The following is a 142,326-nucleotide window of genomic DNA, read 5'->3' on the forward strand; positions in this document are numbered from 1 at the left end:
CGCCCGGCTAATTTTGTATTTTTAGCAGAGACTGGGTTTCTCCATATTGGTCAGGCTGGTCTCGAACTCCCGACCTCAGGTGATCCAAAGTGCTGGGACTATAGGCGTGAGCCAGCGCGCCCAGCCCATTTATTTTCTTAATAAACTTGCTTTCACTTGACCCTATAAACTTGCCCCAAATTCTTTCTTCTGCAAGGTCCAAGAATCCTCTCTTGGGGTCTGGATTGAGCCCCCTTTCCGGCAACATACTTATGACCCCAAAAGTTCTGAGAACCAGCCCTTCCACCAGCAGACCTCCTCCCCTAAACTGAGCTCTACAACTAGCAGGTTGGTTCCAAATCCACAATTCATTCAGTCAGCAAACCTCTAGTGATCACTGTTTGCCAAGCAGTAGGATAGAGAAATGGCAAAGACAGTCCCAGCCCTCCCAGTGGGAGGGAACAAAAAATAAGCAGGTGGCCGGGCGCGGTGGCTCACGCCTGTAATCCCAGCACTTTTGGAGGCCGAGGCAGGCGGATCACTTGAGGTCAGGAGTTTGAGACCAGCCTGGCCAACATGGTGAAACCCCATCTCTACTAAAAATACAAAAATCAACCGGGGGTGGTTAAAATACAAAAATTAACAGGGCGTGGTGACAGGCACCTGTAATCCCAAGTACTCAGGAGGCTGAGGCAGGAGAATCGTTTAAACCCAGGGGCAGAGGTTGCCGTGAGCCGAGATCGCGCCAATGCACTCCACCCTGGATGACAGAGTGAGACAGGGTCTCAAAAAAAAAAAAAAAAAAAAAAAAACAGGTAATGGCAGCACAGCAGGGTACGTTCTACCAATGGAGGTGATCACAGGGGGCTGTAGCAGCATCAGTGTCTCCTGAGATCTTGTTAGAAATTTGCAGGCCCTGCTTCAGACCTATTGATTCTGAAACTGGGAGGGGCCCAGTAATCTGTGTTTTAGCAAATCCTCCACACGATTCTGATGAGGGCTAGTGCTTGAGAATCAATAAGCTATAGGAACACAGATGAGAAAGTGGAATTTTTTTTCTTTTTTTTTTTTTTTTTGAGACAGAGTCTCCCTCTGTTGCCCAGGCTGGAGTGCAGTGGCTCAATCTTGGCTCACTGCAAGCTCCGCCTCCTGGGGTCACGCCATTCTCCTGCCTCAGCCTCCTGAGTAGCTGGGACTACAGGCGCCTACCACCATGCCCGGCTAATTTTTTGTATTTTCAGTAGAGATAGGGTTTCACCATGTTAGCCAGGATGGTCTCGATCTCCTGACCTCGTGATCTGCCCACCTCGGCCTCCCAAAGTGCTGGGATTACAGACATAAGCCACTGTGCCCAGCCGAAAGTGGTACTTTTTTTTGAGACGGAGTTTCGCTCTTGTTGCCCAGGCTGGAGTGCAATGGCATGATCTCGGCACACTGCAACCTCCGCGTCCCGGGTTCAAGCGATTCTCCTGCCTCAGTCTCCTGAGTAGCTGGGATCACAGGCGCCTGCCACCACGTCCGGCTAATGTTTTGTATTTTTAGTAGAGACGGGGTTTCACCATGTTGGCCAGGCTGGTCTCGAACTCCTAACCTCAGATGATCCACCTGCCTCGGCCTCCCAAAGCTCTGGAATTACAGGCGTGAGCCATCATGCCCAGCAATAACTTTTTATTTAATTAATTAATTTTGTTGTTGTTGTTGAGATGGAGTCTCTCTCTGTCACCCAGGCTGGAGTGCATTGGCGCGTTCTCGGCTCACTGCAGCCTCCACCTCCTGTGTTCAAGCTATTCTCCTGCCTCGGTCTCCTGAGTAGCTGGGATTACGGGCACGCACCACCGTGCCCGGCTAATTTTTGTATTTTTAGTAAAGATGTGGTTTCACCATGTTGGCCAGGCTGTTGGCCAGGCCTCAGCCTTCCAAAGTACTGAGATTACAGGCATGAGCCATTGCTCCCAGGCAAGAAAATAGTACTTAACCCTGAATGGAGAGATGAGGAAATGCTTCCTGAAGGAAGAAACTCCTGAGGTGAATCTTCCAGAATGAGCCTGATGAAGAGGTAAAAAGATGCCCCAGGTGAATGAAGCTGTGTGTGCAAGAGCACGGAGGGTAAGGAGTTTGCAAAGAAACCACAGGGGTGGGTGGTACGTTGGCAGCCAAGTGGCTAGAGATGGGGAAAGTGGCTGGGAAGAGACATCAGGAATCAGAGATTTCAGAGTTTCTGAGAGAAGGAAGGCAAGAGAGTGTGGGTGTGCTGTAGACCCCATTGCAGTAAACAGCCTCACCTAAACCAGGCAGGGCAGATACCCAGTCTCCCCTGGGGCCTACGAGCCTCCCCATCTCACTCTGCAACTCCTTGGGTTAACCAAAGCGGCATGACTTCATGTGTTATGGCTGCAAAGGCGCGGGGGAGGCCAAATCCGGTGTTTGTATTGAAATTAATTGGGGGCTCCTTGGATGATGGAGGCTTTGAGGAATGCACAGGCCCCCGCATGTGATCCTGTGAACAATGGTGTCACTTACGACCACCGAGGCCCCCAACGGCCAGCATCTGCACGTCCACAGCCCTTCTCGATGAAATAATAATCATAGACAGATATGAATATTTACAATACAAAGCAGATACCCACAACAACTTGCGATGGGGAGAACTCAGGCAAGCACCCCAGACCTATTTTTAGCTTTGGAAACGGAGCCCCATTTTACCAGGGCAGCAGCTTGTCAATCAGGAAAATCCCACTGCTCCCCCCCAAGCCCTGATTTATGATGATTCAGAGGGGAGATGCTGCCAGGAACGGGCTGGGGCCAGGAAAATTTCATCTGTCTGGAATCCGACAGGAAAAAAGAGGCCTGGAAATTTCAGAGGAAGCTGGGATCTGCGCCGGTTACAGCGCCTCTGTTTGTGTTCGCTCAGCTGGCTCCTGTTAGCGAGTGAAGGGTCCGCTGAGGAAAAGCGTCAGGCCAGGTTTTTCCATCATTCCAGAACCTTGAGCCTGATCCCCAGGCAGCCGCTGCTCCTGTGACCTCCGACCCCAAACAACAGGAGCCTTCACCAGGTTTCCCCCAGCCCCCAAGCCCTAGGCTATATCTTAAATCAACATCTTTGTTTTTTTGTCTTTTCCCTTACCACAAAAAATGATAGCAAAGTGATTCTATCTTTTTAGCTATTTGTTTAACCAGACATTTAGCACACTTAAGAAGCAGGATTCAATATGAAAACCAATTAACACAATTTAGTTTTAATTTCTTCCCCCGAAATGGCCCAGCTCTCCCAAGGTGTCCTTCTCACCCTCCTCCCTGGTGCTGGGGCACCAGGAACCCCTCACCTGCAAACCTGATGTTACAAGCTCTAAAATTAGGCCAGGGATTAGGATTTTCCTCAAAATCTTGCTGGCGGATCCTAAAGGAGCAAACAAGATGGTGATGGAGTTCAGGACATGCTACCTAAAAATACAGCACCTTGGCAAAAACAGCAGCAGGAGGAAGATCTCCCTGACCTTCTGCTACTATTCTCCCCTGAAGCAGATCATGAAAGAATTTTCTGTCCTTCTTCTAAAGTAGGTCATAAGACCCTCATTCCAGAGGGTCCTCCCTATATCCAGAGGAGAGGAATGAAGATACAGAGAAGAATCTGAAGAAATAGGCCTTGCTAAGCTCCCCCGAGTTGATTACTATTAGATCATGCCCCCTTTCTTCCATTGTATTTCTTTTTTTTTTTTTTTCTTTGAGACGGAGTCTCATTCCGTCTCCTAGGCTGGAGTGCAGTGGTGTGGTCTCAGCTCACTGCAAGCTTCGCCTCCCAGGTTCCAGCAATTCTCCCACCTCAGCCTCCCGAGTAGCTGGGATTACAGGCATGAGCCACCACACCTAGCTAATTTTTTGTATTTTTAGTAGAGACAGGATTTAATCCTGTTGGCCAGGCTGGTGTTGAACTCCTGACCTCAAGTGATCCACCTGCCTCGGCCTCCCAAAGTGCTAGGATTACAGGTGTGAGATACCACATCCGGCCTCCTCCATCATATTTCTACACAATTCTTTATTCCTCATTAAACCTAAGCATAAAATATACACAGTATTCCCTGTTTCCTTGGGTCTTCATCTCCCATGTCACATAAACTTATTATATAAATGTGTATGCTCTTCTCTTGTTAATCTATCTTCTGTTATAAGGCTCTCAAGCCATGAACTTTGTGACAGGTAAGGAAAAGATATATACCTAGAAGTGCAAATTTAAAATTTTTTTAAATAAAAGTAAAAGATACTACTCTTTCTCCCCTACAATGGCATCCTTTCCATCCATTCATTTCTTCATTCATTTACTTAGTGCCTATTTTGTGCCAGACCCTGTACTGGGGTAAGGGGATGGGTTTGGGGGGATACAAAATGGACATCACTTGCCTTCAGGGAGCTCACAGTTTGGTGGGGGACACAGACCTGTAAATAGGTTTAACTATGGTGCAGAAGAACAAATGGGGTAACAGCTAAGCAGAGAGGAGTCATGAAGCACGGAGAAGACTCTTAGGGCTGGCTCAGAGGCAGATGAGAGGAGAAAATGTATCCAAGGGAAGGAACTGTGTGTGTAAAGACAGAAGCAGGAAAGAAAGGGGACACACATACCCCACACCATGAGGAGTCTGGTGTGACTGCGGCATAGGATCCACGGGCAGCTGGTCTGACTCAGGGAGACAACTTGTTCTGTTAAACAAAAAATTATTCTTTTTTTTTGAGATGGAGTCTCACTCTGTTGCCCAGGGTGGAGTGCAGTGGCACTGTGTTGGCTCACTGCAACCTCTGTCTCCTGGGTTCAAGCTATTCTCCTGCCTCAGCTCCCCGAGTAGCTGGGATTACAGGCGCCCACCACCACGCCTGGCTAGTTTTTATATTTTTAGTAGAGACGGGTTTTCAACATATTGGCCAGGCTGGTCTCAAACTCCTGACCTCAGGTGATCCATGGGCCTCGGCCTCCCAAAGTGCTGGGATTGCAGGCATGAGCCATCGTGCCCGTCCGAGAAAAAATTATTCTTAACGCTTATTAAAGACAGCAAGGAAGATCTTATTTAAGGGGTGGGGGTCTGCTACACTGGGGTTTGGTAATAGGGAAAAGAGATGGAAGACAACAAGGACAAGTGGAGATTTATAGCCAAGGAGCAGAGTGGGGTCAGTGGATGGAAAATCACTAAGGAGAAGCATTGGGGTCAGGGGATTCCTGCTGAAGGCAGGCCAGCGCAATGTGGTATCAAGGGTGGGGGACGAGGAATTTCATCAGATAGGAAGGATAGGGGATTTTTGCTAAATGGGCCTGGCAGGATTCATTCTACAACTGGACTAAATTGCCCAAGGACACAGCGCAAGGTCAAGATGCCATCAAAAAGAGGACCCAGAGGACCCTGACTCAGGTTTGATCAAGGAGAAAGTCTGTCAGGTCAGGACATTGATGAAACTGCCTTGCATTGGGACTTCATGCCGAGGGCACTGGAGAGTTGAGCAGGGAAACACCAAGGGGAGATGTGCACTTTGTCCAGGTGACCCAGGTGGCACTGTGAAGGCTGGTATGTAAAGGGATGGGGCTGGAGGCAGGAGGACCAGTCCGAAGAAAGCAGGGGCTGACAAGCAGGGCAGTGGGGATGCAGAGGAGGACAGGTTTTAGAAGACATTTAGAAGCCAGGCTGGCATTTGTAATTGCAGAACTTTGGGAGGCCAAGGAAGGCAGATCACTTGAGCTCAGGAGTTTGAGGCCAGCCTGGGCAACATGGTGAAACCCGGTCTCTACAAAAAGTACAAAAATTAGCCGAGTGTGGTGGTGCACGCCTGTAATCCCAACTACTTGGTGGGGCTGAGATGAGAGGATCACTTGAGCCTGGGAGATTGAGGGTGCAGTGAGCCATGTTTGCACCACTGCACCCCAGCCTGGGCAACAGAGTGAGAAGCCTCATTCTGTCACCTTTGGTGGCTGGCTGATCACAGCTGTTCAACAAAGAGTCTCATGAGATCTGATGGTTTAAAAAAAAAAAAAAAGCAGAAGTTTGCCTGCACGAGCTCTCTCTTTTTGCCTGCTGCCATCCGTGTAAGATATGATTTGCTCCTCCTTGCCTTCTTCCATGATTGTGAGGCTTCCCCAGCCATGCGGAACTGTGAATTCTCTAATAAACCTCTTTCTTTTGTAAATTGCCCAGTCACTGGTATGTCTTTATGAGCAGTATGAAAACTGACTAATACAATAATACTTTTTTTTTCTTTTTAAGATGGAATCTCATTCTTTTCCCCAGGCTGGAATACAGTGGTGCCATCTCGGCTCACTGCAACCTACACCTCCCAGGCTCAAGCAATCCTCCCACCTCAGCCTCCCTAGTAGCTGGAACTACAGGCATGCACCACCACTATGCCTGGCTAATTTTTGTATTTTTAGTAGAGACGGGATTTCACCATGTTGGCCAGGCTGGTCTCCAACTCCTGATCTCAGGTGATCCACCTGCCTCAGCCTCCCAAAGTGCTGGGATTACAGGCATGAGCCACTGTGCCCAGCCCAAGATAGATAATACTTTAATGCAATTTTTTAAAATCAAAATTAATGTAAAAATTGATGATGAACAAGATTTCAAATAAACACAAGATCCAATCCTTCCCTCAATACCATGTCTCATCTCACCCTAATCTCAGTCTTGGTTCCAATAAAACTTTGTTTTAAAAAACAGGCAGCCAGCTCACAGACTGTAGTTACTAATAACAAAAATATTGCGTTAGGCCAGGCACAGTGGCTCACTTCTGTAATCTCAGCACTTTGGGAGGTTGAGGCAGGAAAATTTTTTGAGGCCAGGAGTTCAAGACCAGCCTAGGAACATAGCAAGAACCTGTCTCTACAAAAAACAGATAAATTAAGGCCGGGCGTGGTGGCTCAAGCCTGTAATCCCAGCACTTTGGGAGGCCGAGACGGGCAGATCACGAGGTCAGAAGATCAAGACCACCCTGGCCAACACGGTGAAACCCCATCTCTAATAAAAAATACAAAAAACTAGCCAGGCGAGGTGGCGGGCACCTGTAGTCCCAGCTACTCGGGAGGCTGAGGCAGGAGAATGGCGTAAACCCGGGAGGCAGAGCTTGCAGTGAGCCGAGATCCAGCCGCTGCACTCCAGCCTGGGCGACAGAATGAGACTCTGTCTCAAAAAATAAATAAATAAATAAATAAATAAGCTGGGTGTGATGGCACATGCCTGTAGTTCCAGCTACTCAGGAGGCTGAAGCAGGAGGATTGCTTGAGCCCAGAAGTTCCAGCCTGCAGTGAACCATAATTGTGCCACTGCATTCCAGCCTGAGGCATAGAGCAAGACCCTGTCTCTGAAAGAAAAAAAAATGCATTAAATTTTATTTATCTCGATTACTGAGCTTCTTGGTGCCCCTTACATTTTGGGCCTGTGGTGAGTGCCTCACTCCCCTCACCCTAAATCTGGGCCTGCCAGAGAAGGCCCCTTGCTGGAATACAAGCTCCAGTGAGGAGACCTACAGCCTTCAGAGAACAATGTGCCCACATGAATTCTGCTTGGGATCACAATCATTCCTATCTATATGTGGAGGGTGAGGATGAGAAAGGAGTCTAGCTTGATTTCTAGTTTTCTGATTTGGGCAATTGTACATAGTGGTAACAGTATACAAATAGGGAAATATGGGAGGAGGCACAAGTTGGGGAGCAGAAGATGTGCTCATCTGTGGATTTGTTGACTCGGACGTGCATGGAAGATTGTTCTGATAAAATGATCAGATGATACATGATATGCTTAGGGTTCAGGGAAAAGTTTAGGCTGGAGATACTGCTGTGTGAGCAGAGGGTATATGAGCCCGAGTGAGCTGACCCAGGGAGAGTTTAAAGGGAGAAGACAGCTGAAGGTGAGAAGCCAACAGTGGAAGGTGGAAGAAATAAGGGAGACCAGGGGGCAGCAAGGGAGATCTTGGAGGAAGAGCAGGAAAGCGTGACATCCAGGAGACCAGGAGAGCTTATAAACTAAAAGAGGAGAAAGGGTTCCACACAGCAGAGTGGGAAGAGCATGAGGACAGGAACCAAGCCATAGTTTGAAGACAAGTTGGCCATTGATGACTTTAACAAGAGCAATTTCAAAATGGACCAAAGTCTGCACCTCATTAAACCACAGGTCATTTCCATGGAAGGGTGGAAAGAGAGTTGAGGAATCCATGGGATGTGAGGAAGTGGAGGCAGTGAGTGTGAACAGCTCCTTCAATAAGTTCTGGGGAAAGAGGAAAGAGCTGGTAGCATGTGGGAGCCACAAGGTCCAGAGGTAGCGAGAAAAAGAGCAGGCTTTAAAAAGTGACAGAGACCTGGGTAGCATTTTTGATTCAAGTCACAATGGAAAGAGAAGTGAGATCCCAACTGGCCAGCACAGGAGCGCCCTCTTCAGACCCCAACCACAGAGCGCCTTGGTCAAAATTCAAGACTCGGCCGGGCGCGGTGGCTCAAGCCTGTAATCCCAGCACTTTGGGAGGCCAAGACGGGCGGATCACAAGGTCAGGAGATCGAGACCATCCTGGCGAACACCGTGAAACCCCGTCTCTACTAAAAAATATAAAAAACTAGCCGGGCGAGGTGGCGGGCGCCTGTAGTCCCAGCTACTCGGGAGGCTGAGGTAGGAGAATGGCGTAAACCCGGGAGGCGGAGCTTGCAGTGAGCCGAGATCCGGCCACTGCACTCCAGCCTCGGCCACAGAGCGAGACTCCGTCTCAAAAAAAAAAAAAAAAAAAAAAAAACCAACAAAATTCAAGACTCATTTTCTCTCATGGTGCTTAGGTTCCCCAGTCAGATCCCCAGAACCCATTTCCCCCATAATCCACCAGAAGCATGGTACAAATTACACATGAGAAACACACTCCTTGTTCCAACTTCAAGTTCTAGAGAATATCTCACCATCTGAAGGATGCTGGAAGGTGAGAACAAGGCTCCCAGGAGTGGGCAAGACAGATCTCTATTCTGGCTCATTTATCTACAAGAAACAGAGGTCCCCTTAACTCACCTCAAGGAAAAGGGGAGCTTGTGGCAAGGATATATGTGGCTAGCAGTTTAGAAATAGAATGGGAATGGGAAAGCCACTGAGAAGGGCGACAGCAGTTGGCCCCTGACTCATGATCACTCTGCTTCTCTTTGGACATCTGTCCTCTTGTTCTCCTCTCTCTGCCAACAGCTTCCTTCACTCTGTTTTCTCACTTTCCTTGTCACTTTGGCTTGCATAAGGCTTTGGCTTTTCATCCTCAACCTCTTGGAATCTCTTTCAACTACTATACCAGCTGCTACTGGGTCCAACTTCTGTTTCCCAGTTGAGACAGGAATGTGACTGACCCAGCTCCTGGTTCAGGGCAGGGCTTTGGGTCACTAGCCAGGCTGTAGTTGGCTGTCTTTAGATAAACTGCCCACCTCTGCTCCAATCACTGGGGGCAGTGAGCAGAGACCCAGGGACTTAGGACACTACCATTGTTTAGCCTGGCCCCTCCTACAGAGGCTGGAATGAACAGGCAATACCCCAAAGCATGTCTGGCACAATAAATCTATGTTCCTGGCCGGGCACGGTGGCTCACCCTTGTAATCCCAGCACTTTGGGAGGCTGAGGCGGGCGAATCACTTGAGGACAGGAGTTCAAGACCAGCCTGGCCAACATGGTGAAATCCTGTATCTACTAAAAATACAAAACACTTAGCCAGGTGTGGTGGTGGGCACCTCTTATCCCAGCTACTCAGGAGGTTGAGGCAGGAGAATCTCTCGAACCCAGCAGGCGGAGGCTGCAGAGATCCGAGATCATACCATTGCAATCCAGCCTGGGCAACAAGAGGGCAACAACTCTGTCTCTAAATAAATAAATAAATAATCTGTGTTTCTTTCTAAGTCAACTGCCTGATGACATGGTCTGAATTAGGGGAACAACTAGGGATGGGAAACGACAAGGCTTTGAACCACTATTTAAGGGTTCTTATGGCAGTCATCACTTCCTATAGACATATGAGATTATTGCATGAAGATCAGGAAGAGAATCTGTAGCAGAGATTAGGAAGAAGATGGTGGTGAATGCCCATTGCCCCCACTACACACATCATGGCTCCCTCCACCCAGAGATCAAAGGAGTTGCCTCCTCTCCAGAGGGCTCAGGAGATGCCCATGCTCAGTGCCCTCCTGGTGTGCTGACTGTGTGCTGGCCTTTAGGAAGCCGCCTCCTCCAGTAAGTGCCAGGCCTGGGGAGACCTTGGGCGGAAGCCTGCGGGAGTGTCCTGAACCTTGGACTGCAGGCCCACCCAGCAGGGTGTTCTGTCCCCAGCACAGTGGAAAGGTCTTCAGTTCCCTCTCCCTGCCCTCCAGCCTTCAGCTGGACTCTCCCAGATGTCACTGGTTATCTTTTCAAAAATAGGAAGAATTCCAAAACCAAATTCCAAATGCTATACCTCCCACAACCTCCCATAGCCCCACCAGCCTGCCAACCTTTTGAAACCAGGGCCAGACGCAGTGGCTCATGCCTGTAACCTCAACACTATCGGGAGGGCAAGGCAGGAGGATCCCTTGATCCCAGGAGTTCAAGACTAGCCTAGGCAACAGAGAGAGAGAATTAGAACCCAGTGTGTGCGGAACGACATCAGCAGACGTTGTTCAGAGACGTGCAAATCACAAGGGAGCCAGTCTGTGGAGGAGGCCAAAGAGTGGAGACCTTAGCTGACCCATCACCCCTCCTGTATTCCAGCTTCTTTCTCCTCCAGCCCTTCTGGACTCCAAAGACCTAGCTCCACAGGAAGCTTAAAGTGAGGTGGAACGTTTACCACTGTTATTAACAGAATATCCAGTAACATTTTAATTGAAAATTTAACTCTAATCATTCCAGTTTACCAGGAATGCAAGCAAAAGCAGGACCAACTGTGATGCACCAAATAGATAACATGAAAAGATAGATAAGCAAATAGCAAGAGACAAAGGCTGGGACCAATGAACCAGGGGACCCCGGTACATTTATTCTACTCACAACTCAAACACCACGTCCCTGCCTCCCAGGGGATCCCAGGCTACTACGTGGAGAACCTTCTACCCCTCAAATCGTCACCAAATATACATCCTTTCTCACTGCCCCTCTGCTCTTCCCAGCCCTACACTAGCCAATGATCCCTGCTTCTTGCTCAAATCAGACCCATAGTCAGAGATTTTACTGCTGTGAATACAAAAATTGCCCAGAGTTTGTCTTTTTTTTTGAGATGGAGTCTCACTCTGTCACCCAGGCTGGAGTGTGCAGTGGCACTCCAGATCTCGACTCACTGCAACCTCAGGTCTCCCGTGTTCAAGCAATTCTCCTGCCTCAGCCCCCCGAGTAGCTGGGATTATAGGCACCCGCCACCACACTCAGCTAATTTTTTTGTATTTTTTTCAGTAGACACAGGGTTTCACCATTGTGGCCAAGCTGGTTTTGAACACCTGACCTCAAGTGATCTGCCCACCTCGGCCTCCCAAAGTGTTAGGATTACAGGCGTGAGCCACCATGCCCGGCCTGAGATTGTCCTTTCAAAACGGTGCTTCACCCTCCACAGGGCATATGGCAGTATGCAGCACAGTCTAAAAAGCACCAATAAATAAACATGGTGGCAATATTTTACTGAAATGTTTGGCAAGGAGAACCTTTATTCTTACCTAAAAACAACTCGGGTAGGTTATAAGGAAGAAAGCAACACTTGCATATATATTAAATAAAACACCATTTTCAAAATCATGCGGGCTAAATATAATGCTGTATCCAGGATTAGATCCTGGAATAGAACAAAGATATTAATGGAAAAACTGGTGGAATCCAAACGAAGACTGGAGTTAATTACTAGTAATGTACCAATGTTAATTTCTCAGTTTTGACAAAAGTACCAGAGTTATATAATATGTTACCATGAGGGGAAACTGGGTAAAGGGTATATGAGAAGTATGTGCTATCATTGCAGCTTTTCTATAAGTCTAATATTATTCTAAAATGCAACGTTCATTTAAAAAAAAAAAAAAAAGCACGTGGCTGCTTCCAGCTTTCTTTTTTTTTTTTTTGAGACGGAGTCTCGCTCTGTCGCCCAGGCTAGAGTGCAGTGATGTGATCTCTGCTCACTGCAAGCTCTGCCTCCCGGGTTCACATCATTCTCCTGGCTCAGCCTCCCAAGTAGCTGGGACTACAGGTGCCTGCCACCACGCCTGACTAATTTTTTGTATTTTTAGTAGAGATGGGGTTTCATCGTGTTAGCCAGGATGGTCTCGATCTCCTGACCTCATGATCTGCCCGCCTCGGCCTCCCAAAGTGCTGGAATTACAGGTGTGAACCACCGCGACCGGCCGCTTCCAGCTTTCTGAATTCCCACCGCACCCTCATCACTCCCCTGCACAAGGTCATCATCCTCCCCAACAGAGTTCCTTGGGCAGCAACCACTAGAAACCCCACAAAGACCAGCTGGGGCCAGAGGCAGGGTGTGTGGTCCTGGGCAGGTCTGAGCCAGATCAAACACAAGGTAATCAGTCTGCAGAACCACAGACAACATAGACCTACGCCATGGAATTCCAGATCATTCCAGATCTACAGGTCATTTGTTCATTCAATAAGTATTTATCATAGCACACAGCACGTGCCAAATACTGTGCTAGGCTGTCTTGAGAATGGAGGTGTCGGGAAAGAGGAATGAGGTACAAAGATGCATACCCAGAGAAAGAGAATCTCCTCCCTTAAGGAAGCAGTGAGGGGAACAGACAAGCTCCACACACACAAAGGGACTGGAAGAGAGGGATAGACACAAAGCCTGCCAGAGGTGACCAGGGAAGGCTTCACAGAGGAGGCGGTATCAGCGCCAGCAATGTAGCCCAGTTGCTCCCTGTGACCCAAAGACAGCCACACCCGATCCCCTGGCTCAGGCAGCTGGAAAGAGGAGCTGAGAAAAAGGACAGTCATGCTCTCAGCAAACATCAAGTGCTATAAGCATCATAAAATCATCATCATCATCACCACCATCAGACACTGATGGCCCAGTGGGAGGCCCGGGGCCGTGAAAACAGCCCAGGTAAGGGGCAAACAGGCCTGGAGGAGGCAATTGCCTAGGGCAGCAGGGTGGGGGTGGGGGTGGGGGGGCTGCTTCCCTGTACCTGCAACTAGCAGGGCCGTGGGGGCAGGGGCGTGTTGACACAGCTGGTAGGAAAGGCTTTTGTCCCTGCCTCATTAATCACTTTTGCACAGGAGCTCCGAGGGAGGGGACGCCCCAGGGGCACTGGGCTAGCTCTCACGGGTGGGGGGGGGCCCTCAGAGGCAGAAAGAGGGGGCCTGGCCTCAGGCCCAGGAGCCAGGGGAAGGTCTGATGAGGGCAGGATGGCATGGAAGGAGGCTGCCCAGGCCCTAGGGACCTGCGGGCCAGGGGATTTCCCAGTCAGGATGTTTGTCGCAGAGCATCAGCCTTCCTGCCCAGAGGCTAAAGCACTTCCAGCAGGCAGCCCGCAGATGGTAACCCCCTAACAAGAAGGTCCCAGGAGGGGCATATATATTTTTCCTTTCTCATTTGGCCAAGCCAGTGTCAGCTGCTTGCCATGCGATACCTGACCCTCCTGCCCAGGGGGTGTGTGCATGTGTGTAAAGGGTCACCAGCCTTTGCTGAGAACAGAGAGGACGTCCATCCACGAGAAGACTTTGCTCTGAATGCAGCAAGGGAGAGGATGGGGAAGCAGTGGAATTGTTTCCACTTCTATTATTTACTATTCACTCCACAAGCACTTATGGAACACCTACTATGCGTCTGGCACTGTTCTAGTGACTGGGAGCAGAGAGAACACAGAACAGAAAGAAGGTCTGCTTTTCTGGAGCTTGCCTTCTAGAGGGGGCAGCACAGAATGGGAAAACATTATGTTCACTGGAGTGGTCAGGAAAGCCAACACCCTTCTGGGCCAACTGAGCCCAGACCTAGTTTCCAGAACCACCCTCCCTGGGCATCCTCTTCCTCCCTCCCAGCCCTCACTGAGGCCTCTCCCAAATCTGAACGTGGAGGCCCCAAGGTGGGCTGGCAGCTGAAAGGCATGAAGAACTCCCCAGGAGCCCCTGTCTGTAATGAAAGAGAGAAGCCAGTCCCGGGCAGCTCGCATCCAGTTTCATTGTAAATCCTCTAGACTATCAGATGGCCAGGTGGCCCAAGGTCTCCTCTGCCCTCTCTCCTCTGCCTGGGGGGTGAGGGGCTCTCTGTCTCTCCCTCTGTCACTTCCTCACTCCTTTCTCTTTCCCTCCTGCATTCTCTTTCATTCGTTCTCCTCCTTTCTTCCTTCTCCTCCCCCTCCCCAGCCTCTGTTCTCTCTCTGAACCCCCCTCCCCTTCTTCCTGTCTTGCATTTTCCTGCCCAGGAATCAGACCCCAGACAGTACCTAGGAAGTCTGCGGCCTTGCCTAATAGAACCGTAATAGTCCTCAGGGAGGCGCGATAATGACATCCTCCTTAAATAAAAGGACTTAATGGAGATTTCCCAAATTTGAAAACCACATTTCCACTAGCAACCCATTCAGCAAGCGACTGCTCTGGAAAGGAACTCGTGGGAAGCTGCAGTGGGGAGGGGGTGAAGTGGCAGGAGGGAAGGAGTTTGTGCAGAGAAGGTTCTATTCATAGGGGACTTTCTGCGGCAGGACAAAGAAGCTGGTCTCAGGACACAGATCATAAAGGTGGGCCATCTCATCCCTCCTCACCCTATTGGGTCAGTTCCTGAAGAATAGGGGCTCAGCATTCAGGAAGTCCTGGATGAGCTACTTCACCTCTCTGAGCCTCAAGGTCCTCAGCTGGGAGTTGGGTGTAATCTTCTCCCAGTTACTCAACCAGGGTCAGGGGATTAGCACTCACCTAGTTCCTAATGTGTAGCAGAAGGCAAATGCACCTCAGGCTGCGCCTCCTTCAACACAGCCCGACGGGGTCCTCCTAATCCTGGGACTGAGAGGACAAACCAGCCCACCCCACCCCACCCATTCACCCTGGACTTAAGGGAATAACAAGCTATTGCTGGGGAGGGGATGGTAGAGGGGAGAGCATGGGTTTCTCATCGCCTCTGTCACTAGGATACTGATAAACTGTAAGTGAGGTGTGGATATCGAATCAACACCTTGGGGACTCTGGGATCCCACAATTTATCTCAGGTAATCATGTAAACCTTTTTGGGTCCCATTGGCTCCACTGAAAACAGAGATGCAAAGGCTGAACCGAGGGCTCTGCAGCCCCCAAGTAATTCCCCGCCCCATTCCCCCAACCCCAAGCCAAGGATGTGAATGAAGCTGAGGGAAGAGCAGTGTGGCAAATACGTGTTTCATGAATAAACTGTCAGGAGTCCTGGATAAAGGGCACAGCTCTGCCAGCAACTCATTCTGTGATATTGGACAAAGTCTTTCCCCTCTCTAGACCTCCATTCCCAAGGTGTAGAGTCATGGAATTAAGTGATCCCTAAGTATTCCCATTCTAAAAATAATTTAAACTGGAGGTAAGATTTTCCGAGCTTGTAGCAGTGGAGGATGTGGTTTGTTTGCCAACACTGCCACCTTGTGGTAGCAGCACACAACTCCCAACAGACGTCTGGACTTGGCACCCTGTGATCAAAGCCCAAGGGGCACGCCCCCTGCCCACCCCACCCCCATTCTACAATGGACACACATTCCTATCAGCAGAGTGACTCTGTTTCAAAATATCCCTCACTCACAGACTGTAACATAGGATGCTTGTTTTTGCAAATAAGATCCTATCTTGGAAGAGTAAAAGAACTACCATTTCCAGCCCAGCACTGTGGCTCACTCCTGTAATCCCAGCACTTTGGGAGGCCGAGGCAGGCAGATCACAGGTCAGGAGTTCGTAGACCAGCCTGGCCAATATGATGAAACCCTGTCTCTACTAAAAATGCAAAAATTAGTAGGGCATGGTGATACACGCCTGTAGTCCCAGCTACTCGGGAGGCTGAGGCAAATGAATCGCTTGAACCCAGGAGGTGGAGGTTGCAGTCAGCCGAGATCACGCCACTGCACTCCAGCCTGGGCGACAGAGCGAGATTCTGTCTCACACACACACAAAAAAAACCTATCATTTCCAAGCCCTTTTTTTGTGCCAGTGACCACGATAAATATGTTATACATACCTTGTCTTGTTTGATCCTAAAAGCAACACTGTGAGGGAGATATTATCAGCCCTCATTTTACAGATGAGGAGACTGAGGCTCGGAGAGGTAAAGTGATGCCCAATTTCACACAGCGAGAACGAGATCGCCGCGAAACTCCGAGAAAGCTCCCCTAACTCCAGAGTGCAGGCGGCCTGCCCAGGAATGAGTAGCTCATGATCCTCAGCTACATCAGACTCCATCTTCACAGGCCTCTGCAGTTGAGGGGGGGTCACTGAGTTGAAGGGGATGAGGGAGCAAGGTCTCTAAGGAACGCCCCTGCCCTACTCCTGGGATGGGAGTGGAGGAAGGCCTCACACTAGCCTCCGGGCTCACCATGCTGACTTGGGGCACATCAGTGCTTTCTGAATGCTCCCTGAAATGCCAAAGAAAAACCACCGGACCCTAAAAAAGGCATGAACCCATGACTCAGAGGAACCAGAGACTCGACTCCTGTGTCTGGGACATATTTGTTAATTATTCTTTCACCACTAAACCTCCCCCAACCTCCCAGAGTCCATGGCCAATCTGAGGGGGTGAATGAAGACAGAGACCCATCTGGTTCTCATACTCTTAGGAAAAGTGATTTTCCTGATGTGTTCCTGTGTTATAGGAACAGGACCAGCCCAGTTCCAAAAATTATATATTCATAGAGTTGCTTATAAGCAACCCCCACAAACATATTAGAACATCTTTCACAAGCCCCCCTGCATTTAACCACTCCTATCCCCATAACAGCTGACATCCCATAAGCAACATGGGCAGCAGCAGGAGAGAAGGAAGGAGGGAGCTGTGAGGATGCCCTTTACCTCTATCTGGGGATATGTATCTGTGATCAACTAATCTTAGCTTAGCTAATCTTAGCTAAGCTAATCTTAGCTGATTCGTGTGAGCTTTGTGGCTTCTTGAAGCATAGACACCCACCTGTGGGCCCTGGAACTGTCCCAAATAGACCAGGAAACTGTCAGTATCTCCCCTACAGTCGGCTGATCTAGATGGTGTAAATACCATGGCTCTATGACTCCCCTGCTTTAAGAGAGACTGTAAAACTCAAAGATTAAACAATAGCAGTAATAATAATAAAGGGTGCATACAGTCACTGGACAGAGAGTTCGCCAGCAAAAGGTTGTGTCCAAAAGCAAATGAAAAGAGGAAAGGCACAAGTCTTGCTCCCTGCAACTCTCTGCCCAAGCCAGGCCCTGTCAAGCTCACCCCAATTCCATATAAACATGTCCCCTTTTTAACTTACTCTAACATTTTCACATTTATTCACAATACATCAGCATGTTCAAATGTCCTTTACAATGAAGACATTGTCACTGTCTGTGGTGACGTTATTTAGCAGCAGCCTTGGCTCTGTGAGACACACTCAGCAGCTACACACACAGACACAGACACAGACAGACACAGAACGTGCAACCTGGTGCTGCTGGTGACAACAGGCATGGCACAGGCTGTGCAGCATTCCCAGAACCAGCACACACTATCCTGAGAGCTGCTCTCCTGCTGATGTGCTCCCAAGTTTTTCTGTTTAACACAGCTTTACCCTGAAACCCACCAGCCCACCACAGTGTCCCTCATTCCCCACCCTGCTTGATGACAGCGAGCTGGAAGAGTCACTGAAGCAGTGTGCAGGCCAAGAGAAAGCCACTGTGCCATGCGAACGCCATTGTGCCATGCACTTTACCTTATCTTCAGCTGGTTTCTTGGGGACAGCTTTCGTTTCCTTGTAAATTCTAGAGGAGTGGCTCCTGCTAACTGGCAGGGCAGTGTCAGAAGCCCTGGTCAAGGGCAAGGCATTGACCTCTGGCTCCCAACACCCAGGCCAGAGCAGCTGTTATAACTCGGAGGAAGCTGGGGCAGAGACCTCCAGCTCATTTCTCTGTGGGCCAGGAGGTGTCATCTCTAGGCAGCACCCCAAACAAAGCTTCAGGCCAGCCCCACCTGCTGACCACTTAGGAGGAAACACATGCACCCCAAAGCACCAGCTTGAACAGGCAAGTAGCACAAAGAAATTAGACAGCATGTACTCCTCAATACGGTGTGGGGAGACCCAGGGGCCCAGCTATGCTGCAGAAGCTGCGGGCTCTGCCGCCATCTGAGTTGGGACAGAGGCTATTCCGGGCCTCGAGAGGGTTAAAAACTTGCTCTTGGATCCATGGCTCCATTCCAAAGGGTCTCCGTTAACACCAGAGGTCTCCTGATATCTCACTCTCTTTAATAGATTTTTCCCATTGACGTCTCAGTTTATTGACTATCATTTCCTTTTCTGCAGGGGAGCTATTTTCTGGGTCACTGATCCAACCAACTTAAAAGGGGTTGCATTGATTAGGTTTTATTGGTGGTGACTTGCACAGAGATGGGCTGACTTGCTCCTACCTGCTAACAGCTCCTTTGTTTCCCCACCCAGCCCCCACCCACCCTGTTGACTTATGAGAGGGACAAAGTTGGAGCACTTAGGTGGTGAGCTTTATGAAGTGATGGGGAACTCCTGGCTGCATTGCCTCAAGGTCTCTGCAGAGTTAGGTTAAAGTCCATTCAAAAAAAAAAAAAACAAAACAAAACTCCAAAGAATTTGTGTTCACAGAGCTGGAGTAAAAATAGAAGCAAATCCAGAAAGTCACCCATGCATTTAGTGAGCCTTTCCTGATCACCTACTATGTGGGATAATCATAAATACACCTTAGTGACGTCTGCAGGTTTCAAAACTCTTTTGAACGTATTATCTCACTTGATGCTTGTAACTCTGAGTGATAAACAGAATGATTATTATTCCCACTTCGTGGATGACAGACCAGAAGCAAAGAGAAGAAACTGTCCTAAATCACATAATTAGCTAATGGCAAACTCAAAAATTTAAACAAAGCGTTGTTTGACTCCAGAGTCTCCATCCCCTCTACTAAGAGCTCAAGGGGCTACGAAGAGGAATTAGGCAAAATTCTTTCTTTTTTTGAGACGGAATCTCACTCTGCTGCCCAGGCTGGAGTGCAGTGGCGGGATCTTGTCTTGCTGCAACCTCTGCCTCCCAGATTCAAGTGACTCTCCTGCCTCAGCCTCCAGAGTAGCTGAGATTACAGGCGTGTGGTACTACGCCTGGCTAAGTTTTGTATTTTTTTTAGTATAGACAAGTTTCACCATGTTGGCCAGGCTGGTCTCGAACTCCTGACCTCAAGTGATCTGCCCACCTTGGCTTCCCAAAGTGCTAGGATTACAGGCATGAACCACCATGCCTGGATGGCAAAATTCATATCTGATGGAAGTATATGATTATTGATGCAAGTGCAGTCCATGTACCACTAATTGACAAAGGGGGAATGGGAGAAGTGGCAGTGGAAACCCTGGAGGCATCTAGTTCAACCCCCCACAATTTACAGGTGAGAAAAAGTGAGTCCCAGAGATGTAAAATAGCGTGCTCAAGGTCAGACAACATTCATTCATTCACCCATTCATTCATTCATTCAATGTGCCAGATACTTGTTTTTGGTCTCACTAGAGCCTAAGAGGGTTCAGCAGAGGAGTGGCTGGTTGCCTGCAGGAACACTCATCTTTATAGAGATAGTATCTGTAGGCAGCCTTTGATCCTTCTCTACTCTGAGTCACTGATCTCTTTTCACCACAGGCTCTCCCACCCCAGTCCATTACCACATTCAGAGCAGCCCACTTCCCACCAGGACTCCAAAGCTCCAAGCCCCCCAGCTTGGTCTTGGTTCAACATTGGAATGCCCCTCCAGTCCCCCTTTTCTCCCTCATCCTGCGCTGCTCAGGTAAATCTTGTCTAAAAGAACAGCTAGGCCGGGCACAGTGGCTTACTCTGGGAGGCTGAGGCAGGTGGATCACTTGAGGTCAGGAGTTCGAGACCAGCCTGGCCAACAAGATGAAACCCCATCTCTACTAAAAACATAAAAATTAGGCCGGGTGCAGTGGCTCACACCTGTAATCCCAGCACTTTGGGAGGCCGAGGTGGGTGGATCACCCAAGGTCAGGAGTTCGAAATCAGCCTGGCCAATGTACTGAAACCCTGTCTCTACTAAAAATACAAAAATTAGCTGAATGTGGTGGCTTATGCCTGTAATCCCAGCTATGCGGAGGCTGCAGCAGGAGAATCACTTGAACGTGGAAGGTGGAGGTTGCAGTGAGCCGAGACTGCGCCACTGCACTCCAGCCTGGGCAACAGAGCAAGACTCTGTCTCAAAAAAATAAAAATAAGACTGAGTGCAGTGGCTCACGCCTGTAATCCCAGCACTTTGGGAGGCCAGGGCAGGTGGATCACAAGGTCAGGAGATCGAGACCATCCTGGCTAACACAGTGAAACTCCATCTCTACTAAAAATACAAAAAAAAAAAAAAAATAGCCAGACTTGGTGGTGGGTGCCTGTAGTCCCAGCTACTTGGGAGGCTGAGGCAGGAGAATGGTGTGAACCCAGGAGGTGGAGCTTGCAGTGAGCCCAGATTGCACCACTGCACTCCAGCCTGGGCAACAGAGTGAAAAAAAAATTAATTAAAAATAAAAATAAGGCTGGGTGCAGCGGCTCATGCCTGTAATCCCAGCACTTTGGGAGGCCAAAGTGGGCGAATCACCTGAGGTCAGGAATTCAAGACCACCCTGGCTAACATGGTGAAACTCTGTCTCTATTAAAAATACAAAAATGTGGCTGGGAACAGTGGCTCATGCCAGTAATCCCAGCACTTCGGGAGGCCGAGGCGGGCGGATCACGAGGTCAAGAGATTGAGACCATCCTGGCTAACCTGGTGAAACCCCGTTTCTGCTAAAAATACAAAAATATTAGCTGGGTGTGGTGGCGGGCACCTGTAGTCCCAGCTACTTAGGAGGCTGAGGAAGGAGAATGGCGTGAACCCGGGAGGCGGAGCTTGCAATGAGCCGAGATTGCGCCACTGCACTCCAGCCTGGGCGACAGAGCGAGACTCCGTATCAAAAAAAAAAAAAAAAAGAAAAATTAGTCGGCCATGATGGTGGGCGCCTGTAATCCCAGCTACTCAGGAGGCTGAGGTGGGAGAATCACTTGAACCCGGAAGGCAGAGGTTGCCGTGAGCCGAGATTGCACCATTGCACTCCAGCCTGAGTGACAAGAGCGAAACTCTATCTCAAAAAATACATATAAAATAATAAAGTAAAAAATAAAAATAAATAAATAAATGAATTAAAGGACTGCTACAGCTACCAGAGCTCTTCTGAAAGCAAAATGCCAATGTGTGCAGAACAAGAATCAATTGTTAGAATTCAATTCAGCCGCTGTGAGTTAGGGGTGACAAGTATGCGTTTGCAGGAGTGAATATTTGTGTAATGACTCTGGCATAGGAGGTGGGATGGTGAGGAACTATGTGCCTGTCTGTGTGTGCTCATTCATTCATTCATTCAGCAAGCTTCTAGTCCATTATCTCCTGAGAGGCAAGGACTGCACTAGGATCTGGTGATTCAGAGATGAATAAGACACAATCTCTACCCAAGAGAAACTGATGGCTGAATGTGGGAGAAAAACACATGTGCAAAGAATTAGAGCTCAGTGTGGTGAGCACCACAGTCAAGATATTTGCTGGGATGGCTGGGTGCAGTGACTCATGCCTGTAATGCAAGCACTTTGGGAGGCTGAAGCAGGCGAATCACTTGAGGCCAGGAGTTTGAAACCAGCCTGGCCAACATGGCAAAACCCCGTCTCTACTAAAAATACAAAAATTAGCCAGGTGTGGTGGCGCACACCTATAATTCCAGCTATTTGGGTGGCTGAGGCACAAGAATCACTTGATTCGGGGAGGCGGAGGCTACAGTGAGCTGAGATCGTGGCATTGTACTCCAACCTGGGCGGCAGAGCAAGACTCTGTCTCAAAAAAAAAAAAAAAAAAAAGACATTTGCAAGGGAGAGGAAATGGGAAAGCACATCATAAAAAACAAAGTCTGAGCTGAGGACATAACAAGGACAAATAAGAGTTTATCAAGTAGGCCAAGAGTGAAGGATGGCCGGGTGTGGTGGCTCAAGCCTATAATCTCAGCACTTTGGGAGGCCAAGGTGGGCGGATCACTTGAGGTCAGGAGTTTGAAACTAGCCTGGCCAGCGTGGCGAAACCCTGTTTCTACTAAAAATATAAAAATGAGCCAGGTGTGGTGGTGGGTGCCTGTAAGCCCAGCTACTCAGGAGGCTGAGGCAGGAGAATCACTTGAACCTGAGAGGTGGAGGTTGCAGTGAGTTGAGATTGCACCATTGCAGTCGAGCCTGGGTGACAGTATGAGACTCTGTCTCAGGAGAGGAAGGAAGGAAGGAAGGAAGGAAGGAAGGAAGGAAGGAAGGAAGGAAGGAAGGAAGGAAAAGAGTGAAGGAGGACGTTCCAAGCAATAGAGAAAAACATGCAGGGGTGTGGTATGTTCTTGGAAGCAAAGCAGTCAAGTTCAAGGGAGGGAGAGAGAGGAGCCCGCAGAGGTGGGCCAGGAGATCGCAGTGGGCAGCTGAGACTGGGGGAAGCCCGATCTCCAGGAGGGCCAAGCTGGGTGACAGAGGGTGGAAGGAGGGAATATTATTTCTCAAATCTCGCCAACGAGACCAGTTGTTTTTCATAGAAAAGTCCCGGCCGGGCGCGGTGGCTCAAGCCTGTAATCCCAGCACTTTGGGAGGCCGAGACGGGTGGATCACGAGGTCAGGAGATCGAGACCATCCTGGCTAACATGGTGAAACCCCATCTCTACTAAAAAAAAAAAAATACAAAAAACTAGCCGGGCGAGGTGGCGGGCGCCTGTAGTCCCAGCTACTCGGGAGGCTGAGGCAGGAGAATGGCATGAACCTGGGAGGCAGAGCTTGCAGTGAGCTGAGATCCGGCCACTGCACTCCAGTCTGGGTGACAGAGCTAGACTCCGTCTCAAAAAAAAAAAAAAAAAAAAAAAAAAGAAAAGTCCCAAAGACAGGCCCCTATTCTTTGGGTCACCATAACTAGGCCCAATTTGAAATGTGTTCCCTTGGACAGAAGTCCTCTCCCAGCTCCAGCTGAAATCACCAGATTTCAACCTTCTGCATCCCTCTGTCTTCCTCACTCTCTCCTTCAGGCCCCTGTAATGCAAATTGTGTGTTTTGTTCCTTCTGAATGAGAGAATTAAATCATCTGATTTAAATAAATGTCTTCTCCTAGGCAGGAAGCTTGGCACATTTCAGAGAGAATTCCAGCAAACCCTCCAGAAACAAATAGAGCGCCTGAGATCCACCCAAATGAACAATAGCTAAAAGGGTCGGCCCATTACCAGAACCCATTTTCTCTGCATAAATCTGCAGCAATCAAGGGACGTGCATTACAAAAACACATAAAGGCTGCTCACCGGAGGAGCAGCAGCAAGTGTTTGCCAGGCACTCGTGCCAGAGAGATGAGTCCCTGCACCTCTGCCATACCACACACTACACACGTGTGCCCACACAGGCCCCCAGAAAGTCCCACATTCCAACTCCAAATGGAGAGGAAAGTTTCTGGGCTCTGTTTTAGGGTGGTTCTCACAGACTCGCACATACACTCATACCCACTTACACACATCTCACACATCACACATATACACACATATACACAATCACACCCATGCACAGGTACACACACACCCATCCTATCTACATACACATCTCGTACACAACCCACACTCATACACCTCACGCTCACAAACACAATCATAACCACTTGTACATACACACAGCTCACTACACATATCCTCACCAATAAACCCACTCATGCATACACAAAATTTACACATTCACTCACACACACTTCCCACTCACAAACACACAATACACCCTACACTCAATCACAGTTGCTCACACATGCACACACATTTCACACACGCATACTCACACATAAACACCACACAAACATCTCACACACACACCACACATATACACTCTCACACACATACACTCACACATTTTCTGTGTTCCAGGGAAGCAGACTTTTTTTTTGAGACAGTCTTGCTCTGTTGCCCAGGCTGGACTGCAGTGGTGCAATCTCGGCTCACTGCAACTTCCACCTCCGGGGTGCAAGCGATTTTCCTGCCTCAGCCTCCCAAGTAGCTGAGACTACAGGTGTGCACTACTACGTCCAGCTAATTTTTAAATATTTTTAGTAGAGACAGAGTTTCACCATGTTGGACAGGTTCGTCTTTAACTCCTGACCTCAAGTGATCTGCCCGTCTCAGCCTCCCAAAGTGCTGGGATTACAAGCATGAGCCACTGCGCCCAGCCAAACAAAACTGACACTTTCCATGTCAAGGTGCCAGATGTGTATGGATGAGAGGACCCTCTGTTCCACCTGCAAGGCTTGTGGGTGATGTCCTTTGCTGATCAGCACAACAATAGTGCTTGGATGACATCAGTTCTGCTTCCTGTCCCTAAAACTAAAAGTGAACACTAAAAGTGTACTGCTTCACCAAGATGCCTTTGGGATTATTTCTTTTTTTTTTTTTTTTGAGACAGAGTCTTGCACTGTCGCCCAGGCTGGAGTGCAGTGGCGCAATCTCGGCTCACTGCAAGCTCTGCCTCCCGGGTTCACGCCATTCTCCTGCCTCAGCCTCCTGAGTAGCTGGGACTACAGGTGCCCACCACCGCGCCTGGCTAATTTTTTTTTTTTTTTTTTTTTTTTTGTATTTTTTAGTAGAGACGGGGTTTCACCGTGTTAGCCAGAATGGTCTTGATCTCCTGACCTTGTGATCTGCCCTCCTTGGCCTTCCAAAGTGCTGGGATTACAGGCTTGAGCCACCGCGCCCGGCTGGGGCTATTTCTAAGTACATTTTATTGGAATAGAACATCTGCGGCCAGGTGCAGTGGCTCCCAGAAATTTCTGCCCAGAAATGTACCCAGTGTAGGTCTGATGCCTTTTCACAAAGACCACCCCAGATCAAGAGGCAGAACAGGCCGGGCGCGGTGGCTCATGCCTGTAATCCCAGCACTTTGGGAGGCCGAGGCGGGCGGATCACAAGGTCAGGAGATCGAGACCATGGTGAAACCCCGTCTCTACTAAAAATAGAAAAAATTAGCCGGGCGCAGTGGCGGGCGCCTGTAGTCCCAGCTACTCGGGAGGCTGAGGCAGGAGAATGGCGTGAACCCGGGAGGCGGAGCTTGCAGTGAGCCGAGATTGCGCCATTGCACTCCAGCCTGGGCGACAGAGCGAGACTCCGTCTCAAAAAAAAAAAAAAAAAAAAAAAAAAAGAGGCAGAACATTTCCTCAAACCCAGAAGCCCCCATGTGCCTCCTTCCAGAGATAACCACTCTCCTGGGTTTTTTGTTTGTTTGTTTGTTTGTTTGTTTTTGAGACGGAGTCTCCCTCTGTTGCCCAGGGTGGAGTGCAATGGCGCGATCTCAGCTGGCTGTAACCTCCACCTTCCGGGTTCAAGCAATTCTCCTGCCTCAGCCTCCCGAGTAGTGCCCAGCTGATTTTTTTTTTTTTTTTTTTTTTTTTTTTTGAGACAGAGTCTCCCTCTGTCGCCTAGCCTGGAGCGCAGTGGCACAATCTCGGCTGACTGCAAGCTCTGCCTTCCAGGTTAATGCCATTCTCCTGCCTCAGCCTCCCCAGCAACTGGGACTACAGGCGCCCACCACCACGCCCGACTAATTTTTTGTATTTTTACTAGAGATGGGGTTTCACCGTGTTAGCCAGGATGGTCTCCATCTCCTGATCTCGTGATCCGCCTGCCTTGGCCTCCCAAAGTGCTGGGATTACAGGCGTGAGCCACCGCGCCTGGCCAATTTTTGTACTTTTATAGAGACAGTGGTCTCACCATGCAGGTCAGGCTAGTCTTGAACTCCTGACCTCAGGTGATCTGCCTGCCTTGGCCTCCCAAAGTGTTGGGATTACAGGCATGAGCCACCATGCACGGTCCACTCTCCTGGCTTCTAATAATAATAGCACAGATTAGCTTTGCCTGGTTTTGAACTTCATGTAATTGTAACTAGAGGTGCACTTGGATGACCCATAATGACATCCACATCAGGAAATTCAGCACACTGCTGCTGCAGGAAACAAGAGCAGAGAGGAGCTCGTCTCTCTAGAAGCCAGACTTCGTGCTGCAAGATGTGGGCCCTGGAAAAAGGGATGCCACGTACAACTTCGACTCTTTCCTTCTTGAGTATTTGTGCAAAGTGACTTGAGACTCAGGAGATCCAGATGAGAGGCCCAGTTCTGCCGCGAACTCCCTGGTAACCCTGGATAAGTCACTTTGCCCCTTATCTGTACAGTAGGGGTGAGAATGATAATAACTGAGGTCTCTTGAGAACTTGCTATGTGCCAAGGACTGTTCCAACTCACTTATCCTCTAGACCAGGGGTCAGTAGTTATGGCCTCCTACCTGTTTGTGTACAGCCTGCAAGCTGAGAATCATTCTTACATTTTCAAAAGGTTTTGGCCGGGCGCGGTGGCTCAAGCCTGTAATCCCAGCACTTTGGGAGGCCGAGACGGGCGGATCACGAGGTCAGGAGATCGAGACCATCCTGGCTAACACAGTGAAACCCCGTCTCTACTAAAAACACAAAAAAAAAACTAGCCGGGCGAGGTGGCGGGCGCCTGTAGTCCCCGCTACTCGGGAGGCTGAGGCAGGAGAATGGCGTAAACCCGGGAGGCGGAGCTTGCAGTGAGCTGAGATCCGGCCTCTGCACTCCAGCCCGGGTGACAGAGCAAGACTCCGTCTCAAAAAAAAAAAAAAAAAAAAAAAAAAAAAAAAAAAAAAAAAGGTTTGAGGCCGGGCGTGGTGGCTCAAGCCTGTAATCCCAGCACTTTGGGAGGGTGAGGCGGGCGGATCACGAGGTCAGGAGATTGAGACCATCCTGGCTAACACGGTGAAACCCTGTCTCTACTAAAAATATAAAAAATAAAATTGGCTGGGCGTGGTGGCAGGCGCCTATAATCCCAGCTGCTCAGGAGGCTGAGGCAGGAGAATGGCGTGAACCCGGGAGGCGGAGCTTGCAGTGAGCCGAGATCACACCGCTACACTCCAGCCTGGGTGGCAGAGCAAGACTCCATCTCAAAATAAATAAATAAGTAAATAAATAAATAAATAATAAAAATAAAAGGTTTGGGAAAAAATCAAAAGAATAATACTTCACAGCCGGGCGTGGTGGCTCAACCTGTAATCCCGGCACTTTGGGAAGCCTAGGTGGGAGAATCCCTCGAGACTAGGAGTCGAGACCAGCCTGGGCAATGTAGCAAGACCCCTGTCTCAACAAAAAATTAAAAAATCATCCAGGCGTGGTGGCATGTGCCTGTAGCATTAGCTACTTGGGAGGCTGAGGTAGGAGGATTACTTGAGCCCAATAGTTCCAGCCGGCAGTGAGCTATGATGGTGCCGCTGTGCTCCAGTATGGGCAACAGAATGAGGCCCTCTCTCTCTTTTTTTATTTTTCCTTTGAGATGGAGTCTTGCCCTGTTACCCAGGTTGGAGTGCAGTGGTGCGATCTCAGCTCACCGTAACCTCTGCCTCCCGGGTTCAAGTTATTCTCCTCCCCCAGCCTCCCATGTAGCTGACACTATAAGCATGTGCCACCACACCCAGCTAACTTTTGTATTTTTAGTAGAGATGGATTTTCACCATGTTGGCCAGGCTGGTCTCAAACTCCTTACCTGAAATGATCTGCCCACCTTGGTCTCCCAAAGTGTTGGGATTATAGGTGTGAGCCACCATACCTGGACAACTTTATCTCTAAATAAATAAATAAATAAATAAATAAATAACTATTGAGTACTAGGCTTAGTACCTGGGTGATGAACTAATCTGTACAACAAAACCCCATGACACGAGTTTCCCTATATAACAAACCTGAACATGTGCCCCTGAACCTAAAAGTTAAAAAAAAAGGAATAATACTTTGTGACATATGAAAATGACATGAAATTCAAATGTCAATGTCCATAAAGTTTTTTTGGAACACAATCATGCTCATTCATTTACATCTATGGCTGCTTCCAGAGTAGGTATGACAGAGACCTTATGGCCCTCAACCACTAAAATATTTAGCACCTGACCATCTGTAGAAAACAGTGGCTGGGCTGGGCACGGTGGGTTTTGCTTGTAACTCCAGCACTTTAGGAGGCCAAGGGGGGTGCATCACCTGAGGTTAGGAGCTCAGCCTGGCCAACATGGTGAAACCCCGTCTCTACTAAAAGTACAAAAATTAGTTGGGCACAGCAGTGGGCACCTGTAATTCCAGCTACTCTGGAGGCTGAGGCAGGAGGATCACTTGAACCCAGGAGGCGGAGGTTGCAGTGAGCCAAGATCGTGCCATTGCACTCCAGCCTGGGTGACAGGAGCGAAACTCCATCTCAAAAAAGAAAAGAAAAAGGGGGCTGACCCCTTCTCTAAACTGTGTTCTAACTCCCCTCTCACTCTAGACATTCTTTTTATCATCCTCATGGCCCAGATGCAGAGAGGTTAGGTCACCTGCCAGGGGAACCCATCTTGAGGTGGTAGCAGGTAGACTGGCTCCAGTTCACTCCCTCCAGGAAACACCCTAAGTGAGGCTCTCTGAGGTGGTGGACATGGCATTGCTTTGCAAACTGCAGAGAAGTTTACAAATGTGAGATCCATACCTCCCTTACCTCCTGGTAGGCATCAGTGACTGAATATACACTAACTCCCCAGATCAAAATGCCCCAACACCCTACACATACCACAGCCAGCCCAAAGACCTCCTCATATGATTAATTAGCACTTTTTCTACAAAATTCTACTTCAGAAGGAGAGGGTTGAGTCTACCATACCCTCCATTCATGGCCAGTTGTCATAACTGGTCTGTGTAGTGCCCTGCTCTTGGTTTCATTCATTCATACATTCCCTTTTTTTTTTTTTTTTTTTTTTTTTTGAGACAGGGTCTTGCTCTATCACCCAGGGTGGAGTGAAGTGGTGAGATCAGAGTTCACTGCAGCCTTGAGCTCATGGACTCAAGCAATCCTCTCACCTCAGCCTCCTAAATTACTGGGACTACAAGGGCATGCCACTGTAATTTTTTTCATTTTTTTGTAGAGATGGGGTCTCACTGTATTGCTCAGGCTGGTCTTGAACTCCTGGGCTCAAGCGATCACCCTACCTCAGCATCCCAAAGTGCTTGGGATTATACGCATGAGCCACTGCACCCAGTCTGTTTGCTGAGTTCTTTCAAGATAGGTAGTTATTTCATAGGCATGGGGTTTATTGACATAAATAGCATTGTGTTATATATCTCCTTGTTTCCTACAATTTTTTTCCTCTACAGCATTTATTTGTTCTTTCCTTTCCTGTTGAGATATAACACATATACAGTAAAGTGAGTAATGAGCACTGATCTGAAACATGAAACTCGATTTTTAGCCTATATATACATCTGTGTAATCATCACCAAGATCAAAATATAGAACATTTCCAGTACCCCAGCAAGTCTCCCTTGTGTCCCTTCAGTCAGTAAACTGCCCCCTTTCCTGCCTGAGGTACCCACTCTTCCAGCTTCCGTCTCTACCCATTCAATGAATTTTTTCTTGAACATCCTCTGCATGGAATCGTACCTGTCTTTCATGTCTTGCTTCTTTTGCTCAACTTGTCTGGGAGACTCCCCTATGTTGTTGTGAGTAGAGAGAATTTGTATTTTTTGCTGTTGTGGAGCACTGCGTTTTTGAGATCAATCGCGGAGCTCTGTGTACAGGTGTCAGTGCTTCTTGCTGCTACCTGGCACCCCTTGGTGCTTCCACCCATTTGACCTTTCCACTCTCCCAGTAAGGGACACCCAGGGTGCCTCCTGTGAGGCTGCTCTGATCATCCTCATCCGCAGCTCCTTACGGAGTCGTGTGAACATTTCACTGGATGAATACCTAGGAACAGAATCTTTTGGGCACAGGGAATTGACTGTGCCCTAGCAACTGACAAACTGCTGGAATTGACCAGCTCTTTTCCACGTCTACCAAGGCAGGAGCAGGGAGAAGGGAAGAAGAGCTGCTTTGGTGATCCTTCTCTGACCCCACTATCCCCTCCCCCTTGCCCTCCAGGAAAACCTTTCAGCTCCTTCACTTTCTTCTTGCAGGACCCAACTAAGCGCTTTGCTTCCTGAATGTCGCTGCCTCCGCAGCAGCCCGCACCATCCTGCTGCATTATAACAGGACGATAATCAATGAACTGCTAACTCTATTGCAATAAAGGAGTGAGCCCAACCTTATATAATTCTTTTTAATTGTTTTCTCACATTACAAGGTTTTTTTTTTTTTCTCTAAACTTATTCCGCCGTAAGTTATGTCGTTTAATTTCTCAAAGTGCTAATAATTTAATTGCTTCCTTCCTGCAGACAAAGTGCCTGAACTGTCCTCCCTCCCCGGCACGGAGATTATAAAACGGAGTTGGCAGGGATACCTAAGAGGAGAGTCTTTTTGGCGGCAGGATTTGATGGGAAGCAGCTTTCTCAGAAGTCAGTATGTGGGGCTGGGAACCTGGCTTGGGACTTCAAAGGGGCATGGGGCCCAGCCAAGCCTGCCTAACTCAAGAGGGTTTATGATAATCACAGGGGAGGGGAAAGGGAAGAGCTGAGATTAGAGAGGCTGGACGAGGGTGGGGAACATTGAACGTGGAGCTTCCCGTCCTGAAAGACTGTCAGGGAAGCTAGGTTCCATCTGCAGCAGGAGGGATTTAGATCAGACTTGTAGGTGGGGTAGGGGCATTCCTGACAGTCAGGACTTCGAGGTGCTGACTGGACCGGGGACAGGGTGGGGAGGTGACATCTGATAACAGGAACTAGCCTTTATTGAGCCCTTACTGAAAGCCTGAGCTTCCCTAGAGCATCTCAATTTAGCTGCATACCCAGGTCTCTGAGGCGGGTACTACTAGTATTGCTGTTTTACAGATGAGGAAACTGACGCATAGAAAGGTTCCAGGCCCCACAGCTTGTTGGTGAATGATGAGTTGAATGATAGCATCACATCTTATGTGACAAAAGGAAGATTCCAAGGCAGTGATTTCCTTCCTCTTGCCTAGGGTCTGATTCAGCCAGAATCGCTTTAACCTACCCATGCTCAGCCACCCTGTCCCCGACCCCAGTGACTCCCATGATCTATAGTATATAACCCAAGCTCCTAAACATGGTCTTCGAAATGCTCACTCCCTAGCCTGAGGGTAGATATTTTGAGGACTTCCCCCAAATTTGTCTCTCCCCTAGGATTTCCTTTCTGGCTCCTGCACCTTGGCAAATGCTGCTTCTTTAAACCTGGAACCTACTCCCCTCTCCTAGGATGAAATTTCATTCATCCCATGAGGACTGGCTCAAATGCTGCCTCCCCACTTCCCCAAGCACAGCCCGTCTCTCAAGTCTCCAGGACACTCCAGAGCACACCTCAGCTGGAGGGAGATCTGATCTGCAGGGTTGCTGGCCTGAGCTTACTCAGTTGACTCCCCTTGCTACTCACTAGCTCTGTGACTTTGGGAAAGTTACTTAGAAACTTTCTTTTCTCTCTTTCTTTTCTTTTTTTTGAGAAGGAGTTTCACTCTTGTTGCCCAGGCTAGAGTGCAATGGTGCGATCTCAGCTCATCACAACCTCCGCCTCCTGGGTTCAAGCGATTCTCCTGCCTCAGCCTCCCGAGCAGCTGAGATTACAGGCATGTGCCACCACACCCGACTAATTTTGTATTTTTAGTAGAGACAGGGTTTCTCCATGTTGGTCATGCTGGTCTCAAACTCCTGACCTCAGGTAGTCCACCCACCTCAGCCTCCCAAAGTGCTGGGATTACAGGTGTGAGCCACCGGGCCTGGCCACTTAGAAACTTTCTAATAGAGAAGTTAGAAAAAAACTTCTCTATGCTGTACACATATATGATGTGGAATAAATGAGTAGCACATGCAAAACATTTAGCCTGGCACATGATGAATGCTAAAAGGTTTGCTGTTGTTCTTGGCTGTCGTTGACCCTGTATTCTCATCTCCTAACACAGTGCCTGGCATGTAGCAGTTGCTCAATAAATGAATAAAATGGAAACAATTACTAACTACCTCCTCTCTCCACCCCAGCTCCAGGAATATTCCTGTTTGGAACCCTAGTTGAAACCCCAGGTATAACACCTATTTGCAGTTTCCATTACCCTGGTATTTCCTCTGAAAAGCAGGGACCCAAGGGTTCTGTCTAAATTAAGTCCCTATCCTCCTCCTCACCTGACCCCAAAGACTCGGCAACAGAGGGCATCTTGAATCAGCAACCACTAAGCATAGAGAAGCCAGAGCTTCACCACCAGCAATCCCTTTGTTTCTTACCTTCCTTTCTCTGGCTCTAGCTGTCATCTCTGTTACCAGGAACTATGATTCCTCATCTGGGCCTCTCCTTGCCCTGTGCCTTTGGACATGGTGGGTGTCTGGGACAGACCTCAGGTCTCCTGTTCTCAGTCCATTGACTCTACTGATACACTAGACAGAAGTTCAGAGGCATTCAGGTTCCAGCTGCCATTCTTTTTTTTTTTTTTTTTTGAGACAGAGTCTCACTCTGTCGCCCAGGCTGGAGTGCAGTGGCCGGATCTCAGCTCACTGCAAGCTCCGTCTCCCGGGTTCACGCCATTCTCCTGCCTCAGCCTCCCGAGTAGCTGGAACTACAGGCGCCTGCCACCTCGCCCGGCTAGTTTTTTTGTATTTTTTAGTAGAGACGGGGTTTCATCATGTTAGCCAGGATAGTCTTGATCTCCTAACCTTGTGATCCACCCGTCTCGGCCTCCCAAAGTGCTGGGATTACAGGCTTGAGCCACCACGCCCAGCATCAACTGCCATTCTTGATGTGTGAGTCAGGCAAGTCACTTAACCTTTCTGAGCCTCCAGGTTTTGATACAATAATATAGAGAGCTGGGTGAGACTCCATGGTGCAAAGCCACACAGAGACGATTCTCTTGGGCTCCCTTCCCTGTAGCCGCAGCCTGCCCTGGGAGAGGGAATAGAGCAGGATCAAAGTTGAATGCCTTGAGGTCTCCACCAGGGAAGAGGGGTGGGCTGCAGAGCCATGGAAAAGTGAGTGATTTGGAAGCATGAGCAGACACCCTTCTACCATGGGATAAGCAGGGCACCAGGAGTGTGGCTCGAAGTTGCCGTGGTTCCCCCTCATATGCAGCTGCTGAAATTGGGTTGGGCAAAAAGAACAACTCACTCCCCCGCCCTGTCTGAGCAGAGAAAGTAAGCTTTGTAACTCCCAGAGGAGGGGCCAGCAGGACCCAAAGTCACAAATGCCCCCTTTCTCTACCCCCAGGAGACCCACATATACTAGTGACCCCTCTGCACGAGGCCATGGTTCTGAAGTCTCCATCCTCAACAGAGAGCAGCAGGGACCAAGTGAGGGTCTAGCACCTAGAGCGATGGAACTTGCAGGACAAGCCAGCGCTAAACTGGGCTGCCTTTGGTGCTCAAACCTTAGTTATGAAAAATGTTATTATTATAACAGCACAGTACCCCCTCCCACCCACCTCCCCGACTAAACAGGAAGTGTCTGGCAGGTAGAGGCCTGTTTTGCACCCCTATGGACAAACCCCTCCCCCAGCACCCACTCACTCATTCCTTCACTCACAAATATTTATTAAGCACTGATGTAGTTGCCAGGAGGCCTGAGGCTTATCCTTTAGGGGTGTCAGCTGCTAAATCTCCAGAACCTTGGCCTCCCAGATTCCCAAAGGTAAAATTTCCTCCACTCCATCCCAGAAGGGGGGATGGGGTCCAGCTAGGGCCTGTAAGGAGAAGCCACCAGCTTCATGCTTGCAAAGGAAAACCACTTCCCCCTTTTTCTTTCCTCAGTTCCAGGGGTGTGATGGCCCCATGGAAAATTCACAGGCAGGTCTTGGAATCTCTACCAGGGAGTTAGCCCAGGCTCCATTCAGGGAAAGCCCTGCCACCGAGACCAGGCCTGCGTCCAGGGAAACGTGTCCAAGGCCATCGAGGTACAAAGGCTTAGGCAACCAGAGACTCTGACCAACCAGGGCCTCTCACACTGGCCTGGAATTACTCTCAGCTTCATGACCAGCCGGCAAAGACATCAGGCCTGGGGCCACAGAGCCAAGATTCCAAAGAGAAAATTCCAAGGCAAATATCTCAAATATCCAAGGGTTTCCAAGGACTGTCTCCCCACTTCCCAAAACTCCCTTCCACAGCATCCTAGAGTCTTTCCCTTCCCGTAATTTAACCTTGTGCTTCCCAGACTCCTGCCCTTGGTCCTGATATTCCCTAAGCCCAGAATATCCTGCCTCTAGTCCCACACCCAAATCCTACCCACCTCAATGCTAGCTCCAATGCCACCTCCTCCAAGAAGTCTGCTCTGATCCTCTCAGTGAGGAAAGTCTCTCTCCCTCCTTTAAATACCAAAGTCCAGGCCTCTTCTGTGGCTGTGGACAGGTATTTGGCTTCTGAAAGCAAACAAGCTTGGGTTCACAGGCTAGCTCTACCCCTTCCCAGCAGGGCAACCTCAGGCAAGTTCCCTTCCTGCTTCCTGCTGGGTTGCCCTTGCCTCTGCCTTGCCCAGAGACACCTGACCACCTCCCTTGGGCTGCCCAACCTTCAGTGTGGATTCCTAGTATTTGTGAATTAGGTTCTCTGCCTGTAAACTCTTTCTGTTCAGGGCCAGAGAGTAAATATTTTAGGCTTTTCAAGCCACACTGTCTCTCTTGCAACTACTAAACTGTCCTGCTGTAACACAAAGCAACCTAAAATAGTAAATAAGCATGGCTATGTCCTATAAAACTATTTCTGCACACTAAAATTTGAATTTCTTGGCCAGGAGCAGCGGCTCATTTCTGTGATCCTAGCACTTTGGGAAGCCAGGGCAGGCGGAGCCTGAGCACATGAGTTGGAGACCAGCCTGGGTAATGTGGCGAAACCCCATCTCTACTAAAAATACAAAAAATTAGCCAGGCATGGTAGCGTGCACCTGTAGTCCCAGCTAGTCAGGAGGCTGAGGCACAAGAATTGCTTGAACCCGGGAGGCAGAGGTTGCAGTGAGCTGAGATCATGCCAATGCACTCCAGCCTGGGTGACAGAGTGAAACTCCAAAAAGAAAAAAAAAAATGAATTTCTCGTATTTTCACATGTCAAAAAATATTGTGTTTAACAATTTTTTTTTTTCAATCATTGAAAAAAAGCACTTTGTAGCTCACAGGCCATACACGTCCTTCCATGTCTCTCCTGAGAGCACTCCTTGGCTGCGAACTCAGTTCCAGAGGCTGCACAAAGCTGCTCCCTCTGATTCAGCTTCAGCAGGGAGTCTGCAAAGCCCTGACTGTTCCAGGGGCAGGCTTGGGTGCCACAGGGAGCACACAAGTGAGGTACCCAGCCTGCTCTCTAGGAACTTCTAATCCAATGAGGGGACCCAAGACAGATCCACAGAGGATTTAATGGTAACACAAGGTTAGGGAAGATCAGCATCATGAAAGAGACCTTATCTTTTCCAATGAACAAATACTTTCTTTTTTTGTTTGTTTGTTTGTTTGTTTGAGACGGAGTCTCACTCTGTTGCCCAGGCTGGAGTGCAGCACCGTGATCTTGGCTTACTGCAAACTCTGCCTCCCGGGTTCACACCATTCTCCTGCCTCAGCCTCCCAAGTAGCTGGGACTACAGGCGCCTGCCACCACACCTGGCTAATTTTTTGTTTTTTTTTAGTAGAGACGGTGTTTCACCATGTTAGCCAGAATGGTTTCGATCTCCTGACCTCGTGATCCCTAATTTGTTGGCACCCGGCCAACAAATACTTTCTTTACAACTTACATTGACAAAGCTGAAGGAGAACGCTGGCTCCCTGGGAGAAGAAATGCACCAGGAGAGACTTCATGGAGGAAATGGCATTAGACATGGACTTAAAAGAACAGGAATTCCGGCTGGGCGCAGTGGCTCACGCCTGTAATCCCAACACTTTGGGAGGCCGAGGCGGGTATATCATGAGGTCAAGACATGGAGGCCATCCTGACCAACATGGTGAAACCCAGTCTTTACTAAAAATACAAAAATTAGCTGGGCATGGTGGCGGGCGCCTGTAGTCCCAGTTACTTGGGAGACTGAGGCAGAAGAATTACTTGAACCTGGGATATGGAGGTTGCAGTGTGCCAAGATTGCACTACTGCATTCCAGCATGGAGACAGAGTGAGACTCTGTCTCAAAAAACAAAACAAAACAAAACAAAACAAAAGAATAGGAATTGCAGGACTGAAGCTGTCACCCTTCACTGTTTCCTCCTGAAAGGCAGCCCCCTGGCTTTTGCATAAAAACATTGAAGACTTATAGCTATACTCCAGCCCCACACACCTATAATGCCATCACCAGAAGGCAGGCTCCTTGGGTGAGCGCAAGGGCCTTCCTCATTTCTGAGCCTCTGGACATGTTTCTGAGCCTAGCACATGTTTTTTTGCAGAGTGTATTTCTGTAAATGCTTGTTGAGACTGAATTGAAGTTCAAGTTAGGGGAGATGATGACAAAGAAGATTCCTGATAGAAATTGGACCAAATGAGGTTGGGCGTGGTGGCTCACGCCTATAATCCCAGCACTTTGGGAAGCCGAGGCGGGCAGATCACTTGAGGTCAGGAGCTCGAGACCAGCCTGGCCAACATGGTGAAATCCCTTCTCTACTAAAAATACCAAAATTAACTGGGCGGGGTGGTGCGTGCCTGTAATCCCAGCCACTTGGGAGGCTGAGGCAAGAGAATCACTTGAACCCAGGAGGCAGAGGTTGTAGTGAGCTGAGATCCCGCCACTGAACTCCAGCCTGGGCAACAGAGTGAGATTCTATCTCAAAAAAAAAAAAAAAAAAAAAAAAAGAAAGAAAGAGAGAAAAAAGCAATTGGACCCAATGGATTAGGTCATTCCCTCCATTTTATCCAGCTCCTCAGGCCCAGAGAGACATTTCCCAAGGAATGAGCCAACTGTCTTGGGCACAACCTTGGACCACCTTAAAGGGGACTCCTCATTCTGACTTCTTACCACAACCTTCTGACTTCTTAAAAATGAGATGTGAGGCCAGGCGTGGTGGCTCATGCCTGTAATCCCAGCACTTTGGGAGGCTGAGGCGGGTGGATTGCCTGAGCTCAGGAGATCGAGACTAGCATGGGCAACACAGTGAAACCCCATCTCCACTAAAAACAATACAAAAAATTAGCCTGGCGTGTGCCTGTAGTCCCAGCTACTCGGGAGGCTGAGGCAGGAGAATCACTTGAACCAGGGAGGCGGAGGTTGCAGTGAAACGAGATCGCGCCACTGCACTCCAGCCTGGGTGACAGAGCGAGACTCCGTCTCAAAATAAATAAATAAATAAAAGAGATGTGAAACAGTGATAACTATAACCTGCGCGCGCGTGTGCGCATGCACACACACACACACACAGAGACACCTTTCCCTCTTCTGACAGCCCCCTTCTGCCTTTTTAAGTGGAGGCTCCTCTTCTCTGCCCAGTAAGGTGGGGCCTTTTGTACCAAAAGTAACTGCAGACTGGGCCCCAAGGAACTCAAAGCCACCTCCCCACAGAACCCAAACGAGTGCAGCCAGCACCACCTCGGTCAGCACCACCTTGTAAATCAGAGAGGTCATCGCCTCTAACCTGACACGCCCCAAACCATGACTAAGCAGTTGTTGATGCTTCCCCAAGACAACATTATGCAGGAGAAGTTGTAACCAAAGGGGAAGGAATTAATTAATGTATGTATGTGAGGTCTGAATTGGCTTGGGTATATATGTATGGATCATCTCACCAAGGATACACCAGAAACTGAACAGTGGCTGCCTCCAGGAAGGCAAACTGAGCTGCTAGCGGACAGAGAGGGGAGAGATTTAAAAATTTCACTGGCGAGTGCTACATGAGTTTTCAATTTTGTGCCATGAGGATATCTTTTTTTTTTTTTTAGACGGAGTCTCCCTCTGTTGCCCAGGCTGGAGTGCAGTGGTGCGATCTTGGCTCACTGCAAGCTCTGCCTCCTGGGTTCATGCCATTCACCTGCCTCAGCCTCCTGAGTAGCTGGGACTACACGCACGAGCCACCACGCCCAGCTAATTTTTTTCTATTTTTAGTAGAGACGGGGTTTCACCGTGTTAGCCAGGATGGTCTTGATCTCCTGATCTCATGATCCGCCCACCTCGGCCTCCCAAAGTGCTGGGATTACAACCGTGAGCCACCGCACCCAGCCGCCATATGGATATCTTACCTATTCAAATAAATAAATGTTTTACAACATGCACAATGTTGTTTTAAGCAAATGCAACATAAAATGTGGATTGAATAGCTTGTTTTCAACTCTGCAGGCACAGCTGAGACAATAAAAGCAGATATCTGGTTACTTACTACTGTGTAGAAAGACAGAGGGGAAAACACAGAGAACCAAGTGCCATTTAAAATCTCACCAGGCTGGGCGTGGTGGCTCACGCCTGTAATCCCAGCACTTTGGGAGGCTGAGGTGGGTGGATCATCTGAGGTCAGGAGTTCAAGACCAGTCTGACCAACATGGTGAAACCCCGTGTCTACTAAAAATACAAAAATTAGCCAGGTGTGGTGGCTCATGCCTGTAATCCCAGCTACTCGGGAGGCTGAGGCAGGAGAATCACTTGAACCTGGGAGGCAGAGGCTGCAGTGAGCCGAGACTGCACCACTGCACTTCAGCCTGGGCCACAAGAGCGAAACTCCGTCTCAAAAATAAACACATAAAATAAAATAAAATCTCACTAAATGATCATGCCAAATAAGGATCCTGCCTGGGAAATGACGGGGGTCAGAGAAGCCAGATGGAGAGAATTGACAGAGAATTAACAGTACTCACTGTGGAGGTGAGGAAGGGGAGCTCCAGAGGCCCATCCCCCTCCCAGCATGAGTTTGCATGGGGAGGGCAAAGACATTTAAAGAGAGAGGAGTTGGAGCCTGGTGACTCCCACCCTGTGATGCACATAAGTTGAAGTAGGAGAGAGAAGGTGGTGCGCAGGAAAACAAGCCGCAGTGCCTGCCTCCATCTCAGCCACTCATGCATCCCCAGCACTTCCCCAATCTGAGACTCAGTTTCTTTGTCTCTACAATGAAGGATTTGGCCCAGACAGATCTCCAAGGTGCCTCATGGCTCTAATATTCTCTGATTTGATGGCTGCAGCCTTTGGCAAACGTGCATAAAATAGATTAGTTTTAGCAGTAGTAAAAACAAAACTGAAAATCAGATTTATCATTTTAATTAAATATACTTTACATTCTCAATTTCTAGGGAGCAAAATGCTCCCCCCTCCATCAGTTTTCTCTTTGTGGGAGACATTCATGTCTGACATGCAATTTAAGAAAATACCAAACCACATTGTAAGATACACAATTAACAAGACCCTAACAAGCATTTCTTTTTTTTTTTTTTTGAGACGGAGTCTTGCTCTGTTGCCCAGGCTGGAGTGCAGTGGCCGGATCTCAGCTCACTGCAAGCTCCGCCTCCCGGGTTTACGCCATTCTCCTGCCTCAGCCTCCCGAGTAGCTGGGACTACAGGCGCCCGCCACCTCGCCCGGCTAGTTTTTTGTATTTTTTAGTAGAGACGGGGTTTCACCGGGTTAGCCAGGATGGTCTCGATCTCCTGACCTCGTGATCCACCCGTCTCGGCCTCCCAAAGTGCTGGGATTACAGGCTTGAGCCACCGCGCCCGGCCACAAGCATTTCTTAACAGGAAAGTGGGGCTTGGTGGGGCGGGGGAAGAACATAAAAAGGAAATGTCAAGAAGGGGAGGGTCAGGTGGGATCAGGAGCCCAGAGAACTGGGTATCAGGCTAGTAAGAACAACGTGCTATTGTTTTTACTCAGCCCTCAGAAGTCACTATCTCTGGAACTCTGTGGAGCTGGGGAGTTTGAAGCGTGTGGTTTGGTTCCCTCTCCCTGGGTGACATAAGGCAAATTGCTCTCTGGACTTTAGAATGCTCAATTATAAAATGGAACTAAACATACCTACTTTGAGGAATGCTGGGAAAATGTAATAAGATATCTGAAAAGGTTTAGGAAAACAATAAAGGGTAAAGCACACATGCGAACACTGTATTTATTTTATTTTATTTATTTATTTATTTTTTTGAGATAGAGTTTTGCTCTTGTTGCCCAGGCAGAAGTGCAATGATGCGATCTTGGCTCACTGCAACCTCCGCCTCCTGGGTTCAAGCGATTCTTTTGCCTCAGCCTCTCAAGTAGCTGGGATTATAGGTATGCACCACTATGCCCAGCTAATTTTGTATTTTTAGTAGAGAGAGTGTTTTGTCATGCTGGTCAGGCTGGTCTCAAACTCCTGACCTCAAATGATCCACCTGCCTCTGCCTCCCAAAGTGCTGAGATTACAGGTGTGAGCCACTGTGCCTGGCCCAAACACTGTATTTTGGAAACTCAAGTTGGGGTCCAGAATGCCTGGTCCCCATCTGGTTAGGTATCATGTCCTCTCAGCCTGTGTCCCCCTAACATCCTTTCTTTCTGCCATCCTCTTCTCCACCCAGGCACGTGGTCCCCACAAAGCAAGAGGAAAGCAGTGCCTCTACCCAGCAGGAGCATCATTTTCTGGGCTCTGGGCTCTGTGGCTCCAGATCATTAACTAACAACCGGGGTTGTAAATTACCAGATAAATCTGGGCTGGGGTCGCCAGTAGGATAGATGAGAATCAACAGGAGAAATAAATCTACAGCAGCAGCTCCCTGAGTTTCAGGAAAGCCCTATAGCCTGGGGACAGTCAGGGACTAGTGAGAGAGGAGTTTCTGTTTTGGGTAAAAACAAAAACAAGGCTGGGCATGGTGACTCAGGGCTTGATTGCCTGAGTTCGCGAGTTCGAGACCAGCCTGGGCAACATGGCAAAACTTTGACTCTACAAAACATATAAAATTTACGCGCCGGGCGCGGTGGCTCACGCCTGTAATCCCAGCACTTTGGGAGGCCGAGGTGGGTGGATTGCCTGAGGTCAGGAGTTCAAGATCAGTCTGGCCAACATGGTGAAACCCCGTCTCTACTAAAAATACAAAAAAATTAGCCAGGCGTGGTGGCGTGCACCTGTAATCCCAGCTACACGGGAGGCTGAGGCAAGGGAATTGGCTGAACCAGTGGAGGCTGCAGTTAGCCGAGATTGCGCCACTGTACTACAACTTGGGCAATAGAGCGAGACTCCGTCTCAGAAAAACAAAAACAAAAAATACAAAAATTAGCTGGGAGTGGTGGCACCTGCCTACTGAGATTGCACCACTGCACTCCAGCCTGAGTGACAGAGCGAGACCCTGTCTCTTAGGGAAAAAAAAAAAAAAATCAAGGCCAGTGTGGTAGCTCACACCTGTAATCCCAACACTTTGGAAGGCCAAGACAGGAGGATCCCTTGAGGCTAGGAGTTCAAGACCAACCTGGGCACCAGAGCAAGACCCTGACTCTGCCCCCCCCCCCAAAAAATAATAATAATTAAAAATAATTTTTTAAAAATCTCAGAAATAAAACCAGGAATTCTCCCCACCACCCATTACCACCATTCTCCCAAAAGGATTCAGGTAAGAGTCAAGTCCCCAGGCTTCTGCCAGTGCTGACAGAGCTGTCCCTGTCCTTGCCTTATCGAGCTGGGGTGTCCACTCAGTTGCACATTATTCCTGACGACAAGAGCAAATATAGACACTCTCAGAGGGCTGAGGAGAGGCTAAGTGGAATAAGCGGTGTTTAATCTTTAACGAGAGAAATTGCCTTCCCTTAGCGGAGCCCCCTCCGGCAGGCGCTGTGGCTCCTCATAATTCAAGTCCGTACTTAATTAAAAAGGGGAGCATCCTGGGCTCTCCCCAACTGGCACCAATTCCATTCTCATCCTTCAGCCTGCTGACATTTGTCTGTTTGTCTCTCTTCAACAGAAAGAGAAAAAAATCAAAAGGTGAAGAAAATGTTATATCCTGCAGCTTTCTGAGAGGTCCCGTCCTTGAGCTGGGGCGCTTCATCTAGAAGCAGAGAGGGTTGAAATCTAACAGGAGGAGACAGAACAGGACAAGGAATGCTTTGCATTTTGGAGAGAGCCCTGAGCTACTGCAAATAGCAAGGATGAAAAGCTAAAGTCACCAGCACCTTCTAAAAATAAAACTTGGTCTCCTTGGGGCATCCTTGATTGCTGGCCTCCGGCACTGGGCTCCAACATTTCCTCCTGGGACAATATTCCAGAAGAAAGGACGATGCATTTATTTAGCCTTGTTTAAAAATATTAAGGTGCGGTGACTCATGCCTGTAATCCCAGCACTTTGGGAGGTTGAGGCAGGCGGATCACGAGGTCAGGAGATAGAGACCATCCTGGCTAACATGGTGAAACCCCGTCTCTACTAAAAATACAAAAAATTAGCCGGGAGTGGTGGCAGGCACCTGTAGTCCCAGCTACTCGGGAGGTTGAGGCAGGAGAATGGCGTAAACCCGGAAGGTGGAGCTTGCAGTGAGCCGAGATTGTGCCACTGCACTCCAGCCTGGGCGACAGAGCAAGACTCTGTCTCAAAAAAAAAAAAAAAATTAAGATGTTTCTCACTGGGATCCTGACAAGTTCCAATTACAGCTCCCCAAAAGGTAATACTCCCCCGCAATAAATAATTGTAAAACAATCCCTTGTGGACTTGGCTCCACAGAGGTCATTGTGTTCATTCTTTTACTCCTGGGAATGTCACACTGTCACACACAAGTCGGGGTGAGGAGGGAACCAGAATCTCCCACCTCAAACTCTTAACTGCAGCTCGGTCTGCTCTGTCTGCCAGAAGAAATCCTTCATGAGTCCGGCTGGGACAATCTGATCTTCTCCTTCTGTTTCTCCCAAGGTACTCGAGGATGTCCAATGCCTGTACCACCCAAGGGAAAAAGAGTCCTCATCTTTAGAACTTTTATATGAAGACTGCTCTCCTCCTCCACAGGATGCCCCTAGGAATGGAGCAAGACATCAGCTTTATCTGTGAGCTTCCTCTTTAGCCCAATACACGGCCATCTAGCAGGCTGAGGGAGAGCCCCATTTCTTTGGAGTTTCAAGAGAGATCTCAGGCTAAGTAGAAGATGGAGAGGAACAAGGGAAGTAGTTGCTTTACCTCCCTGCCCAGCACGTTCTCCAAAAGTGGTGCCTTTCCAACCACGTTGAAGGTAATATATATTGACAAGATATTTGTAAAGACATCTATGATTAAAAAATAAAAACCAGGGCTGGGCGCGGTGGCTCAAGCCTGTAATCCCAGCACTTTGGGAGGCCGAGACGGGCAGATCATGAGGTCAGGAGATCGAGACCATCCTGGCTAACACGGTGAAAACCCGTCTCTACTAAAAAAATACAAAAAACTAGCCAGGCGAGGTGGCGGGCGCCTGTAGTCCCAGCTACTCGGGAGGCTGAGGCAGGAGAATGGCGTAAACCCGGTAGGCGGAGCTTGCAGTGAGCTGAGATCTGGCCACTGCACTCCAGCCCGGGCGACAGAGCCAGACTCCGTCTCAAAATAAATAAATAAATAAAAGTAAAAATAAAAATAAAAACCAGGCTGGGTATGATGGATCATGCCTATAATCCCAGCACTTTGGGAGACCAAGGCAAGAAAATCATTTGAGCCCAGGAGTTTGAGACAATCCTGGGCAACATAGCGGGACCCCATCTCTACAAAAAATTTAAAAAATTAAAAAATTAAAAATTTAAAAAGCCAGTTGTGGTGGCGAGCACCTGTAGGCCTAGCTACTCAGGAGGCTGAGGAGGGAGAATCACTTGAGCCCAAGAGGTCGAGGCTGCAGTAATGAGCCATGATGGTTCCACTGCACTGCAGCCTGGGTGACATAATGACAACTTGTCCCTGCGCCTCCCCCACAAAAAAAAAAATCTGCTTAGTTCTATAACATTAAAACAATAAATAAATAAATAAGAAAAAGAAAAATGAGCACCAGGCATTTTGGTGTAGGCAGTTAATTTCAGGGGTACATATCCATGTACCCATCATTCAGAAGCCCTGCAGTTTAGAGGAAGCAGTGTGAAAGGGGGACAGTGACACAAGACAAAAGGAAGTCAAAGAGTGGCATGTTTTGGTTATCCTGACCCACCAGCCCATGGGGAGGACCCCAGGCTCCCCCTCTTTCATCCCCACCACCTGACCTCTCTGGTTCATTCCTCTAGTGTCTCCGGTCTGGGAGACACTAAGGCGACATAGGACATTACTTGACCCTATTTATCTCGTCCATCTGACCTTGCGGAGCCAAGGTTACCCCACTGGGTTCCACCCTTTAAGGCTCTGGAACTCAACTCTTCCAGACCATGAGGAAGCCAGGCCTTGAGGATACTTCCATCCTCCTCTCACAGACACATGGCATAGGTCACCCACATGATGTCCCCAGCTAACCCAACCCAGAGAACCAAATCCAGCCCTATGCCGCTCATTCTTTGAAACCTGCCCTGGGGAAAGCCTGCTTCTCTGATGGCTCCTGAGCCACCTTGATATCGGATCCAGGTGAATCCAATAGCTTCCTCTCCCTACTCATCACAGTGCTCTGATCTTCCAGCCTCCTGAGCAAGCCATAGCCTGCCTTTATATGAACATTTGCATATCAAAGCCTCACATTTACATTTTATAACTTAGGCTTCTGGGAAACAGGTCAGAGTTCAGCCCCCAGTCTACTAGCATAGCCGGGAAAGAAGCATTTACCTGTGCAACCCCCACCAAAGTTGTGTTGGAGGGTGTCAGGGAGTACGCTGCATGTGTCCGTGAAGCTGTGTGTCCAGGAGGGGAATGTGAGCGTCCTGCATCCCAGAGTGTTCCTGTGTATCTCTGGCTCAGGGGTGGGCTCCATCTGGCCCGTTATGTGGTCCTTCAAGGTGTTTGCATGCCTGTGAGTCTGTTTGGGGTGTCCTCAGTCTGTTGTGGGAGCCCTTGGGGTAGATGTGTGTTTGTGAGGGCTCTGTTTCCTCATTTGTAAAATGGGAATGAAAATCCTAATACTTACCTCACAGGATCGTTATGAGGTTGCCTTAGTTAATGTAGGTCATGCACTTACAGCAGGGCATGGCTCAGTACATGTCAGTTATTGTGACTCAATTCCCAATAGAAATTCCAGCCCCTCTATTCCCTCCTCCCCAACTACTTCCAGTGGTGTAAGAGGCGAGTGTTCCCCTTGGAAATATCACTGTTCTGAGCCTGGACATTAAATCAGAGGTCAGTGACAGCAGCAGTATCTTCTCTTACCCTGAGGGAGGAAGGCCCCTCAGCCTCTGCCAGGGCTGGGGAGGATTGGGAATGTGGAGGGGACACTTACTCACCAGGGAACCAGGGGTCCTCCAGAAGAATGTAAGAACTCAGAACCAGCAGCCTGGGCAACATAGTGAGACCCTGTCTCTACAAAAACAAACAAACAAACAAACAAACAAACACATTAGCCAGGCATGATAGTGCATGCCTGTAGTCCCAGCTGCTTGGGAGGCTGAGATGGGAGGATCGCTTGAAGCCAGGAGTTTGAGGTTACAGTGAGCTATGATGGCACCACCGTACTCCAATCTGGGTGACAAACGGAGACCCTCCTGTTTCTCTCTTTAAAAAAAAAAAAAAAAAAAAAAAAAAAAGGCTGGGCTTGGTGGCTCATGCCTTTAATCCCAGCACTTTAGGAGGCCAAGGTGGTGGATCACCTGAGGTCAGGAGTTCGAAACCAGCCTGACCAACATGGTGAAACCCTGTCTCTACTAAAAATACAAAAAATTAGCCAGGCATGGTGGCGGGCACCTGTAATCCCAGCTACGCGGGAGGCTGAGGCAGGAGAATTGCTTGAACCTGGGAGGTGGAGGTTTCAGTGAGCTGAGATTGCGCCTTTGCACTCCAGCCTGGGCAACAAGAGTGAAACTCTGTCTCAAAAACAAAAACAAAAAAACTCAGAACCAGAGGGGCCCTGGCACCCCTAGAGAGGCCCCATCCTACTGAAGGGCCCAGTACCAACTTAAAGACCCACTGGACTCTTCTTCGTTGTCATGGAGATCACACTAGAACTGCCTTCCAGGAAGAACGCTGTCCTCCTCTCCACCTCTCTTGGCCAGAACTCACACTTGTCTCCAAACTGGTTCCATCCAACCCAAAGCTGGGATTTGCTTGGGCTTGTTTCTCCTTCCTTGGGCAGGGTTCCTGCTAAGATCAATTAGTTTGGTCTTTATTGTACCTATTCACTACACAAGCATTTCATGCCACCCTCATAAGCATGCAGACAGGCTGAGGAGGACTTACAGAGGCAAATGAGCTCTGGAGAGCTCTCCATAGATAAGGATGTCTACACCATGAGGCAGAATGAAAAACATCCACACCAGAGATAGAGTTAAGAATGTTGTATGGGGATAAAAGGAACTGATTCAGGTTATCATGGAAGGCTTCCTGGAGAGGACAATAGACACGAGTCTTATAGAATATTGTAGCACCTATAGAAAGGGAAGTTTATTTTCATTTGCCCAAGCTGATCTCATGGAATGAGCCCTTAAGAACGCTAAACAGCAATTTTATGTTTTAGCCCCAGTTCTAGCCAGACAGGCCCAAAGAGCTTACATGTGTCATTTCCTTCTCTGAAACTCGACTGCCTCATCTGTAAAGTGGCGGGTGTTAGGTTAGATGAATTTGGGAAGCCACTCCTGCTGGCCTGGCATTTGAACATTCTTTTGTGTTTATCACAAACAGGCAGGAGGCAAAATCAGGCTGTCCTCAAAGGAGTGCATAGGCTGGAGACACACAGAATTGTCTCAGAAAAAAGGCCTTTGAGGATTCATGTCTTTTGTGCCCCCATGGCCACAGCCCAATCACCCCAGCTCCCCTCAGATGTCTGTCTTGGTCATAGCTGCTTGCCTGGAACCCAGCACTGTATCTGACACAATAAATGCTTATTGAAAGAAGTGATGAATGGATGAGATGACAGAGACTATGACCAGCTTCTTAGCTAAAACTGAAACCCATCCTGCCTCCAGATCATCCTCAGATAAGAGGGAAGATGGCAGAGAGGGAGCTACACTTTCAGAAATCATCTACCCTGGGGCTTCTGGTTTCTGCTGCAATCAATAGAAAGTGGGTCACAAAACAGCACTGCAGAGAACAGACCCTTGAGGAAAAGCCTGGTTTCTGTGCCAGTTTACATTTATTAATCACCTACTGTGTATCAGTTGTTACATAGCTTAACTCATTTAATCATGGCTTCAGAGGGGTGTACAGGAGAGTGTGAGGGATTTGAGGTTCTAAACCCCAGAGGTGCTGACTAGCTAAGTGACCTCAGGCGAGTTACCATCCCTCTCTGAGCTTTCATTTTTAATATCTGTAAGATAAAAACGATCCATTCCGCCGGGTTATGGGAACGAAATGAGCACGTGGAAGCGGAGCGCTTCATAAATGCTAGTTATTATTGTTCCTCTGGGCACACAAGCCCGGTCGCCTCCCTCCTGGGCGCACACAGACATGTTCATACTCCCACGTACACGCAGATGCAGAGACATGTGCAGACGCCAGCCGGAGGAGCTCGCGGCGCATCAGACCCAAGACCGTGGCGGAGACGGGGGAGAAGCCGCGGGGTCCTCGGCTTCTCTTTTTCTCTCGGTTCTTTATGAATGAAACTCCGGCCGCGAGTTTTATTTTTTTATGAATGGGAGCCGGAGCAGTGAATGAAGCCGGGAGCCAACCCCTACATTCTGATTGGCCCCCGCGGCTGGGAAACTCCGCCCCCCGGCCAGGCCGGACGACTCTCCGGATTGGCGGGCGTGCCCAGCCCTGGGGTTCCATTCACAAAAGTCAATGAAACAAAGGGAACCGGGGTAGGTGGGGTGGGGGGGAAGAGACGAGGCCGAGCGAAGGAAATGCACCAATCAGCTGCTCCCCCGGGCTCACAACTGTCTGCGGTGCCCGAAAAACAAGTCGGTGCGCTGGGGACCCAGGGCCGGGGCCGCCTTGCTCCGGCCTAGCCCCGCGGCCCTCGGTGCGGGCCCCAGGGCATGCTCGGGACCCCCCGCGGCTCCAGCCCAGAAGCCCCGGCCTCAGGTGAGGCTGCGGGAGGGAAAGGGAGGGAGAGTGTCTGTGATTCCCCGCCTCGCCTCCAACGCACACCACACTCACTCTCACCATCCGCCTCCGCAGATTCCAGGACGGGGGTGGGAAGCTCTGGGATTCGGGGCTGGAGGGGGCGCGGGAGTTGTGGGCATGCGATGGTGTGCGCCTCGCCTGCTTCTCCGCGCGCGCGCACACACACACAGACAAACACACACACACACGTCTTATGTAACCGAGCCCGGGTAGCGCAGGGCTGCAGAAAGCAGAAACCGCGAGCCCGGCTCCTGGGAGCAGGTGGGACCTCCTTTAGCCTTTGGCGGGAGGGGAGTGGTGGTGGCGCTCGGCCTGGCAGGCGGAAACCTCCCCATCGCCCCAGTGAGTCGGAGAAGTTTCGCCGTCGGACCCAGAGCCTTGGGACTGCCCCCTCCCGCCACCCCTCCCCGCCCCCATCGCAGCCCTCCCTGGACGGTGTGCGAACGCAGACCCCTCCCCCCCAGGTCTCGGCCCCCGCTTGGGGCCCTGGCCGTGCGGCCGGAGGGAGCGGCCGGATGGAGCGGAGGATGAAAGCCGGATACTTGGACCAGCAAGTGCCCTACACCTTCAACAGCGTGAGCGCCGCGCCGGCCTCCAATCCCGCCCCGCCCCGCACCCAGCCCCTACTCTCACCACAGTCCCCCTCCCTGCGGTCCCAGCGGAGTCCTGGGCTGCCCCGCCCCTGAGTCACCCGAGGACCCCAACCTCGTCCCCCAGACTAAGCGCCTCAGGGTGACTCGGGGGTATTCTCCCTGCTTCTCGCAGAAATCGCCCGGAAATGGGAGCTTGCGCGAAGCGCTGATGGTCCCGCAGGGGAAGCTCATGGACCCGGGCTCCCTGCCGCCCCTCGACTCTGAAGGTAAAGAGCAAGAGAGACAAACCGCGACCCTCCTCCGCCACACACACACACACACGGCCGATCCTGGAACCCCCGCCTGTTTCCCCAAAAAGCTCGCCCTCCAAGGGATTTTTGTCATTCTTCTTGGTCCCTACTCCCAAGGCAGGGGAGTCACCGGGGCTTGCTAGGGCTCCTTCTCTCTTACCGTCTCCTCCATCTCACCTCCAATCCCACTATTTACCCCTCAGATCTCTTCCAGGATCTAAGTCACTTCCAGGAGACGTGGCTCGCTGAAGGTGAGTAGTTTTGTGACCTTTTCTATTTTGGGAGGCTTGACAGGGGAACACTCCGTAGCCCCTGGTATTCCACCCTAGCCCCACACTTCTCCTCTCCCTTCCCTGCCTTAAGGAGTTCTCCAAGGCCCTTTCCCCAGGTCCCTTGCCACTCTACTCACCCCAGCACCCAGCGTGGATACTTATATTGATATTTATTTTCTCTACCCTGAGCCAGGCTTGTGTAACTAGGCTTGAGGATGAATCAGACCATTGTGTGGGGTATTTGCTTATTTGAATGGAACTTGGCCTCAGGCCCATTTTCCTGGTTGAAATTTTCATTTGCAAAGTTTGTTTTGCAGAAGCCGCCAGGCCAAGGTGCGTGTTGGGGTGTTGTTGGTGGGGGCGGGGGGCAGCAATTAATTTGTCACCTATCCTCCGGAGTTGCCCAAGCATTGATTCTTATCCCGAGTTTCTCTTCTTCCCAACCCCCAGCACCAAACAATTTACTGTCCAAGCCAAAAAAACAACAAAAGTTTAAATAATTCTTTTCGGCAGTCCTTTGGCAGGGAGAGCCCAGGGCTCCCTCCCCAAATAGCCTTGATTGTAATTCTAATAGCAAGTGTTCCTCCCTCTTCCATCCCGCTTGAATACCTCCGCCCCCAGGCAAATTCCCCCCTTCCTGTGTGCTGGCCGGGGTGGGGACCTTGGCTGGGCCTGATGGGGAGTTGGTGTGTTCGGGAGGTTTCCTGGTTGGATTCTTCGGTGCGTTTTGGTGGGGCCTGAGGGTGTCGCTGGTGGGGCTGCAGGTGGGAGGGAAAATGGTGGTTTAGACAGTCTCTGACAGGGAAGGGTTAACTACCCCCATCTTAGGGTTTATTTTAATGCTATGAAAATGAAGAAGCCAAAACACTAGGAACTTCTTTTTTGAGGTCTTTTTAAGGTCTTTTCCTTAGGATGTCCTCATCCCTCCACCCTGGGTGTGTAATTTTTTTAAAGCTCAAATCCAGCTGCCCTGGAACTCTCCACAGAAGCTTGGAGTAAAAAGAAAATGACCTGTGACTAGATCCTTGGAGTGAGACTAGGTCTGTCTTGCCCATTATGATATTTAAAAAATATATATGTTGACAGAATGACTAGCATAGAGCAAGCAGTCAAGACTTTTTGTGGAATTAATGGCTGAATGGCTGTGTGAGTGCTGGAGGGATCTGGGGGTTCTGTGGGTATTGTGTGCCTCTTCCCTGACCCTGCAAGTCCTGCATGCCCAGCTCCAATTTACAGGCAGAGCTTTGCCCTGTCTCCCCATCCTCCTCCTGAGGTTCCAGAGCTGGGCTGAAGAACGCAGAGGTGTCAGTTTCCTTGGGCTCTTAAAGACTTCCTTTCCCAGCGCCTGATTTCCCTCTGGCTCACCGGGCTTCATTCCTTGCCTGTCAGCTGAGAGTCCCCACAGTGGGCAGCTCCTGGGGCTGTGAGCTAGGGGTGGGCTGAGGTTGGCATTTTGGCAGCAGCTGGTCCATCTGTGCCTGGGTTTGAGATGGGAGGGGGAGGAAAATGCTCTCATCTCTCTACTTTGGAAGTCCCAACCCTTGGCCAGGGGTCTGGATAGGGTAGGCATGCCTGTGGCAGTGGCAGTGTGACAGCAAGTGTGTGAGTGTGTGTGCGAGAGCGACAGAGTGTGTGTGTGTGTGCGTGTGTGTGTGTGAGTTACATGCTGCTGCCCTGTACATTTAAATTCAGTGGGTGGGGAGGTGGGGGTGGGGATTGCAAGGCGGAGGTGGGGGGGCGCGCTGGGATCTCCTTGGTTCCCTCTCCTTCCTTCTGAGGGAGCAGCTCAGGTTCCCAGCTGGCGATGGATGGCCAGGCCTGAGGGGGGGATGCTGAGGCCGATTGCTCCTTCTCACTTTCTCTGCGGAGACAGATGCAGCTGCCGGGGCCCTGTCCCCCTGCACCATCCCAGCACCACCCCAGTCTCCTCTCCTGTCTCTTCCCACCAGGTCAGTGACCCCGGCAACCCATGGGGAGCTTTGGGGTGGCAGGGAGGGACTAGCTTCTTTGGAAACTTGCCAGTGGTGGGACGCATTAGAAGGAATGGGGACCAGAGCCCAACCTCCCTCTCTCAGTTTGGTTTTTTCCAAACCCCCAGTGTGGAGAGAAGCAGCTAGTGTGGGTGGGGCTGTGAAGACTTAGCATTTGGAGGAGGCACAGGTTGGAGCCAGGCAGGTATAGGGAGATTCCGATGTGGTTGCAGGTTCAGTGTCCTGTGTCCGTGCGTCGAAGGGTGAGTGTGAGTGCGGCTTTATGGAGGCAGTTCACATACCCTTGGGGTTGGGTTTTTGTAGATAGCAGGGAATTATGTGAGACTCGGAGGGCGTGTCTGATTTGGGGGTGCCTGGAATCTGTTGAGATGTTGGGGAAAGAATCAGGCTGCTACAAGGAGACCCAGGCTCAGGCAGGCTGAACCCAAAATGTGTCTGGCTATGGTAAAAGATGTGCTGGTTTCTTGTTGAAGGTTCCTTTCCAGGCTTGTTAGGAGCCCTGAACCTTTGGGGATAAAGACTTTGTTGTCTATTTGGTAGTAAGGGCCATTGACTCTAGGCCATGACTCCTTTGTGTGAGGCTGGGGTCTGTGGATTCCCAGAAGCTCTGTGGATAGGTTGCTGGGATCATGATCCCTCTGATACTGTGTGTAAAATTGCTAGAAGTGCACCATACATAAAGGTGTATGGATTTGTTTAGGAAGAAAATGACCCATAGCTTTTATCAGATTCTGGAAGGGATCGATCTGCGCTGCCCTTTTCACAGGAATCACTGCTCCCTAACCCTCCTCCAAGGGCTCCCGTCTCTTTGCCCTTTGACTTTCCCAATCATATTTGTAGGTCCAAAAAAAGACCCCATGTGTGGAGGGCGTGCATGGAGGGCACATTTCACCCTGTGCTGTTGTGCTGCCACAAGAGGGAAGTAAAAGGATTTAGGGTGTGTGCGTCCCAGAATATGTGTTCAAGTGCATGTACACTGGTGCTTTGGCATGTCTGTGGGGAGGGATGAGGTTAATCCCCTCCCTAATCTTTCCCAGCTACAATTCCTCCTTCTCCATCTTTCTGTCTCTTCCCTTTCCAGAAGACTCCTGGGGACAAATATGTCCCCTCCACAACTAGAGAACTGGTTTCTTCCAGTACAGAGGCTGCCAGGGTGGGGGCAGGGTAAGGGACAGCGGTGACACAATGGAGCAGAAGCTTTGAAGAATGCCTCTACCCCCTTCACCCTATGACTGGATCCTGGGAAGAGGGTGACAGAGCATATATAGTGTGGGTGGCTAACCTGTGGTGGGCTTCAGTGTGTCTCTGTTTTAACCTCTCAATTCTTCCAGAATCCAGCTTGGGAGGCCCCCAACCCCCTCCTCTTTTTTTACTGACCCCCATTTTGAAAGGAGAGTCCCTAAAATTCTTTCTCTCTCTCTCAGCATTATGCTGTCTTGGCACTTTTCCCACCCCCTCCTTAATCATCTGCCTCATCCCCAGACAGATAAACTCCATCTTAGTACCAAGATGGAGCTGGGGACAGACCCTGGCACACTGGCTTGGCAGCCAAGACTCAGCCAAGTTAACAAATAAATAGAGTGGTGTACACTCAAGACCAAACATGGTAATTAAAAATTCTCCTGCTCTCCAGGAACGCGAGGCTCAGTGTTCCTATTTCTATCCTGTTGACAGTCTCTGGATGACTGAGGGCCCTGGCCTACCCCTTTGGGAGAAGGCCAGTGTTTGGGGGAGGGGCTGAACTAGGACCGATTTCTCCTGGCTCTGGGAAGAGGATGGCACCACCTCTTTTGGGGTGTGGTGTGTGGGCTGGAGGAAGCCTCCTCCTGGACTGCTGGGCCCCTGGTTAAACTGTCAGGCCCGAGGCAAGAAGAAAGGCAGGATGATGTTGAGGGCTCTCTGCTCTCCAGCACCATTGACGGCAGCAGGAGATACCCCCAGCCCATTACCTCAATGGAAAGTAGCAGTTAATGAGGCCCCAGCGGTGGGGCTGGAGTGCGTCAACCACCCCTGAGTTCTGCACCACCCTTTCCCTTGGGACTCTTCTTGTCTAGTAGGAGGGAGGGAAATGTTGGTCACTCTGCTACCATCACCCCTGCTTCCTGCCACCTTGGGAGATGTTGCCTCAGAATGGACCAGAGGGCACAGCAGGGACAAGCCTGGCTTTGCATCCCTGGGCAGGTGGACAGATTTGGCCTCCTATCCTCTATCCAAATGTGCCTTTTTTTTTTTTTTTTTCTTTTTTGAGACGGAGTCTCGCTCTGTCGCCCAGGCTGGAGTGCAGTTGAGCAATCTCAGCTCACTGCAAGCTCCGCCTCCCGGGTTCGTGCCATTCTCCTGCCTCAGCTTCCTGTGTAGCTGGGACTACAGGTGCCTGCCACCGTACCCGGCTAATTTTTTGTGTTTTTAGTAGAGACGGGGTTTCACTGTGTTAGCCAGGATGGTCTCGATCTCCTGACCTCATGATCCGCCCGTCTCAGCCTCCCAAAGTGCTGTGGCGTGAGCCACCGCGCCCGGCCCAAATGTGCCTATTGTTAAGGTTGTGGTGGCTGAAGTGGGAGGATTACCTGAGCCCAGGAGTTTGAGGCTGCAGTGAGCTCCGATTGTGCCACTGCACTCAAGCCTGGGTGACAGAGGAGACTTCCTTATAATAGATAGATTTTAAAATGCAGATGCCTGGGCCCCACCTCAGTCCTATGGAATGGGAATCTCCAGAGGACGGGACTGGGAATCGTGTTTTTATTTTATTATTATTATTGAGACAGGGTCTCACTCTGTTGCCCAGGCTGGAGTGCATTGGTGCGATCTCGGCTCACTGTAACCTCCACCTCACGGGTTCAAGTGATTCTCCTGTCTCAGCCTCCCGAGTAGCCGGGATTACAGGCACCTGCTACCTTGCTGGGCTAATTTTTGTATTTTTAGTAGAGACGGGGTTTCGCCATGTTGGCCAGGCTGATGTAGAAATCCAGAGCTCAGATCATCTGCATGCCTCAGCCTCCTAAAGTGTTGGGATTACAGGTGTGAGCCACCACACCTGGCTGTAATCGTGTTTTTAACAATGCCCTGATGACTCCTGAATCAGGCCAGTTTGGGAATGGTTTGCCGTGTTTGTGTTCCTGAAAAGATGTGTGCTGGCTATGTGTTTCTGTTTGTTCTTGCATCGGATTTCACATCTCATTGATATCTCTGGTCACTTCAGACCAAAGTATTATTATGTTGACTCCTCTTAAGTTCTCGTTTAGCTGCTGGTGGCTTCTGATTCTTAAACTCCCTCTCCGTAATGCTTCTGTCAGGAAATCAACTATCTATTAATATAAGCCTATGTTTATAAACACTTGGCAGCTCTGATATTTCAAGCAAATTGTTGAAGAGTATTCTTGCCAGGCAACATAGCACAACCTAAAGTATCCCCTGTGAGATGTGCTTTCCTGAAGAGGACCTGCCTCTAGTGTTGCCTTGTGTGTGGAGAGGGGGAAGCTGCAGGGAAGGGCTAGGATGGTCAGGATCTCTTCAGTGCATGCCCCCAGGCCCACAGTGCTGACTCCTGCCAGCCTGAGGACAAACGAGTATTGCATGTTTATTCATGTAGTCCAGAAATAATGCACTGAGCATCTACTCTAACACTCTGTCTACTCTGACCCTGTGCTGGGTGCTGGGGCATCAGATGACAAGAAAGATAAAGCTCTTGCCCTCACAGAGCTTAACTTCCTGGTGGAGGAGATAGATAATAAACAGGTAAACATAATATGTTCAGGTGGAAATATGTGCTAGGGAGAAAACAAAACAGAGATGCAATGGAGAGCCAGGAGGAACCACTTTGGTTTAGGGGTGGTCAGAGAAGGCCTCTCCAGAGATGTCAAAGTGAGCTAAGACTCTGATGGCCAGGAAAAAAAGAAGAAGGCAGGAAAGCATCTGGTGAAGAAGAAACAAGCTCAGCAGGTTTGGGGGCTAGAAAGGAGACCAGAGCGCCGCAGACTCACAGGCAAGGAGAGGCAGGTCAGAGAGGTAGGCAAGGCCAAGTCATGCAGAGTCTTGGAGGTCAAGGGCAAGCGTTTGGGTTTCATGCTTTAAATAACAGAGAGAAATGATTTGATTTCTGTTGTAAAAAGATCACTGTGACAGCTAGGTGGAGAGCAAGGGACTACAGAGGATAAGAGTGAAAGTAGGGTATCCTGGTAAGAGGCTGTGGGTGAAATCCAAATAAGAAATGATGGAGCCTTAGTCTAGAGAGAAGCCTAGAGAGAAGCAAAAGAGATGGGATGTGTATTTGTATAGGCCAAGGGTATGGAGGTTTTCTCTAGCCATCTCATACCTCTCACCAGCCATTTTGACCTCTCTGGGCATTTTATCAATCCGTTTCCCCATTGTCCAATCTGAGAGCAGTCTCCAGGGAAGGAGAGTCCAGCCTCCTTGGGCTACAGGTTCCACTGCATCACCCGAGAACCACTCTCTTCCTGGAATAATACCAGGAAGTTCTTCTTGGTGTCTACACTTCCTGCTGTGATCCATTTATTTTTGAGAGAGGGGCAAAAGTGGGCAAAGACTCCGGGATCAAGGGAGATACTTAGCTGTATAACCACCTGAGAAGGCCCCCTCTGGGGAGGCCAGAATAGGAACTAGAAGTCAGAGTTTGATGTTCAGGTTAGAAGCCATGGATGAGGTGCTGCTGTATTTCAGTTTTCCTGCCTATTCCCAAACCCAGCTCCACCCATCCTGGCACCCTGGGACAGCTCTTCAGATCTCCAACCTTGGGAATCTCTCCCCACCTTAGTTGCACATTAAAGGGATGAGGAACCTATGTACTCAGCCAGTGTCCTTTGCCTTCTGCAACAGTCCCAGTCACTAGCCTCCTGCTCTTCCACTGTCATCCTTCTTTTTTATTTTATTTATTTATTTTTGAGATGGAGTCTTGCTCTGTCGCCAGGCTGGAGTGCTGTGGTGCGATCTCAGCTCACTGCAACCTCCACCACCCAGGTTCAAGTTATTCTTCTGCCTCAGCCACCGGAGTAGCTGGGATTACAGGCGTGCCACCACGTCCAGCTAATTTTTTTTTTTTTTTGAGATGGAGTCTTGCACTGTCGCCCAGGCTGGGGTGCAGTGGCGCGATCTCAGCTCACTGCAAGCTCCACCTCCCGGGTTCACGCCATTCTCCTGCCTCAGGCATACTGCTGCCTCAGGAGTAGCTGGGACTACAGGCGCCCACCACAATGCCTAGCTAATTTTTTTGGTATTTTTAGTAGAGACGGGGTTTTACCGTGTTAGCCAGGATGGTCTCCCTCTCCTGACCTCGTGATCCGCCCACCTCGGCCTCCCAAAGTGCTGGGATTACAGGCATGAGCCACCACGCCCGACCTTTATTTTTCATTTTTTTGGACAGAGTCTCACTTTGTCGCCCAGGCTGGAGTGCAGTGTCATGATCTCAGCTCACTGCAACCTCCGCCTCCTGGGTTCAAGCAATTCTCCTGTCTCAGCCTTCCGAGTAGCTGAGATTACAGGCACCCACCACCACGCCTGGCTAATTTTTTAATTTTTTTAATAGAGATGGGAGTTTCACCTTGTTGGCCAGGCTGGTCTCAAACTCCTGACCTCAAGTGATCCTCCTGCCTCAGCCTCCCAAAGTGCTGGGATTACAGGCATGAGCCACTGCGCCCAGCCACCCCCCATGTGATTTTATTTATTATTTAATTTTATTTTTCTTTTGAGATGGAGTTTAACTCTTGTTGCCCAGGCTGGAGTGCAGTGGCACAATCTCAGCTCACTGCAACCTCTGCCTCCCAGGTTCAAGTGATTCTTCTGTCTCAGCTACCTGAGTAGCTGGGATTAATAGACACCCGCCACCACGCCCAGCTAATTTTTGTCTTTTTAGTAAAGAGGGGTTTCGCCATTTTGGCCAGGCTGGTCTCGAACTCCTAACCTCAGGTGATCCACCTGCCTCGACCTCCCAAAGTGCTGGGATTACAGGCGTCAGCCACCACGCCCCGCTGCTTCCTATGTGCTAAAATCCACAGGATCCCACTGCTTATAATGTCTGCCCATCCTAGATATGACTGCTGTGAGCTTTAAGGGAGTTTTGTAAACTCTGAGGGGCGAGGCTGTTTCACTTCAGAAAAATGGAGGAAATAAAGACAAAGCATCTAGAAAAAGAAAGACTGGAATCTGCTCAGACAGGTTCTGGGAAAGTCTTCACTTCTGGGTCTTAGTGGAGCCCAGAGCTGGAGGGCACTAGGACCTAGGGTGGAGCAGCCTTTAGTCTCAAGCAAGCTTGTCCAACCCGTGGGCCTGCGGGCCACTTGCAGCCTGTGGTAGCTTTTGAATGTGGCCCAGGCCCAACACAAATTCCTCATGAAATTTCTTAAAACATTATGAGATTTGTTTGAGATTTGTGATTTTTTTTTTTTAAGTTCATCAGCTATTGTTAGTGTATTTGTGTATTTTATGTGTGGCCCAAGACTATTCTTATAATGTGGACACCCTGGGTCTAAAGGCTGTTGGTCCTTTCTTGGCTGTTGCTAATCTGCAGGGCTGCAATAATGGAGCCTCCCAGGGGACAACTAGGGCCCCGCCCCAAACTCACCTCTCACCTCTTTCTGCAGCTCAGGTACCAGACAGTGATGAGCAGTTTGTTCCTGATTTCCATTCAGAAAACCGTGAGTAGAGGTCCCTGGGGAGAGGGTATATGGAGTGGAGGATGGCAGGAAGTGAGTCATACGATAATAGAGAATCACAGGAGATCAGCTTGTTCTCTCCTAAAAAAACAGTGGGGGTGAAGGTCAGGGCTCCCCATTCTGGGATTTGATCTCAAAGACCAAGGCAATAACTGGAATGAAAACCTTGGTTGAAATCTGGGGCTTGCCATGTTCTTGCTGTGTGACCTTAGAGCAGACACTATCCCTCTGGTTCTCCATTGCCTTATATCTGAAGTGAGGGGCCTGGGCCAGTTCAGCAGAGTCCAGTTCTAGTGTTTTTTTTTTTTTCCTCCCCCGAGACAGAGTCTTGCTCTGTCGCCTAGGCTGGAGTGTAGTGGCACGATCTCGGCTCACTGCAACCTCTGCCTCCCAGGTTTAAGCTATTCTCCTGCCTCAGCCTCTGGAGTAGCTGGGATTATAGGCGCCCACCACCACACCCAGCTAATTTTTGTATTTTTTGAAGAGACAGGGTTTCACCATGTTGGCCGGGCTGGTCTCGAACTCCTGACCTTGTCATCCGCCCACCTCGGCCTCCCAAACTGCTGGGATTACAGGCATGAGCCACCGTGCCCGGCCCCAGTTCTAGTGTTCTAAGTCACTTTCATAAACTGGGGACAATTTTGACCCCCAAGAGACATTTAGTAATATCTGTAGACATTTTTGGTTGTCACGATTGAGGGTGGGGTGCTACTGGTGTCTAGTGGATAGAGAGGTCAGGGATACTGCTAAAAGCATCCTATGATGCTCAGGACAGCTCCTTACAATATATTAATAAAACACTATCTGGCCCACATGCCAGTAGTGCCACTGTTGAGAAACCCTGCTTTAGGCTGGGTGTAGGTGGCTCACACCTGTAATCCCAGCACTTTGGGAGGCTGAGGCGGGTGGATCACATGAGGTCAGGAGTTTGAGACCAACCTGGCCAACATGATGAAATTCCGTCTTTACTAAAATACAAAAGTTAGCCGGGCATCGTGGTGTGTACCTGTAATCCCAGCTACTCAGGAGGCTGAGGCAAAAGAATTGCTTGAACCTGGGAGGCGGAGGTTGCAGTGAGGCAAGATTGAGCCACTGCACTCCAGCCTGGGCGACAGAGCGAGGCTCCATCTCAAAAAAACAAAAATCAAAAAACAAAGAAACCCTGCTTTAATGTCAGATACTTTGCTGTCAACTGTCTTCACCTGTGAAACAAAACAGGCACGAGGAATCAAAAACACCTGAGAATAGTTGGTTATAAACAGAGCATTTGAGTGGACTGCAGGTAAAACTGAATCTCACTCACACTGACTTGGAACCAACTCTTTGCTGCTCAGCCACGTACGTGGCCAGAGTTTGGGAACCCAGCAGGGGCCACAGGAAAGGCCAATGTTCTTCACAGATAAGTAGGAACATGTGTATAATGTTAGTCAGCTGACATTCAAGTGGGCCAATATCCAACCTCAACGAGAAAAAGTTTTTTTTAATCAATTAATTTTTTTTGAGACGGAGTTTCGCTCTTGTTGCCTAGGCTGGAGTGCAATGGCGCGATCTCGGCTCACTGCAACCTCTGCCTCCTAGGTTGAAGCAATTCTCCTGCCTCAGCCTCCCGAGTAGCTGGGATTATAGGGATGCGCCACCATGCTCGGTTAATTTTTTTGTATTTTAGTAGAGGGAAAAACCAACATAGTGTTTCTATGTTGGTCAGGCTGGTCTGGAACTTCTGACGTCAGATGATCAACCCGCCTTGGCCTCCCAAAGTGCTGGGGTTACAGGCGTGAGCCACTGCACCCGGCCAAGAAAGATTCTTTATATCCTCAAATAAGAAAACATGTCGGCCGGGCGCGGTGGCTCAACCCTGTAATCCCAGCACTTTGGGAGGCTGAGACGGGCGGATCACGAGGTCAGGAGATCGAGACCATCTTGGCTAACACGGTGAAACCCCATGTCTACTAAAAAATACAAAAAACTAGCCGGGCGAGGTGGCGGGCGCCTGTAGTCCCAGCTACTCGGGAGGCTGAGGCAGGAGAATGGCGTAAACCCGGGAGGCGGAGCTTGCAGTGAGCTGAGATCTGGCCACTGCACTCCAGCCTGGGCGACAGAGCGAGACTCCGTCTCAAAAAAAAAAAAAAAAAAAACATGTCGCTCCCTTGGAATTTTCCAGGGCACTCAGGAAAACGACAGGCCCTAAGTTGGAGGTGCTCACTCCTTGAAAGTGTTTTCTGGGGCCTGGGGTTGCATTAAATGTTTTTGTTTTTTGTTTTTTGTTTTTGAGATGGAGTCTCGCTCTGTCACCGAGGCTGGAGTGCAGTGACATGATCTTGGCTCGCTGCAATCTCCGCCTCCCGGGTTCAAGCAATTTTCTTGCCTCAGCCTCCGGAGTAGCTGGGACTACAGGCACCCACCACCATGCCCGGCTAATTTTTTTTTTTTTTTTTTGTATTTTTAGTAGAGACGGGGTTTCACCATGTTGGCCAGGCTGGTCTTGGACTCCTGCCTCCCAAAGTGCTGGGATTACAGGCGTGAGCCACCGTGCCCAGCCTAAATGTTGAACTTTAGATGGTTTCTTTGGTTAATAATCAGACACTAGTCTGATGTATAAACTAGACATAATGTAAATAGCTAAAATGTTGTTGTCTCACTGCGGATCTCAGAAAATTGTATCAGAGAGGGAAGGAGGCTGTACCAGTCACCCAGCTGGTCTTCAAAGTGCAGAAGGTATCAGAAGCCCTGCCTGCCGCTTGTGTGACAGGCTCTGGCCTTGCTCTGCCCCCTCCATCCCCACAGTAGCTTTCCACAGCCCCACCACCAGGATCAAGAAGGAGCCCCAGAGTCCCCGCACAGACCCGGCCCTGTCCTGCAGCAGGAAGCCGCCACTCCCCTACCACCATGGCGAGCAGTGCCTTTACTCCAGGTGAGCCCCAGCCCGGACCTGGTGAAGGGTAGGGGAAGGGTTCCTGAGGAGGGAGGCAGGGGGCACCCAGCAGCAGAGGTAGCAGCTGAGATGCAAGTTAGACAACAGAAAGGATTTTCTAGCTCCTGTAAGGAAGCGATACAGCTGAGGATTTCCTCTAAATAGACGGAAAACGCAGCAGAGGGCCTCAGGAATATATACTGAGGCCAGAGCAGATTCTGTTTCCACCAAGAGGCCCACTGTCCCACCTAAACCATTGCTCTGAGCAACAAATCCCCCCTGTATGAATCCCAGGGGTTCAAGACCAGCCTGGGCAACAGAGGGAGACTGTCTCTGAAAAAAGAAAAGAAGTGGCTAGGGCTGAGTCTGTGGCTCCTGCTGTTCCCTTCTCAGCCCCCTCTATCCTTCCTTCTCCCGTAATCCCTGTGACCTCACTTTCCTTGGAATGAAGGGTTCAAAGATGCTTGCCAGCTTCTCTGCCCCCTCACCCCTGTCTCCTTCTCAACTCTAGTGCCTATGACCCCCCCAGACAACTCGCCATCAAGTCCCCTGCCCCTGGTGCCCTTGGACAGTCGCCCCTGCAGCCCTTTCCCCGGGCGGAGCAACGGAATTTCCTGAGATCCTCTGGGACCTCCCAACCCCACCCTGGCCATGGGTACCCTGGGGAACGTAGGTAAGGAGACAGGGAAGCGCACTGCTCATGGGCCCAGGTGTTTTTTCTTTAATTCCCGAGTGTTCTCCATAAAGACTTGAGCTGTGGGGTGGTGCAGGTGGGGGGCGGCGGAATAGAGAGGGAGAGATACTGACACCCCAACCCCCTACCCCCAATTCCAGAGCCCACTCTAAAAGCCTAGGAGTAACAGGCTCCAGGAGGGATTAATTTAAAGTTCTCTTCTCTTCCTTCTCCAACCACATCCAGCTCCGTCTTCCAGCAGCCCCTGGACATTTGCCACTCCTTCACATCTCAGGGAGGGGGCCGGGAACCCCTTCCAGCCCCCTACCAACACCAGCTGTCGGAGCCCTGCCCATCCTACCCCCAGCAGAGCTTTAAGCAAGAATACCATGATCCCCTGTATGAACAGGCGGGCCAGCCAGCTGTGGACCAGGGTGGGGTCAACGGGCACAGGTACCCAGGGGCGGGGGTGGTGATCAAACAGGAACAGACGGACTTCGCCTACGACTCAGGTAAGAGACTAGGGTGGGGCAGGGTGGCATGTGATCAAGTGAAGAATTCAGTTAAGCCCAGAATGTCTCCCCAGTTTTTTACATTGCTGTTTACCATTTCATACATCCAACCCACCCACCCACTTTTTTCTTCACAATTTCAAAAGAACTGTTATTTTTTTCTCTTTCTTTTTTTTTTTAGACGGGGTCCTGCTCTGTGGCCCAGGCTAGAGTGCAGTGGTACGATCTCTGCTCACTGCAACCTCCACCTCCTGGGTTCAAGCGATTCTCGTGCCTCAGCCTCCCAAGTACCTGGGATTACAGGCACCAGCCACCATGCCCAGCTAATTTTTGTATTTTTAGTAGAGACGGGGTTTCGCCATGTTGGCCAGGATGGTCTCGAACTCCTGACTTCATGTGATCCATCCGCCTCGGCCTCCCAAACTGCTGTAATTATAGGCATGAGCCACCTCACCAGGACAAATTGTTACTTTTCAATGAGCAAACCTATATTCAGATTAAAAGATAAGGCCCCCACCCCCACCCCAGGACATGGTGAGTCATCTGTAATTCCAATACTTTAGGAGGCCATAGTGGGAGGATCGCTTGAGCCCAGGAATTAGTTCAAGGCCAGCCTGGGCAACAAAGTGAGACCCCGTGTCTATTTATAAAAAAGTAAAATAAAACTAAAATAAAGGGGGATGTAGAGCCTTCCCTCAGGTAGCTTGTGACTTAATAGGAAAGTTAAGGCATTTATTTCTATTTAACAGGTGTTTGAGGTTTTAATTACCTATTAAGACCAAACTACTGTGACAGGAACATGAGTGTGCAGAGTTGGGAAATACAAAGATGAATAGGATGTGTCTGGTCCCTATCCCCATAGAGGCTTAAAAATACAAAGGGATTTGAATGAAGAGAAACATGAATTTGAAACTAGCCAGGCTCATGGTTCTTGCTAGTTCTCAATAGGAGCGCAGGGTTTTTTGTTGTTGTGTTGTTTTGTTTTGTTTGTTTTGAGACGGAGTCTTGCTCTGTTTATTTTGAGACGGAGTCCTGCTCTGTCGCCCAGGCTGGAGTGCCACTGGATTCAAGTGATTCTCATGCCTCAGCTTCCCGAGTAGCTGGGGTTACAGGCACCCACCACCACGCCCAGCTAATTTTTGTATTTTTAGTAGAGATGAGGTTTCATCATGTTGTTCAGGCTGGTAGGAGCACAGGTTAATACGTGGTTTACACATCCTATTTGAGCCTCCCAGTTGATGTTTGCCCTGGCCAGAGGCTGGGCACTGGAAGTAGGAACTCCTTTAAATTCTAGTTCCACCTGGCTGTTGACTGGAGTGAGATGCACTCAGCAAATAGCTATAGTTCAAAGCCCCAAGAGCCAAAGGAGGGCCAGTCCCAGGAAGGGTCCAGAAAACCCTGCCTTTTTTCCTTTCCTCCTAGCTTTTGTTACATTACTAGCCCCAGAGTTTATTAGAGTAAGCCCAGAGCTAGCTAGAATGTTAGAATTTCCCTTTTTGTGGTGCCCACAACCGTTCAGGGGCAGGGGGATGAACCACAAACCCTCAGGCTGTCCAACTGAGAACCGGATGGTGCTTCTGTCCTCAAATCCAGAGCATAAGCCTGAGCCAGGCTTGGCAGTGAGCTGGGGAGAGGAAGAGGGAGGCACTCTTTGCTGCTGACCTTCAAAGGCTGTAGACCGGAGGGGATTGTGTTACATGCCCTTGAACTCCTGCCCCTCCCCCCAGCTACTCCTGAATGGAGTCAGGAATTCCATTCACAAAATGGAGGCATGAATGAGCCCACCCTCCCGCCTGCTCCCGGAGGTGTCAGGTTTCACCATCTTCTCATTCATAGGTGGGAGTGGAGTGGGGGGAGGGCGGGAAGGGGTTGGAACTTGAACGGGTGGCTTCACACAGCCACCTCCCCGATGTGGAGTGGGGAGGTTCCTATCCTATGGAATGGAATGAAATGAAGTGGAATGTGCTCTGTTAGACCTGAAAAAACAAGGCCCAGTGCCCACTGCCTCTTTGCCAGGCTCATGCAGGCGCATGCTCTCAGTTTCTGTCACATAGACACACATACACACACACACACACACACACACACACACACCCACACCCCGCCCCGCTTCCCCGCCCCCCCCGCCCCAGGCTGGGAACCTGACCTGCTGACCAGACATTTGTCCATTCTGAGGGAGTCTTAGGCGTGGACACCGAACCCTTTCCCCGGACGTTCATTTCACCCTCCCTCCTCCCCCTGAACTCGCAGGAAACAGCTGCTCCCTGGCAGCTTGGGCCCTGCCGAACAGCTTGCCCGGCCCCCGCTGCTGCCTTCCACGGCCTCTGCCCCAGCCCTCAAGTTGAGGAGGGGTTCCAGTGTCACACTCCCTCTAGGTGAACTTTCCCTGGGATTTTGTGGTTGGCAGGCAACTTGGGCAAAGAACAGGAAGCAGGCTGGAAGGAAGAACTTCATGAATGTGGATAGGACTTCCTCCTCTCCTGCTCTCTAGCTCCACCCCAAGCCACCTCACATCACCCTTTCTTCCCCCACAGATGTCACCGGGTGCGCATCAATGTACCTCCACACAGAGGGCTTCTCTGGGCCCTCTCCAGGTGACAGGGCCATGGGTAAGGCAGCTCCCCTTCCCCTGCCAAGCCCTCCATGTTGGGGGAGGGAGCACTGCCATTGGGGAGGGTCTCCCTGGCCAGGAGTCCCTCTGGACTCTCTGGGGTCTCGTCGGTGAACCCCTAGATCTGAGCAACCCCCAACTTCCTCTACAAGGCTATGGCTATGAGAAACCTCTGCGACCATTCCCAGATGATGTCTGCGTTGTCCCTGAGAAGTTTGAAGGTCAGAGAAGTGACTGTTCATGGGAGGGTCAAGGTCTTATCATGTTGTGTCCCTGCAGGAGTCACATCACATTTCATTGTTGCAAGAGGGTGGGACCCATAGAAAAGTACCTGGGAAGACCCCTTGGAGAAATCCCTGGGGTGGGAGGTGGTTGCTTGGGGGACCAAAAGACACAAACCCCACACCTCCTATTTTCGTGTTCCCCAGGAGACATCAAGCAGGAAGGGGTCAATGCATTTCGAGAGGGGCCACCCTACCAGCGCCGGGGTGCCCTACAGCTGTGGCAATTTCTGGTGGCCCTGCTGGATGACCCAACAAATGCCCATTTCATTGCCTGGACAGGCCGGGGAATGGAGTTCAAGCTCATTGAGCCTGAGGAGGTGGGCCTCTTGGATGTCCCCAGCCCTCCTTTCCAAAGTTTAGGGCCTGGAGGTGGGAGAACCTGGGAAATGGTGGCACGTGCCTCCACCATGATCCTTGCTTTACCTAACCGGAATTCTTGCCAAGCATAAGTTTGTGGGCTGATGCTTTGTTGCAGGGCTAGCTTAGCACTTTGCACCAAGAATCTCAAGTGCTCTTTCTGACCTTACCCCATTTTTTCTTCTGCTGAGGTAGCATCTCTACCCCAAAACTGTTTTGTCCCCAGGTCGCCAGGCTCTGGGGCATCCAGAAGAACCGGCCAGCCATGAATTACGACAAGTTGAGCCGCTCGCTCCGATACTATTACGAGAAAGGCATCATGCAGAAGGTGGGGGCTGTGGGTCTAGGGACAAGGTGGTGGGGGGGCAGTGGCCATGAGAAGTTGATGGGGGGAGAGGGTCAGCGGAGCAGTTCTCAGCAACTTTGTAGGATCAGATAATGAATCAGTCAGAGGGACAAGAAATTGTCAAGGTTCTCCTCTCCCAAAAAAGTGTAACTCAGAAGCCCAAGCATGGAGAAGTTGAGATGAAAAAGGGATAAGAACTGTGAAGGGAGAGTCAGCTTCTCAGGAGAACCAGCATAGGAGAGAAATGCCCCAAGCATCTGCCTGGACTGGTAGAAGGGCCGCATTCCCTGCTCCCCTACCTTACCCCATACAAAGGCTGGGGGGCTAGCCAGGCTGACCAGCCCTTCTCTCTCCCCATAGGTGGCTGGTGAGCGTTACGTGTACAAGTTTGTGTGCGAGCCCGAGGCCCTCTTCTCTTTGGCCTTCCCGGACAATCAGCGTCCAGCTCTCAAGGCCGAGTTTGACCGGCCTGTCAGTGAGGAGGACACAGTCCCTTTGTCTCACTTGGATGAGAGCCCCGCCTACCTCCCAGAGCTGGCTGGCCCTGCCCAGCCGTTTGGCCCCAAGGGTGGCTACTCATACTAGCCCCCAGCGGCTGTTCCCCCTGCCGCAGGTGGGTGCTGCCCTGTGTACATATAGATGAATTTGGTGTTGGGGAAACCTTCATCTGAAACCCAGATGTCTCTGGGTCAGATCTCCACTGTCCTACCAGTTGCCCTAGCCCAGACTCTGAGCTGCTCACCAGAGTCATTGGGAAGGAAAAGTGGAGAAATGGCAAGTCTAAAGGTAGAGTCTCAGAAACTCCCCTGGGGGTTTCACCTGGGCCCTGGAGGAATTCAGCTCATCTTCTTCCTAGGTCCAAGCTCCCCACACCTTTTCCCCAACCACAGAGAACAAGAGTTCTCTTCTGGGGGACAGAGAAGGCGCTTCCCAACTTTACACTGGCAGGAGGGTGAGGAGGTTCACTGAGCTCCCCAGATCTCCCACTGCGGGGAGACAGAAGCCTGGACTCTGCCCCACGCTATGGCCCTGGAGTGTCCCGGCTTGTCAGTTCTTGGTGCTCTGTGTTCCCAGAAGCAGGGGGAGGTTGAAGAAAGGAACCTGGGATGGGGGGTGCTGGGTAGAAGCAGAGAGGGATGGGTTCCTGCTCCAAGGGACCCTTTGCCTTTCTTCTGCCCTTTCCTAGGCTCAGGCCTGGGTTTCCACTTCCACCTCCACCACATCTGCCAGACCTTAATAAAGGCCCCCACTTCTCCCATTAGTTCTCCTGTGTCCTCTTTGCTGCCATGAGGGAACAGACCTGGGGGTAGAAAGAGCTCTGGCCTTGAAGCAGAGCTGACTGGTTTGGGGCCAGGCCCTGACACTTAAATCCCCATGTGAATTTGAAAAAAGGCAGTTCACCTGACTATTTCTCTTCTGAAAAATGGGCTTAATGATACCTGCCCTTCCCTTCTCCCAGCATTACTGTGTGAGAATCCAGAAATAATAGACAGGGGGTACTTGATAACCTGGATAGGTACCCCCTTGTGCACTCTGGGCCTGCTTCCGGCAGCAGTCTCCCTGCCCCTGCGGGTGGGGCAGGTGGGCTACTGAGTTGCAAGGCTCTCCCTCCTGGGACTTCCTCAGACAGGGTTTTGGTCTTTGGTTTCTGTGATCCTAATTGTTCCCATGACCCTGCTGCCCCACATAGACCCCAATTGCATGTCCTCCATCCTACTTCAGCTCTAGGTTGCTACTTTTGCTGGGGCTGGGGACAAGTGTTTGTCTGGAGAATGGGGCAAAGGAGAAAGGCTCCCAGGCCAGATGGTACAGAGAGAGGCTAGAGCAGGCCCTGGATTCTGGCCAGTGGAGATTAGATCTTCGGGGGAGTGGGAAACACTAGATTGTCCTTGCCCAAATTTGGGAGAGATCAGAGTCCTGAGGCTGACTTTTTTGGGGGTAGGTAGAAATGGCAAAGTGGACAACATGGTGACACCTATGGAGGAAGTATAACTGAGTAGATATGACAAGAGGTGGGAGGGGCAGAATGAGTGGTTCTAGAGCCAGCTCCTATGTAAACCGCTGCCCAGGAGACACGCTCAGGTAAAAACAGGTGCTCTCCTGTTAAATAGAAACTGCAGCTGTGCTGAGATTGGGCCAGCCCAACTCTGTTCATGCCTGAACTGCCAGCAGCCTTGGCCTAGCACCAACCTGAGACGATCCCTTGCAGGAAGGGATGCCCCTTGACCACTACCCACAAATAAAAGGCAACATTACTTCTTCCTAGAAACACAAAACATCAATGTACTGACACAATTTAGTGCAAGAAACAGAAATTTTTTAAATCAAGTTTTAAAAATATATAATTTAATTCCACATTAAAGCCAAGCTATCTTGGTGGGAAGGTATAAAAGTCAGGTGGAAACCTAGAGGGCCAAGTACACACATGAAGAGAGAGAGATTTAGCTGAGAAGCAGCATCCAGGGGAAGAAAGGCCGCCACAGGCTGAGATGATTGCTCTCTGCCCTCTGAACTGTTCATTAACAAGTCACCAGTCCCAATTCTTTGTTCAAATCCTCAAACTTGGAGAGACACTGCTCCAGTGAGACAGCTACAGCAACCACGGGAAGTGCTTTGGGCTGCAGGAGAGAAAGTCAAAGCCAAATCACGTCCAGGCGGGATGAAGTAAACCTGGACCGAGAAGCCTGACCCAGCAGCGGAGCTCACACATGCCCCATAGGGACGGTCCTCCCATATACACAACAGCGCGCTCAGCACGTGTGCAGAGGCAGACAACTCCTGAGCTTGGTTCCCGCTGGGTCGGGGGGAATAATACACTTTAATGGCCAAGAAGATCCCAGGTCTCTGCATGAGACCCATATCCTCTCCTGGGCTGTCACTCAATCTTGGGAAATACTGGTTTAAGGAAGAGAAACAAAGACTCCATTGTGTGAGAGCAGCAGGCAAGCTCCCCTTCTGCATCTGGACAGGACCCCACCCCCTCCCTCAGATCAGGCTCAGCTCAGCTGCCGCCATTGCTCTCCTGATGGTCAAAAGGTCAGAACCCAGCTATGTCGTCATAGCAGAGAAGTGACCTCAGCTCTAGGGTAGAGATGGTCAAGGAACACCCACAGAATGGGGATCCTTTTTCCTCACCTGAGCCAGAAAGATAACCAACCCTACTGTCCCTTATCCTTGGCCCATTCAACATCCCTTTTCAACCTCAGCTTAAAACCCAAACCTCCCTCCCCAGGTGCCAACATTGTCAGTGCTGGGCACTCAGTCAGGACAGGCTGGGCCACCATATCCGGGAGTGTTTCTGAATGGGGAAAATTTAGGCTGGAATTAGGACTGGGATAAAGTGTGGTGGCATGCACCTGTAGTCCCAGCTACTCAGGAGGCTGAGGCAGGAAGATCACTTGAGCCCAGGAGTTTGATGCCAGCCTGGGCGACATGGCAAGACCCTGTCTCAACAAAAACAAAACAAGATTGGGGAGGTGGGTGCCCAGTCCCCGTTTCCCCTTTGGTTTCATTGGAAGTTCCTGCACTGTCTCTCCCCAGAAGGCCAAGGTTAACAAACAACAATGCCCTGCCCCTTGATTGTTGGCCTGGGCTTACGAAGGCGCATACTCAGACAGAATCTGGAGGCACTCACTCAGCTTAATGAAGGGGCAGGGATCTGCAGTCAGCAGATTGCCTGGCCTATATTCCTCTCCCTGGACTTTTTCTGAATTGTGTCTTTAGGGTGTGGTTTGCTGCCCAGTGACAACATACATTCCTTTATATCCTGGAATGTTGTATAGTCTCTTTTAGTGTCTGGCATACAGTTCATACAGTTCTATAGTAGTTCCAGCATTTACATCACTTCAGAACTTACTAATAACATAAGGATGGGAGAAGCAGCACCATAACGGATGTGCCCAATCTCCCAGAGGCTTCTCTACAAGCACTACATCCAGACCAGCTTTCCACAAGTTCTGCAACCTGGCCTGGCAAGACCTGCCTGATGTTCCGCCAGGTAAGGAGCCTCCTCAGTGCCGAGGACAGTGGCTCTCGACTGTAATCCCAGCGCTTTGGGAGGCAGAGGCAGGAGGATTGCTTGAGGCCAGGAATTGGAGAGCAGCCTAGGCAGCATAGTGGGAACCCATCTCTATGGCAAGCAAAAAAAAAAAAAAAAAAAAAAAAAACCTCAGGAGCTGTGAGGGGAGTACAAGGAGGTGGCCATTCCCCAACCAAGTGCTAGGAAAAAACCACTAAGAACAAACCCTGGAGCACAGATACTGGGCAGCACAAGCCAGCAGAGAGGAGAGGTGTTATGTTTGTTTCCTGTTTGGGGTGGGGAAAGGGAGGCTTTGACCATAAAATCCCTTTGTTAAAGTCCATCCAGGACCTCAGGGGAGAAAAATAAAAACAAAATAAAATAAAAGCTGTGTTGTTACTTAGTATGTTTCAAAAGCAAATGGGACATGCTGCACATTGTGAATGTGGTAGGAGATGGAAGGAGCAAGGGGAAACCTTCTGCATTTAATATGTGCCATCTGTAACCACTCAGGACTCCAGACTGAAGTGCTCTGTGGAGAGGACATGGTTAATCATGGGGCGATCCCCCAGCATGGCCCGGCTAGTGCTGATGCTGAAAGACAAGGCTGGAGGTCTGGGCTGTATGTTCTGGGCGCAAAGAGGCCCTGCGCTCTGGTTTTAGGGGATTCAGGGGGCTCTCATCATGTGCACCAGAGCACAGATACTAAATCTCCCTCACCCTGAGCTCAGGCCAATATCCTAACCTTTCAGCTAAAAGGAACAGTCACAGAAAACCATTTTTGTTTCCTTAAGAAAATAAATATTTCCAGGAGGTCAAGCCAAAGTACAGGGGCTGGAGAGGGGGTGGGAAGTGGGGCAAACACTTTAGATGAGCACAGTAGCTCCTATTAGCTGGGGCATCAGGGCCCTCACCGTGTCCCTGCACAAGATGCTCACCCACTCCCCTTTCCCATCCTGGGGCTACACAAATTGTCCCTTTCTTGAAGTTGATGCAATGTGTTTCTGTGTTAGATATGAGCTCCCAACTGGCCCCAAGGACTTGGGGTGACGGGGGCTGGAGGCTCTTGTGAAAGTCAGGCTTAAATCCCTGTTTCTATTTTACCAGCAGGGAAGAAATGAGTCAAGCTGAGAAAATGCTCAGTTAAGGCAGTCAGTCACAGGACAGTTGTATCCTCAGGACCAGCCTGTCATCAGTGAGAATAAGTCCAAGCCCCGGGTTACTGCTGCTGGACAGGCAAATGAACAAGCTCGCCTTTCAGCGCCGTCGGAAGGCCCGGGATATTCTCCAGGCGTTGGGTTCCTCATAGCGGTTGTACAAGGGTTCAAGACGCTGTTGCTTCTTCTGTTTGCTTAGCTTAGTTGGGTCTGAGACCTTGAAGAAGGCTGGGGCAAACTCCACAAGCCACCGAGGGTCGATGGTGGTAACTTCACGCATGTATTCCTTGGTGGTCAGCACCAGCTCATGGTACACCACCCTGAAGAGGGACAGAGATAGGACTCAAGCCTCTGGATATAGGCCCCACTCTACAGTCGACCTGGTCCCTAGTAGGCCTCAGCAGCGCTTACATTTTATCCTCTTACCTCTCCTGTCTGACCCCTACAAGACTGCAGTCTGTTTATGACAGCCACACCCCAATACTGAAGCACCTGCACACCTCTAACCACAAGAAAGGTCTCAGGCGAATGTGTTCTAGTCCTGGCTCTGGCTCTTAACCAGTTAAGTGACATGCAGCCAATCACATCCCTTCTCTAATCTGTTTCTTGCTCTATAAAATGTGAGGGTGGTTTATTAGAATGTTTCCACAGAATTCTAGGGCTCTGAAGAGGGGCCTCACACTGCCACAAGGGATGGAGAAGGCCAAACATGCAAGGAGCCACATTTCTAACCCTTCTACTGTGATAACATGGTGGTTTTAAATCAGTTTTATATTAGGGTTCTAGATAGAGTCCAATTTTTTAAAAATGCTACTTTAAAACAATTTTTTTTTTTTAAACTACATCACTAGGTAGTTGTTTCTTTTTTCTTTTTTTTTTTTTTTGAGATGGAATCTCGTTCTGTCTCCCAGGCTGGAGTGCAATGGCACGATCTCGGCTCACTGCAACCTCCGCCTCCTGGGTTCAAGCTATTCTCATGTCTCAGCCTCCCAAGTAGCTGGGATTACAGGTGCCTTCCACCACGCCCGGCTAATTTTTGTATTTTTAGTAGAGACAGGGTTTCCCTATGTTGGTCAGGTGGGCCTGGAACTCCTGACCTCTGGTGATCCACCCCCCTTGGCCTCCCAAAGTGTTGGGATTACAGACGTGAGCCACTGCGTCTGGCCACTAGGTAGTTTATTTATTTTTTTTTTTGAGATGGAATTCTGCTCTCATTGCCCAGGCTGGAGTGCAATGGCTCACTGCAGCCTCCGCCTCCCGGGTTCAAGGGATTGTCCTGTCTCAGTCTCCCGAGTAGCTAGGATTACAGGCAGGCACCACCACAGCTAGCTAATTTTGTATTTTTTTTTTTTTTTTTTTTTTTGAGACGGAGTCTCGCTCTGTCACCCGGGCTGGAGTGCAGTGTCCAGATCTCAGCTCACTGCAAGCTCCGCCTCCCAGGTTCACGCCATTCTCCTGCCTCAGCCTCCCGAGTAGCTGGGACTACAGGCGCCCACCACCTCGCCTGGCTAGTTTTTGTATTTTTTAGTAGAGACGGGGTTTCACCGTGTTAGCCAGGATGGTCTCGATCTCCTGACCTCATGATCCGCCCGTCTCGGCCTCCCAAAGTGCTGGGATTACAGGCTTGAGCCACCGTGCCCAGCCTTAATTTTGTATTTTTAGTAGAGACAGTTTCTCCATGTTGGTCAGGCTGGTCTCGAACTCCCGACCTCAGCTGATCGGCCCACCTCAGCCTCCCAAAGTGATGGGATTACAGGTGTGAGCCACTGTGCCCGGCCACTAGGTAGTTTTTTTAAACCACAATTTTTTTTTCAACTAGGTCTCACCCCTATGATTTTAATTCTCTCATAGGGTTTGATACACTGTGCCTAATTCAGGTTTCTGCTGCTCTAGAAAGGCAAGCAATGTTATACTAGGACATACTGGGAGCAGTGAAGACACAATCACAAAATACCAGGAGATTTACAGGTTTTTCTCTACCCAGAAAAGCCCCTAGACCCTGGGACATGTCCACCTACCATTCTGGCTGTCTGTTGAAGAGAGCACTGGAAGGATGGATATAGACCACCTGCTGGTCGATCAGTGTTCGATAACCCTCCTGCGGGTCTTTCTTGGCAGCATTACGGAAGAACCCACTGCAGATGGCCTTCTGCACTCGGACTGTGGACTTGCCACAGGAAACAACATCCAGCTTGTGTCTATCAAGATAGGACAAAAGATGTGAGGCCACTCGGCTTTCACAGGTCTATTTTCCACAATGACAGTGCCCAATACGCCCATCTTGGGGTGCCCAGAGTAGTTACCAGGACTTTTCTTCCAACCCTAAGTGTACTACAGAGGCAGTTCTACACAGTGGGCAGATGGAGGCACTCAGAGACGGGTACTTTGTTTATACAGGTATTCAATTCCACAGTAATAATGTTCCAGAGGGTTGCAAACAAAGAGCATCTTTTCAACAACTAACAAATAATCTTCCTCTTAGGAACTTTCTGAGGTAATTCTCAGCCATACCCTTGCTTGGGGAGAAGGAATATAACAAAGATGGAAAAGCTGGAGGAAAAGGGTTATGTGAGGACCAAGAGAAAAGGTGCCTATAGCTTTACAGGTACACACAGAGATGAATGGACATGATACTCAAAGTGGTTCAACTCAAACATGGAGTGTCATCAGATTCTGGCTTACCTGTCCATTATGCCTAACATCTGCTTGCGAATGTCCTGGGCCCGGCGCAGGGAACGAGCCTGGATAAAGTTCTCATAGCACCATGGGTTGGAGAACTTGTTGTTCTTCCAGGAGTTGTACACAGCTAGCAGGGTGAGGTGGTCCCCTTCAGTCTGGTGGAATTTGGCCTTCTTCTGATCTGCAAGGGCTTGTTTATCCTGCCAAGCAGTGGGACAGAGGAACATTTCTGACTCAACAGCTAACTGAACATGGAGCAATTCTAGGGAGGCTTACAAGACCCTATCAAAAGTGTCCACATCAGGCTAGGCATGATGGCTCAGGCCTGTAATCCCAGCACTTTGGGAGGCTGGGGCAAGAGAATCACTTGAGGCTGGGAATTTGAGACCAGCCTGGCCAACATGGTACAATCCTGTCTCTTACTAAAAATACAAAAATTAGCAGGGCATGGTGGCACACGCCTGTAATCCCAGCTGCTCTGGAGGCTGAGGCAGGAGAATCGCTTGAACCCGGGAGGTAGAGATTGCAAGATCATTCCATTGCACTCCAGCCTGGGCAACAGAGTGAGACTCCATCAAAAAAAAAAAAAAAAAAGAAAAAAAAAAAAGTCCACATCAAGCACTGGAATGGTAACAGGCCAACTACCCCAACTTCACAGCACCCCCATCTAAACTGGATCTGAACTTCCTACCTTGGGCCTATAGAAGACGTTCTGCACAGACAACATGGATACAATGGTCAGCATTTCCTCACTGCAGCCCAGATGCACAGACATGATGAGCATTTTGCATAGCATTGGCTCCAGAGGGAACTCTGCCATCTAGAGGGAGAAAAAAAACTACAACTGCTTCCTGTGGAAGACACATTCGGATTCACCATAGCAAGACCTTGGTCAGAGTGGGTAACAACACAGATTTTCCCAAAGCATAATGATGCCTTGGGATGCCTTTCACTATCAGAAGAATGCTGTTGTTTATTATTTTCCCAAATAAACTCCAATAGGATGTATGTGACCAAGCACATAACTACTGCCGGGGTAGGTGAGAATTTTGCAGATGCCGTTTCTAATTAAGGCCACATTCAGTAATACATCCTGAGGCAAAATTAACTGTGAACAGAACACCTTTTTATATAAAGAAGAAACAGTTTAAAGTGATAGTGGAGAAATTCAGGTTAAAAAAAAACATTTAGAATTCTACTCAAAGCTTATCCATGGCCTCAGCCTGATTTTGTACAGACCGAAGGATGTGAAAGGCTGACCAGGGAATCTGCCTAAAAGCACAGGAAGTTAAGTCTGTCCTTTACCCGGCGGCCCAAGCGAGTAAGCAGGCCCTCGTCATCCAGGGCTCCCAGTGTGTACAGCTGCTCCATGGCTGTGATCAAAGTTTCCATTGGTGGGGCATCCATGAAATCAAAGGACAGCAGATCATTGATACCCATGGCCTAGAACAGAAAGGAAGAAGGCATGTGATAAGAGGGTCAGTCTAGCCAGTGTCAGCATGTGGGGAAGCTACTTGTTACTTTATTTCCCATTTCTTCAATTGCAATTAGGAAGCCACTGGTGAGATTGATGATAACTTCCAGGGCTGGGCCACATAAAACTCAGACCACTATAATAGAAAGCACATACTTGAGACAGAGTCTCACTCTGTCACCCAGGCTGGAGTGCAGTGGCCCAATCTCAGCTCACTGCAACCTCCGCCTCCTGTGTTCAAGCGATTTTCCTGCCTGAGCATCCCAAGTAGCTGGGATTACCGGCACCCGCCATAATGCCCAGCTAATTTTTGTATTTTCAGTAGAGATGGGGTTTTACCATATTGGCTGGGCTGGTCTTGAACTCCTGACCTCAAGTGATCCGCCTGCCTCAGCCTCCCAAAGGAAAGCACATACTTTCTCAGGAAACTTTTTGAAAATACTCTCTCAGTTGGGCATGGTGGCTCACACTTGTGAGCCAAGGAGGGAGAATTGCTTGAGCCCAGAAGTTGAGACCAGCCTGGGCAACATGACAAAATGTCTTCAAAAAAAAAAAAAAAAAAAAAACAAGCCTAACACTCTCTCAAAATGACAGTACATACCACTCAACAACAAAAGGACAAACAATTTAAAAAATAGGCAAAGAGCTTGAATAGATACTTCTTCAAAGAAGATATACAAATGGCCAACAAGCACATAAAAAGATGTACAACATCAGTAGTAATTAAGGAAATACAAATCAAAACCACAATGAGATATCACTTCATACCCACTAGGATAGCTATAACTTTTTTAAAAAACAGAAACTAACAAATGTCAGTGAGGATAGGAGACATGGGAAACCTCATGCATTGCTGGTGGGAATGTAAGATGAGGTAGCCACTGTAGAAGAGTTTGGTGGTTCCTCAATAGGCTAAATATAGAATTAGCACATGACCCAGCAATTACACTTCTACGTATATATCCAAAAGAACTGAAAGCAGACTCAAACAGATACCTGCACACTAATGTTCACAGCAGCATTATTGATAATAGCCAAAAGGTAGAAACAATCCAAATGTCCATCTGCTGATGAATGGACAAACAAAATGTGGTATATACATACAACAGAATACTATTCACCCTTAGAAAGGAATGAAATAAATGGATAAACCTTTAAAATAACATGAATAAATCTTGAAAACATTATTCTAAGGGAAACAGGTCAGATACAAAAGAGTATTGTATGATTCCACTTAAATGAGGTTATCTAGAATAGACAAATTCAGAGAGGCAGAAAGTAGAAGAGTAGTTACCAACGGATACAGAGGGAGGGGGAAAGGGGAGTTACGGTTTAATGGGTACAGAGTTTCTGTTTGGGACAATGAAAAGTTGTGGAAATGGATGTTGGTGATGGTTGTACAACATTGTGAATGTATTTAATGCCACTGAATTGTATAGTTTAAAAAGGTTACAATAGTAAATGTCGCTATATATTTTACAATAATAATAATAATATAGTCTACCAGTTTGTCCTGTCTCTTGCATACATCATTTCTACTACACATCTATGAGGGACCTCGTACCATGTTAGGTGGGAGGGATATAAAGATGGCCAAGATATGACCCCTGCTTTCAGAGAGTTCATACTGGGTGAGAACTATGTTCACGACACCACCACAGTACAATCTACATGCCTGGCACGTAGCAGGTGTTCAATACATTAGTTAATTTGATGAATAAAAGAAACGACTGAATGATGCACAATTCAAGTGTGCATAAAGTGTGATGTGGTAGGACCTAAGCTTTCTATTTCTTTCTCATAAAGTGATTGTGACCATAAACACAGCAGGTGTTCAATAAATGTTTATTGTGTGAATAATAACTATGAGGAATTATGTTAGCAATCATCAAGCACTGTGCCAAGTGCCTTTACCTAGATTATCTCACTTATCTTTCCAACAAATACTATTAACAGCCCCCTTTTCAGAGGAGAACACAGAGCAGAGGGCAAAGTAAATAAACTTGCCCAAAGTCACACAGTTTGGAGCTGAAGTCCGAGCCACAGATGCCTCTCTGTTGGCACTCCAGAGACTGGAGCACGTTTCTTTTTTCTTTCCAAAGCTCTGTTTTAGCCTCTTTTACAGGGAATAAATAATAAATGACAACAGAGCACTCTGCACCAGAATGTGCTAGGGCTCCAGGGTAGCATCAGTGTCGGGGGAAACGCCATCAGCTGGGAAATTACTCATATGGCTCCTCCTGCCAAAAGAGAATGAAGTCCTCACTGGGGACTGAGAGAGGAAGAACAATGATTCAGAATGAAAACCAAGTCCCTCAGAGCCAGTCTGAAATCTGTACTGACAGTTCCCTTGCAAAGTTTTTGAACAGGGTTTTTTTATCTCGTTCTAAAAGAACAGAATTGGATCTGAGCGCTAAAGTGGTTGAGGTTAGGTGTGTTTGTCCACAGTTTGGCATTGATTATATTTTTCTAATTTCCTTTTAGAAAATGCTCCTAACTAGAACCTTTTACAACCTAATATCCTGCTGGCTGTTATGGTAAGAAAAAATGTGTGTTCACAGCAGACATGCCAACTTAGCCCCAGACCTGCCGTGAGAGGCTGTTATCACAGCCATTTGCATTTCACTCAAAGGGACTGGTTTCATGAGGTTACTAAAGTATTTAACAAGGTTCATAAAACTGAGATTCATTTATGAAGGCCAGGATTGGATTGTTCCACCAACCCATTCTAACAAGACAGTGATTTCTACCTTGAGTGACAGCACTGTGCTCGCTAAGTTGGTTCTCTGGATTTCCGGCACGTTTGTGGTCAGCATTTCATCTCGGTAGGCACGTTCTGTGTACAGCCTGTAACACTTTCCTGGGCCTGTTCTCCCAGCTCTGCCAGCTCGTTGCTTTGCCTGAGCCTAGAGGGGTGGGAATATAAAAGCAAACTATCTGTTAAACACTGCTTAACAGCTTTATCCAGGATATCTGTTATAAGGGGGACAATTAGCAACTGGCAAAATCAGGAATGGGGTTGATTTCACTTCCTTTGGGACCACTTCCAAGATTGCCAATGCTCTTATCTTCCCCTCTCCATATGCAGCACTTTGGGGAAGTTTGTTCAAGGGAGGCAATACAAGCAGGGTTAATGGAAGAAATATTATACAGATCTTAGACATATATCTTCAAAACAGTGTGGCACAATATAAAAGAGAAAGCATAAAACAAGATGACAGAACACCATCCCCACAGTTATGACCAAAAATGTAAGTGAAATAAATAAATAATGTCAATCACACCAATGATGACTCTGCAGTCATTTTAAAAATCATGTTTGCAGGCCAGGCATCATGGCTCACGCCTATAATCTCAGCACTTTGGGAGGCCAAAGTGGGCAGATCGCCTGAGCCCAGGAGTTCGAGACCAGCCAGGGCAGTATGTTGAAACTCCATCTCTACAAAAAATACAAAAATTAACCTGGTGTGGTGGCTCACACCTGTAGTCCCAGGATTCAGGAGGCTCAGATGGGAGGACCACCTGAGCTTGGGGAGGTCGAGGCTGGCTGCAGTGAGCCGTGATCACATCACTGCACTACAGCCTGGGCAACAACAGAGACTGACCCTGACTCAAAATAAAATAAAAAATAAAAATAAAAATCATGTTTGCAATGTTAAATGACAGAAGAAAATGTTCACTCACATTAAATGCAAAATGCAAGTTACAAAACAACATAAAATAATTTTATAAAAAGTCTTTCTATATCAACGACTAGAAGGAAATGACTACGGGAAAAAAACCCTAAAATGTTAACAGTGGCTAACTCTGATAGTAGGCTTGCAGATGAGGTCTATTTTCTTTAGACTTTACCAAATATTGAACATGTATTATTCTAACGGGAAAATTAAATACTCAAAAAAATATACAAAACTGCATATTTACTTGACTACTAAAATTGCAACCATGAAAGAAATAAACATGAAAAAAGACAGGAATGAAAAACAGCAAAATGATGACAGTGGAGGTAGTAGGATGATGGGTAAATTTTTTTCTTCTATTTTTCAAAAATAGTATAACACTACTTCAAAAACACCAATTTTTTTTATTAAAAAAAAAAAATGTAGTCTAGCCATAGGTTGCTAGGAAACCATGAATAGCAATCTGAAGAGGGCCGTTTTCTGACAAAACCATCTGTTGTTACAAACAGTACCAGGATTTACAAATTACTATGCCAGCTCCAAACCAAAAGATGGGTTATGAAAGGATAACTAACCACACAAATCCAGGCAGCAATCACACACAGTGACTGGATTCTACAGCATTCTACAGATGTCTCTCTCCAAATCAGGACAGGCATGTGTAACTAATTTTTTGATCACCATCACCCTGACAAGTAGTATAGAGCATACAAGCGGGAGCCGGCTACCCAGGTTTAAATCTTGGCTCCACTAGCTCTGTGATGTTAGGCAAGTCACCTAACCCCTGTGCCTCAGGCTCCTCATCTGTGAAAATAATATCTACCACATAGGATCAATGCAAGAATGTACTGAGTCAATGCATGCATCTAGTATGTTAAGTACTAAAAGTGTTTGCTATTATTGGGCCGGGCATGGTGGCTCACGCCTGTAATCCCAGCACTTTGGCAGGCCAAGGCAGGTGGATCATGAGGTCAGGAGATTGAGACCATCCTGGATAACAATGAAACCCTACCAAAAATACAAAAATTAGCTGGGCGTGGTGGCATGCGCCTGTAGTCCCAGCTACTTGGAAGGCTGAGGCAGGAGAATCACTTGAACCCAGGAGGCAGAGGTTGCAGTGAGCCGAGATCGCACCATTGCACTCCAGTCTGGGCTACAGAGCAAGGCTCCATCTCAAAAAAAAAAAAAAGTGTTAGCTATTATTATTACTTAAGTTTCAAAATAAAAATAGCCTTATGGCTTTCACAAATTATGAAAGTAATACATACCCACTGTAAAAGATTAAGACAACATATAAAAGTATAAAAGAAAATGCACATCACCTACTAGCACCACCCATAAATAATCTTGGCTAACATTTAGACTACATGCTTTCAATCTTTGGCATACCTCACTCACACACACTCTGTAGAAATGCTCACCATCTATTTTTAAATAAAAATTGGATTATATCATTCATGTTGTTTTGTAGGCTCACTTTTTCAAATAAAATATTATAGTTACATGCTTATGTCATTAAATATAGATACACACCACCATGTTAATACCACCAATATTCTATGGCATGAATATACCATAATTTATTAAACTACTTCCCTTTTGGAATACATTTAGAACTTCTTCCAGGTTTCCCCGATATAAACAACGCTTCAATGAACATCCTTTTCCATTACCTTTGGACATGTATTTAATCATTTCTAACTTTCAGATATATTCCTAAAAGCAGAACAGTTAGGTTAAAGAAATGAACCTTTAAGTTTTGGATATACTGTTGCCAAACTTCTCTCAAAAAAATGATCGGTAATTCATTTTTAAATGTAATTTAGGCAGGAAATTACATTTTACCAAATTACCAAAAAACCAGAAAATCATGTAATTTATTATTATCTTAGATATCTATCTCGTAGCTAAGCAAAGTATTTTAGAAAATAAAGTACTGATCTTTCCATCTAAAGTAGGTAATATAGGAAACTAGGATCCAAACATTTTTATGTTCTAGTTTTATGGGGCATTTTAAAAATTATTATTATTATTTTAGAGACAGGGCCTTGCTCTGTTGCCCCTGCTAGAGTGTAGTGGCACTATCCTAGCTCACTGCAGCCTCAGATTCCTGGGCTCAAGTGATCCTCCCACCTCAGACTCTTAAGCAGCTGGGACCAGCGGCACATGCCACCATGCCAGGCTAATTTTTTTTTATTATTTTTTGTAGTGACAGGGTCTTGCTATGTTGCCCAGGCTAGTTTAGAACCCCTGGCCTCAAGCAATCCTCCCACTTCAGCATTCCAAAGTGCTGGGATTACAGGTGTGAGCCACAGTGTCTGGCCTTATTGGGGGCATTTTAATGGTGAAATACTATTCTAAAGATTAAAAACCTCAAGGATCAATCAGACTTGGGGGATAAAAAAAGATTAAAAACAAATAACAAAAAACCCTTTTATCTCATGTCATTATAGTACCCAGTATCATAAAAGTTCATCTTTGAAAACAATAAAGTTTGAAATATATAACCATAAAAAATTTCAGAAAGGCCCTAACCAGGATTATCAGGAAAACTGTTGATACAAGCCGTCATACCTGAGAAATAGGCGTTACCACGAGCTGGTCAATCCCTGTCTTGGAATTGTAAACTTTCTGCTTCACAAATCCTGGGTCCACCACATAGTAGATACCATCAATAGTCAGCGATGTCTCTGCAATATTGGTGGCAATCACAACCTGCAGGCAAGAGGGACAAAGCTAGAGTGAGGTGCCCAAGTATGAAATGGTTCTTCATACCCTGAGATATGAAATGGTTCTTCCGAACCCAGATATCTTCCCAAAGGAATATGTGGCTATCTCCCTCTCTAGATGGTTAAAATGACACTTAATCCCAGCTCAGCCTCCAACAGCAGAAGGGAGGTGCCTTCGGCTTAAGGGTTAAAATTAGAAAAGGGATGGTACCTGAGAGGTGAGTGGAATAGGAAAAAGCTAAGGCCAATCAAAGCCAATTTCATTTGGTGCAAATAGCTACTGTATATCTCATTTTCTAGATCCAATGTTGATTACTACAATTTTAATTTTCTAGCACCCTGGGAAAGCAGAGATTTCCTGGCATCACATGTGCCAATGCAAAATGAGATTTTTCTTTCCCCTACCGAGATATCTGGACTAAAATATGGGCTGCTTGTATTTTGTGGAATATGTATGTGGAACAAGAGAGAGATTGCTTTTTTTACTGATCATGAAATGAACCAAGAGATGACACAGGAATTTCACAGTTTGTTTGTGTGTAGCAGTCTATGTGATCTGGAGGATTATTAGTCTCAGCTTGGCAATGTCACTGTTCTTCCACCCAGAGGTTCAGCTAATAAAACACAACTGCTTAGAAAAATCATCACTGGGGGCACCGGAATATCACACATCATGCCAGCATCTTACTTGTCCTGAAAGGCTTCTACCTGCTACAGAACTACAGAAGCCCTGCTTAGAAAGAACTATCATTATTAGGAATGGAATAGGGGAGAAATTCACCATCTTTCCACTCAAGCCTGCTCCTCCTTTCATGTTTCCCTCCTCAGTGCCATCTTCCATCCAGTTGCCCAAGCCAGAAACCTGAGAGTCATGCCTGACTTCTCTCACCCTTCTCCCCTTTACCTGCTAGTACCCACCAAGTCTTGTCCATTTTAACTCTTTAACATTACTCAAGTCTGTCTGCCTTCTTTTTTTTTTTTTTTTTTTTTGAGACAGAGCCTCACTCTGTTGCCCAAGCTGGAATGCAGTGGTACAATCTTGGCTCACTGCAACCTCCACCTCCTGGGTTCAAGCGATTCTCCTGCCTCGGGCCTCCCAAGTAGCTGGGATTACAGGCATAAGCCACCATGCCTGGTTAATTTTTGTATTTTTAGTAGAGATTGGGTTTCACTATGTTGCCCAGGCTGGTCTTGAACTCCTGACCTCGTGATCCACCCACCTCAGCCTCCCAAAGTGCTGGGATTACAGGCGTGAGCCACCACGCCCGGCCAAGTCCATCTGCCTTCTACTCTTAGGTATATGTCCAAGAGAAATGAAAACATATGTCCACACAAAAACTTGGTTTTCTTTTTTGAGACAGGTTCTGGTTTGCTCTGTAGCCCTGGCTGGAGTACAGTGGTGTGATCATGGCTCATAGCAGCCTCACCCTCCCAGGCTCACGTGATCCTCCCACCTCAACCTTTTGAGTAGCTGGGACTACAGACATGCGCCACCACGCCTGGCTGATTTTTTTTTTTTGTAGAGATAGGGGTCTCACCATGTTGCCCAGGCTGGTCTTGAACTTCTGGGCTCAAAGGATCTTCCCACCTTGGCCTCCAAAAATGTTGGGATCTGCCAGGTATGGTGGCTCATGCCTGTAATCCTAGCAATTTGGGAGGCTGAGGCGGGTGGATCATCTGAGGTCAGGAGTTCGAGACCAGTCAGGCCAACGTGGCAAAACCCTGTCTCTACTAAAAGAGAGACAAAATTAGCAGGGCATGGTGGTACATACCTGTAATCCCACTTACTCAGGAGGCTGAGGCAGAAGAATCACTTGAACCTGGGAGGCAGAGGTTGCAATGAACCGAGATCATGCCACTGTACTCCAGCCTGGATGACAGAGCAAGACCCTGTCTCAAAAAAAAAAAAAAAAAAAAAAAAAATATGCTGGGATCACAGGCATAAGCCACTGTGCCTGGCTTACACAAAAATTTGTAAACAAATGTTCACAGCAGCATAATTTAAGAAAGCCCAAAAGTGGAAATGACTCCAATGTCTATCTTCTTCTTTCTTTGGAGATAGTTTTGCTCATTGCCCAGGCAGGAGTGCAATGGCACGATCTTGGCTCACTGAAACCTCTGCCTCCTGGGTTTAGGTGATTCTCCTGCCTCAGCCTCCCAGGTAGCTGAGATTACAGGCACCCACCACCATGCCTGGCTAATTTTTGTATTTTTAGTAGAGACAAGGTTTCACCATCTTGGCCAGGCTGGTCTTAAACTCCTGACCTCAAGTGATCCATCTGCCTCAGCCTCCCAAAGTGATGAAACTACAGGTGTGAGCCACTGCGCTCAGTTCCAATGTTCATCAACTGATAAATGGATAAACAAAATGTGTTGTGCCCATACAACAGAACGGTATTCAGCAAGAAAAAGAAATGAAGTACTGATACATACTACAATGTTGATGAACTCTGAAAACATGCTAAGTCTGGAAAAATTACTGGAAACAAGCCAGCCACAAATATATGATTTCATTTATATGAAATGTCTAGAATAGGCAAACCCACAGAGATGGAAGGTATAGATTAGTGGTTTCCAAGGGCTGAGCAGAGGAGTAAATGGGGGTAGGAGGTGAATGCTAAAGGGTATAGCATTTCTTTTTAGGGAGACAAAATTGTTCTAAACACAATTGTGGTGATGGCTGCACAATTCTGTGAATACAGTTAGCCCTCTATATCTGCTGGTTCCCCATCTGTGGATTCAACCAACAGCAGATTAAAAACATTTGGGGAAAATACAACAATAAAAAATAACACAAATAAAAAATACAGTAAAACAACTACTTATATAGCATTTACACTGTATGAGGTATTATAGGTAACCCAGAGATAGTTTAAAGTATCACACAAGAAGATGTGCACAGGTTACATGCAAACACTATGGCATTTTATATAACTGACTTAAGCATACTTGGATTTTGGTGTCCTCAGGGGTCCTGGAACCAAACCCCACATATCATGGGATAACCGTATACTAAAAGCCTTTGAATTGTACACTTTAAAAGGGTAAATTGGCCGGGCGCGGTGGCTCAAGCCTGTAATCCCAGCACTTTGGGAGGCCGAGACGGGCGGATCACGAGGTCAGGAGATCGAGACCATCCTGGCGAACACGGTGAAACCCCGTCTCTACTAAAAATACAAAAAACTAGCCGGGCGAGGTGGCGGGCGCCTGTAGTCCCAGCTACTCCGGAGGCTGAGGCAGGAGAATGGCGTAAACCCGGGAGGCGGAGCTTGCAGTGAGCTGAGATCCGGCCACTGCACTCCAGCCTGGGCGACAGAGCCAGACTCCGTCTCAAAAAAAAAAAAAAAAAAAAAAAAAAAAAAGGGTAAATTCTGGCTGGGCGTGGTGGTTCACGCCTGTAACCCCAGCACTTTGGGAGGCTGAGGCGGGCGGATCATCTGAGGTCAGGGGTTCGAGACCAGCCTTACCAACATGGAGAAACCCTATCTCTACTAAAAATACAAAATTAGCCGGGCCTGGCGGCGCATGCCTGTAATCTCAGTTACTTGGGAGGCTGAGGCAGGAGAATCGCTTGAACCTGGGCGAGGCAGAGGTTGTGGTGAGCCGAGATCGAACCATTGCACTCCAGCCTTGGCAACAAGAGTGAAACTCCGTCTCAAAACAAACAAACAAACAAACAAACAAAAACGGTAAATTCCAATCTGGGCAACATGGCGAAACTGTGTCTCTACAAAAAAAAAATACAAAAATTGGCTGGGCACGGTGGTTCATGCCTGTAATCCCAGCACTTTGGGAGGCCGAGGCGGGCAGATCACATGAGGTCAGGAGTTCGAGACCAGCCCGGCCAACATGGGGAAACCCCATCTCTACTAAAAATACAAAAATTAGCCGGGCACGGTAGCAGGTACCTGTAGTCCCAGCTACTCGGGAGGCTGAGGCAGGGGAATCACTTGAACCTGGGAGGCAGAGGTTGCAGTGAGCCAAGATCGTGCCATTGCACTCCAGCCTAGGCAACAAAAGCAAAACTCCGTCTCAAAAAAAAAAAAAAAAAAAAAAAATTAGCCAAGAATGGTGGCATACGCCTGTAGTTCCAGCTGCTTGGGAGGCTTAGGCAGGAGGATTACCTGAGACTGAGAGGCGGAGGTTGTAGTGAGCCGAGATCACACCACTGCACTCTAGCTTGGGTGATAGAGTGAGACCCCATCTCAAAAAAAAAAAAAAAAAAAGAAAAAAAAAAGGTGTGGGGTGGGGGAGTTAATTGAAAGGTATATAAACTATATCTCAATAAAACTGTTATTACAAATATACCTATATCCATCGGTCTCCTTTCCTATTGTCTCATACACACAGTCATATACTTGGTTCCAGCCACTGGAACTATGCCATTCCCTGAACTGGCCCCTCTTGCTCACCTCTAGGCCATCATAGACAGTTCTGTGTCCTCAGAATGCTTGTCCCCTTGCCTTTCATGAGTTCTCCAGGACTACCTTAGATCCTTATTTCTCCTAAGAAGACAGGGTTGGGTGCTCCCACCTGGGTATCCAAGCCTGAGTGGCATTTTCACACTATATGCTGAAAGTCTGTTGACTGGGGATGCCCCATAGCAGATAGAGGCCCGTTCTCACAATGCAGCTCCCATGTGTAGCCCAAAGCCTGCTAGATGCTCAAAAAATATTTGTCAAATGAAGAAGAAGAGGAAGACGACGAGAGGTCACATACTAGGCCCTCATTCCTAAACAAATTGGTGGGACCAGTCTCTAAAACCTAACAAACAAGACTTACATACACCTTAAGCAATCCCTACTATGGCTGGCAGGTTGCACACAACACATGGTTTCAGGGCACATAGAAGCTTCATTTTTGCCCATGTTACCTTTCTGCTGCCTGGTGGAGCTGGGTCAAAGATTCGGGTCTGCATCTCACTGGGAAGAGCAGAGTACACTGGGAGGATAATTAACTCTGGAACATCAGGTCCCAGGGATTTCATTCTTTCATACAGGATCTCACAAGCAGTATCAATTTCTTCCTGACCAGTCAGGAAGACCAGGATATCACCTACGAGCAGAATAGAGCATTCATTTACTTTCTAACTGTGTGTGTATGTTCTATACAGAGGCTATGGTGATATTAATAAAACTTCAAATAACAGAACATACACATTCATATTCTGACCAGTAAGTAAACAATAGACAAACCAGTAAAAAAAAATTTATATATGACATTATAACCACCACCATTTCAAACATACAAGCCTGAGGCTTGCAGAGAGATGAATATTTAGGAGGTATTTTTAAAAAGATTAGCAAAAAAGAACCACATGAGGACTTTTGGGCTAAGAGGGAAAAAATTGCTTTTTCCCTTTACCTGGCGGCTCTGTTAAATGAATCTGCATAACAGTAATCAGGCTGGCATCCAGATAATCTGTCTCAGGTTCCTTTGTGTACAGTATTTCCACTGGATATGTTCGACCTGGGATGGTGAAAATGGGAGCTTCATAGAAGTATTGAGAAAACTTCACTGCATCCAAGGTGGCTGAGGTGACAATCAGCTTCATGTCCTGCCGTTTCTGAACTGTCTAAAGAGAAATATTATGTGGCTTACTGAAAAGGACCACCCAAAAAGACACAGATACTCAAATCCAACTCCCAGAATTCAGTTTCCAACAGGTAGAGGGGTCGTTGAAGAGCATCTAGTTACCTTTTTCAACAATCCAAAGAGCACATCAGTGTGAATTGTCCTCTCGTGCGCTTCGTCCAACATGATGATGGCATACTGAGTGAGGTCAGGGTCAATCAAGCACTCTCTAAGCAACATCCCATCTGTCATGTACTTGATGACTGTTTCAGGGCTAGTGCAGTCCTCAAATCGAATGGTGTAGCCCACCTAAAGCAGAAGAGAAGGGGAAAACCTAGGATACAAATGTCTCCTTTTCCCAATCACCAGGGAAGATTTCAGCCCAGTCACTGTTACTCACAATCTTAATAATTTAATCAAGATGTACAGTAATTTCCTTATAGTAAGGTATGTCTTAGACTATACCCTGAACAGACTGATTATGACAGTGGGAACCCTCTCTCCCTCAGGAGAAACCTGAAAAAAGGCAGTATTATTAATATTTCCATTTGATAGGTTAAGAGATCTGGGCCTTTGTTTCTGGTATTTTTAGAGTGACTCCACTATCTACTTACCTCTTGGCCTAAGCAACAACCAAACTCCTCCGACACTCTTTTGGCCACTGACATAGCTGCCACTCTTCTGGGCTGGGTACACCCAATCTTGCCCCTGGAAGTGTAGCCTGCCTCTGCCAGGTACTGGGTGATCTGCGTTGTCTTTCCAGATCCTGTCTCACCAATAACAATCAGGATCTGATTGTCATGGACGGCCTGAAAGCAACAGAATATAAATATTGTCATTAAAAGCTGCCAGAATATACATATGGTCATTAAACAGAATACAAATATGATCATTAAAATCTACATTACTCTGGAATAAAATAATTAACGACTACATTCTAACACCAAAGAAAAGGGGGATGTACCCATATGGTTAAAGAAGTCAACAATAAATTTAAAACATAAATAAAAACTGTTCCTTTCCCCTGTAACTCCCAAATTTCTAGTATCTTTCCCCAAAAATTATTTCTTATTTCTACATTGTTTGTAACACCCAAGGATTACAATCAACTGTGGTTCTATGGATATAGGACTAGTTAAATAAACCACAGCCTATCCAAATAATAGAAAAGGCTTTTTTTCTTTCTTTCTTTTTTTTTGTTTGAGATGAAGTCTCACTGTGTCACCCACGCTGGAGTGCAGTGGCATGATCTCAGCTCATTGCAACCTCCACCTCCCGGATTCAAGTGATTCTCCTGCCTCAGCCTCCCAAGTCAATGGGACTGCAGGCACCCATCAGCACGCCCGGCTAATTTTTGTATTTTCAGTAGAGACAGGGTTTCACCATGTTGGCCAGACTGGTCTTGAACTCCTGACCTCAGGTGATCTGCCTGCCTTGGCCTCCCAAAGTGCTGGGATTACAGGCATGAGCCACTATACCTGGCCTGGCATTTTTTTTTTTTTTTTAAAATAAGGCCAGGCGCAGTGGCTCAAGCACTTTGGGAGGCCGAGGAGGGAAGACTGCTTGAGTCCAGGAGTTCAAGACTAGCCTGGACAATATAGTGAGACCACATCTCTACAAAAATACAAAAAACTGGCTAAGCATGATGGTGCATGCCTTGCAGTCCCAGTTACTTGGGAGGCTGAAGTGGGAAGATCACTTGAGACCAGGAGGTAGAGGTTGCAGTGAGCTGAGATCATGCCACTGTATTCCAGCCTGCACAAAGCGGGACTCTGTCACACACACGCGCGCACACACACACACACACACACAAAATTTCTGAGATATACCATTAAGTGGAAAAAGCAAGATGTAGAACAGTGTATATATCACTGTCACCTATAAACACATACAGTACGCATATAAAATGTGTGCGTGTGTGCATATATTTGTACTTGTTTTATACATATAAGATATTGTTGAAAGGATTCACTGGAAACTAGTAAACCTGATTACCTCAAGGAAGGCTCGGTGGTCTTAAAATCAGAATTCCAGAATATAGAGTACCAAAGCAAAGGCCTTGCCCATGTGAGTTTATTGGCTGAGTATCCTCATCTTTAATTACTGACCAGAGCTGTTGGTCCATGCAACACAATACTCTGCCCACCTGAACTTTACTAGGGTGCCCAGGAAAAAGAAAATATACAGACATATACATACACATGTGTGTCTATACACGCACACACACAAATATTTGTGATACAGGGTCTCACTCTGTCGCCTAGGCTGGAGTGCAGTGGTGTGATTGCAGTTCACTGTGGCCTCGACTTCTCAGGCTCAAGCAATCCTCTTATCTCAGCCTCCCGAGTGGCTGGGACTACAGGCATGGACTACCACACCCAGGTAAATTTTTTTTTTTTTTTTATTAGACAGAGTCTCACTCTGTAGCCAGGCTGGAGTGCAGCAGCACAATCTCAGCTCACTGCAACCTCTGACTCCCTGATTCAAGTGATTCTCCTGCCTCAGCCTCCTGAATAGCTGGGATTACAGGCATGCACCACCATGCCCAGCTAATTTTTTGTATTTTTAGTAGAGACGGGGTTTCACTATGTTGGCCAGGATGGCCTCGAACTCCTGAACTCGTGATCTGCCCACCTTGTCCTCCCAAAGTGCTGGATTACAGATGTCAGCCACCGTGCCCCGCCAAATTTTTTATTTTTGTAGAGACAGGTCTCCCTATGTTGCCCAGGCTGGTTTCAGACTCCTAGGTTCAAGTGATCCTCCTGCGCCTTGGCCTCCAATGTGCTGGGATTATAGGCATGCACTACCGTGCTCGGCCCCATTTTTAAAAAAAGTGTTTAGAAAGTTTTCTCCTTATTTCTTAACCCTTTTGGATGAGCCACTTCAAGGAGGCACATATTTGTCCTGTTAGTTTCAATTTTAAAATATCCCTCTTTTAGAAAACAACCCTACTGCCCACCAATACATCATAAAAGGCTTCTCACCTGGACCAACTGCTCCTTCAGTTTGTAGATTGGCAGGCTCTCCCTTTGCTCAAGGATTGACATCTGGGTCTTTTTCCCATAAGAGGCTTTATTGCCCCCAAAGGCATGCTTCTTCCACTCGGGAATATCATTGGGCATCATCCCAATACCCCTCATGTTGGCAGCAATCTGTCTGCCTTCCGCTGGAAAGGAAAACAGGCAACTTAGTATTGTCCTCAAGCTACCTCAAGATGTACCAGAGAAAAAAATAAAATGGCAGGTGGGCACTGAACATGGAGCATCTCTATTCAGCGACCCATGATCAAAAGTACTCAAAGAAGGCTGGGCGCGGTGGCTCAAGCCTGTAATCCCAGCACTTTGGGAGGCCGAGACGGGCGGATCACGAGGTCAGGAGATCGAGACCATCCTGGCTAACACGGTGAAACCCCGTCTCTACTAAAAAATACAAAAAACTAGCCGGGTGAGGTGGCGGGCACCTGTAGTCCCAGCTACTTGGGAGGCTGAAGCAGGAGAATGGCGTAAACCCGGGAGGCGGAGCTTGCAGTGAGCTGAGATCTGGCCACTGCACTCCAGCCTGGGCGACAGAGCAAGACTCCGTCTCAAAAAAAAAAAAAAGTACTCAAAGAAACAAACTAATGTGAAAAAAAGAATATAGATGGGGCAGCAGGGAGTGGGAAAGAGACTGTAACAAGTGGTGCTACACACCTGTGATGTCAGAAAAAAGGTTAGCTGAGAGAAGTGAAGACCTGATTGTTTGACACTGGAATTTTTTTTTTTTAGGTAGGGTCTTGCTCTGTCATCCAAGTGGGTGGGAGTGCAGTGGCACAATCCTGGCTCACTGCAGCCCCGACCTCCAGGGCTTAAGCGATCCTTCTGCCTCATTTTTAAATTTTTTTTGAAGAGAAGAGGTCACTCTATGTTGCCAGGCTGGTCTCGAACTCCTGGGCTAAAGCAATCCATCCATCTCACCCTCCCAAAGTAATGGAATTACAGACGTGGCCACCATGCCCAGCACTCTCCCCTTTTTAAATAACTGCTATATTGAGATGTAATTCACAAACCATGTCACACTTTTCTTTCTTTCTTTTTTTTTTTTTGAGACAGGGTCTTGCTCTGTTGCCCAGGCTGGAGTGTAGTGGCGCAATCATGGCTCACTGCAGCCTCAAATTCCTGAGCTCAAGAAATCCTCTCTCCTTGGCCTCCCAAAGTGCTGGGATTATAGGTGTGAGTCACCAAGCCTGGCCTCCATGTCACTCTTTTTAAGTGTTTAACTCAGGGTTTTACTGTATATTCATAAAGCTGTGCAACTATCCCCACTATCTAATTTTAGAACATTTTCTTCATCCCCAAAAAAACTCTGTACCCATTAGCAGTTACTCCCCATTCCTCCCTTTTCCTTCCCCTTGGCAACCATTAGTCTACTTTCTATATCTACGGGTTTACCTATTCTGGATATTTCATACAATATGTGGTCTGTTGTGCCTGGTTTCTCTCAGATTAATTTTTTTTTTTTTTTGACAGGGTCTGGTTCCCAGCAGGTTGGAGTGCAGTGGTGAGATCTCAGCTCAGCAACCTCTACCTCCAGGGCTCAAGCAATCCTCCCATGTTAGCCTCCAGAGTAGCTGGGACTACAGGGGCATGTCACCACACCCAGCTTTTTTTTTTTTTTTTTTTGAGATGGAGTTTCGCTCTTGTTGTCCAGGCTGGAGTACAATGGCGTGATCTCGGCTCCCTGCAACCTCCACCTCCTAGGTTCAAGTGATTCTCCGGCCTCAGCCTCCCCAGTAGCTGGGATTACAGGTGCGCTCCACCATGTCTGTTAATTTTTCTATTTTTAGTAGAGATGGGGTTTCACTATGTTGGCCAGGCTGGTCTCAAACTCCTGACCTCAGGTGATCCACCTGCCCCAGCCTCCCCAACTGCTGGGATTACAGGCTTGAGCTACCACGCCCGGCCTAATTTTTGTATTTTTTGCAGAGATGGGGTTTCACCACATTGCCCAGCCTGGTTTCAAATTCCTGGACTCAAGCGATCTGCCCACCTCAGCCTCCCAAAGTGCTGGGATTATAGGTGTGAGCCACCTTGCCCGGACCTAGCTTATATTTTCAAGGTTCACCTTGGAATTGTGGCTTGAGGAGCAAAAAAAAGGAGCAGAATTTTAGTGGCTCTCTAGAATATGCAAACATTTTACAAATTTGATGCCAAAAGCTGGCTATGAAAAAATACTTGTGCCTACTAACCAAATAAGTGAGCTTTGGCAGAGGCCAAAGGAGAGTCATGGAGAACATTTCACTAAAGGGTAAAAGGGAATGAATGGGTTTATTCTGAGGAAATGGAAGATGATATTGTTAAACAATGAATGAATATTTCCAACCTTCTACTTTAAATCTAATATTTTGGTTTTTATTTTTGTTGTTTTTAAAAATTTAATTTTAAAATGGAGACAAGGGCTGGGCATGGTGGCTCACCAGTAATCCCAGCACTTTGGGAGGCTGAGGTGGGCAAGATCACTGGAGGTTAAGAGTTCGAGATCAGCCTGACCAACATGGTGAAACCCTGTCTCTACCAAAAATACAAAAAAAATTACTCAGGCATGGTGGCGGGGGCCTGTAGTCCCAGTTACTTGGGAGGCTGAGGCAGGAGAATCGCTTGAACCTGGGAGGCAGAGGTTGCAGTGAGCCGAGATTGCACCACTGCACTCCAGCTGGGACAACACAGTGAGACTCCATCTCAAAATAAAATAAAATAACATAACATAAAATACATAACATTAACTTAACATAAAATAAAATAAAATAAAATAAAATAAAATAAAATAAAATAAAAAAGAGACAAGGTCTTACTAGGTTGCCCAGACTGGTCTTGAACTCCTGGCCTCAAGCAATTTTCCTGCCTCAGCCTCCCAAAGTGTTGGAATTACAGGCGTGAGCCATCATGTCGAACCTAATCTAATATTTAAATCTTTATTACATGCAGCCAAACTGATATCTAAATTAACACAATTCTCAAACTTCTGTCTCCAGCCCAGACCTCTATTCTGAGCTCTCATACTCAATTCTACACTGGATACCTCAACCTAAGATGTCCTCTAGTTGTCTCAGATACAAGTCCAAAACGGATTTCACCATCTTTCCCCACAAGCCCATTTCTCCTCCGGTGTTCCCATCATTCATCCCAGTGCTCATACCAGAAACCTGGAAGTTATCTTTGACCATTCCTGTTGCCCCACAATCAATGAATCACTTTTCTCAAGTACATCCCTCCTCTTTGCTACCTCCATGTTCAAGCCACCATCCTCTCTCTTCTGAATTACTATAAAAGCTTCTTAAATCATCACATGTGCCCCATCCAACTCATTCTGCAGGGCAGCCTGAATCATCCTTTGGAAATGCAACTCTGGTCATACCATGTGCCAGCTGAGAACTTTCAACATCTGGCCAGATGCGGTGGCATCTTGTAATCTCAGCACTTTGGGAGGTCGAGGTGGGTGGATCACCTGAGGTCGCGAGTTCCAGACCAGCCTGACCAACATGGAGAAACCTCATCTCTACTAAAAATACAAAAAATTAGCTAGGCGTGGTGGTGCATGCTTGTCATCCCAGCTACTTGGGAGGCTGAGGCAAGAGAATCGCTTGAACCAGGGAGGTGGAGGTTGCAGTGAGCCGAGATTATGCCATTGCACTCTAGCCTAGGCAACAAGAGCAAAACTCCGTCTCAAAACCAAAAACAACAGCAACAACAAAAGAACTTTTCAACATCTCCCAGTGCTGTCAGAATTGAGCCCAGATTCCTAATGCCACCTACAAAGCCCTGGTCCAATGCTCTTATCTCATCCCCTACCAGTACCCCTTGCTCTCTCTATTCCATCCACACAGGCTTCCTTTCAGTTCCTTCTTTCCCACCCCACAAACCCAACACGGGCTACTCCTCAGGCTGGAACACACCTCCCAACCTTCATCCCATCCCCACTTGACAGACCGAGTCCCATTTATCCTTTGGGTCTCAATTTCCCCAGGGAAGTGACCCACCACAGTCAATTACACTGCCTGTACTTCTTCACATGGCACTGATCATAATTTAATTATTTGGTAATTATTTAATTAACATCAATTTCCCCGACTAAGCTGTAGTGTCTAAAAGCAGGGATCGTATCTGTTTAATTCACATCTGTATCTCCAATTGCCGAACACAAATTAAATTAATAAGTATTTGTAGTTAATATTTACTACATTACTTTATATTAGTTTATATTAGTTTATATTTACTACTGTAGTTAATATTTGTAGTTAATATTTACAAATTAAATTAATAAGTAGTAGTTAATATTTACTGCACAAAAAAATATATGAAAAAGGAAGTTTCAAAGCTGTATTATCTTTAGAATAAATTTTTTTTTTTTTTGAGATGGAGTCTCACTCTGTCGCCAGGCTGGAGTGCAGCGGCACGATCTCAGCTCACTGCAACCTCCACCTACAGGGTTCAAGCGATTCTCCTGCCTCAGTCTCCTGAGTAGCTGGGACTACAGGCATACCACCATGCCCGGATAATTTTTTGTATTTTTAGTAGAGACGGGGTTTCACCATGTTGGCCAGGATGGTCTCGATTTCCTGACCTCGTGATCCACCTGCCTTGGTCTCCCAAAATGCTGGGATTACAGGTGTGAGCCACCGTGCCCGGCTAGAGTAAAATTTTTAAAGTTATTCAGAAGAAAAACTCAGTTTAATGATTTGACCATGGCTATTAAAACATTTTTGGTTTTAAACATGTGTTTAAGAAAAAAACCAAACATGCTCTAACTGAAGTGAAAAACCAAGGGTAAATTATTTTTTCAAGACGGAGTGTCATTCTATCACCCAGGATGGAGTACACTGGCCTGATCTCAGCTCACTGCAACTTCCACCCCTGGGTTCAAGCGATTCTCCTGCCTCAGCCTCCTGAGTAGCTGGGATTACACGTGTGTGCTACCACGCCCGGCTAATTTTTGTATTTTTTTAGTAGAGACGGGGCTTCACCATGTTGGCCAGGCTGGTCTCAAACTCCTGACCTCAGGTGATCCACGTGCCTTGGCCTCCCAAAGTGCTGGGATTACAGGCATGAGCCACTGCCCCCTACCCAAGGATAAATTTTTAGTGTGTGCTGGGAGTGACCCCTCCCTGTGCTCTGGAAGGCTCAGATTTTTAAACAAGGTCCATACACCCCTCCAAGGGTCCTACCATCAGGCAGAGGGTCAACCCAGTGTTTGTTGAGTCCCATGGGAATAGAATCCATCTCGGCTTCCCGCTGGGCCTGCTTAAGTTCCCGCCTTTCTTTGGCCAAGGCACTCTGCATCATTGCCGCTTGGGAGAGGGAGCCATCAGGGTTCTGGTGCAACAGAAGAAAAAACGACACGGATTAAATGTCCAGGAAATAAAATGTAGATGTTAAGCCCCTGTAATCTAAAACATGGGAACACATCTGGAATAAAGTTCCTATCAGTGTAACAGACTATACGAAAGAAATGGATACACCGTAGCACATTCAGATAAAATGAACAAGGACAATAATAAATCATTGAAGGAACTGAATGTTTAGTTTGAAGGTGAGAATCCCAAAAGAGATAGGAATTATGTGCTACCTTTAAATGTATGAAGGACATAAGAAAGGGATAAGAATTTTTCTGTATGACCCCGGGAACCAAAATTAAGACGAATGTGGACACTTCAGTGAGCGAGGTTTCAGTTCTGCCTAAAGAAGAAGTAGCGATCAGATCCATCTCATGATGAAAGGTACCTCCTTAAGGGCTGGTGAATTCCCTGTCACTAACAATGTCATGCAGCTATGAGATGACCACATGAGAAGAACACTGCAGAAGAATCATATGTGTGGATTACAAGCATTACATATGTGCTGGGCTGGGAGACCTTTAATATACCCTTTTCCATACCTAAAATTTTTACCGTTCTATAGATTCTGGTTTAGATTCCCTTCACAGCTCTGCCCTCCCCAACACCTAGTGCTACAGCTTTCTATGGTGGCCAGACCTAACTGCTCAAGTAAATTCTTCAAAATTGCCTTTAAATCTGCAAGATTTAAGACCTAAGGAAACCATACAAAGGCAATGATGGTAGATTAAGCATTCCTATCTATCTCTGCTTCCACCCAAAATACACAAAAGGAGCACAAAAGAATTAAACAGGCAAAAGCAATAAAGCCAACCCAACCTCCATTTAAAACAAAACTATTCTAGACCCTGGCTAACAGCCAATAATACTTTATGTGGCCTAAGTTCTACTTACGCAGATCTAATAACCTGACCCGTTACTTTAGAAAAAGAAGTCCACTTGACATTTCCAGGTTGAAGGTTCAGAAGTTCTCACCTTGACGATTTTAATGGGGCTCATGTCCATGCTTTGCTTAGTGTGTCCTCTCAGGAATGGAGGCTCTTCCTCAACCAATTCAATCTCAAGGTCCTCATCTAAAAGTCCCCCCCAAAAGAAGAATTAGCCATAAACAAGAGAGAATAACAATTTTCACCAAAACAATTAATTTCCATAGACACCAACAATCTTTATCAAAAACAGCTTCCCCTGGTGGGGTGTGGGGGTCATGCCTGTAACCTCAGCACTTTGGGAGCCCAAGGCATGAGGATGACTTGAGGTCAAGAGTTTGATATCAGCCTGGTAAACATAGTAAAACTCCATCTCTACTAGAAATCCAAAAATTATCCCAGCTTGGTGGCAGGCACCTGTAGTCCCAGCTACTTGGGAGGCTAAGGCAGGAAAATAGCTTGCACCCAGGAGGCAGAGGTTGCAGTGAGCTGAGATCAAGCCATTGCACTCCAGCCTGGGTGACAGAGTGAGACTCTGTCTTTTTTTTAAAAAAAAAAAAAAAAGGCTGGGTGCAGTGGCTCTCACCTGTAATCCCAGCACTTTGGGAGGCCAAGGTGGGTGGATCACCTTAGGTCAGGAGTTCCGGACCAGCTTGGCCAACATGGTGAAACCCCATCTCTACTAAAAATACAAAAAAATTAGCTGGGCATGGTGGCACGCACCTGTAATCCCAGCTACTTGGGAGGCTGAGGCAGGAGGATCACTTGAACCCAGGAGGCGGAGGTTTCAGTAAGCCAAGACCACGCTACTGCACTCCAGCCTGGGCAACGAGAATGAAACCCCATCTCAAAAAAAAAAAAAAAGCTTCCCAGGTCAAAGGATGGCAATACAAGTAAAACTCTAACCTAGATGACTAGTCCCCCTACCACCAGCCATTTCTAGGGCATTTGTGCTCCAGTCCAAGAACTGATCAGATCTACTTTCGAAAGAAGTTAAACCTGTGAGAAAATGCTCTCCTGACATTCTAAATGGTACTAAGGCATTTGCCACCCAACTTCATTATGGAATAACTCTTAACCCATAATAAATTTGCAAAAAATTAGTTGGACAATTGAACAACACCAGGCAGAACTTGCTAACGCTTATGGCAGAAGTATAAATGGTACAGAAACCAATAGAAAACAATTTGGAACTGCCCAGTGAAGTGAAACACACATTTCTTACTACTCAGTAATTTTTAAGACAGGGTCTTCCTCTGTTGCCCAGGCTACAGCACAGCGGCATGACTACGGCTCACCACACCCTTGACCTCCCAGGCTCAAGCAACCTTCCCACTTCAGCCTCCCCAATGGCTGGGAGTACAGGCACATATCACTACACCTGGCTAATTTTTTTTTGTTTTTGTAAAGATAGGGCCTAGCTATGTTGCCAGGGCTGGTCTCAAACTCCTAGACTCAAGCAATCCTATCATCTCAGTCAGCCTCCCAAAGTGCTGGGATTACAGGGCTGAGCCATGACACTTGGCCTACCCAGTAATTCTATGTATTTAGGAAAAAAAGAATGTTTTGCACATAAGCACTAAGAGACAATATAGCAATTTCAAAATACTATTATTCACAAAGATTAACCAAAAACCAAGAAACAACTCATATGTCCATCAAAAGTAAAATGGATAAATTATAGACAATTTATATATACTCTATAGCAATGAAAATGGGTAAAATACCACTATAAATATCATCATAAATATAAAATATATGTAAGTAAAAAAAAAAGAAAAATTAGTTAAGTTCAAAAATAGACAACACAACATAATGTTTAGGAATAGATATGTAGATGGTAAAACTAAAGAAAAGCAAGGGAGTAATTAACACAAATATGAGATGGTGGTTACTCCTAGGAGGAAGAAAGATCTAAGCAGAGGGGAGCACATAAGGGCTTCAGAAGTGCTTGTAAAATTCTACTTTTTAAGCTGGGTGGTGAGCATGTCGGTGCTCACTTACTATTATAATATAAATTATAGAATTCTATTATAAGACTTCATAATTTCAAAAAAGTCATTATGGGCTGAGTTAAAAGTTGTTTCCAGGGCAACTCAGAGGTAATCTAGGTGGATCCAGGATTTTCAGAATAATTACTAAGAATATGAGATCAAATTTACACTCAAAAATACAATTATAACTTTTTATAACCTGAAAGCATTTTTTTTTTTTTTTTTGAGACTGAGTCTTGCTCCGTCCCCCAGGCTGGAGTGCAGTGGCCGGATGTCAGCTCACTGCAAGCTCTGCCTCCCGGGTTCACGCCATTCTCCTGCCTCAGCCTCCCGAGTAGCTGGGACTACAGGCGCCTACCACCTCGCCCGGCTAGTTTTTTGTACTTTTTAGTAGAGACGGGATTTCACCGTGTTAGCCAGGATGGTCTCGATCTCCTGACCTCGTGATCCGCCTGTCTCGGCCTCCCAAAGTGCTGGGATTACAGGCTTGAGCCACTGCGCCCGGCAGCTTTTTTTTTTTTTAGATAGAGTCTCGCTCTGTCACTCAGGCTGGAGTGCAGTGGCGTGATCTCAGCTCACTGCAACCTTCATCTCCTGGGTTCAAGCAATTCTCCTGCCTCAGACTCCTGAGCAGCTGGGACTACAGGCGTGCGCCACCACACCCAGCTAATCTTTGTATTTTTTTAGTAGAGACAGGGTTTCGCCACCTTGGCCAGGCTGACCTGGCCTCAGGTGATCTGCTGGCCTCGGCCTCCCAAAGTGCTGGGATTACAGGCGTGAGCCACCACGCCTGGCCGAGAGATTATTATAAGCAACAAGTATAATAATACATAAGCACTTGTCAGAAAAATGAACTTTTTGCTTCCATCACGGTGAGATCCTTTTTTTCTAAGAGATGAGTAGTGAGATCCAAAGAACAAGTGATTAATAGCCACTGGGTTAAACTACAAGCAAATCACCCAATCCAATGGCTCAACTTGCCAATTATCCTTCTCAATCCAACTGGACTAGTTACCTTCCTCATCATCCACCTTAGGGAGAATGCCAGTCTCTTCATCAAAGTCTGGAAACTCTTCTTTGGAAAGGACATTGGCAGCAATCATCTAGCCAAAGAAGAGAAGGAAGCATTTGTAACCTGCTAAGATCAAAACTTTTTTTGTTCTTTTGTTATTTTGAGACAGGATCTTGCTCTGTCACTTAGGCTGAAGTGCAGTGACCTGATGAAAGCTCACTGCCACCTCAAACTCCTGGGCTCAACCAATCCTCCTACCTCAGCCTCCTGAATAGGTGAGACTACTGGCACACACCATAATACCTGGCTAATTTTTAAATTTTTTCTAGAAACAGGGTCTCACTCTTTGTCCAGGCTGGTCTCAAACTCCTGGCCTCAAGCAATCCTCCTGCCTTGGCCTTCCAAAGTGCTGAGATTACATGTGTCAGCCACATGCCCAGCCAAAACTCTTCTTTTCTAGGAGAGTTAATTACAGAGGTTTCATGTAAGAAACCCAGTTTTTTTCTCCTCTGACCCATGATGTCGGGACCTCAAATGTCTTACGTCCCGTTCCAGGGTTGGGGAGGTGGTTCTCCAACATGGTGCTATAAAGTATAAGCTCAAAAGTATCATCTCCAAGAAGAGTTATCTGCTCTTCCCTTGTTTCCACAGTACTCTGGTACATTTATTATATAATATGTAGGCTAGACATGGCAACTCATCCCTATAATCTCAACACTTTGGGAGGCTGAGACAAGAGAATCATTTGGAGCCCAGGAGTTTTTTGTTTGTTTGTTTGTTTTTTGAGACGGAGTCTTGCTGTCGCCCAGGCTGGAGTGCAGTTGTGTGATCTCGGCTCACTGCAAGCTCCACCTCCCGGGTTCACGCCATTCTCCTGCCTCAACCTCCTGAGTAGCTGGGACTACAGGCGCCCGCCACCACGCCCAGCTAATTTTTTGTATTTTTAGTAGAGACAGGGTTTCACCGTGTTAGCCAGGATGGTCTTGATCTCCTGACCTCATGATCCGCCCGCCTCGGCCTCCCAAAGTGCTGGGATTACAGGCGTGAGCCACCACGCCCGGCTGAGCCCAGGAGTTTAAGACAAGCCCTGGTAACACGGCAAAACTGTCTCTACAAAAAATTTAAAAATTAGCCAGGCATGGTGGCATGTGCCTGGGGTCTCAGCTAATTGGGAGGCTGAGGTGGGAGGATGGTCTGAGACTGAAAGGTTGAGGCTGCAGTGAGCCATGGTCACGCCAATGCACTCCAGCCTGGACGACAGTGCAAGCAAGAACTTGTCTCAGAAATAAAGTAAAAAATACGTAACCCCTCACAATTATTTGTTTAGATCTGTCTCCTCTGCTGGACTTTGAGTTCCTTAAGCATAGGAACCATGATATATTTGTCTTCATAGCCCTAGCTCTGCATGGTGCTTGACACACCACAGTTATGATATTTAGTGAAGAAAGATGAAAACAATAGGCTGGGCGCAGTGCCTCACGCCTGTAATCCTAGCACTTTGGGAGGCAGAGGTGGGAGGATCACCTGAGGTCAGGAGTTCAAGACTAGCCTGGCCAACATGGTGAAACCCTGTCTCTACTAAAAATTCAAAAAAATTAGCCAGCGTGGTGGTGGTTGCCTGTAATCCCAGCTACTCGGAGGCTGAGGCACAAGAATCGCTTGAACCCAGGAGGTGGAGGTTGCAGTAAGCTAAGATCGCACTACTGTCCTCCAGCCTGGGTGACAGAGTAAGACTCCGTTTCAAAAAAAGAAAAAGAAAAAAGAAAAAAGAAAACAATAATGAAGACTTACATAGTAATTACCATACGCCAGGCACTAACCTAAGAGTTTCACTTTTTTTTTTTTTTTTTTTTTGAGATGGAGTCTTGTTCTGTTACCTAGGCTGGAGTGCAGTGGCATGATCTCAGCTCACTGTAACCTCCGCCTCCCGGGTTCAAGCAACTCTCCTGCCTCAGCATCCTGAGTAGCTGGGATTACAGGTGTGTACCACGACACTCGCCTAATTTTTTGTAGTTTTAGTGTAGACAGGGTTTCACCACATTGGTCAGGCTGGTCTCAAACTCCTGACAGGTGTGAGCCACCATGCCCAGCGACTTTCACCTTTATTAACTCATTTAATCCTCACACCACCCACGCTGGTCCTGTTTTATAGATGAGGGTACTGAGGCACGAGGTAGAGTAGCTTAGCTAAGGATTACACGGCTAATAAGTGGCTGACATGGTTTGGCTGTGTCCCCACCCAAATCTCATCTTGAATTTCCACGTGTGTGGGAGGGACCCAGTGGAAGGTAACTGAATCATGGAGGAAGCTCTTTCTCACACTGTTGTCATGATAGTAAGTCTCATGAGATCTGATGGTTTTAAAAAGGGGCATTTCCGGCCGGGCGCGGTGGCTCAAGCCTGTAATCCCAGCACTTTGGGAGGCCGAGACGGGCGGATCATGAGGTCAGGAGATCAAGACCATCCTGGCTAACACGGTGAAACCCCGTCTCTACTAAAAAATACAAAAAACTAGCTGGACGAGGTGGTGGGCGCCTATAGTCCCAGCTACTCGGGAGGCTGAGGCAGGAGAATGGTGTAAAACCCGGGAGGTGGAGCTTGCAGTGAGCTAAGATCCGGCCACTGCACTCCAGCCTGGGCGACAGAGCGACACTTCGTCTCGAAAAAAAAAAAAGGGGGGGAGCATTTCCCTGCACAAACTCTCTTCTCTTGCCTATTGCCATGTGAGACGTGCCTTTCACCTTCCTCCGTGATAGTGAGACCTCCCCAACCACATGGAATTCTAAGTCCAATAAACCTCTTTCTTTAGTAAATTGCCCAGTCTCAGGTACGTCTTTATCAGCAGCATGAAAACAGACAAATACAATGGCCAAAAGTTATCCCAGGCCATCGTGCTCCAGGGCACACCCCTAAGCACCATGCTACATACTGAATGACTATCTGGCCATGAAAACTAATGGCCCCAACCTGTTTGATCTCCCACTTCTCTGGGTCAGAGATTCGGGTGAGGCGCTTGCGTTCCAGTGAGTCGTCCTCTACTTCAGGGGCACTGACAAGGGACAGGTGAGTGGGTCTATCAGGATTCCGCATTGAGGTCTCCTCATTGGTGTCCCCGACAAGATTTCGCCGTCTATTTGGGTTTAGATCTTCTCCAGACTCTTGATCCACATCCTAAGGCACAAAAACAAGGGGGTCAGCTCACTTGCTGTCCTCTTCCATTCCCTTGGCCATCAGATGTAAGAACAGGCTGACCATCTCACTTACCTTCATGCTCAGGCTGGTCTTGGTCCCAGTGAAGGACAGCACTTTGACTTTGACCCTCTGGCCTTTGCTCACCACATCAGCTACATTGGCCACACGACCCTCCCGCCGGAGCTCAGAGATGTGCACCAGGCCTTCCCATCGCTTCCTGAGGGAGAGTCAGACACATCTGGAACATGATAAAAAATACTATCCCCCAACCAATTTCTACCCTTATTGGAACTAACAAAAGAAAATGGCCTCAAACTCAAGAGAAAAGTACCATGAAGGTGGTCAAACAACAAAATAGTATTATCACTCTCTCCATGGGGAGACATGGGGTGGGGAAGCAAATTCTATCTGTCCCAACAAGCAAAGGACAGATCTCCTGAAGACAGAGAAAGGAATAAATGGCTCTGTAACATTTCAAGAGTCAATTTCTAAGATTCGTGTATGGCTGATTTGACTAAAGTGTCATTAATCAAAGTAACTTTTTAGAATATGAAAATCCTCAGTGATAAAAGAAATTCTGCCCATCACTGGTGTGGACAGAAGAGCACCAGTCATTACCTGAGCCCTTCCAGCTGCACAAAGCAACCAAACTGCATGATGCTGGTAACTTTGCCATTATAAATGTCACCAATGGTGGGCTCTTCTGGAGGAGGGCGGTCCACATGCTTATCCCGCCATCTATCCATATTCCGCTCTCCATATTTGTCCCGGTCCTTCCGGTCTTTGGGGGGACTCTGACTTCTGCTCCTGGACCGATATCTAGACTTTGCTTTATTCCTCTCCCGGGTCCTGGAACGTGATCGAGAGCGGGATCGGTGTCTCCGCTTGTGGTCTCTATCTCGGTTTCGTTCCCTATCTCGGTCTCGATCTCGATCTCGATCTCGGCTTCGACTCCGTTTCTTCTTCTTTGTCCTGTCCCTAACAAATCAATAAGCAACTGTTTTTTAAAAAAACCAATCCAATTTCATCTTTGCATCCCCAAGCACCCAGTACAGTGCCATGCATATGGTAGGTGCCCACTAGGTTTTGAGCTGAATTTGTTTCAATAACTATGACATCCCTATAAGCCAATAAATAATCAAGCCACAAACATATTCAGCCTCTTTCAACCCTGATTTCTATATTCTGAATATCCTAGCATTTGCTAGATACACTTAGCAGGAAGCAATGAAAATAGATCCAACAATATGATATATGACCAGTCCAGATTCTGTAAACTTGCCCAAAATGTTGCTTGGCTGGTCCACAAAATTCAACTGTCACAGTATCCTAAACTTCCAAAGGACAAGACACTAAGGACAAACCGGTGCTCAGTATCTCTCTGCTTCTCCTGGACTGCTGCACTGGGCATTAAAGCTTCCAGTTCTTTCAGGACATCCACAGCAACTTTCACATCATCTTCATCCAACATGGTCTGCAGAGGTAGAGGCCAGCAAAGTTAGGAGAAAGAAAAAACCACTCAAGAATCAGCTCAGGTACATCTATAAATCACTAACCACTATGTGAGGGAAATGGAAGAGGGGCAGAGATTTCCAGCTTGATTCAAGATAGATGCAGAAGAAATGGAAAGAAGGCTCTTGAGAATCACTGCTACATTTGACAAATCCCCTTTGTCCTTAATACAATTCTATGAAAGGCAGTTAATCATCCCTGCCATGAAAGAATGCAAGTGATGATTATATAAAAACAGGTGTTAAAAATTTCAAAAACTACCTCTCCCTCTGCACTCTCTTCCTCCCTCCCCCGACTCCAGCTTAATGTTCTTCCCTAGTCTTTATTGCTACCTGCTATGTTACATACTTATTTGTTTGTTTATTGCCTATCTCCTCCCCACCAGAATGTTCACATGTTTATTTCCTGCTCTGCTCCCTACCCCAAAATTAGGATATAACCTCCAAAGGCAGAAACTCTTGTCTGTTCTGTTCACGGCTGTTACCCAGGTACTTAGAACAGTGTTTGGCATACAGTAAGTACTCAATAAATATTTGTTAAAAAGAAATTTAAAAATCAAAACGCTTTAAAAATTAGACCCTTAACAAGTAACAGAGCAAAAAAAAAAATCTAATTTCACACATCAGGCGTCTGTTCCAGAACCTTATTTCATATTCCTAATCACTACTTCCCCAAATTCCCAATCTCATTTCCCTTGAATATCATTCTCAGAACCCCTTAACATGTTCAATACATAGTACATGCTCAGGGAGTGATCAAACACTTTCTTTCTTTTTTTTTTTTTTGAGACGGAGTCTTGCTCTGTCACCCAGGCTGGAGTGCAGTGGCCAGATCTTGGCTCACTGCAAGCTCCGCCTCCTGGGTTTACACCATTCTCCCGCCTCAGCCTCCCAAGTAACTGGGACTACAGGCGCCGGCCACCTCACCCGGCTAGTTTTTTTGTATTTTTTAGTAGAGACGGGGTTTCACCGTGTTAGCCAGGATGGTCTCGATCTCCTGACCTTGTGATCCACCCACCTCGGCCTCCCAAAGTGCTGGGATTACAGGCTTGAGCCACCGCACCCAGGCTGATCTAACACTTTCACTCTTAAAAATAAGTTACAACAAAGGCAAACTTAAAATTAATAAAATTACTAATGAGACAAAGAAAAGGGGTTGGGAATATATATTTATAGTAGACATTCTCAAAATGGTATCAGTACCCGAACAGAAGGGTTGTCCGGTTGGCAAAGGACTGGGAAGAGTTCCTTCAGTTTTTCTTTTTCTGTTTTAGGTTTAACAACTGGATCTTGTTTCATTAAAGAGCATGAAGGGGTTAAAAAAAAAGATATATTTAATATTATTAATGATTAACAAAATAACTTCAACATTAGATTTGTATCAAACAAAAACAGAACATGGCATTTTGCTATATATTAATCGTACCTGTTACTATAAATGTAATTTAATTTTCTAAATACATTGATCACAAACTATCTCAAAATGTAGCAGAGAGAGGAGTGTAGCAATACTCATTTGGTTATGTCTTATCTTTTTGATTTTGTCTTAAGTCGTTTGAAACTTTTTTCCCCCTTGAAACAGGGGAAAAAAACCTCTGTTATTCACGCTGAAGTACAGTAGTGCAACTATGGCTCACTGCAGCTTCACCCTTTTGGACTCAAGCAACACTCCTTCCTTAGCCTCCCAAGTAGCTGGAACTACAGAGGCACGCCATCATGCCTGGCTAATTTTTTAATTTTTTTTCTAGAGATGAGGTCTCTCTATGTTGCCCAGGCTAGTCTAAAACTCCTGGACTCAAATGATCCTCCCACCTTGGCCTCCCAGAGTGCTGGGATTCCAGCAGTGAGCCACTACGCCCAGCCTATTTGAAATATCTTACTGGAACATTTACTTGCTCAGCAACTGCTGAGAGGAAAACAAATGCAATTTACAGGATGTTCAAAATCTACACCATTCTAGAAGCTAAGCTCAGCTGGAAGCTCTGCTTACCTTTGCTAGTGGAAGGCTTCGCTGGAGGCCGCATGGTTTGTATGAGACGCAGCAAGTTACTAATAAGAGAATCCTTTGAAAAGAAACATAGAGCAAAAATGGTCAGCTCCTGTACCAGTGCTTAAACACACTTCGAAAAAGGAAAAGGCAAAGAATGTCCTTTAGAGAAGGGTGGTTATGCACTTGAATTTAGCTAACTGGAATAAATGAAACATAGAGTATCAACCTGGTGTAGCATGAACCTAGTATAGCAGGTTCAGAGAAAGCCGATACTTAGGACTCTTTGGGGAGAAAAGTTATTAGGCTCCCTGCAACCATTTTATTTCACAAGGTTTAGAACTACCCCCAAAACTTGTTTCCAACTTCCTGACTTACAGAACAAGAATGTAAATACCTACAAAAACTTAATGATGAAAATCCTGCCCTGTTTTCCTAGAGAGGTATCACAGAAAATCTGGTTACATCACCACTACCTAATGGCATGAAAACATTACACACTTAATGGCTTATTTAATTGATACGTATAAAATTGTCTCCTTCCTATATCAAACTTCTATATTAAATCCTATCAAAATTTAAATTCAATAGTGACATTAAAACATAAATTATGTAATCCCAGCACTTTGGGCGGTCAAGGCAGGCGGATCACGAGGTCAGGAGATCACGACCATCCTGGCTAACACGGTGAAACCCCGTCTCTACTAAAAATACAAAAAATTAGCCGGGCGTAGTGGTGGGCGCCTGCAGTCCCAGCTACTTGGGAGGCTAAGGCAAAAGAATGGTATGAACCCGGGAGACGGAGGTTGCAGTGAGCTGAGATCACGCCACTGCACTCCAGTCTGGGCAACACAGCAAGTCTCTGTCTCTAAAAAAAAAAACAAAAACCCATAAATTAAAATATTAATATCTACAGATTGTCTTCTCCAGATATACATACCGTAAATTCTGCACCATTTTTGACGAGGGAAGCCTTAAAAGTATCAAAGGTGGTATTTTTCTCAGCAAGACTGATCACAAATTCAGCTGCAAATAAGAAACAGAATTCAGAAAAGAAGAGACATGAGCAAGAAATCAGTTTTAAGTATGGTTAAAAACAAAACTAATTAGGTTATCCAACAGTCATAAAAAACAAAGACCACCATCTGATAAGGGTAAAGAGCGAAAATCTGGCCAGGTGCAGTGACCCATGCCTGTAATCCCAACACTCTGGGAGGCCAAGGCGGGCGGATCACTTGAGATCAGGAGTTCGAGATGAGCCTGGCTAACACAGTGAAACCCCGTCTCTACTAAAAATACAAAAATTAGCTGGGTGTGGTGGCAGGCGCCTGTAATCCCAGCTACTTGGGAGGCTGGGGCAGGAGAATCACTTGAACCTAGGAGGCAGAGGTTGCAGTGAGCCGGGATTGTGCCACTGCACTCCAGCCTGGGTAACAGAGTGAGACTCCGTCTCAAAAAAACAAAAAACAAAAAACAAAACAAAACAAAAAAGAAAACAAGAGAGAAAATACAGACTGCTGAAATTATCCACGCATGTTCTAGTGAATTTATACAAATGAAAGGAAGACATTACTACAAAATGGCTCAATGTAGCCCTTGAGTGCATTTAAACTAGGAAGACCTATTTGCCCCACATCATGGTACCCTCTTCTCACAAAACTACTACCTGGGCACGCTGCCACCTAGACTAGACTCTAAAGGTGACAATAAAAAGCATGAGCCCGTGCAGACAAAGAGGCACACAACAGAAGGACAGACCCAATCTGTATATGAGAGCAGGCAGCTGCTGGGTGGTGCTATCTCCACATTGATGAAAGACTTACTTTTCCCCCAAATTTTTTTCCACAAATCTGCCTAACTCTTTTTTTTTTTTTTTTTGAGACAGTGTCTTGCTTTGTCGCCCAGGCTGGAGTGCAGTGGCACGATCTCGGCTCACTGCAACCTCTGCCTCCCGGGTTCATGCCATTCTCCTGCCTCAGCCTCCTGAGTAGCTGGGACTACAGGCACCTGCCACCATGCCCAGCTAATTTTTTGTATTTTCAGTAGAGACATGGGTTCACCATGTTAGCTGGATGGTCTCGATCTCCTGGTCTTGTGATCTGCCCACCTCAGCCTCCCAAAGTGCTGGGATTAGAGGCATAAGATACTGCGCCCAGCATACCTGACTAGTTCTTGAAACTTCTTTTTTTTTTTTTTGAGAGGGAGTCTCGCTCTGTCACCCAGGATGGAGTGGAGTGGCGTGATCCTGGCTCACTGCAACCTCTGCCTCCTGAGTTCAAGCGATTCTTCTGCCTCAGCCTCCCAAGTAGCTAGGGCTATGAGCGTGCGCCACCACGCCTGGCTAGTTGTTTTATTTTTTTTTGAGACGGAGTCTCGCTCTATCGCCCAGGCTGGAGTGCAGTGGCCGGATCTCAGCTCACTGCAAGCTCTGCCTCCCGGGTTTACGCCATTCTCCTGCTTCAGCCTCCCGAGTAGCTGGGACTACAGGCGCCCGCCACCTTACCCGGCTGGTTTTTTGTATTTTTTTTTTTAGTAGAGATGGGGTTTCACCGTGTTAGCCAGGATGGTCTCGATCTCCTGACCTCGTGATCCGCCCGCCTCGGCCTCCCAAAGTGCTGGGATTACAGGCTTGAGCCACCGTGCCCAGCCTAATTTTTATATTTTTAGTACAGAGAGGATTTCACCATATTGGCCAGGTTGGTCTTGAATTCCTGACCTTGTGATTTGCCTGCCTCAGCCTCCCAAAGTGCCGGGATTACAGGCATGAGCCACCGTGCCTGGCTAGCAATTCTGCTGTCTCAGCCTCCCGAGTATCTGGGATCACAGGTGCCCTCCACCATGCCTGGCTAATTTTTGTATTTTTAATAGAGATGGGGTTTCGCCACATTGGCCAGGCTGGTTTTGAACTCCTGACCTCAGGTAATCCTCCTGCTTCAGCCTCCCAAAGTGCTGGGATTACAGGCACGAGCCACTGTGCCCGGCTTAGTTCTTGAAACTTCTAATATTAGAGCTATTTATTAATTAAGCGACTTTCAGACAGTGGCTCACGCCTGTAATCCCAGCACTTTGGGAGGTTGTGGTGGGCAGATTGCCTGAGCCCAGGAGATCAAGACCATCCTGGGCAACATGGCAAAACCCCATTTCTACAAAAAATACAAAAATCAGCTGGTGGTGGTGGTGTGCATCTGTAGTCCTAGCTACTCAGGAGGAGACTGAGATAATAAGCCTCATACTCTGAGACCCACAAAAAAATTGTAATGCTTTCATTTGAATACTAATCCTAAAAAAGTAAATGAATAAATAACATGAAAGATCTAGATGACTAACTCATAAAGTAGTACTACCATACAATTTCCATCCTGGAATCTGCCTTTATCTTTCTGATGAAGGGAAAGCCAAATGCCATCAGGCTACATGAACACATCTTATGCATAATAAGTTAGTAACATTGTCAATGGTTAATACTTTTTGAACATTACCATGTGCCAGGCACTATGCTAAGTACTTTTTATGGGTTACTTCATGATCCCCAAAACAACCCTCAGTAGCACCTAGTAGTAGGTGCTACTACTGTCCTGTTTTACAATGAGGAAGTTGACAGTTTGAGACACTGACCTACCCAATAATAACTAGGGGGAGCTAGGAATAAAATCCAGGCAATCTAACTTCGGAGCCCATATTCTTTCAAGAAATGTGGAGGGAGAACTAAGTCCCATGGTGCTAGGCATGTCATGCTCCAAAGAGCCCCTCCCAAAGCAGTCAGCAGCACATTCACACTGCCAGCCATCATTAATCAGTTTTTTTTTTTTTTTTTGAGACGGAGTCTCACTCTGTCGCCCAGGCTGGGGTGCAGTGGCCGGATCTCAGCTCACTGCAAGCTCCACCTCCCGGGTTTATGCCATCCTCCTGCCTCAGCCTCCCAACCTCCCAAGTAGCTGGGACTACAGGCGCCTGCCACCTCGCCCGGCTAGTTTTTTGTATTTTTTAGTAGAGACGGGGTTTCACCGTGTTAGCCAGGATGGTCTTGATCTCCTGACCTCGTGATCCGCTCGTCTTGGCCTCCCAAAGTGCTGGGATTACAGGCTTGAGCCACCGTGCCCGGCCTTTTTTCTTTTTTTTGAGACGGAGTCTTGCTCTGTCACTCAGGCTGGAGTGCAGTGGCACGATCCTCTCACTGCAACCTCCGCCACCCAGGTTCAAGCGATTCTCCTGCCTCAGCCTCCTGAGTAGCTGGGATTACAGGTGTGCGCCACCATGCCCAGCTAATTTTTGTATTTTTAGTAGAGATAGGGTTTCACCATGTTGGTCAGGCTCTGGTCTTGAACTCCTGACCTCGTGATCCACCCGCCTCGGCCTCCCAAAGTGCTGGGATTACAGGTGTGAGCCACTGTGCCTGGTCCCATTAATCAGTATTTTTAGTTTTCACAATTATACAGGGGAATCATTAAATTAACTGAATCCATTATAAAAAATTAATTCATAGTTTAAAAAAATTCATTGGTGAAAACAGTAAAAATAACATTAATTTAAATGATAATCCAGTATTACAGCTCTTTCAGAATTTGTCTAGCAGGTTTTCAAGTATTCATCGGAAACTCTACTATCTCAACTCCCCCAAAAATTAAATACATAAATTAGTAAGTCATTCATCAGGGTCAAAAGCAAAAGAATCAAGTCAGCAAACAAAACATAAAAGAAGCAAATATATGCCTTTCTGTTATTAAACCCAACTCTGCCAATTTAGTTTCAACAAAAAACAGTCTATCACATTAAACCAATATTAGTACTTTTTTTTTTTTTTTTGAGATAAAGTCTTGCTCTTGTCGTCCAGGCTGGAGTGCAATGACGCGATTTTGGCTCACTGCAACCTCCGTCTCCTGAGTTCAAGCGATTCTGTTTTCTCAGCCTCGTGAGTAGCTGGGATTACAGGCACCCACCACCACGGCCAGCTAATTTTTGTAATTTTTTTTTTTTTTTTTTAGTAGAAATAGGGTTTCACCATGTTGGCCAGGCTGGTCTCAAACTCCTGACCTCAGGTGATCGGCCTATCTTGGCCTTCCAAAGTGCTGGGATTACAGGCATGAGCCACCGCACCCGGCCAATGTTAGTACTTTTAATGTTACTGGTTTTATAATTCTGTATTTAACAGAAAAAGCATATTTGTGGGTTTTCTGCAAATTAATTGAGATCTTTAGCTACATATAAACTAAAAGAATACGGAGTTTATACCTTGCTCTATTTTTGTACATAAATGAAGTGAACATCAAACAAACACTGGAAGATGTCAATAACTTTTTTGTTCCCTCTAAAAGGCCAAGGTATTAGGTGTTAAAACGAAAACAGAGAGAAAAGTAAGCTCCCTGAAAGCAGAAATCTGTCTCGTTCTCTGTGGTATGCCTAGCCCCCAGCTCAGTATTTGCTGAACAAAGGAAACATATTAACAAGATAGCAAAATCGACAAAATTATCACCTCATTATCAACTCAAAGAGAAGAATACTGCAGAAAAATCACACATGACAGACACATCTTGCCTGGGAGGCAAGAGAAAAAAGTAAACAAAAATATACTGGCATCATACTTTCGGGCATCTTCCTAAGTGCTACATGGTGACCCTGTGAAGACATTGTCCCACTTCACAGATAAGAAAAACAGCTTGAGAGAAACTATGAATCTTACCAAGGTCACTCGTCTAACTTTCCTAACCCCTCCTGTCACCAGCCCCTTCCCTTCCATCCCTCCAATTGATGATTTCATCTTCATTAGAAAACTGAAGAGTGGGCTGAAACTCTCTCACTCATCTTCCTACTACCAATCTCTAAACTCATCTGAATCTGCAACTATATTCTCTGTCCTCGCTCCTGTTACAACTGAGGAAGAAATGCTGTACTTACCAAAGGTCAATCCCTCCATTGGTTGCCCTTCATCCCATCCATCCTCTTTACCTTTATAAGGGCTTCATCTGTCTATGGCCTTAGCTCTAGGACCCTAAACTTTTCTAATTCCTCAGTTTGGGTTCCCCAGATGTAGTTTGCCCCAAAACATCTAGTGACTGATGTTTAAGACATAGTACAGGACCCAATGGCTCACTCCTGTAATCCCAGCACTTTGGGAGGCTGAGGCAAGAGGACTGCTTGAGCCCATAAGTTTGAGACCAGCCTGGGCAATACAGTGAGACCCCCGTCTCCACAAAAAATTTAAAAATTAGTGAGCTTGGTGGCGCGCGCCTGTAGTCCCAGCTACTCGGGAGGCTGAGGTGGGAGGATTGCTTGAGCCCAGGAGGTGGAGGCTGCAGTGAGCCAAGATCGTGCCACTGCACTCCAGCCTGGGCGACAGAGCGAGGCCCTGTCTCAAAAAAGAGTACAGAATGAACGGTCAAAGAACATAGTTAAAAGCACAGACGCTGACTGCTATGTCACAGAGTGGCGTGAAGACCAAATAAGACAAATGTCAATAAAGAGCTGAGCATCGCATCTAGCACACAGTGAGCACCCAATAAACGTCAGCCATCATCATCGTCATCGCAGCACCTGATGCTGTTGTTGTTAAACATATTTAATTGAGGCTGAAAAAAAACCCACAAAAAACAATCAAGCAGAGATGATCGCCCCGGACTTCACTGACAGCTCTGGGAAAGTTTCTAAAGTTTCTTGAGGTCTCTCAAGTCGAGGCCACGGCAGCGGGTACCCTGGGCCCGGGTGTCTGCGACAGAGAGAGACAGACTCATACGAACATATTTTCTGTCCACCAACCCCCTTTCTCCTTCCGCTTCCCTCAATCCCAAACTGAGGCCACAGGGACCTCCCCGGGCTCACCAAGGTCCTTGTCGTTGATCCCCAAGTGATTGTCCAGCTCAGTGCAAACCTTTGACACCAAAGACAGGTACTCGAGTTTGGCAAGTTCTTCCGCGGGGCCTGGCTCCGACCCGATTATGGCTCCCGCTATGGCTACAGCCACAGCCATGGCTATAGCTTACCCAGGACCTCACGGCCGGCGATCAGAGCTGCTCGGGCCGGCTTCCAGCTTTCATTTCCGGGTCAGTGCGCGTCCCCTTTGTTTACGGGAAATTGAAAATTTGAGGAACGAATCAAGTCACAACTGGATGGATCATAGAGAACGGACAGGAAGTGCTTAAAGAAGGGACAGCTAGAGTGGGTTACTCTGCACGCCGACCTGCGCCCTCTACAGGCGAGAAAAATCTCCGCCCGCTCTCAGGCCCGGAAACGTTCACTCAGCGCCCTCCCACCCTGGGTCGGCAGAGGGCGACCCCGGCCTGCACAAGAGAAGCCGGGAGGAAACCGCAAAACAGCCTGCGCCTGCGCTTTGGAACACTTGAAAAAGGAATCTTAATGCACGTCTGGAAGAAGACAAACTTGCTTTACTGTGGATCTGCAAATTCCCGGCCTCACTTCTTTGTGGTTCCTGTCGTCCGATCTCAAGCGACGCTTGACAAGCCAGTAGGCAGTAGATTGACTTCTCTCGTTTTACACAGGACGAAACTGGCACTTCCACTGCCAGCTGGATGCTTGGGCAAATCAATCTCTGGGGCCTTAGTTTTCTCATCTGTAAACTAGAATAATGTTGTTCTACCCTAAATGGAATAACTGCAAGGAGTGTGACACAGAGTAGGCACACCGCAAATGGCAGTTACTGTTAATATTACAAGGCTAGGCCGGGTGCAGTGGCTCACGCCTGTAATGCCACACTTTGGGAGGCCGAGGCTGGTGGATCACTTGAGGTCAGGAGTTCCAGACCATCCTGGCCAACGTGGCGAAACTCCATCTCTACTAAAAATAGAAAACTTAGCCGGGCGTGATGGTGACAGGCGCCTGTAGTCCCAGCTACTCTGGAGGCTGAGGCACGAGAATCGCTTGAACCCAGGAGGCAGAGGTTGATGTGATCTGAGTTTGCACCACTGCACTCCAGCATGGGCGACAGAGTGAGATTCTGTCTCAAAAAAAAAAAAAAAAAAAAAAAAAAATCAAGGCTGAGACGATGGTCACAGTAGAGCTGGTCTCTGGTCTGTCAAGCACAGATCTCCTTAGTCCGGGAACACACAGAGCCAGCTGCCTCCACTCTCGTGAAAACCTGCGTTTCAATCCCCAGTTTTCCTGAGTCCTCTCAGAACTTATTCCCTGAGGTGCCGGGCCCTGTGGCTCACCCCTGTAATCCCAGCACTTTGGGAGGCCGAGATGGGCAGATCACTTGAGGTCAGGAGTTAGAGACCATCCTGGCCAACATGGTGAAACCCCGTCTGTACTAAAAATACAAAAATTAGTTGGGTGTGGTGGTATGTGCCTGTAGTCCCCCCTACTAGGGAGGCTGAGGCGGGAGAATCGCTTGAACCCGGGAGGTGGATGTTGCAGTGTGCCGAGATCACGCCATTGCACTCTAGCCTGGGCGACAAAGTGAGACTCCATCTTAAACAAACAAACAAAACACACACACACAAACAACAACAACAAACCTTATTCCCCCAAATATCAGCTGTGCTGTAAATCCAAGGTCATAAGCTTAGGTCTCCCAACTTCTGCTTCAGGTCCTTTTTACCTTTGTGGCAACCTTAAAGTGGGATGGGGATTTTTCCCACACTCCAGTGCTTTGTGTGATGAGTAAGGAAACAGAAGCACCCTCAAGTGAATGGGTCTCTAATCAATCAAAAGGAGGAAATCAGTCTCCTACTTTTCACTGTAGCAACATTTTTACACTGGTGTACCTTTGGACTCTGTTTCTTGAACATCTCATCATGGACTGAAAAATGACAGGCAGAGAAAAACCCAGCAGTTGTTCTCTCTGCCTCCAGGAGCTCCATGTTTCCAGGTTCCTAAGAAATCACTACTGTACCCTCTGAGTTCTTCCTACTCCTCCCCATTTCGCTGCTTCTTTTTCCCCATGAATAGAACGGAAAACTCTGCACTTGATCCAATGTGCTCAATTTGCCAGCTTGGAGTTACGATTTCAAGGGCTTATTCTATCTGATGTTCATTCTCTGTGCTTCCTTCCCTTTAAAAATTCATATTTCTATTGTGCTTTCCTCCAATATTTAACCGGAAGGAGGAACAGATAGGGAGTTTGTTTTGTTTTTAAAGCTCTGTCAGAAAAGGGGCTATGGAACCATAACATGTAGTAGCAGTAGTAGCAATAAATACTAGAATTAATTAATAGTAAATGTTATAATTGGGAATTATTGAACATATATATCAATAGTAAATATTAACAGCAAAACATTACTTTTTATTTACATATGCCATTAACTGCACATTTTAAGAAGTGACAGTTTTTATGCAATATACATATTTCTTACAACACCAAAAATTTCTTTGAAGCCAAAGGAAAACAATTATGTAGATACAGATAACTTGACAGCCCAAACACAGATGCACATGGAATCCTCCTACTGTTCCTCCCCATAAGAGACCGTGAATCGAACGCAGAGCAAAAGTAAATGTATCCTAACTGTCCTTTGGATAGAATAGTTTTCAACATAATATCAGATACAGTTAATTTTCATTATTAGGCTGGGTGCAGTGGCTCACACCTGTAATCCCAGCACTTTGGGAGGCTGAAGCAGGCGGATCGCCTGAGGTCAGGAGTTCGAGACCAGTCTGGCCAACATGGTGAAACGCTGTCTCTACTAAAAATACAAAAAATTAGCCGGGCGTGGTGGTGCACAGCTGTAATCCCAGGGCTGAGGCAGGAGAATCGCTTGAACCCAGGAGGCGGAGGTTGCAGTGAGCCAAGATCACACCACTGCACTCCAGCCTGGTCGACAGAGTGATACTCTGTTTCAAAAAATAAAATAATAATAAATTTCCATTATTATTGTATGTCTTTCCTTGGACAGCCTCCATGTGACCCTTTAATAGCCCAGTAAACAATTCACCTCTACAAATAACTTATGCTCAATTACTACCCACACCACCACCCATGATGGATAAGAAATTGTTGCCCACTACCAAACTTGTAGTCACGGGGGTGTTGCTTTTCTACCTGTTCCTAGACTGATAGATGTGTTTAACCCTACCCCCAATTTCCATGTTATTTCTGCTCTGTCCCAGAGACTGGTCCCAGCTGCTGGAATTTGGGAAAGAACTTGGGGGTTGGGACGAGGTAAGCAGCAGAGAGAAAGTACTGAACCCCTTAGCAACATTAGATTGAGTTGGTGAGGGAGAAGAAATAATCTAAGTATGTGTAGCTGAAAGATAGCATCCTTAGGGAAGTTTGTGAGAAAAATCATAGGGCTTTCTGTCAAAACAGCGTTGCTACAATCCAGACAACCCGGGCTTTTTCTGCTGGGGTAAAATGGATCTTAGGGGAGACATCTCTGCTCTAGAAGGCAAAATCAGAATGATTTGCTTCTAAGTGTGTGACTGCCACTCAACTGTTATTTTCATTCATGCAGGGAGACTTCAGAAAGAGTGGCCCCTTCTTCCCTGCTCCACTTGGGCCCTGACCCAACCAGAGAGCCTGGGAGCCCCAGAGAAAGTAAAATTCCTTATTTTTTACTGTTTGACTTTTCCCCAGAATTCATCTCCAAATTTGGACCAACTTATTGAATTTGTATTAAACATCAAGCTTGTGTGGCAGGTTCTAAAAAGGATAGGAGGTCTGAAAGTGAAAAACATCAAGGAAGAACTAGAATACTCTAAATGCCATTCTCAGCCAAGGGATCTCCTGGCAGAGCTGTGTTTATAACTTAGATCTCTGCTGCCTAAACATGAGGGCAGGTGATTGGAAGACAGAAAAAAAAAAAAAGCTGGTCTGTTTCCCGTCATCTGAGGGCAGGCAGGTTGGAGTTGGGGGGCAAGTCCACTTCACAGGGCAGTTTATCCTGTTGCAATCTGTTATTTGTCTGCCTTATTTTCTAATGCCCAAGTGTGGCCTCATTTTTGTGCAAAACATTCCTGACCTACAATTCCCTCTCTTCTTAGGCCATCAACCTGCCATCAGCAATAACAGATGCTTTAGATTCTAAATTCTCCAAAGCTTTATAGTATTAGGGGGGGAAAAAAAGTGTTCCTCCTAAGCAGATTTTTTCTTTTTTGGTATAGTCAGGTTTCCCCTTTCTCTTGCGTTTTAAGACTCTTTAAAATGTCAGGCAAACACAAACACAAAGGCAGGCACCCAGACACCATTATGATGTGAACTTGTCAAGAAAATGTTATTCCCCCATCTCGGCCTCTCCACCTTCTGTGGAAATGGTAAGGAATTTTTTCATATTTATTTATTGTTATTCATCTTTCTTTCCTCCCTCCTCTCCTCTCCTCTCCTTTCCTTTCTTTTCTTTTCTTTCTTTTCTTTCAGATAGCGTCTCGCTCTGTCACCCAGGCTGGAGTGCAGTGGCATGATCTCGGCTCACTGCAAGCTCCGCCTCCCGGGTTCACACCATTCTCCTGCCTCAGCCTCCCGAGTAGCTGGGATTACAGGTGCCTGCCACCACCCTTGGCTAATTTTTTGTATTTTTAGTAGAGACGGGGTTTCCCATGTTAGCCAGGATAGTCTTGATCTCCTGACCTCGTGATCCCCCTGCCTCAGACTCCCAAAGTGCTGGGATTACAGGCATGAGCCACCGAGCCGTTATTCATCTTTTAAGCGACCTTGATTCAGATCTAGTTGGTACTTTTTATACTTAGTTTATGTTTATTTTATTTAAAAAGAGAAACATTGGGCCAGGCACGATGGCTCATCCCTGTAATCTCAGCACTTTAGGAGGCCAAGGCAGGCAGATTACCTGAGGTCAGGAGTTCGAGACCAACCTGGCTAACCTGGTGAAACCAAGTCTCTACTTTAAAATACCAATATTAGCCAGGCATGATGGTGGGCATCTGGAATCCCAGCTACTCAGGAGGCTGAGGCAAGAGAATCCCTTGAACCTGAGAGGTGGAGTTTGCAGTGAGCTGAGATCGTGCCACTGCACTCTAGCCTGGGCGACAGAATGAGACTCTGTCTCCAAAAAAAACAAAAAACAAACAAAAAAAAAAACAGGCTGGGCGCAGTGGCTCACGCCTGTAATCCCAGCACTTTGGGAGGCTGAGGCGGGTGGATCACTTGAGGTCAGGAGTTCAAGATAAGCCTGGCCAAACATGGTGAAACCTTGTCTCTACTAAAAATACAAAAATTAGCTGGGCATGGTGGTGTGCACCTGTAATCCCAGCTACTCAGGAAGCTGAGGCAGGAGAATTGCTTGAACCCAGGAGTACTAGGTTGCAGTGAGCCAAGATCATATCACTGTCCTCCAGCCTGTCCAGCCTGGGTGACAGAGCAAGACTCTGTCTCAAAAAAAAAAAACGACCTTGGCCAGGCATGGTGGCTCACACCTGCAATCCCAGCACTTTGGGAGGCCAAAGAAAACAATTGTAATCAATATTATGAGTATGAATGACAAAGTGACAAGTTACACTGGGTTTGGTTTTTTTTTTTTCTCCCTCCCTAATGATATTTAGCCTCTGCTCCAGGGGACAAGAGATTTTTGTAGCCTCTGGTTTCTATTTGAGGTAATTTCTTCAGAAATTAATAAGGATTTCCTCAGGAGAAATGCAAAAACAAAAACCAAGCCAAACCAAGAAATGAGTTGATGGGAAAAGATGAGAGAAGAGGAACTGAAGTTCTATTGATGTTCTGTTTGCAAGTCAAACATGTCAACAGCTGTGCAGTGTGGTCTGTGCAGTGAGCCCAGGGCCAAAGCTCTGTCTTAAGCCACAGGCTTGCCACTAACACAGACGAAGCTGCTCCTCCAGGATCCCCATTTCTCCCAGGTAAAGGAGAATGGGCTCCCAGCACACCCTCCACCCCAAATCTAAGAGTGTCCTGGCAGAACCAGCCATGTGCAACTCTTTCCCCAGCTCTCAGGTAGAACAGCTTTGGCAGTACCAATAGCTGCTGCCCTTGTGCCAGAATAGCAGCCCCTTCGTCTTGGGATTACAGTAATTTATGGTGATTTATGCCTCCAGAGTGAAAATTAGCAATCTGGCGAGGTAACTAAAAATGAATGCATCTCTTCCCAGAGTTCACTCCACCCAGCTGAGCCACCAAATAAAACCAGCATATGGGGCAATTAGAGAGGCAAGCGCTGCTTTCAAAATGCAGTGTAAAGAGACAGAGTTCAGGGGCCCAGGTTCCCCTGCCTGGTTCAATAATGATCACAAGTTCCTAACAAGCATCCTCTTTGCCTCACAATACCATGTCAAGTCTGAGTCCCCCCATAAACACCAACCTGCAGTTCTGTCTTTCAAACAAAGTAATTTGTTCCACGACATTGCCATTTTACCTTTTATTATTATTATTATTATTGCAGATTGACTGAGGGAGGGGAAAGTGGGAAGTGAGGATAAACCTCTATCACATGGATACGTGTGAAGCAAATATTTTTTTTTTCTTCTTTGTCATACATTTGCTTTTTACATGACACAGACTCTGATCTTACCTAACTTCCACAGTCTATTCTCAAATATTGGTGAGACTAGAATTTATATTAAAAGTTTTGCTGGGCATGGTGGCTCATGCCTGTAATTCCAGCACTTTGTTTTATTTATTTATTTATTTATTTAGAGACAGAGTCTCGCTCTGTCCCAGGCTGGAGTGCAGTGGCACAATCATGGCTCACTGCAACCTCAACCTCCCGGGCTCAAGCAATCCTCCTCCCTCAGACTCCTGAGTAATTGGGACTACAGGCATGGGCCACCATGTCCAGCTAATTTTTGTAATTTTTGTAGAGATGGAGTCCATGTTGCCCAGGCTGGTCTCAAACTCCTGGGCTTAGGGGATCCAGCCACCTTGGCCTCCCAAAATGGTGGAATTACAGGAATGAACCACCACACCCGGCCATTCTTAGCACTTTGGGAGGCTGAGGCAGGAGGATTCCCCGAGGCCAGTTCAAGACCAGGTTGGGCAACATAGTAAGAACCCCCATCTCTACAAAAAAATTAAAAATTAGCTGGGCATGTGGCTCAAGTCTGTAGTTCCAGCTATTTAGGAGGCTGACGCTGGAGAATTGGTTGAGCCAGGAGTTTGAGGCTGCAGAAAGCTATGATGTCACCACTGCCTCCAGCCTGGGTAACAGAGTGAGATTCTGTCTCAAAAAAAAAAAAAAATTTTTTTTGAAAGACATAGAGGTCCAATAGTGATTGATTATCCTTATCATTGAACACAGGCAGAAATTCCTAAAATAGTCCAAGTCTGTTCCCATGGACTTGGACTTGATGGGACTTCACATGTAACAAGGATCAATTGGGGTCACACTGTCAGCCACTTGGAAATTTGGATGTAAGTGCAGTATTCACTCACTCATATTTCTTGTAGAGTTTTAGAGTTGGAAAGGGTTTAAGAGATAATATAATCCTACCCACACATTAGATTCTATCAATATTTAAAGTGGCCCGACTTCTAAATCTCATTCTATGAAATTCCCTCTGACCCAACTTATTCTTCTTTTTCTTTTCTTTTTATTTTTCCTGGCTCAGGTTTATTTGTACAAATAGCACAGGAGGACCCCAGCCCCATGTAGATGGCAGCCCAGCGGGGATCACACCAGTCCTTCTATCCTCACATTGGCAGACAGAAGTATCTACTCTGAAGTCTTTGTAGGGGCCTGGGCACTTTTGGGAGCCTGAGCTGGAACTGAAGCTGGAGCTGCAGCCTGGGCCTTGGTTTGATCCTTGGCCTTGGCCTTTGGCCAGCACAGCCTGAGCCCTTTGGCAATGTGGGCACGAGCCCGCTTCCCAAGCTTGGGGTAGGCAATGTAGGCAAGCCGATCGAGCTTGCAGCTGACACCCTTTGGGATCTTGGGCTTAACCTCCTTGGGCTTTACGAGGGCCTTGATACCCTCAGTACGTGCACTTATGGCCTCGTCACTGTTGGCCTGCATCTTCTTTAGGCCCCTCTTGTTTTGCTTCTTGGCAAAGCACATGTTCCTCGGGAACTTGGGGTCCATCCCCTTAAGAGATTCACATCTTTGTGATTGGGGTTTCTTGATACCATTTCTGTGCCTTTTTCGGGACTGGTTGTGTGTGTTCTGGTTCTTGGACTTGGCCATGTCGGCACCTTAAGCTGTGGCTCCCAAAGCATCTAGAACTGGAAGTATTCTTCTTTTTCTCCACCACTGAACATTTCTCTCTCTCTCTTTTTTTTTTTTTTTGAGATGAAGTGTTTTTTGCTCTTGATGCCCAGGCTGGAGTGCAATGGCACGATCTCGGCTCACCTCAACCTCTGCCTCCCAGGTTCAAGCGATTCTCCTGCCTCAGCCTCCCAAGTAGCTAGGATTACAGGCATGTGCCACCATGCCCGGCTAATTTTGTATTTTTTTTAGTAGAGACGGGGTTTCTCCATGTTTGTCAGACTGGTCTCAAACTCCGGACCTCAGGTAATCCGACCTCAGGTAATCCGCCTGCCTCGACCTCCCAAAGTGCTGGGATTATTATAAGTGTGAGCCACCACGCCCGGCCCACCACTGAACATTTCATGGTGTCTCTAAGTCATTCATCTACACTTTTCTCTCCAGTTATCAGCACTCTTCCATTTCACTCATACTTCCTCCTGGCTTAGACCTTATGTTCAGCCATTTTGAAATTTGCTCATAAATGACAAGGATTTCTTCCCTTCACTGGCTTTCTACTGTCTCTGTTTTCCCAGCCCCAGCTGGCTCCTATTGCCCTGTTTCTCCCCTCCCACACTTCAGGGTATTGCTGGAGAAAGTCCCAAGGTCATGCTGGTTTGACCCAGTATAGATTCACAATTCCAAACCTCACCTGGGCTCCACTTGGGCTCTTTTGTTTGTTTGTTTGTTTGTTTATTTGTTTAGACGGAGTTTCCCTCTTGTTGCCCAGGCTGGAGTGCAATGGTGTGATCTCAGCTCACTGCAACTGGCTTACTGCAACCTCTGCCTCCCGGGTTCAAGTGATTCTCCTGCCTCAGCCTCCCGAGTAGCTGGTATTACAGGCACCTGCCACCATGCCTGGCTAATTTTTTGTATTTTTGGTAGAGAGGGGGGTTTCATCATGTTGGCCAGGCTGGTCTCGAACTTCTGACCTCAGGTGATCCATCCGCTTCGGCCTCCCAAAATTCTGGGATTACAGGCATGAGCCACCGTGCCTGGCCTGGGCTCTTTTTGACGATGGCTTTCTGTACAGTGTTACCTAAGACTTCTCAACTCCCTCAAGCCCAAAATCCACCCCTGCCACACTTATTATAAGACCTCATTTTCTACTTATAGGGAAGATGGAGGTCATTCAAGACCCCACCCCCACCCTGCCATCACCTTCACCTTTAACTTAGATTAGTCCATATCTTCACCTTCTGTCTCTAGGAGCATCTCTTCCCCTGCAGAAAGCACAAGCCTCATCTCATCCCCTCCACTGATGACTCCTCTTATCCCTCATGTTCTGACCCTTTTTCTCTCTCCTTACTTCTTACCCTTTTCCCACAAACATGCTCAATTCTGCATCAACCTAAAAATAGAAAATCTTTTCCCGGCTGGGCGCAGTGGCTCACATATGTAATCCTAGCACTTTGGGAGGCTGAGGCAGGTGAATTTCTTGAGTACAGGAGTTTGAGACCAGCCAAGGCAACATGGTGAAATCCTATCTCTAAGAAATATGAAAATTAGCTGGGTGTGGTGTGGTGGTGGGCACCTGTAGTCCTAGCTACTCAGGAGTCTGAGTTGAGAGGATCACTTGAGCCCAGAAGGTTGAGGCTGCAGTGAGCTGTGATTGTGCCACTGCACTCCAGCCTGGGTGACAGAGTGAGACCCTGTCTCATAAAATAATAAAATAAAATAAAAATACAGAAAATCTTTTTCGTATCTGCTTCTCCCTCAGTGTGCTACCCCTTCTCTTTTTCCTGATACAACCGAATTTAGGGAAGAGTAATCTGTACTTAAAGCTCTCCCCCAACCTCCACTTCCAACTTATTTCCTCAACCACTGACTATTTGCTTCTCTCCTTGTGGTGTTATTCATTTATGTATTTGCTCTCTCAACAGATAGTTGTCAAGAACCCTCTGTGTGCCAGTAATTGTCAAAACTTCCCTCTCAGAGGGTTTACCAGTTACCTCCTGATCCAATGTTTCTGAAACTTTGCTGTGCATTGGAATCACTTAGCATCTTTTAAAAATACTGATGCCTGGGTCCCACCCTGAGATATTCTGAGTTAATTGGCCAGGATGTGACCTGGGCTTCAGGATTTTTTTTTTTTTTTTTTTTTTTTTTAGACAGAGTCTGGCTCTTTTGCCCAGGCTGGAGTGCAGTAGCGTGATCTTGGCTCACTGTAACCTCTGCCTCCCGGGTTCAAGCGATTCTCTGGCCTCAGCCTCCCTAGTAGCTGGGATTACAGGTGCATGCCACCAAACCTGGCTAATTTTTGTATTTTTGGTAGAGACGGGTTTTCACCATGTTGGCCAGGCTGGTCTCGATCTCCTGACCTCAAGTGATCTGCCTGCCTTGGCCTCCCAAAATGCTGGGATTACAGGCGTGAGTCACCAGGCCTGGCCTGTCCTAATCTCCTAATGCAGGGTTTTTCAACCTCAGCACAATTGCTATTTTGGGCCAGGATTATTCTTTGTTATTGGGGGTTTTCGTGTGTATTGCAGAGTGTTTAGCAGCACCCGTGGCCTCTAATTTCTAGATGCTAGAAGCACACACATTTCCCTTCATAGTCATTACAAACCAAAAATGTCTTCAGACATGGCCAGATGTCCCTTGGAAGTGGCAAAATAGGCCCTGGTTGAGAAGCACTGCCCTCGTGTCTTTAGTTCTCCTCCTCCTTGATCTGTCTGTAATATTGTGAAACCCCTCCTTCAGAAGCCTCTCGTTATTAAAAAAAATTTTTATAGAGATGAGGTCTTGCTATGTTGATCAGGCTGTTCTTGAACCTAAGCCTCCCAAAGTGCTGGGAGTACAGGCATGAGCCACTGCACCTGCCCTTTTTTAAAAAATATGGAACATTTCACGAATTTGCACATCATCCTTGCACAGGGGACGTGCTAATCTTCCTGTATGGTTCCAATTTTAGTAAATGTGCTGCTGAAGCAAGTGCTCTCCTTTCCTTTGGCTTTCACAGCACTGTTCTCTGTGACTCAGTATGGAAGGACATAGTGATATTCAAAAGATGTTTGCAGAATGGATCTAGAAGTTGCTCTTGTGTATTTGGCTCACCTCTGATTGGCCACTTATCTGTAAGGGAGACTGGAAATGTAATCTTTATTGTGGGTTTAGCATGAGTTCAGCTAAAGACCAGGGTTCTGGTCCTACAGTATTTCCAGGTCATACTTTTAACTCGTTTTCTCCTTCCCACTGCCTGGAAGTACAGTTACAGTAGTGTTAAGACATCTTGGACAATGTGAGCAAAGGTATGACCCTGGGCTTGGTGAGGCAACAAGATAGGAGGAACCTGAGTCTCTGACGTCCCAGAGCCACCATACCAACCCTAGACTGCTTACTCTTGAATTATGTGAAAGAGAAAAAAATGACCAGGTGCAGTGGCTCACGCCTGTAATCCCAGCATGTTGGGAGCCTGAGTCGGGTGGATCACGAGGTCAGGAGTTCAAGACCAGCCTGGCCAAGATGGTGAAACCCTGTCTCTACTAAAAATACAAAAATTAGCCAGGTGTGGTGGCAAGCACCTGTAATCCCAGCTACTCAGGAGGCTGAGGCAGAGAATTGCTTAAACCCAGGAGACGGAGGTTGCAGTGAGCCGAGATCGCGCCACTGCACTCCAGCCTGGGCAACAGAGTGAGACGTCATCTCAAAAAAAAAAAAAAAAAAAAAAAAAGAGAGAGAGAGAGAAAAAATACCCTCTGTCTGGTTTAAGCCTACCATTATTTGGGTATCATGATTGCATTAACTGAACCTACATCCTAGTAAGTAGACCAAATCAGGTTCAACTTTCACTTTCAGCAGCTCTCAGATCTATATGTCCACTGAAACACTCCCAAGATCCAATCCCACATTTCAGCTACCTTCTGGACTCTCCAGCTGAATGTCCAACTAGAATCTTAAAACCTAGGATGTACATTTAAAACCAAAGTTGGCTGGGCATAGTGGCTCATGCCTATAATCTCAGCACTTTGGGAGGCTGAGGTGGGTGGATCGCCTGAGATCAGGAGTTCAAGACCAACCTGGCCAACATGGTGAAACCCCATCTCTACTAAAAATACAAAAATTAGCCAGGCTAATTTGGTGGTGGGTGCCTGTAATCCTAACTACTCGAGAGGCTGAGGCAGGAGAATCACTTGAATCCGGGAGGAGGAGGTTGCAGTGAGCCAAGATGGCACTCCAGCCTGCGTGACAGAGAGAGACTCCGTCTCAAAAAAAGAAAAAAATTAAATTTAAAAGGGGCAACCCATTTTCCGAGTCATCCAGGCTCCACATCTGTGATGCCTCCCCTCTTATGACCTCTACATCCAATAAATAGCCCCCCAACAACCTTAGTCCCCTGCACTCTCTACATGTCCCATATACTTGAACCAAATCAGACCACTTGCTTATCCCCATTCCAGAACATACCATTCTGCTTCTAGAACTATTGTAGATTCTGTACTTAACTCTACTGAAAGTCCATACCCAGCAGGCCCTTCTCTTTAAAGGCATGTCTGAGTCATCCCCTAGAAGTCCATCTCAAAGCCTTATATGAAGTAGGTATGCAAATATTTTTCAGATTGAAGAAATAAAGTGGTTTGCCCCAAGTCACATGGCTAGTTACAGATGTTCTGCCATATGATGGAGTCTGCACATTCAGATGAGAGACACTATATTTCCTCCTTTCTTTACTGGGCTTACAATGTCATAAGGATATGGACTTCTTAGGAAAAGGTAGTGATTTGAGGAATTCCAAACTACAATTTAAATAACTGTCCTGCTATTTTTAGCCTTTGGCATACCATACACTATAATTTTGTCCCTGTGTCTGTGTAACACAAGATAACGATATAAGCACTTTATATATGTTCATGGGTTAGATGTGACTCTATCCAAACATACTGTAGCCTGCCTGATTCCTTATGGGCCAGGAAAGCATTTAGAACACTAAGATATATTTCAAACTGTGCTTGCTTAGATCAAATCGAGAATCACTGTGGGATCCTCTGGGCGAATTTAAAACAAATCAGAGAGTACCACAGCCAATATTTGAACCATGTAGCCGGCTCTTACAATGAAATGTCTATAGCCAACCTTGTTTGTGTGCTCATGATTTTTTTTAAAAAAGACGTGTAGAGCCATAGGAGAAAGAAAGCGAAGCAATGTTTATTGAGTACCTACTTAGGCATGTGACTAGATACTTTGACCATTATTACCATGACCCTAGAAAGTAGATGGGAACTACAAGAAGATACAGGGAGGTGGAGAGACAGGCAGCAAGGCCATTTGGCCAGACCTCAAATGATGGGGCCTCAATTTTGGTTGCTTTTCAGAGGCAAATTTGAGCAGGGCTGGTTTAAGCCTTGAACTATATCCTTCAGTTCTTTCTAAGAGCCATATTGCCCTCAGTTGCCAAGGCCTGATCTAGTCTTTCACAGTACCTGTAAATGCCAGCCGGGTTTGTGATCAAGAAACTGTTACCTTGGGCATTTAGGAGACAGTGCTCAAAGTTATTATAATTTCTGCTTATGATAACTTTCTTCCTCCAGAACACAGAGAAATATGTTCTTTGGGTGTCATTCAGCTATTTCTATAAATATAAAGGAAAAACTGATTAATTGCACATACTCATATATTATAAATTGCATATATAATGATATCTATTTTAATATATTGGTTTATTATAGCTTGAAATTCCTGATTTATTTCTTAAATTCTTTATAATTTTCTACATTTCTCCTTTATTAGCTCTAAGCATAATTTACATAAAACAGAAAAATTTCACATTAGATTATGTTCTTATATACTTATGCTAGTATTTTTGGGCTTTTTTTTCCAGTTCTGTAATAATATTACTCAGATAAGTTTGCTTTTTTTGTTGTTGTTGTTTTGGTTTTTTGTTGTTGTTGCTGCTGTTGTTTTTTGAGACGGAGTCTTGCTCTGTTGCCCAGGCTGGAGTGCAGTGGCGCAATCTCAGCTCACTGCAAGCTCTGCCTCCTGGGTCCACGCCATTCTTTTGCCTCAGCCTCCCGAGTAGCTGGGACTACAGGTGCCTGCAACTACGCCCCACTAATTTTTTGTATTTTTAGTAGAGATGGGTTTCACTGTGTTAGCCAGGATGGTCTCGATCTCCTGACCTCGTGATGCACCCACCATGGCCACCCAAAGTGCTGGGATTACAGGCGTGAACCACCGTGCCCAACCTATGTTTTGTTTTGTTTTTGAGACAGGGACTCACTCTGTCACCCAGGCTGGAGTGCAGTGGCACAATCACAGCTTACTGCAGCCTTGGACTCCTGGGTTCAAGCAATCCTCCCACCTCAGATCCCAAAGTACTGGGATCACAAACAAAAACCACCACACTCAGCCCCAGGATTTTGGAAACTGTAATTGAGGGAAGAAGCCAGGCCTTCTTTGATAGTGAAGCTAGATCCATGAGACACAAGAGATACCAAAAGCCATGATCCCCTCTCTGGGGAAAAAGCTGGGCTGAAAGAATAAAGCCAACATGTGGGGAGGGGGACAAACAAAACCAGGAGAAAGTATCTTGGGGACACTTTAGTCCTCATTCCAGTTATCCCTTATTCTAGATGCCCTAGGATCCTACCACTACATTCTCCTTTTTGCCCAAGCTGAGTCAAGCCATCTTTATATAACTAGTAACTGGCAGAGCAAAGAGGCCTGGATGGGTAAGTCTGACTCCTGGGCCCATGCTCTTTTCGCTGCAGGAGACCAAGTTTCATCTAATCACTCAGATCTTATCTCTGACAACATGGGAATGAACAGCACAAAGGTACCAAACCCAGCCCTTCAATTTCACGTGACTCATACCCATTTCAGCCTCAGTCTTCTGCAGCATGTGAGAAGCTGGTGTTCTCACTGGTGTTGTTCATTTCAAGATGACACGTGTACCTAGGGGCATGGGTTCAGAAGGAAATACTACACTCCCAGCTGTGTGTCTACACTGAACTTAGATGGGGTATGGTGAATAAGCAGCCCCACAAAGCCACACCCAGACAAGCTTGTACATACTTGGAAGAGTGAGAGAATGTGGAAAATCTGAATTAAGGCAAAGGTAACAGGCCTCTACATGGTTATATGCTTTGCGGCTCCCAATGTACTTTCCCACGTTATCTTGTTTTGAATCTTATGGCAATCCCAGAGGGACAAAGAGCAGGTATAGTATCAACTACATTTTACAGAAAAGAAAACTATGAAAAAACAGTTGCCGCAGTGCCAGGGGCAGAGCAGATGCTCAGTAAACTCCTTCCTCCATTTCATGCGCTTTGGATGCTCAGTGACCATATGATGCATGAACAAATGTGGCTCAGTGGCATGAAGTGACTCATCCAATGTGACACAGCTAATAAGGTGGGGGGGGGGCAGAGGAGGCACTTAAACTTGGATTATCTCACCCTGGGCCACAGTACACAAAGCTACATCCCAAACTGTGAACATTTCTACCCACTTCTTGAATTCATGCACTGCAAGTTCAGAGACCTTAATTCCCCACTGCATGAAAGAGGCATTTCTCATGCCTGCCAGCCCTGCAGAAAATTCTTCAAATAAATGCTTGCTGGCCCTAGAAATTATTAGATCTTCCAGCATTGAAAGATCTTGATTCTCAAGCAAGCTGTATCAGAAACCTATGGCTCAAGCACAAAAACGCTCAAGAAAAAAAAAAAATGAATACCACAGGAGCTAGCAAATAATTTATGAACCAGACACGCGGCCCAGGCTCCTTTTGCTGCTGCCAGTGGCATTTGAAGCTAATTTGAGGAGGCAGCAGGACATTCCATTGCCTGAAACCCATGGAGGGGAAAACCCTGCCCTTCTATTAGTAGGCAATCCCAGCAGTAGAAAAACATGATTTCTGCTGATGAGCACATGAAGATGATTCAGGCTTGTCATTGCTTTATTCCCTTGCCACCAGAAGAATATCAGTTCCGATATCACATGCAGAAATTAGATCAAAATGTAAATGGGGGTGGCGGCAGTGCTGTCACTTGGGGAATCTCCCTCGGCTGAAGTTGCAGAAGCTCTCCCTGCACCCACAGGGAGACATCTGTCATTGACTTTCCTGGCACCTGACAGATGCTCCTGTTCCCTGGGCAGGCAGAATCAGCTGGGTGTGAATATCTAACTCAAATCTGTCTTGGACCATCTGAGTTCCTGGCTAGATTCCAACCAGACCCAATCTTGAGGAAATAAATAGAATAATCCTCATGGGGAGATAATTTGCTCCTTTGGACAGACTCTTCTGAGTCAAACAAGACCAGCCTGGGATGCCTCTCAGTTTGGGATAAATGAGAACTCAAATGTATCTCAGGTCACAGGGTGGCTGGAGGCATTTGGTCATACAAGCAAGCAAGCAAATGAGAAAAGCGAGTGAGCACCCGTGTGTGCTAGGAGCTGTGGAAGATTCAACAGTGGCAAAAAGCCTTTTTTGAGACAGAGGTCTTGCTCTGTTCCCTAGGCTGGAGGGCAGTGGCACAATCACAGCTCACTGCAACCTCCCAGAAAAGTTTTTTTTTTTTTTTTTTTTGAGACAGAGTCTTACACTACCACCCAAGTTGGAGTGCGCTGCAACCTTTGCCTCCTGGGCTCAAGCAATCCTCCCATCTCAGTCTCTAGAGTACCTGAGACTACAGACTACAGGTGTGTGCCACCACACCTAATTTTTTTTTTTTTTTTGTAGAGACAGAGTCTCACTATTTTGCCCAGGCTGGTCTCGAACTCCTGGGCTCAAGTTATTAGCCCGCCTTGGCCTCCCAAAGTGCTGGGATTACAGGTGTGCACTACTGTGCCTGACTGGGAAAAGCCTTCTTTTTATAATCTTCAGAGGAGGTAAATCACATAATGGCAATTAATTCATTTAATAGACATTCTTAGAACATCCACCAAGAACAAGTATTAGGAAAGATGAGAACATGCTGGAAAGGATTTTTTTTATCTTTTGTAGAGACAGTCTCACTGTATTGCCGAGGCTAGTCTCAAACTTCTGGGCTTAAGCAATCCTCCAGCCTTGGCCTCCTCAAGTGCTCGCATTACAGGCTTAAGCCACCATGCCCAGCCAGGAAAGGATTTTCAAGCAGGGCTTCTTAGGACAGTTAAACTTTGGTTGATCACTCAAGCTTCAAGTAAAGAGACTGGATTTTAAATCATATCAGTCCCCCTACGTTGGTGAGCAGTCTCCAGATAATTTATTGATACTTGCCAAAATCATCAAGAGATGAGCTTAGAAATCAGAAGGCCAAGTTGACCATTTATAATGAGGGCAAAGCTTTCCAGTGCTAGCAGGACTCCAGCCTAAAATTACACAGGTTCGGCCCAGTGCGGTGGCTCACCCCTATAATCCCAGCACTTTGGGAGGCTGAGAGGGCGGATCACGAGGTCAGGAGATCAAGACCATCCTGGCTAACACGGTGAAATCCCATCTCTACTAAAAATACAAAAAATTTAGCCGGGCGTGGTGGCGGGCGCCTGTAGTCCCAGCTACTCCGGAGGCTGAGGCAGGAGAATGGGGTGAACCCGGGAGGCGGAGCTTGCAGTGAGCCGAGATCGCGCCACTGCACTCCAGCCTGGGCGACAGAGCAAGACTCCGTCTCAAAAAATATATATATTACACAGGCTCTAGGACCATGTGTCCGTGTCATAGGGTACTATTTTAAAAGGAAAGACTTCTGTAGAACACTAGAAAAGGAGCCATTTGTAACCCTCTTGTAAAAGACCAGGACAAATGAAAATTAATTGCAAGCCCTTAAGGGTAACCGAAACTCTTACAATACAATAATACATCTTGGTACATAAAATCATAATGGCGTTCCAAAGAGGCCTGAACACAGATATCAGCACAGTTTCTCCTGCACACTGGGACATCCAACGGGGGCAATTGTTCCCATGTTTTCTCATCAGTCACTCATTAACATCCACTTGTCTGGCCAAGTCACTCAGGAGATGCCTGACTCCTACTAACTCAGAAAAACCCGGAACATGTGGCAAGCTCTGCAGGCAAAAGATGTTTATTGGGCTGGGCATGGTGGCTCATGCCTGTAATCCCTGCACTTTAGGAGGCCAAGGTGGGCAGATCACTTGAGGTCAGGAGTTCGAGACCAGCCTGGCCAATGTGGTGAAATCTCTGTCTCTACTAAAAATACAAAAATTAGCCAGGCGTGGTGGCACATGCCTGTAGTTCCAGCTACTCAGGAGGGTGAAGCAAGAGAATCGCTTGACCCCGGGAAGCAGAGATTGCAGTGAGCTGAGATGGTGCCACTGCACTCCAGCCCAGGCGTCGCAGCAAGACTCCATCAAAAAAAAAGAAGAAGAAGGAGAAGAAGAAGAATAAGAAGCAGTTGTTTACTGATTGCAGCGAAGTAATCTGTTTGGTGAGTGAAAGGAGCAGGTTGATACTCAGTCCTTATTCTGATTTCCAGTTCAAATCTGAGAAGATTACAGGGCTAGAGAAAGTGTGTCTGTCCTCAGAAATTCTGGAAAAACTGCAAGCAGGCAACATTTTGAAAAAGCTTTTTGAGCCAAGAACAAACCTGAGTCCACATCCCTTTTTCTGATGCCTTTTCTCTTTTTTTTTTTGAGATGGAGTTTCGCTGTTGTTGCCCAGGCTGGAGTGCAGTGGTGGGATCTCAGATGACTGCAACCTCCGCCTCCCAGGTTCAAGCGATTCTTCTGCCTCAGCCTCCAGAGTAGCTGGGATTATAGGCGCCCACCACCACGCTCGGCTAATTTTTTGTATTTTTAGTAGAGACGGGGTTTCATCATGTTAACCAGGCTGGTCTCAAACTCCTGACCTCAGGTGATCCACCCGCCTCAGCCTGCCAAAGTGTTGGGATTACAGGTGTGAGCGACTGCACCCCGCCCCAGCACCTGGTGCTTTCTCAAGTAATCCCCTGCCGAGGTCAGCTGCTTCCTTTGCTGCTAAAAGGATTTGCCTAACCTAACTTCTTTGAGCCTCAACTGTGTCACCTGCACAGTGAGATAATAGTAGGTAGTGCTTGCCTCACATGCTGCCTGAGGATTAAATGTGTTAATGCTGGTGAAACGATTGGACAGAACTTAGCACATAACACTCAGTCCGTGTTAGAGATGACACCGCCATCACCATCATTATTTCTGGCATTTCCAACTGTCCTTGCCTCCCTCACAGTCAGTTCTTTGCCAATCCTATTCTTTCTCAGTCACTATTTATTATTCATTTGGAAATATTTTCCATGGCTCCTGTTTTTGTACTCTGCACATATTTTTTCCATATATTATCCATATGTTATTTCCATATATTACTTTAATAGCAAGAGCCTAACAAGGTCATTTTCACAACCCCCTTATCTTGTGTTAGTGATCAGCAAACTGAATGTCACATAGGCTAGAGGTAATTATGACTTTATTTACAAAACAGCTGACATTGAAAAGCTGTATTTGAAAGACCAAAGTAACCAACTATCTTGGGTTGCCTAGGACTGACTGGGTTCCCAGGACACAGGATCTTCAGTGCCCAAATCGGGGAAGTCTTGTGCAAACTGGGACAAGTTGGTCACCATAGACAGAAGAGCATAATGTAGGCTCTGGAAACTGGATTCAAATTTTTTTTTTTGGTACGTGGTGGCTGAAGGAGTCAGAGCTGTGGAGGAGCCCAGTGTCCGAGCTCTGCCCCCACTCCACCCCGCCTAGTCCTGCCTTCCTGGATCCAAATTCTGACTCTGCTGTTTCCTAACTGTGCAACCTTGGACAAATTACTTAACTTCTCTGAGCCTCTGTTTTCTCATCTGTAAAATGGAGATAATACAAGTATCTACACAGGATTGTTGTGAGAATTAAATGAGTTAATAAATGTAAACAGTTCAGGATATTGTTTGGGACATAGTATCTGCACGACATATGTCACCCACTATTACTGATCCAAAGTTGTGTAATATCAAAGCACAATCTGAATGTGCTTTGAATTTTATTTTTTACTTTTTTTGAGACAGCAAAATTCAATAAAATCCCTGTTATTAGTTGGGTGAAGTGGCTCACACCAATAATCCCAGCTACTCTGGAGGCTGAGGTGGGAGGATCATCTCAGGCCAAGAGTTCAAGCCTGCAGTGAGTTGTGATCATGCTACTGCACTCCAGCTTGGGTTACAGAGTGAGACCCTGTCTCTCTATCTCTCTCTCTGTCTTTTGGAGACAGAATTTCGCTTTTGTTGCCCAGGCTGGAGTGCAATGGCGTGGTCTCTGCTCATTGCAAACTCCGCCTCCCAGGTTCAAGCGATTCTCCTGCCTCAGCCTCCTGAGTAGTTGGGATTACGGGCACCTGCCACCATGCCCAGCTAATTTTTGTATTTTTAGTAGAGACAGGGTTTCACCATGTTGGTTAGGCTGGCCTCAAATTCCTGACCTCAGGTAATCCACCTGCCTCGGCCTCTCAAAGTGTTGGGATTACAGGTGTGAGCCACCGTGCCCAGCCGAGACCCTGTCTCTTAAAAAAAATAGAATAAAATTTTTGTTGACCAGACACATTCTAACGTGTATCTTTTTTTTTTTTTTTTTTTTTTTTTTGAGGCGGAGTCTTTCTCTGATGCTCAGGCTGGAGTGCAGTGGCATGATCTTGGCTCACTCTCTCGCTTCAGGCCAAGAGTTCAAGCCTGCAGTGAGTTGTGATCATGCTACTGCACTCCAGCTTGGGTTACAGGGTGAGACCCTGTCTCTCTATCTCTCTCTCTGTCTTTTGGAGACAGAATTTCGCTTTTGTTGCCCAAGCTGGAGTGCAATGGCGTGGTCTCTGCTCATTGCAAGCTCCGCCTCCTGGGTTCACGCCATTTTCCTGCCTCAGCCTCCCAAATAGCTGGAACTACAGGTGCCCACCACCACGCCCAGCTAATTTTTTTGTATTTTTAGTAGAGACAGGGTTTTACCATGTTAGCCAGGATGGTCTCGATCTCTGGACCTTGTGATCTGCCTGCCTCGGCCTCCCAAAGTGCTGGGATTACAGGCATGAGCCACCGCGCCCGACCTCTAACGTGTATCTTAAAATATATATATATTTTTTTTTATTTTAGTACTTCCCTTTTAACTGGCAGTACAAAAGCAGAACAAGCCAATAATTTGTTCTAACTAAATGTAAAGTCCAGGCTTAGTCTTAGGTGTTGCTATGGTTTTAGCTCAAATCACTTACATACATTTGCTGTCATGTATAGCATTGCTGATGCTAAACATAATCACTCCAAAGCAAACCCCTTGATCCTAAATCAAAAAGTATCCATCCCATCATCTTTACTACACTCTTCTAGAATCATGGGCCAGGACAATGTAGAAAGATTTACAATAGGCTGGGCACAGTGACTCACGCCTGTAATCCCAGTACTTTAGGAGGCCGAGGTGGGCAGATCACCTGAGGTCGGGAGTTCGAGACCAGCCTGACCAATATGGAGAAACTCTGTCTCTACTAAAAATACAAAAAAATTAGCCAGGCGTGGTGGCGCATGCCTGTAATCCCAGCTACTCGGGAGGCTGAGGCAGGAGAATCGCTTGAACCCAGGAGGTGGAGGTTGTGGTGAGCTGAGATCGCGCTATTATATTCCAGCCTGGGCAACAAGAGTGAAACTCTATCTCAAAAAAAAAAAAAAAAAAAAAAAGAAAGAAAAGAAAAAATATTTACAGTAGGCCAGGCCAGGTGGCTAACATCTATAATCCCAGCACTTTGATCGCTTGAGGCCAGGAGTTTGAGAACAATTTGGGTGACAAAGTTAAACATCATCTTTGCAAAAAAAAAAAAAAAAAAAATCTAATTAGCCAGATATGTAGTCCCAGCTACTCAGGAGGCTGAGCTGAGAGGATCACTTGAGCTCAGGAAGTTGAAGCTATGTGCAGTAAGCCCTGGTTGCACCACTGCACTCCAGCCTGGGTGACAGACAGAGTAAGATGCTGTCTCAAAAAAATAAAAAATTAAAAATAAAAATGTATAAGAAGCATCCTAAAAAAAGAGTTTTTTTTTTTCTTTTGGGGGGGTATGGAGTTTCACTCTTGTTGCCCAGGCTGGAGTGCAATGGCGTCATCTCGGCTCACTGCAACCTGTGCCTCCTGAGTTCAAGAGATTCTCCTGCCTCAGCCTCCCAACTAGCTGTGATTACAGGCGCCTGCCACCACACCAAGCTAATTTTTGTATTTTTAGTAGAGACGGGGTTTCGCCATGCTGGCCAGGCTGGTCTCGAACTCCTGACCTCAGGTGATCCACCTCCCTCAGTGTCCCAAAGTGTTGGGATTATAGGCGTGAGCCACCAGGCCTGGTCTAAAAAAAGAGATTTTTGTTAGCCCTCCTTTAACACCAGAAAAATCCATTATCTGGAACTTCGTCTATTCTCAAACATATATAAGCTATTTTTTAAAAAATTTAGCCAAAGAAACCCTAAATCTATGCTGTAGTATAGAAAATTATTCTGGATTAATGGGAATAGTTCTACCACAACCCCAATCTATCTGTGCATCAGCATTTTCTTCCTTTTTTCTAAAGAGGATATTCTCTTTAATCTGCACACATCTGTCTGTGACAAACATGGTCCCTGAACAGGACCATGCATTCAACAAACACTGAGAACTTTTTATGTTTCAGGCACTCTTCTTGCAGGCACTGATGACAAGCATTGGAAAACAAGACAGAAATATCTCTGCTCTCACAGAGCTTCCAATCTGGCCACAAATCAATAAGTAAACAGGATGGTGTTTGATAGTATGGGGCGGAAAGGTGTGATACCTTTCCTCACCTTCTATCATAAAGGTCATGGCTGACACTCAAAACAAAAGACAGATTAACAAGAGAAAAGAATAACAAATGAATTTAATCAAAGTTTTACATGATATGGTTGCCTTCAGAAATAATGACCCATAGACCCACGGAAAACTATTTTGACACTTAGATTCTTTGAAGAATGGATAGCCATGTAGAAGTGATTGCACAAAACGGTATGATCTAGCCGGGAGTAATGGCTCATGTCTGTAATACCAGTATTTTGGGAGGCTGAGGCAGGGGGATTGCTTAAGCCCAGGAATTCAAGACCAGCCTGGGCAACATAGTGAGACTCTCACCTCTAAAAAAAAAAAAAAGAAAAAAGAAAAAAAAATTAATTAGCTGGGCATGGTGGTGTGTGCCTGTAGTCCCAATTACTCAGGGGGCTTAGGTGGGAGGATTGCTTGAGTCCGGGAAATTGAGGCTGCAGAGAGCCATGATTGTGCCACTGCACTCTAACCTGGGCAAGAAAGAAAGAGAGAAAGAGAAAGAGAGATAGAGAGAGAGACAAAGAAAGAAAGAAGGAAAGAAAGAAAGAAGGAAAGAAAGAAAGAAGGAAGGAAGGAAGGAAGGAAAGAAAGAAAGAAAGAAAGAAAGAAAGAAAGAAAGAAAGAAAGAAAGAAAGAAAGAAAGAAAGAAAGAAAGAAAGAGAAAAGGAAGGAAGGAAGGAAGGAAAGAAAAGAATAGAAAAGAAAAGAAAAAAGAAAAGAAAAGAAAAAAAGAAAGGAAAGAGTATGATCTAATGGCAATAGACTGAGGGAGAAAACCCACCAAGATCCATCTGTTCAGATTCTTCCTGGCCTCTCTGTGTAGCATTTCTTCCCCCTTCCCTCCCCAATTCACATGAGGCAGGACCCCTCTGGAATGAGGGTTTTCCAGGGAGAAGGAAGAGAGTCACTTTTCTAAGTTTTGTGTCTTACTTTGGGAGAGAGGGGTTCTAGCTTCTATGAGCTGCCATCGGGAAAGGAACTTCTGATTCCTATGACTCACTTCAGGGGAGAAAAAGGGGTGGAAGACAGGAAGGCAGGAGAAAGTCAGACAGACTTTGCCTCTGAAGTCTTCCAGTCTCCTTTAATCCAAAGCACTCAGCATGCCAAAGTGCCATATTCTGGGGGTATCATTTTCTGAGCCCTGACAATAGCAATAATGGCTATGGCTATTCATTCATTCATTCACTAATCCAACATTCATTCAAATAAACTGTAGTGAGCATCAACAATGGGCCAGGCACTATGCTAGGTGTTGGAGACACATCAATGAGCAAAGCCTGACAGAGATCCCTGCTCCCTGAACCTTATGTTCCAGCTCCTAGAGATGACAGAAGCTGTGGGGTAGGAGATTGGAATCCTATTTTAGAAGCAGTGGACAGGGGATGCTTCTCTGAGAAAGGGACTTTAGCTGAAGGGGGAGCCTCTCCAAGAGCCTGGTAAGGAGAACAGCAGGTACAAAGGCCCTGAGGCAGGAAGGCAGCTTCCAGGAATAGAAAGGAGGCTAGTGGGCGGGGTGCAGTGGCTCACTCCTATAATCCCAGCAGTTTGGGAGGCCAAGCTGGGGAGATCACTTGAGGTCAGGAGTTTGAGACCAGCCTGGCCAAGAGGTGAAACCCCGTCTCTACTAAAAATACAAAAATTAGCCGGGTGTGGTGGTGCATGCCTGTAATCCCAGCTACTCAGGAGGCTGAGGCAGGAGAATCACTTGAACCTAGGAGGCGGAGATTGCAGTAAGCCAAGAGCACACCAGTGCACTCCAGCCTGGGTGACAGAGTGAGACTCCATCTCAAAAAAAAAAAAAAAAAAAAAAAAAAAAGAGGCTAGTGGAGCTGAAGTAATGCTTCGCAGAACTCATGCTTTGTGAAAAAATTCACAGGTCCCCCAAACTTTCTTTTTTCCACCATATTGGCCAGGCTGGTCTTGAGCTCCTCACCTTGTGATCTGCCCACCTCGGCTTCCCAAAGTGCTGGTGTTACAGGCATGAGCCACCGTGCCTGCCGCCTGTTATTATTTATTTATTTATTTTGATACAGAGTCTCACTCTGTCACCTAGGCTGGAGTGCAATGGGATGATCATAGCTCACTACAGCCTTGATCTCCCAAGTGATGCTTCCTGCCTCAGCCTCCCTAGTAGCTGGGACTACAGGCACGCACCACCACGCCTGGATAATTTGCTTTTACATTTATTTTTTAATAGAGACAAGGTCTTGCTATGTCCCCGAGGCTGGTCTTGAACTGCTGAACTCAAGCAATTCTCCTGCCTTGGCCTCCCAAAGTGCTGGGATTACAGGCATGAGCCATCGCTCCCGCCCCAGGTCCCCATACTTTCTTTTTTTTTTTTAATTTTTTTTTTTTTTTGAGACGGAGTCTCGCTCTGTCGCCCAGGCTGGAGTGCAGTGGCGCAATCTCGGCTCACTGCAAGCTCCGCCTCCCGGGTTCACGCCATTCTCCTACCTCAGCCTCCCGAGTAGCCGGGACTACAGGCGCCCGCCACTGCGCCCGGCTAATTTTTTTCTATTTTTTAGTAGAGACGGGGTTTCACCATGGTCTCGATCTCCTGACCTTGTGATCCGCCCGCCTCGGCCTCCCAAAGTGCTGGGATTACAGGCGTGAGCCACCGCGCCCGGCCATACTTTCAAACTGTAGCTGGACAGGAGGATCTGGGAGCACTGGGAAGGAGGAAAGCTTTCACTTCCTTCTACTTACCTAGTTTCTGTGCCTGGGACAGGGCTCTGAAAGGAACAGAACAGTTCCCTAATCCCAAACTCCCGGGGAAGTGAGAGTGCTGGTGAGGAGACACTGGTGTGCTACTGCCTGCCATGCTGGAAGCCAGTCATCCCTCTCCAAACTACAGAGGCTTCCTCTGCTGGGTGCATTACCTTTCCCTTTCTGGAGAGAGTAGAGGCACCCAGGCACATGCTGTAATAGGTACACTAAATTTTTCCAGCAGCCAAACATGGCCTCTCACTTCCCTGCTTTGTTAGAGCTCTGATTTTTTTTCTGCCCCCATGTGCGATAAGCTGGGTTTTGATCTGCTTTCGTTAGGTCTGTTTGTTTTCTCCACTTAGGGAATTCCTCCCACCCCCTAAGCAGCCTAGACAAACCCATTGCCAGTCTTGTGTATTTTCCACCTCTGGGTGTGAGGGCCAACAACTGGCAAAGGCATCTCCACGGGGCAGCCAGCAGCCACCCTGTAAAGGTGCAACATGATGCTTTTGGGGGTAATTTACACTGAAAGGACATGTTGAAAGTTATTCTTAATTTGCAGCTTGCTGGCGTTTCACACAATGATAAAACACAGTGGTACTCCCAGAAAGGGACCCCTCTAGGCCAGGTCACTGATGCCTTTTGCATGTCTCTCTCTCTCTCTCTCTCACACACACACACACACACACACACACACAACTGTGAATTGCCACTTTTCCTTTTACTTTAGAGGGAAAAAAGAGTTCAGAGTCACACCCAGAGCTGGCAGGCAGAACGGGGTGGGTCAGGGCCTTCCCTTCAACATTCACTGATTGAGAATGACCCACCCTCCCTCGCCCTAGGGCTCAGCACTTCCTCTGCTTCCCAGCCACTTCTGGGAAGGCTCTCCCTTCCCCAAGGGTGCTAAGAAACTGGCTTCTTAAAGTGCCAGAGAATGTAGGAGAAGCCCCATCTTAAATTAGGTTGGACAGCTGCCTCCTTAGAATAGCAGGTTTTCAGAAGCTAATGGGGTTAGTATCTTCTGTTTCCATGAACAGCTTCAAGAGAGGCTTCTACATAAAGAGGACCCCAGTAGGGCAGGACCCCAATGCCTAGTCCTGGGAAGAGACAATGGGGTCACCAAAAGATGATTTAGAGAGGCTTCCCCCCGTCCTGTAATAAGCCAGCCCTGCCCCCTGACATTGATGGGTGCTATTGATACTGACTGTTCCCCAATCTTTTGTAAAGGGCAAGCCCCCCTCCTACCCTACATGTTGTCACCCTTTATGCCCTACTGGATAGAAATTTTGAAGCCACACTAGTACAAATAATAATAGCAATAGCTTGGAAGCTGATTAAGACCGTCTGCCATCCATACTCAACCTCAAAGTATTTTATATTTATAGAATGCTTCATAATTTATACATCCTTTTCCCCTTTAAGTTATTGATTTAATTTCATGATGAACCCATGAGATAATAGTTCAGGGCTATTAGCCCCATTTTACTACAGAAATAAATGTAAAATAAATGGAAAATTCCAGAAATAACTCGTAATTTTTAAATTACGTCTGTTCTGAATAGTGTGATGAAATCTCACACCTTCTCGCTGTGTCCTGCCTGGGATTTAAGTCACCCCTTTGTCCAGTGTATCCATGCTGTAAACTGGACAACGTACAGCGGAAACTGATGCTCAGGGAGGTTAAGTAACTTGTCCAAGGTTATCAAGCTAATACAGGAAGTGGTGAAATAGGGACCCGGATCCAAGCTTCTCAATTCCTAGTCCAAAAGGTTGAACCCTGTGTCCCCGCTGCTCCGTGTAACCTCAGCTGCTCCTCCACCCACATCTCTGTGGTTGGCAAACAGAGACCACATGTGCTTAGATTGGCTGGGGGAAGAGGGAGAACTGACTTTCACTTGGAAAGTGGTGGAGCATGCTGTCAGTGACAGCCTCATTAGGATGATTAAATCGTCCTGTGCTGGTGACAGATTGCGGGACTGGAGGCAGGTGGACAATGAACCGAGTGAGCTTCTGGGATGGCTCAATCCACATGAACCATTTATCATCAGGAGCCGGCAGAGCCCACTGGGCTTCTCAGCACCTCTGGGGACGAGACAGTCTGGGGCTCTGATGAGCCAGATGTTATGGCCTGCCATTTGCATCTAAAATTCCTCATTTCCTGGCGTGGATTGATGGAAGGGGCATAAAGGGGTGGTATAATGGGGTGGGAACTTTCAGTTCCTTTCTGAACCCCATTTAGGGCAGCCTCAGGGAGGAAGTTCCCCAAAGGTTAAACGACTTTAGGTGACAGCAGGAATACAACTGGACAACTTGGGTAAGTGTTGAAGGCCTGTGGAGGGGCAATTCGGCAGAATCCATCAGGCATTCAAACAAATGAATTTATTCTACAAACATATTATCTCATGGGCCAAATGAAGCGTTCATGAAGACATTCACTACAGCATTTGTCCAGTTATTGAACAAATGCCTAAGAAGCATTGAAGAAAGCGCAGGGGACATAACAAAGTAGCTGCCCTCATGGGCTTTCATTCAGGAGAGGGATCATTTATTCATTCATTCATTTTTTTTTTTTTTTTCTAGAGACAGGGTCTCTGTTGCCTAAGCTGGAGTGCAGTTGCACAATCACAGCTCACTGTAGCCTCAAACTTCTGAGTTCAAGCAATCCTCCCACCTCAGCCTCCAAAGTAGCTGGGACTACAGGCGTATGCCAGCATACACGGCTAATTTTTTTTTTTAACTTTGTGTAGAGATGAGCCTCACTTTGTTGCCCAGGCTGGTCTCAAACTCCTAGGCTCAAGCAATTCTCCCACTTCAGCCTCCCAAAGTGCCCAAAGGTTTTGAGCCACAGCACTCTGTCTCAATAAATTTTTACTGAGCCCCTACTATGTACTAGACTTTGTTCTAGGATAGGGTTGTCAGATAAAATACAGGTCTCTCTGTTAAATTTGGATTTCAGATAAACAGCAACATTTTGTTTAGTGTTACTATTCCTCAAATATCCTACCCTCTTGAGTCATAAGTATGAAATGTGTTTATACTAAGGAATTACAGTAGTCCCCTGTTATCGTGGGGGAATACTTTCCAAGACCCCAAGTAAATGCCTGAAACTGCAGATAGTAGCAAACCCTCTATATACTATGTTTTTTTCCCATACATACCTATGATAAAGTTTAATTTCTAAATTAGGAACAGTAAGAGAGATTAGCAACAACAATAATAAAATAGAACAATTATAACAATATGCCGGCCGGGCGCGGTGGCGCAAGCCTGTAATCCCAGCACTTTGGGAGGCCGAGACGGGCGGATCACGAGGTCAGGAGATCGAGACTATCCTGGCTAACACGGTGAAACCCCGTCTCTACTAAAAAATACAAAAAACTAGCCGGGCGAGGTGGCGGCGCCTGTAGTCCCAGCTACTCGGGAGGCTGAGGCAGGAGAATGGCGTGAACCCGGGGGGCGGAGCTTGCAGTGAGCCGAGATCGCGCCACTGCGCTCCAACCTGGGCGACAGAGCGAGACTCCGTCTCAAAAAAAAAAAAAAAAAAAAAATATGCCAACATCACTACTCTTGCACTTTGGGGTCATTATTAAGTAAAATAAGGGTTATTTGAACACAAGCACTGCAATACTGAAATAGTCAATCTGATAAGCCAGACAGCTACAAAGTGACGAACAGGCAGATAGCATATACAGCATAGAGACACTGGACAAAGGGGTAACTTAAGTCCCAGGCAGGCCACAGTAGGAAGGTGTGAGATTTCATCACACTAGTCAGAACAGCATGTAATTTAAAAATTATGAGTTATTTCTGGAATTTTCCATTTAATGCTTTCAGACTTCAGTTGACCGTGAGTAACTGAAATCCCAGAAAGTGAAACTATGGATAAGGGGGTTCTACTGTGTTCCTTGTTATCTGCATTTCAAATTCAAAATT

At 47.2% G+C, this 142,326-nt stretch overlaps 2 protein-coding genes, 1 long non-coding RNA gene, 2 other non-coding genes and 1 pseudogene across 19 annotated transcripts; 2 read left to right on the forward strand and 4 right to left on the reverse strand.

The window, feature by feature from the left end:
• Positions 1–39,173: 39,173 nt before the first annotated feature.
• Positions 39,174–47,700, reverse strand: LOC140708689 (uncharacterized). Its single transcript, XR_012088895.1, has 3 exons — positions 46,053–47,700; positions 45,281–45,356; positions 39,174–42,845 (listed from the first exon to the last, which is right to left on the reverse strand). It is a non-coding gene; the product is annotated as an uncharacterized lncRNA (long non-coding RNA).
• A 154-nt stretch (positions 47,701–47,854) lies between these two features.
• On the forward strand, positions 47,855–66,819 carry ETV4 (ETS variant transcription factor 4). 10 transcript variants are annotated; one of them, XM_008012521.3, is made up of 13 exons: positions 47,855–48,011; positions 48,518–48,628; positions 48,819–48,912; positions 49,140–49,187; positions 57,793–57,846; positions 60,649–60,775; positions 61,287–61,448; positions 61,695–61,960; positions 64,495–64,569; positions 64,724–64,792; positions 65,000–65,172; positions 65,439–65,540; positions 65,919–66,819. In XM_008012521.3, the coding sequence occupies exons 2-13, from the start codon at positions 48,569–48,571 to the stop codon at positions 66,141–66,143; spliced, it is 1,455 nt and encodes a 484-aa protein (XP_008010712.3). In that variant the 5' UTR covers positions 47,855–48,011; positions 48,518–48,568; the 3' UTR covers positions 66,144–66,819. The 10 variants fall into 10 exon arrangements, with proteins under 10 accessions (XP_008010712.3, XP_037849520.2, XP_037849516.2 ...); XM_037993588.2 differs by having other exon boundaries at positions 47,870–48,011; positions 64,694–64,792; XM_037993589.2 differs by lacking the exon at positions 47,855–48,011 and adding an exon at positions 48,219–48,314 and having other exon boundaries at positions 64,694–64,792.
• A 1,054-nt stretch (positions 66,820–67,873) lies between these two features.
• Positions 67,874–112,914, reverse strand: DHX8 (DEAH-box helicase 8). Of its 6 annotated transcripts, XM_037993587.2 has the most exons (25): positions 112,670–112,914; positions 106,797–106,882; positions 105,860–105,932; positions 105,073–105,158; positions 103,723–103,832; positions 102,977–103,330; positions 102,431–102,575; positions 102,134–102,337; positions 99,170–99,257; positions 96,210–96,307; positions 95,067–95,214; positions 89,854–90,035; positions 87,484–87,678; positions 86,993–87,178; positions 86,660–86,870; positions 86,169–86,350; positions 81,141–81,281; positions 77,637–77,792; positions 74,718–74,855; positions 74,104–74,232; positions 73,416–73,612; positions 72,752–72,931; positions 70,628–70,632; positions 69,121–69,126; positions 67,874–68,169 (listed from the first exon to the last, which is right to left on the reverse strand). In XM_037993587.2, the coding sequence occupies exons 1-25, from the start codon at positions 112,815–112,817 to the stop codon at positions 68,078–68,080; spliced, it is 3,540 nt and encodes a 1,179-aa protein (XP_037849515.1). In that variant the 5' UTR covers positions 112,818–112,914; the 3' UTR covers positions 67,874–68,077. The 6 variants fall into 6 exon arrangements, with proteins under 6 accessions (XP_037849515.1, XP_037849514.1, XP_037849512.1 ...); XM_073005257.1 differs by lacking the exons at positions 69,121–69,126; positions 70,628–70,632 and adding an exon at positions 70,831–71,053 and having other exon boundaries at positions 68,068–68,176; positions 102,977–103,336; positions 112,670–112,912; XM_037993586.2 differs by lacking the exons at positions 69,121–69,126; positions 70,628–70,632 and having other exon boundaries at positions 67,874–68,176; positions 112,670–112,913.
• On the forward strand, positions 110,396–110,456 carry LOC119622210 (U7 small nuclear RNA). The gene has a single exon (XR_005238881.1). It is a non-coding gene; the product is annotated as a U7 small nuclear RNA (small nuclear RNA).
• A 7,503-nt stretch (positions 112,915–120,417) lies between the features above and the next one.
• Positions 120,418–122,396, reverse strand: LOC103243362 (large ribosomal subunit protein eL29 pseudogene; annotated as a pseudogene).
• Positions 122,397–123,774: 1,378 nt separating this feature from the next.
• On the reverse strand, positions 123,775–123,876 carry LOC119622260 (U6 spliceosomal RNA). The gene has a single exon (XR_005238923.1). It is a non-coding gene; the product is annotated as a U6 spliceosomal RNA (small nuclear RNA).
• Between the last annotated feature and the right edge of the window lie 18,450 nt (positions 123,877–142,326).

Source organism: Chlorocebus sabaeus, chromosome 16 (genome assembly GCF_047675955.1).
Source record: "Chlorocebus sabaeus isolate Y175 chromosome 16, mChlSab1.0.hap1, whole genome shotgun sequence".
Lineage (NCBI taxonomy): Eukaryota > Metazoa > Chordata > Mammalia > Primates > Cercopithecidae > Chlorocebus > Chlorocebus sabaeus.

Coding starts and splice junctions, on each gene's coding strand:
- ETV4 (XM_037993588.2), top strand. CDS start 48,569: ATGGAGCGGAGGATGAAAGCCGGATACTTGGACCAGCAAGTGCCCTAC. Junction 48,629..48,818: donor TGCCCTACACCTTCAACAGC/GTGAGCGCCGCG, acceptor TGCTTCTCGCAG/AAATCGCCCGGAAATGGGAG. Junction 64,570..64,693: donor TCCAGGTGACAGGGCCATGG/GTAAGGCAGCTC, acceptor GTGAACCCCTAG/ATCTGAGCAACCCCCAACTT.
- DHX8 (XM_037993583.2), bottom strand. CDS start 112,817: ATGGCTGTGGCTGTAGCCATAGCGGGAGCCATAATCGGGTCGGAGCCA. Junction 86,351..86,659: donor TCATTTAACAGAGCCGCCAG/GTAAAGGGAAAA, acceptor TTCTGCTCGTAG/GTGATATCCTGGTCTTCCTG. Junction 72,932..73,415: donor ATGTTAGGCATAATGGACAG/GTAAGCCAGAAT, acceptor CTATCTTGATAG/ACACAAGCTGGATGTTGTTT.